This window comes from Gordionus sp. m RMFG-2023, chromosome 4 (genome assembly GCF_954871325.1).
Source record: "Gordionus sp. m RMFG-2023 chromosome 4, tfGorSpeb1-WG-v2, whole genome shotgun sequence".
NCBI classification, from domain to species: Eukaryota; Metazoa; Nematomorpha; class Gordioida; order Chordodea; family Parachordodidae; genus Gordionus; species Gordionus sp. m RMFG-2023.
Genome location: NC_088778.1, coordinates 11,215,970 through 11,338,692, shown reverse-complemented (window position 1 = coordinate 11,338,692; position 122,723 = coordinate 11,215,970). Strand labels below are relative to the sequence as shown.

At 26.1% G+C, this 122,723-nt stretch overlaps 2 protein-coding genes across 6 annotated transcripts; one reads left to right on the top strand and one right to left on the bottom strand.

The window, feature by feature from the left end:
- The first annotated feature begins 1,509 nt into the window (after window positions 1-1,509).
- LOC135927995 (uncharacterized) lies at window positions 1,510-72,831 on the top strand. Of its 5 annotated transcripts, none has more exons than XM_065464291.1 (33): window positions 1,510-1,616; window positions 25,011-25,059; window positions 25,710-25,791; window positions 25,853-25,981; window positions 26,038-26,106; window positions 26,496-26,686; window positions 26,901-27,005; window positions 31,688-32,257; window positions 33,198-33,367; window positions 34,339-34,434; window positions 34,661-34,783; window positions 35,038-35,340; window positions 35,391-35,602; window positions 35,655-35,799; window positions 35,890-36,006; window positions 42,048-42,323; window positions 42,375-42,600; window positions 42,727-42,843; window positions 46,747-46,977; window positions 56,064-56,376; window positions 61,526-61,756; window positions 65,988-66,378; window positions 66,643-66,784; window positions 66,940-67,066; window positions 68,510-69,071; window positions 69,589-69,694; window positions 69,821-70,115; window positions 70,192-70,313; window positions 70,990-71,159; window positions 71,304-71,523; window positions 71,632-71,775; window positions 72,004-72,409; window positions 72,485-72,831. In XM_065464291.1, the coding sequence occupies exons 1-33, from the start codon at window positions 1,535-1,537 to the stop codon at window positions 72,701-72,703; spliced, it is 6,741 nt and encodes a 2,246-aa protein (XP_065320363.1). In that variant the 5' UTR covers window positions 1,510-1,534; the 3' UTR covers window positions 72,704-72,831. The 5 variants fall into 5 exon arrangements, with proteins under 5 accessions (XP_065320363.1, XP_065320365.1, XP_065320364.1 ...); XM_065464293.1 differs by lacking the exon at window positions 1,510-1,616 and adding an exon at window positions 8,064-8,310; XM_065464292.1 differs by lacking the exon at window positions 1,510-1,616 and adding an exon at window positions 8,364-8,587 and having other exon boundaries at window positions 35,418-35,602.
- Window positions 72,832-87,679: 14,848 nt separating this feature from the next.
- On the bottom strand, window positions 87,680-117,313 carry LOC135928221 (ribosomal oxygenase 1-like). Its single transcript, XM_065464615.1, has 13 exons — window positions 117,228-117,313; window positions 117,105-117,183; window positions 116,971-117,053; window positions 116,822-116,928; window positions 116,679-116,778; window positions 116,517-116,630; window positions 106,979-107,213; window positions 106,608-106,844; window positions 104,124-104,390; window positions 103,526-103,750; window positions 91,685-91,902; window positions 87,909-87,995; window positions 87,680-87,831 (listed from the first exon to the last, which is right to left on the bottom strand). Exons 1-13 carry the CDS (start codon window positions 117,282-117,284, stop codon window positions 87,748-87,750), a joined length of 1,893 nt encoding a protein of 630 aa, XP_065320687.1. The 5' UTR covers window positions 117,285-117,313; the 3' UTR covers window positions 87,680-87,747.
- Window positions 117,314-122,723: the final 5,410 nt, after the last annotated feature.

Genomic DNA, 122,723 nt, shown 5'->3' with positions numbered 1-122,723 from the left:
CCGATATTAGACACGGAAGAGAATCAAGATTATAAACATGCTTTGGATATTCGAAGTATTAATTTGGATGATATGCAATTGTCAGAAAATATTCTACGAAAAGAGTCGAAGCAAGATTTAATATTAAAAAAAGTAGCAATACATATTCAGCAAAGTTGGCGAAACTTTGATTGTTATAAAGATAAAGAAATAGTTAATTTTTATAATCGACGGGAAGAGCTTTCTGTCGATCGTGATATTATTGAATGGAATGGGAGATTGGTTATTCCTAATAAATTAAGAAATGCAGTGTTAGGAATGATCTACCGGGGAAATCCTGGGGAAAATGTAATGAAATCTATTTTTAGATTGTATTGCTGGTGGCCCAGATGTGATGTCGATATCGAAAAATTTTATCAAAATATGTTCTGGATGCCAGAAAAATAGACCTAGTATTCAAGAAGTACCTCTATATTCTTGAACTGTTGGAAAGGAATCTTGGGAGCGAATCCATATTGATTTTGCTGGACCAGTAGATTCGATATTGGCTAATAGGTGTCGATTCCTACTCCAAATGGTTAGAAGTGTGATCTAATGCAAAATACCTCTGCTGATGCTATGATAAAACGACTAAAAAAATGGTTTGCTAGATTTGGAATACCCAAATACATTGTGTCAGACAATGGACCACAATTCTTATCTGGGGAATTCCGTAGGTATTGTGATTTAAATAACATACGTCATATACGTTCGGCACCCTATCATCCAAAAATTAATGGATTAGCTGAACGTACAGTACGAACTTTGAAAGGTCGGTATTATACGACGAGAGATTCAATTAGCGATCCCGAAGAATCTATGACACAAGTTTTAACAACCTATCGATTGGGAGAGCATAGCATCACAGGGAGATCTCCTGCAAAAATTATGTTTGGGAGGCAATTGAAAACAAGTCTGGATTGGATCCGACCAAATGCCGAACACGAAATAGTAAGGGCCAATGATAAACAAAGCCTTCACCATGATTTACATTCAAAGGAAAGAGAATTTGAAATCTTACAACCTATATGGTTAAATAATGAAAATACCAATGGTTGGAGAGAGGGAGTAATTAAAGAAAGAATAGGACTTTATTCTTATATTGTTGAATCTTCCGGGAAAACATTACGGAAGCATGCAGATCAGTTAAGAAATCGTTTAGTTATCCCAAATCATGAAAGTTCTTTGGAAGTTACAGAAATGGTTGTGCCAGTGAATGAAGCAAATACAAACACAAATACAAATACCACATTACGTTGTTCATCAAGAAACCGTAAACCTACAAAGGTTTATTGAAGAAATCTAACTTTAAAATGTTTGAAGGAAATGTAATAAATTAGTAAAATATTATTTATAGATATTATATATAAAAATAGAATAAAATATTCGAAAATTAATTAATAAAAATTTGATGTTAGAAATATATTGAAATAAAAATTAGTAGTCGTATTGTTTATAATTAGTAGTCGGTATTACTACATAACAACCATCAATCAATAATTTTTGATACAAATTTATGGATGAAATTGTGAAACAAATTATATTCACGCTTTCTGAAAACAATGACAATGATTCAAAGATTATTAATTTAATTAAAAGTATAATTTTTTATATAGCCTACATTAATTTATATAAATAATTTTTTTGAATAGTATATTTACATTTAAACTGATTTAAAATAAATTTGTGACTAAAAGATTATTAATATAACCTTTAAAGTTGACTTTCTGTGACAAATATACAAACTATAAATAATTATTAAATATTTTTATTTGAAACAATATTTAATTATAAAAGCCTTTTTTCAGCATTTAAGGCTAACTAATAGATAAAATCTATAAATATAATATTTTAAGTATATTTTTGGGACATTAGGTTATGAAATATCTATCCTATGCACCTAAGCATACTGTATGGCAGTTTAAACCATTTGGTCAGGTATTGGGTGAGGTCAAGAAAAGGTCTATGACAATGCCTAGGTTGGCTTAATTTGGATATTGCTTTTTACAGGCTAAAAAGTATTTAAATGAGGATACGTTGGCTTGTTTTAATTATGAACAAGTTTATCTTTTTAAAATAAGTGTACTTAAAAGCCACAAAAAGTTATTTTTTGTATGTGTCTTAATTGTTCAAAATTTTTGTTTTGGATCTTAATAGAGAGAAAATTGAAAGTAAATAACAATTTAGGTTAAAGATATTATTCTGATTAATTATCAAATATATACAGTGTATAATTATAATAAATATAATTTCTATGCACAAATTAACCTTGTCTAGCAAACCAAGGTTTAGGGTTCTATCTTGCAAGTTGAACTTTTTTTAAGAATGAATTTGATGCAAAATTTTATAATGAGGGAACTGTATAATTTTTCCATATATAATTAGTGTTGTAGTTTGATTTGATATAATTTTGTAAAAAATCACTATATACCAGATTGGTCTAGCTCATATGGTTAAAAGATACTAAAATCAAGCATTGCCAAATATTTTAAAATTGTTTATTACAATTTTACATTATAAATATTATCGTTTCTTTACTATTTATAATTTTATTGTCTACTTTATATGTAAATTTTTTTATTTTTGTTTATAATAGCATACTCTTATTTCTCTCTCTGTGACACATTTTTTTTATTAAAATAGATAATTTTCATTGGACTGTTTGCTAATCGATGCTCTAGCTGCCTATGCTGATTCACAAAAAAGATCTCAAATAAATGAAATATATTTGAACATCATGATAAAGGATGGTTTCAAAATTCATTTAATAAATTATTAAATGATATACAATTCTATAAATATGTGAGAATGAATATTTCAATCTTTAATTAATGCAACATATATCTATAAGATACAATATGTAATCAAGAAAAACTTGCTATTAATCTATGCTACGCAGGGGCGGACTGGCGACGCTACAGCTTCGTGGGCATTTTTTTGGCCTCATTTATATGGGGACTTTGTCCCCATACCCCTATTATGCGGAGCTTCAGCCCACATTTGCCCGGTTTTTAACTGGGTTTCCTTAAATGGCTTCTTCGGTTACGTGATTTTTATTACTACTTATTTTTGAAAATAAGTTGAAACGATTTACATTTTTAATAAAAAAAAGAATAGTATTACACGATAATCATATATTTTATTTTAAAAAAAATGCACATCTAAAATCATATTCAATACTTTATAAAATAATATTCATTGCACATATTTATTTTATATTAGATATGATATTTCACTATAAAATCAAATCATACATTATATGTTAAATATAAAAAAATAGATACTGAATATACCAAATCAATTAATTACACATATAAAATTATTGCAGTTATACAATATTACAGAGAATAAAATTATTGTAGTTAAACAATATTACAGAGAATAAAATTGCTGCACTTATAAAATCAGCAAAGTTGTTAAAGGATCTAGATACAAGTATCTAGATATAAAAATGTGGTATCTGTATCTAAATAGATTTTTGATTAAATTATCTGTATCAAGATATTATTTTAGACGATGTATCTGTATCTAGATCCATTTAAAATGTATCTTTTAACAACTCTGAAAATCAGGCACCGATCATATTGTAAACATATTAATAAGATTCAAATAAAAGAATAAAGAAAATATATAATTTTTACATTAATAAATCTCTCATTAACTTTGAACCTTTGCGCAAATATACAAGAATATCTTAGTTCAATCTGCTCTAATAGTTCTCGTTCAAATGATATCATTAAAAACGCTTCTCTTAATCAATATTAGCTCTCAGCTTATTTTTATAATTTTTAATTTGCTAAATGTTCTCTTGCAATCAGGCGTGTACACAGCGGGGGATGACAGGGACAAATCCCCCCCCCCTCCAAATCCAAAAAATGCAGATGCCGGATTATATTTTTCAAAATTATTATTATTAATTTATATTTGTTAATATTTATTCCTATCTCATATATATATTTAATTATATTTATTTATCACATTCAATTCATCTACTAAGTTATTTATCAATTAATTTCGAAAGTTTTACTTGGCGCAATATTTACCTATTATTTTCAAATTTTAGTGGCGTATTATTTATCAAAATTTCTAGGCATATAATAATTATCTCTTAAACTCCTTGTCGAAATTGCAAGCTTGTCCAATGAGATCGAGTCTTCGCCATCAAGCAGTAACAGCTTTTATGGAGTTAGAAGAGCCGATTATTAATGCTATTACTGAAATATCACAATGGCTTGAAAAAAATATTTCCTCAAAAGCAAGAAAATTATTGGATTCAATACTTTTTCCAAATTTTTTTCCTCATTAGAATGTATTATTTAATTATACAACTATTTTATGTAATACTTTTCAAAAACATGACATTGACTTGAATAAGAAGATGAGAATAGCGGAGAACATTTTATTAGAATTCAAGGAAATTAGAACTAATGTTGATGAAGAATTTCATATTTTATATTAATATTTGTCCCCCTCGACTTGCAGCAAGCAAGCTCATCGTCAAAACATTAATATATAATCAGTAGAAGAGTATTATAAAACAAATGTCCCCTCTCTTAGATACATTTATAACCCAAATGAATGAATGGTTTTTAATTCATCATGCAGCACTTACAAATCCACAGATATTACTTTTTTTATCATGAAGTTGTTAAAGTGTCTTATGATGCCTTATTAGCTGAATAACTATGATTAAAAGATTAACTATGGTTTATAAAGTCCCAAAAAATGCTATGGATGCTTTGCATTATTTCAAGCACATTTTAGATTATATTCCCAATGAATTAAAATGGTTATATATAATAGCAACTCTTCCCATTAGTAAACTAACGAGAGAACATTCTCTTTTTTAAGAAGAATAACAGAGCCCTGCAGAGGTACCATTTGCAGGACACGACCAAATTTTTTTTAAAAATTTTTTTCGAACGGGTTTTTTTTAAAAAAATTTTCAGGCCTGGCTCGAATTTTTTTAAAATTAATTATATTTATTTTTGATTTTTATAGCTAATAATGGCGATTTCAAATATACTGAATCTTAATTTTTTTTTCTTTTTTGGTATTTAGCTGATACTTAAAATCTGACTAAATAGCTGTGATTATGTATTAGGTTGACCTAGGACACAGCCTATATATTATATTTATACAAGAAAAATTAAATTAATAGTAAGGAAAGTATTTATGTGTTTATAATAGAAGATAATATTAAATTGTATAGTTGGGCAGTATTACGAATACCTGTATCTAAGATACAAAATCCTTTTGTAGCTTGTGCTCATTATCTTTTTGACATTTTTAATAAGATACTAGTATCTGTATTTAAGATCCTTTATTTTGAAAAGAATCTATCTTTTTCATTTTCATGACAAAAGATACAGATACAGATTCTTTTTAATATTCATGTTTAAAATTTTACATATCACAGTATATATCTGATTTTTAAAAAGAGTCTTATATTAATTTTCTTATTTTTTTCTGCCATATTTTAAATATATTGACAACCAAAATTAGCTTGCAAATCTACAACTCAGATAGATAAAAAATAACAACACCAAAACGAAATAAGTAAAGATTATATTTTATATATAAATGTAACTCGATATTTACCAATTTTATGTAATGTTTTTTATGATTAACATTCATGATAGTGAAAATGAAATTTAAATTATGAAAATAAGTTTTTGTGAATCAAATCCCAATCTTAAAATTTTATATGGAAATTTTTTTTAAAATTACAGGCTAGATATAAAACCTGTATAAACAAAAAAATGAAAATGGGTTAAACACAAATTTTGTTAAACATATTAAAGTATATTATTTATGTGTGGTTAAAAGGGGCATAGATTATCTTAAAAATTCAAGTTTACATTATTGTCTACCTTTATTAAACCCAGATGGTATAAGCAGAAGATTTTAAGAAAATATTTTCCTATGATTTGAATATAATGAGGCTTTTTTATATCAATATCACATCCATATTTTAAGAGGATTTAGTCGGATGATAAAAATACTTTCAAAATATATTAATAAAAAAAGCCCTAAATGTAGTACGAGAGTATAAAATCAAGCCCAAACCATAACACCAATAGACTTAACATCTAATAAAGAAAATGGTAATTATTATTTTTTTCGTGAAACATACGTTGCTGTGTTCAATAATACAAATGAACTGGTGGTTTTAAATTATATTAAAGAAAGTCAATATACATTATAAATGTTTAATTATTATCCTTCCAAAGGAATTTTTTTTATAAATATAATACTGCAATAAGGGTTATTTAGTTTTGGCACACTGTTAAGTACATTGATAAATTATTTGATTATCCTATAAAATAATGAATCTATTTTAAATACTCTTTTGCAAATTTATTTAAACTCACATTAAAAATACTAGTCTCCCTTACCTATCTATGTTAAAAATGGGCTATTACCAATATTAAATTCCTGATTATTATAACAAACTCATCATTAAATATTTTATTAATTATTGTAAATATTTATTCTTATATTATATGTGTGTGTTAAATTTTTAGACACAATTATGGTTCCTTCTTAGGGACTCAATTATAGAATTTTATTTAAATTATATAATTATAAATTTAGAAATTATATTATTTTTAACTAGGATTTATGTAAAAAAGAAATTTAATTAAATATTTTAATTGTGAAAAAAAAATGTTATGTTGTTCACAAATAAATAATAAAAACGGTATTCTATAAATTATTTTAGTTTAATTGGTAATAAGATACTCTAATTAAGCAAAACAAGTATCTTTTATCTTGTTTCTTTTTGATAAAAAAGATACTTGTATCTGTATCTAGGATTCACTTTTTTCACTAGGAATCTGTATCTAGATTCTTTTTCCAAAGTACATGCCCAATATATTAAAATGTAATAAAAGAATATGTATATAGAATATTAGAGAAAGGGGAATATTATTTTTGTTGAAGTTTGGGCAGTAGAAGTGATGATAGCAAAGAATTTTATTTTTATAACTAAAATGAGATTATTTGATTTTTGTTATATTTACAGTTAAACTGCCAAATTCATGAACTTGATAATTCAGGCAACTCCCTAATTTGATTAAAATTTTGAACCACAATAAATTCCTATTAACTACTATTAGAAAATGCTTCTATAAATTAGGCAACTATTTACTTTGCAGATTTTTAATTTTTGTCCATTTTGTTAAAACTTCTATAAGGTGGGAATTTGTTGTTTTTTTGTATTAAAAAATTTTATCGGATGGGTTCGGTCCGGTGGTAAATATTATTTTATTTTAATCATATTTATTTACAGATATAACTTACATTAAAGAAATTAAGCTTAAAATCAGCCATCACCCACCTTTAAAGTAATTAAATTATACTGTAGTTCTCGGGTATAGGCTTTTTCTTTGTCCCACTCCTTCTAAATTAAAGCCTATAGAGGTTTAAGCAACATTTTTCGAAATGTTGTGCCTACAAGTACGTGCGGCTTGCCCACAAACGTGTGGAGGGCTCCTCATATTTTTATTTTTATACCCAAATTAAATTGTTCCAATTAGATGGAAATGAGGAAAACCTAGCGTAGCTCTGTTGAATCTTCAACGTTAGAGGGCAAAAGCGCTATATATCACGTATTTTATCATCATGTCAAATAACAAAATTAATAAAGAAAATGTCAATTAAAAAATTTAGATTATTAAATTTCTAAATCATCATACTCAAAGAATGTACTAAAAGATTTAATATTTCTAAAGGAACTGTTCACAATATTCATAAATTCAAAGAAGAAATTATCAAAAGCCATGTAAATAAAACATATTGTACCAAATAAAAAATAACATCTTATTTTATTTAATAATTAATTTTATGTTTTTATTCTTATTTAGTATATAAACATATAATAATTTTATTGTTCTTATTATGTTAAGGCTGTGTCCAAAATCTAAATAATATAAATAAATAGATTTTGAAGAAAAAATATTACAAGCTATTTTTAATATAAAAATAAATTTCATTTTTTGGTATAAAAATTAGTAAGTACAATTTTTTATATAATGCTGTTATTTTTTATAAATTACTAACACAAACGATTATAACCTTTTAAATTAATGTATATTTCAGTGTAAGAAAATAATTTTATAGAAAGCATAAGAGTAGCACAGGAACCTCTTATGCAAAAATGACTTAAAATTTAAAAATTCTGTAGAAAATAGGAAAAACATATAACTTCAACTATGATCAAGCGAGGAAGAAATATTTAGCTGTAAAGTCTAAATTTAATATTTTATTCTCTCATCCAACAAAAATATGGTAAAAATTAAAATTATATATATAAATTATAATATATCTTAATAAAAGGTGCTGGTGCTATTAATATAAAAAGTAAGGATCAACTATATGTTGAACAATATTTATGGTTAAAAGAAAATGTTGATGATAATACTAAATATTCTGAGTTAATATATTTGTACTAGTAGATAGCCAAAAATGACGGGGAATGAAAATTTTCTTCTTACTTTTATGCATGTTACCTGTTATTCGAAAATGATATTCAATTTTTATTCTTCTTACCCCGTCATCCCTTCAGGTCAGGTATAATCCATTAAAACTAAGTGCTAAGGTTTGAGGAAAAATAAATTTAAAGCATTTACTTGATAATACCAATATTATTTGTTAAATATTACTGATTACTTATACCTAATATTTAATATTAAAATTTCCAGGCAAAGTCCAAAGCCATATTAATTATGAAAATTCTTCCAAGCCCAATGAAAGATCATAATAATTTTGGTAGTTGAGAACTGAAATAAAATATTTAAATAATCATAATGAATTTGAAAATACAATCAAAATTCAGATTTTCATGGGCCTTGGTTTTTTGATCAGGTCAAGCCCAGGCCTGCAAAAAAATTTGTTTTGGGCCAATGTCTGACCTATAATTAATAATAAAAAAATTCTCAAGTGTCCAAGCTCATAATAATTTTGAAAAATTTTCCCCAAGCCCAGCCCAATATAATTTATAAAAATATTTTCCAAGCCCAGCCCAACCCATAATAATTTTATAAAAAAATTTTCTCAAACCTGGCCAACCGATAGTAATTTTCCAAGCCTGGAGATTAGGTTAATCTCTAAAAACCATATCTATTTTTTAGTCTATTATAACCTAGCTCACTCCAACCAAGGCCAACTCAACACATGGTTTTTTGATCAGTTCTGGGTATGTCTGCAAAAAAAATTTCAGGCCAATCTATAAACCCATATTTATAATTCAAAAATCTTAAAGCACCTATATTTTAAATTTTATTAAATATGATTTCCATCACATTCTTAAATTTTGATATTTCTAATACATGCTCACAGTATACATTGAACAATTTTACCTCTTTTACTTTTAAATTTTAATATTTATATAAAATTTATTAATAAAGTATATTTAATACCATACACACAAACTAAATAATTACCCTTATAAATTATATTATATTCAAGTTGGTGCATGCGTGAAACTTTAATATTTTAAATTTAATTATATTCAAGTTGGTGCATGCGGTAAAGCATATGCCTTTGAAACGGGAGGCTCGAGTTCGATTCTCGTAGACAGCAAAAAATTAACATTACATTATATAGTCTCCTTAAATTTAAAATACATTATGGAGATATGAAAACGATCGTGTTATGTGTTATGATTATGGAGATTATATATATTAGATTACTTGATATTTATTTTTGAATAATAGCTAGATCAAGATATTAATGCTAACAAAGAAAATGATAACCACATTTATTAATAATTTAGATTCATTTATGTAAATTATCCCTATTTTTATATTATATTATTTCTATTACAATTTTATTATATTACTCAAATATAATAATTTATATATATTTTGTGGAAAATTATCTTTCTAAATAAAAGTTATTATTGGTTTTCCAACTGTTTATTAAATATTAATACAATTATTTACAACATATATGTATTTATTAAGTATATAAATACTATTTAATTATAACCATTATCAAATAATAGGTTCATACATAGTTTAATAACTGAAAGGTAATATAAAATAATAAATACAATTAAATATTTACATATCTTTTAATAAATAACTAATAATTGAATCATATCAAGCATTTTGAATATTTTAATTTTTATAAAACTTGAATGTGTCCAAAATATTTTGTTATTAATTTGCAAAAATTTTAAAATTTTAAGAATTTTTTCAAAACATTTTGGACACATAATACATTCTTTTGATCAGATTTTGATGAATTAATATTTAATACAAATTATTCGAAAATAGTTGAACCTAATCTTACTTTTTGCTTACTAAAAATATGACAGATGGTACTATGTTTTTTTAAAAAAGTAAAAGGCCTTGATAAAAAATTCTTGGTCCCAGCAGTGTCTAAATTAGACAGGCTTGCCATAAAATTAATTTTATAATTATCATTTTTTAATATTATTATTTTATTTTTTATATTAATCTAATTGTGCTTGGTTAAGCCATTCTTTTATATGATTTTTATTTAGAGAAATATTAATGAGGAAAATTTTGTCAACATTATTTCTATGAATATTTACTTGTGTAACATTATTCTATTTTATTTTTATTATTATTGGATTTATATTTTAACGCATCTGTATGATTGTATATTAAAGTGTCGCATTATATTTCTAATTTTATATAGGTGATTAATTTATGTAATGAAAGGATGTTAGGGTGATTCAATACCAAATCGATAACTTTTCGCCCCGACCTTTTTAATTTTTATAAATTTTGCATACTGAGAGAGAATCATTAGAAAGCATGAAATTCAAAATGTTAGCCTCCTAGTATTAATATTTCCTGAGTTACTAATGGTTAAAAGTGCCAAAAATAACCTTTTTCAAAAAATACGATTTTTAAAAATTGTGATAATTTAAAAAATAATGATGCTAAAAATTATATCTTATTATGTAACTCTAATAAAAACTTTTTAGTAAATATTAAGGAATTTTTTAAAATAATGTTGCTGTTATTATTTACATTATAAATTTCGAACCTGAAAGCTCTAGATGTTTCGCTTTCCGAATTCTTTGAATTTAGTATTTTATTATTCACTTATATCTATTTATAAAATTTTTTTTTAACTTGTACATCAATAAGTTTTTTAGCTATTGCGATTTTTAAAAAAATATTTTTTTCAAGCGCTCCTATATAAAAAGGTATTTTTGTTAAAAAATCATATATTTTTTTATCGAATTCGCTATTATTTTTATAATCGTATCACATATTTTTTATCAACGAATCATATATTTTTCAAATTTTATCATAAAGTTATCATCATAACGCTCTATTTTTATATATACCTATTGGCTTTATTTTATAATAACGCTGCGTTAAATAACGCGACGCTTGAACAAAACGTGTTCTATAAATGCGGCCTTACATTAAATAAATAAATTTTTTCGAATTTTAAATAAATAAATTTTTCCGAATAATTTATTTACATTTTAACTAATATTTATTCCATTTTTAAAATAAATTTTAATTTAAAAGATTATTTATTCTTATAACCTTTAAAGTAGTGTTTCATGGCAATTATATGGGTAAATTTATAAATAAATATAAATTATTAAAATGTTTTCTGAAAATCAACCTGTTTAAAAGAACTACAAAGATTAAAATAAAATTTAATATATATTATTAGACACTTTTTAAATATATAAAGCTTGAATGCATTCATTAAATAAATTTTAAAGATATTATTCACCAAATAGAAAATTTTATTTGAATTTAAGCTTGTGGCCAAAAGTTTTTATATATTTTTAGGCTCAAATTCTGCTTTTTAGCCTATAGCCAAAAAAAGTATAAATGTAAAGTAATAAAATCAAAATCTAATTGGTTTGCCATAATTTCAGATAGATTCAAATTATTATTTAAATAAAAAATATCAAAACACCTTTTTCTGTTTTATTTTTTAAGCCTTACTTTGCCCAATATAAAAAGAAATATAACCCCAGTGTGACCTAAATTTTAAAGAATAAAAATCAATACTCACTTTGAAATATCACTTGACTTATTTTACCTACATATTTATTAAATATTTTACATTAAAGCCACGCCAGTTAGCTCAGAGCCAAGGATTTTTAGAAAAATGTTTATTTTGACGTTTAGACAATTAATTATGCACTTTCTAAAATATTCTGAATACCGCCATTTTGTAAAAATTAGAAATTATTACTTTTTTAAAATATTAAAATTTGTTGGGAGAATTTAAAGTCACAATATTTTTTTAAAGTTTAAAATTAGGCAAATTTTCTTCTTTTTCCTTCATTAAAATTAATTATGGTTCAGGCGACTGGAAACTTTTACTAAATTATTTTATATCTTCATGATGTGGTGAACCACACAGACCTCTAATAGCTGAAAGGGAAAATTATCAATTTATAATACAATTGTATCAAAAGGACTTTTTACCTAGGAGGGGGGGGTGGTAAGGTTTAATCCATCTTTGACTAAGATTGTAAATTTTAATACATTTTAAAAGTATACTAAATTTATTATTCTGAAGATTGAGATTATATATTAATATATTAAATGAATAGTTAATAAAATAATATCATTTTATAAATGAATAATAGAATTGATAAAATACCTATTATATTACTTTCAAAAATGCAACGAGTATCATCAAAAGAATTATTTAATACAGGGATATTTGATGCTAATTATATTATTCAAAAATAATTATAATGTTATTTAAAAAAATTAAACAAATATAAAATTACCTTTCAGCATTTAATGTTACACTTTGAAAAAAAATATAGAATACATTTTAAGCTCGTTTAAGAAAACGTAAAAATTTCCGCGGAATTTTATTTCATATTTTTTGGGGAAAAAAATATTATAATTTTCACACCCATAAATTCTTTTTATATCTAAAATTAATATAAACCAACCTTAAAATAAAAATTTATTAGCAGTTAAATTTATTTTAAAAATAACTGATTTATATAATTTTTTCTCCCATTTAAATCTATAAAATATAATTTTTTTAAAAAAGAACCTTTAAAAATAGAGGAGTTTACAAAAACAAAAATGTATCACATTTTAATTCAATTTAAAATGGTTCAGATTAATTTTTGCATCTATTAATATCGAAATTAATTAACCTAATTATATAACTTAAAAATTTTTTTTTATAATATAACAGTACTTGAACTATATTTTTTTAATATATCAGGTAATAAGCTAGTAAATTAGTACAGTATATATATATATACATACATACATATAATGTGGTTTTAATGTAATTATTCATTTTCAAAATACAAAATATTCCTGGTTATTATAATGTGATTATTTAATTTATACGAGGAAATAAAAACAATTTGCTACAACCTGACACTTTTTTAAAATTCAAATAAAGTAGAACTTGACAAAAAACTTTCCATTTTTAACATTGAACAATTTTTGACATTTATGAATCCCGGGAGAGGAGATTAAAAATCATTCTCAGGAATATTAATTAGATTTTTAAATATAAATCTCGTTACTTAAATTGAGGGAATATTCAAAGAAAAATAAACATTTAATACGTTTAGTATAGGGGTATATCACTTTTTGGAGGCCGATCCGAACCGCAATTCCCGATATTAAATTGATATCGGCATGATACCGATCCGATATCATATTTAATTTTGTATTCTGTAAAGACACCAATAGTTTTAATTTTTAATATACTTTTTATTAGTATAACATCTATAATTTTACTATACATTAACATTTGTCATTTAAATATATTATAATGATCAATTATAGTTTATATTCATGCAATTCTAGAAGTATATAAAATATTTTTATTGATAAATCACTTATTTATATAATAAGTAATAACATTAATCTATTTACATAATTAGTAATAAACAAATATATAATGAAATTTGAAATAAATATTTAAATTAATATATCGAAGATTTTTTTTAAATAACAAAGGGGACTGCCAATATCACTAGCATCACTAAAAACAGATTCTGAAGAGATTATTGCACACATTTATAAACAGAATACGAAAATAAATAACAATATGGCAGAATGTTTATTAACTAATTATTTAAAAAAAATTAAACATAAAAATGGATTTCGATCTTATTTATAAAAATAAATGGTTTTTTAGATATAACTTTTTTAAAAATTTTTATAATATATTATTTTTGTTAAAAGCGCCATTTTTATCGGATCGGATCGAAAAATTTTATAATATTTGACGATAACCGATATTTTAAAATGAGCGAAATATCGGCCCGATCCGATATAAAATATCAGTACACCCCTAGTAGTATTAATAATAAATACAATTAGAAGAAAAATTAAGAATTGAAATGAAAAAAATACTATAGAGCGAAAAGAATGTAGGGGAGATACAGATGATATTAAGTAAATCAACATTTTAGAGATTATTCGATAGAAATAAAGCTAAGATGTTTAGAACGAATAATAATGGGTGCAATTTGCCGTAAGAAAAGAGATGCTTTGGTCTTCACGAATATTTAAATCTAGATAATCATAAACTATTTTTATATAAAACTTATTTACTAAAAATGTTTTTAGTGATAAAATAATGACTGACTGTGATAACTTTAAATTTTTTACATTGGTCCTTAGGTCAGTAGGTTATCTAAGGAATTATGTCCGGCCCGGGTTTTAAAATTTCAGCTATTACTTGAGGCCGATTTTATTCGATCACATTTTGGGATATCAAGTCGATACAGGCTTATTACAAATAACAACTGATCCGATTTTTTGAATTAATAACATTACAGGAACAATATCTATAAGGAATAGAGTAAATATATTAATAAAATAAATATATATATATAAAGCAATATTGGCTGCTAATTTAATATCGGATTATAAAAAAATTTTGCATCCTTAGCTATTTTAAAATATCTTGAATTTTAATATGTCTAATATAATATAATATTGATTTTATATTCAATATTTCAAAACTACCTTTAGTATATTCGATGAATATTTGTATTCAAAAAGGGCATATTAGTAGTGTTGTAAACGAACACGTTCAAAATGGACACCTTCGTGAACGAAGTTTGTTTTTTTGAAAATAATGGTGAACGGCGTTCCTTTTATTTTTGACGAACTTTGAACATGAACGCGTTCCTTTTTCATGGCGAACGCGTTCGAATTTAACGTTCGTTCAATTTTAAAAACACCTTTTATTTTTATTTATTTGAAAAATTTAATATTAATCCAAATTTTTAAGATATTTTATAATCAACTGTTTTTCCTTTTCACATTTCAATTTTTTTAACACACCATTATTTTAGTTAATTAATTTGGATATTATTGTTTATTTTAAATTTAATAGATTTTCGCATGGAATTATTATTCATCATCATTATCTGATTCTGAAAATTTAAAATCAGATGAATTGACATTACCATGGCCCAAATATGAGAAATATTTTCCAGTAACATCCTATATTGAAGGAACTAATTCAATACTAACCAAATGTAAAATGTGCCCAAAAAGTATTATATAGTTTCAAAATCTTCAAGTTCAAATTTAAAACGATATTTATTATAATATTAATTATTTTATAAAATATAAGTAAATCATTAAATTTGAAAAAAAAATCCATTTAGATTATTTGACCCCAACAATAACGATAGTTATTTTAAAAAAAAATTAGTGTCCTAAATTATGGTCAATATTGATAGAAGCATTATTAAATGGGATTAATTAAAATATTAAACCTATTACTATCAAATTAATTACATATATTTTAAAGATAAGAACATATATATGAAGATCAATATGTTCTTTCTGCAATTATACATCCAATATTCAAGCTTCAATGGCCATAGATAAAACTTCCTCAGAACGAACCTATAAAAAATAACTTATAGCGTTATTGATGAAAAAATGCACTGAAAACCCTAGAAATGATAATGCAAGAACTGTTAATTTCGTGATATCCTTTTTTTGACAAGTAAAAGATGGATTGGAGGAGGATAACTTATCTCAATTTTGTGAAGCAAGCCCACTAAAAGAGTTGTTTATTAAGTATAATACTGCAATCCCCATCTGCCCCTGTAGAGCGCGTTTTTAGTATACCTACTGTCGTATTAACTGCCAAGTGTTCTGTCTATCAGATGAAAATTTTGAAAAACAATAATTATAAAAATTTTAAAATTTTTTATAAATAAAAATATCTTTTTATCACTATATTATATTATATTTATAATTATATTATCCAGGCGCGTACGCAGGAATTTGGTCTGGGGGGGGATAATAAATTTTTTTAAGAAATATTTTTAATTAAAAATACTAAGCATAAATTTATTAGGATTAATAACTTTTCTAATACACAATTTTAAACTAATGTGAATTAAAAAAATTATATATATAAACCGGCATTTAAATGTGAATCATAAAATATAAAGTGAATATAACCCACGATATGAATCACTTAAATGACCCAAAATTGAAATTTGAATTTTTTGAGCTTTTAAAATATATAAAGTATAAAAAATTTAAATGTTGTAAATATAAATTAATACACAAAAAGTTTCTTAGGAATAATTGTATTTTGTATGTTTTGAGCTAATTTTTCAATTATCAATCCTTGCTTGGCGTTAAATATCTATGAATATTCAAAAGATCCAAATCATTCAATCTACTTTCAGATGTTGTATTTCATAGGTATGTTTTTCACAGACTTGCAGGCCCGGCCCCCGAATTTTAATTTTTTTAAATATACCCGGGCCGGGCTCGTAATTTTTTTTAAAAAAAACACCCGGGCTGGGCCTGAAAATTTTTTAAGAAAAAATATCCGAGCCGAGTTGTATATTTTAAAACCAAATATTTGAAATCGCCATTATTAGCTATAAATATCAAAAATAAATATAATTTATTTTAAAAATTCGGGCGCTAGCCGGGCCGGGCCTGAAAATTTTTTAAAAAAAACCCGGGCCGGAAAAAATTTTTAAAAAAAATCTGGGCCTGGTCCTGCAAATGGTACCTCTGCAAGGCTCTGTTATTCTTCTTAAAAAAGTGAATGTTCTCTCATTAGTTTACTAAAGAGCTGCTAATATATATATAACCATTTTAATAATTGGGAGTATAATCTAAAATGTGTTTGAAATAAAAAGCATCCATAGCATTTTTTGGGACTGTATCAACCATAGTTAATCTTTTAATCATAGTTATTCAGCTAATAAGGCATCATAAGATATTTTAACATCTTCATGATAAAAATATAACAAATATTTATATTTTTTTTCTATCACCATATGAAAAAGGTTGGGAGAGGGGACATTTGTTTTATAATACTCTTCTACTGATCCTATATTAATGTTTTGATGATGAGCTTGCTTGCTGCAAGTCGAGGGGGACAAATATTTAACACGTATAGCTCTGCTTTTGACTCAACAATAACATATAAAATATGAAATTCTTCAACAACACTAGCTCTATTTCCTTGAGTTCTAATAAAATGCTCTCCGCTATTCTCATCTTCTTAATCAAGTCAATGTTATGTTTTTGAAAAGTATTACATAAAATAGTTGTATAATTAAATAATACATTCTAATGAGAAAAAAAATTTGGAAAAAGTATTGAATCCAATAATTTTCTTGCTTCTGAGGAAATATTTCTTTCAAGCCATTGTGATATTTCAGTAATAGCATTAATAATCAGCTCTTCTAACTCCAAAATAGCTGTTACTGTAGCGGAGACTCGATCTCGTTGGACAAGCTTGCAATTTTTTTCTCCCTGTTGGACAAGGAGTTTCAGAGATAATTATTATTTTATTAGAAATTTAGATAAATATTACGCCACTAAAATTTGAAAATAATAGGTAAATTACGCCAAGGAAAACTTGAAATCGAAATTGATTGATAAAATAACTTAGTAGATGAATGTGATAAATAAATGTAATTAAATATATATATATATATATATGAGATAAGAATAAATATTAACAAATATAAATTAATATTAACAATAATATTTTTGAAAAATATAATCCGGCATCTGCATTTTTTGGTTTTGGGGGGGGGGATTTGTCCCCCTGTCCCCCCCCCCCCCGCTGCGTACGCGCCTGATATTATCAAATAAAACTATATTATTTTTTAACATGGCTAATATATTGTGTTAAAATATATAAGACATTTATTTAATTAAATTAAATATAAAAAAAATTTATCATAAAATTTTGAACGAACGTGAACGCGTTACATTTTTTGAAAATGAACGCTTTCGATTTTTTTTAGAAATGTTTACACCACTACATATTATATCTGGTTAACCGTAATTACTCATAATTTGTATTAAATTCATATTTTATTTTTTAAGCTTCTAAATAATATATATCTCTTTATAGAATATTTAGTGCTTATGAAATATAATCCATAGTCCAAACGGTGTACTCCATTTGATATTTTATTTTGTGAAAAAACGAGATTAGTGTCAAAATGACTGGATTAATTCCGCTGCTGGAATATTAGTCATATGGGAAGTTATCTTTCGGGTTTGGATTCAGTTTAAAACTTTTAATAAGTATCCGCAAGAAATGATAATTTAGTTTATTGTCGGCGTTGCAACTTTCTTTTCAGACATCTTTTTTCTAGAAATTATCTTTTCTTTATCAGTTCACTATCTCCATGATATACTAAAAACTCCTATATTAAATATATAAAAAAATGAACGTGGTGTTGCGTAATCGGCTAAAAACTACGCCTAAGCCTAATAAGGCTAAGCCTAAAAATCGGCTAAGCCTATTAGCCTAAGCCTAAAAATCGGCTAAGCCTAATTAGGTAAGCCTAAAAATCGGCTAAAACTAAAAATCGGCTAAGCCTAATTAGGTTAAGCCTAAAATCGGCTAAGCCTATATAAATCTGCTAAAAATTAGTCAAAATTCTGCATCGATGCTTAGTATTAATTATTATTTATTTTAGTAAAATAATTTATTTTATTTATATTTAATGTAAATATTTTATTATTATCAACAAATAAACATGATATGATTTAATATTTTTTATTTATATTATTATATTTTCAAATGAAAATAAATTTATTTATTTGATGTTATTTTAATAAAAAAAATAATATGCTGCTATATTGTAAAATTGTAATATTCTTTTTAATATAATTTATTAGTGATTTTCACAATCTTCTTTATAAATACATCTTTTATTGAGGAATTATATTGTAAATTTTATTAGATAAATAAACAATCTTTTAGGTGAAATCTTTTATAATTTTTTTAAATTATCTTTTTTATTAAATGAGGTGGATTTTATGAAACTTTTTTGATGATTTTATATGATCTTTTTAAGGATAATATTTTAATGTGACAATTGTCATAATCGTTATTTTATAAGTTTTTTGAATTTTTTTGAAGAAAATAGGTTACAATAAGTATTAATAACATGTGTAAATATAAAATTTAGTGAAGATGTACCATAGAAAATGTGACAATTGTCATAATCGTTATTTTTAAAGTTTTTTGAATTTTTTTGAAGAAAATATATTAAAATAAGTATTAAAAACATGTTTAAATAAAAATTTAGTGAAGATGTACCATAGAAAAGTGACAATTGTCATAATCGTTATTTTATACGTTTTTTGAATTTTTTTGAAGAAAACAGGTTAAAATAAGTATTAATAACATGTGTAAATATAAATTTAGTGAAGATGTACCAATGAAAAGCGACATTTGTCATAATCGTTATTTTATAAGTTTTTTGAATTTTTTTGAAGAAAATAGGTTAAAATAAATATTAATAACATGTGTAAATATAAATTTAGTGAAGATGTACCAATGAAAAGTGACATTTGTCATAATCGTTATTTTTAAAGTTTTTTGAATTTTTTTGAAGAAAATATGTTAAAATAAGTAGTAAAAACATGTTTAAATAAAAACTTAGTGAAGATGTACCATAGAAAAGTGACAATTATCATAATCGTTATTTTATAAGTTTTTGGAATTTTTTTGAAGAAAATATGTTAAAATAAGTATTAAAAAACATGTTTAAAAAAAAATTTAGTGAAGATGTACCATAGAAAAGTGACAATTGTCATAATCGTTATTCTTAAAGTTTTTTGAATTTTTTTGACGAAAATCTTTTAAAATATGTATATATAACATGTTTAAATAAAAATTTAATGAAGATGTACTCTAGATAAGCGACAATTGTCATAATCATTATTTTTCAAGTTTTTTGATTTTTGTTGACGAAAATATGTTAAAATGAGTAATAATAACATGTTTAAATAAAAATTTAGTGAAGATGTACTATAGAAAATTGACAATTGTCATAATCGTTATTTTTAAAATTTCTTTGATGTAAATGGGTAAAAATATAGATTGTAAAATTAAAATTGCCTGAGTATATGCCATAGAAAAACATATGGTAATAATAGATTCTTCCCCAAAAACAGGAGCAAATTGGCATTTTATTACATTTGTTCATCGGGTCAGAAATTAATATGCAAAATTTATATTATAATATCTAATCCTAAGTTAGAAATTATTATTTTTTTACCAATTTTCACCAGACAATCTTGTTTAAAATTTGGATAAACTTTTTTTTCTATTTTAAAATCAGTATCGATGCAAGTTAACTATTTTCGTCAAAAAAAATCAAAAAACTTTAAAAATAACGATTATGACAATTGTCGCTTATCTAGAGTACATCTTCACTAAATTTTTATTTAAACATGTTATCAATACTTATTTTAAAATATCTTTGTCAATAAAATTCAAAAAACTTTAAAAATAACGATTATGACAATTGTCACTTTTCATTGGTACATCTTCACTAAATTTATATTTACACATGTTATTAATACTTATTTTAACATATTTTCGTCAAAAAAATTCAAAAAATTAAAACTAACGATTATGACAATTGTCACTTTTCTATGGCACATCTTCACTAAATTTTAATTTAAACATGTTTTTAATATTTATTTTAACATATTTTCTTCAAAAAAATTCAAAAAACTTTAAAAATAACAATTATGACAAATGTCACTTTTCATTGGTACTTCTTCACTAAATTTATATTTACACATGTTATTAATACTTATTTTAACATACTTTCTTCAAAAAAATTCAAAAAACTTTAAAATTAACGATTATGACAAATGTCACTTTTCATTGGTACATCTTCACTAAATTTATATTTACACATGTTATTAATACTTATTTTATAAATACTTATTTTAACATATTTTCGTCAAAAAACTTTAAAAATAGCGATTATGACAATTGTCAGTTTTCTATGGTACATCTTCACTAAATTTATATTTACACATGTTATTAATACTTATTTTAACATATTTTCGTCAAAAAAATTCAAAAAACTTTAAAAATAACGATTATGACAATTGTCACTTTTCTATGGTACATCTTCACTAAATTTATATTTACACATGTTATTAATACTTATTTTAACACATTTTCGTCAAAAAAATTCAAAAAACTTTAAAAATAGCGATTATGACAATTGTCACTTTTCATTGGTACATCTTCACTAAATTTATATTTACACATGTTATTACTTATTTTAACATATTTTCGTCAAAAAAATTCAAAAAACTTTAAAAATAACGATTATGACAATTGTCACTTTTCTATGGTACATCTTCACTAAATTTATATTTACACATGTTATTAATACTTATTTTAACAAATTTTCGTCAAAAAAATTCAAAAAACTTTAAAATTAACCATTATGACAATTGTCACTTTTCATTGGTACATCTTCACTAAATTTATATTTACACATGTTATTAATTCTTATTTTAACATATTTTCGTCAAAAAAATTCGAAAAACTTTAAAAATAACGATTATGACAATTGTCACTTTTCATTGGTACATCTTCACTAAATTTGTATTTACACATGTTATTAATACTTATTTTAACATACTTCCTTCAAAAAAATTCAAAAAACTTATAAAAGAACGATTATGACAATTGTCACATTAAAATATTATCCTTAAAAAGATCATATAAAATAATATCAAAAAAGTTTCATAAAATCCACCTTATTTAATAATAAATAGATAATTTTAAAAAAATGATAAAAGATTTCACCTAAAAGATTGTTTATTTATCTAATAAAATTTACAATATAATTCCTCAATAAAAGATGTATTTACAAAGAAGATTGTGAAAATCACTAATAAATTATATTATAGAGAATATTACATTTTTACAATATAGCAGCATATTATTATTTTTATTAAAAAAACATCAAATAAATAAATTTATTTTCATTTCAAAATATAATAATATAAATAAAAAATATTAAATCATATCATGTTTATTTGTTGATAATAATAAAATATTTACATTAAATATAAATAAAATAAATTATTTTACTAAAATAAATAAATAATAATTAATGATAAGCATCGATGCAGAATTTTGACTAATTTATTTTAGCCAATTTTTAGGCTTAGCCCATTTTTAGGCTTAGCCAATTTTTAGGCTTAGCCGATTTTTAGGCTTAGCCTAATTAGGTTTAGCCGATTTTTAGGCTTAGCCTAATTAGGTTTAGGCGATTTTTAGGCTTAGCCGATTTTTAGGCTATACCTAATTAGGCTTAGCCAATTTTTCCACCTAAAATCTCGGCTAAGCCGTTTTTAGTCGGCTAAAATTAGCCGATTACGCAACACTAGATGTATGTTGGTTCAATATCAATTTTTTACTATATTGTGTCAATTTTTATTTCTCGATTAAACTGGGTTGATATTCGATGCCATCTAATTGGAGTGCGTATTTCCATGATTTCGAAACGTCTTACCACTGGGGTACGATTGGAATATATTCTTGAATTTATGGTGGCTTACTTTATTATTTTAATTTACTTATTCGGTATGGAAATTAGTTATGAGTGTTTTAAGAATGTTTAAGAGCAGATAAACGAATTGAAATTTGATTTTGGTTAAGACACGACATAAGTTATCCTGGAATCTCACATGTCAGTTTTGATCAAAATTGTAAAGGTATAATTTTTTCTTATATTCCTCGAGTCTCGACTATAAGTGCTCTCATGATCTGGCATAACTTTAATTTTAAAATGATACATAGTGCACTCTAATTTTAGACAGGTAATAAATTAAAAAAAAATATTTGCCTTTTTAACGAAAACTTATGTAAACATTATCAAGCTTTAAAAATTAAAATAAATTTTTTTTATAAGAAAAATTTAAAGTTTCATTAACAATATGTTATTTTAAAAAATATATATATTAGATAAAACTAGGGTAGGCTAATAAAAAAATCGTGGTATAAATCACCCCGATTTTAAAAAAAATATTAGTGATTTAATTAAAAATTTTACTAATATAAGGAAAGACAAAGACTTAGATTATTTTAGAATTAAATAATTTTTATATAAAAAATACTAAATTGTACTAGTAATAATTACTTATTAGATAAAAATAATACCTGATTTATTTTGTATCACTATTTCAATTTTTAACATAATTAATTGTTAATTGCATAATTCTAATATCAATGTAGAGAAATTATTTAATATTCTAGAAAATAATTAGTTTGTTAAATTTATGACTGTGAACTCACCCTCCTTCTAAAAAATGGGTTCTGGTTCAGTGAAATATTTATCAACCCGGCTGTTCGGGTTCAGGGCTTGCAGTCCAGAAAAATAAAAGAAGCATCAGTTTTAGCATTTACAATAAAAATAATTTTATCAATAATTAGAATAATGCAGTATAATTTAATTTGTTTTATAAAATTTTAAGAGAATTATCATGATATTTTCAAGATCTAGATGTTAAAAAGATCAATTTTTTTGCCTAACTTTGACAGTGCATTTCAACTTTTTATGTACTCGACATTCATATTTGAATTTAATTGTTTAAAAGGAAACTAGTTTTCCTAAATATTCTTAAGTTTGGAATACACTCTGCTCCATATGATAAAACTACTCTAAAATTAAATGGTCCTGCTAACCATCATTCATTTTTATTATTTCATCGGAAAACATAAGTTTATTAAACGAGTCAGATGTAGCTTGAATTTACCATGATTGATAGATAAGAGATTGGGTGAAGATTTAAAATTAGCCACGTTCCATGCCACTTCAGTTTCATCGTTTGTTAAATTTGAAACATATATGGGGTTTAGAAGATGGATAAGAAATGTGCCGGTTAAAGTATTTTAATAATATTGATTTTCAGATTAGTGGATTATAAAAATAAACAGATAATAATAATTAAATGATAAACTATTCTAATTCAGACATAATTAATTTTTTTTTAAATTTTGTCAATAAATAAACATTTTAAAAATGATTAGATTGCTTATTAGATGTTTGTAATATTTTGTTATAAACAATTGATTTATCCTCAGAATAAAAAGGTTGATTAAACCATATTTATCATAATATAATTGAAGAACTAACCTATATAGCAGAAAAAGAAAGGAGAGGGAGTAAAATTTTTGTGGCATACTAAACAATTGTCACAAAACTAATAATAAGATCATTTTAAATTAAGGATATTTTAAATTTGGATAATGTATCAGCCACCACATCTAATTGTGAAATAACAGTATCTAAAATTTAAAATATTAAAACCACCATTATTTATTAGTCAAAAATTTTTAATTTAGTTTAACAGTTTTATTTGAGGATATGCATAGTAGTATTCGTTTTAGAAATGAATGATTTTCTTTACGACTCACTGATATCGACCAGTTAAATTTTGTTTAAACAGTTTGCACATATCGAATTATTTACGAAGAAATATTATACTAAGGTTAAAAAAAATTATGACATCATATATTTTTCAATCTAAATCTGTAACTTCTCTAATTGAAATATTAGTATAAATCAAATAAATCGATTTTTAAAAAAATCACATGCTAACCCTAAATAAAACATTAAATATTATAAATACATAATATAATAATTTCTAAATTGATTATATATAATTATGTTATTATATATATCTATTTTTAAATTTTAGAATTAGATGAAAACCCGGTGAATTCCAACAAAAGATACTGCTTGCTAAGGTTAAAAAAAACTTATATTATAAGTAGTATAACAATCCGATTAATAATAATGTCTCTGGTGGGATCAGTGTAATTTTAACAGGGAAAGTTAAAACTGAGAATCACTGTAATTGTCCCTCGATTATGAAGGATTCTTAATTTTGAATACGTTTTTACGTAAAAAATAACAATTCTTTTTAATGGTAACGAGACGGCGTGTTCTCCCGTTTAATCTTGATAAAAGTGGGGAAACCCTATATTAATCAGGGTACGTAAGATTCTGAGACCCTATATCAAAACTCTAAAAGTGTTATAAGCGTCTAGTTATATACTATATCGTAATATGCTAGACCAACAAAATTAATCATAATTTAATATGCATATCGTACCAATAATAATTAAATTCGGCTTGGCAGTTATTTATTCATATAAAAAATTAATAACTATGATACGAATAATAATTAAATTATATATGATTTTTTATATTATTAGTCGTATTTGAATTTAAATAAAATCTGCAAAACCCGATAACCCGGGTTTGGGGGATCGGAAAAATGCTGTTATTCTTACGGGTTGAGTTGAGTCAAAATAATTTTGCAGGTCTCTAATTCGAATAGAATACGAATAATATTGAATACTGTTGTATATCTTAATTATTTTATTTTATAAAGAGATAAATATATTGAAATGTTTGGATTATTAATGGAACTTCAATCTGAAAAATTAATCGAATTAGCGTTACAAGGGTTTCAAGTTAATATTAAGTGTGAATTTTTTTTCCCCTAATTTTAAAATTATGTTTCCTCGTTAACAGAAAATAATAGCGGAAGGCGAAACAGAATTTGAGACTAGATATGAAAGTAAATTTCCGATGGCTATTTTAGCTATCATATCGCAAAATTTATACGATAAAACTAAAACGAATCAAATATTGATCATCCAAGTTACTTTTATATTTTATATGATAGTTATACAATTTTTATCTTCAAAATATGATAGATCATTAGTGACATGATAAAATTATATCCACACCATTTTGAACCTGGGAAAATTATACAAACTTTTCGGGTAAGTTAGTAATTTAGATATATAATAATATATAATAAATTGAATGGCATTGTATTATAAATCTCATATTAATTTCAATGCAGTAGCTAGCTTTAAGATGACGGTGCTAGGACAGAATTTCCGCTAACAAAATATCCTCAGGACAATATTAAATATGATAATTTTATAAGTTTTGAGTAAAATTGGTTTTTTAAAATATATACCCTAGTTATATCATATAAATTAACCTTACCTATATCTGACTTTAGAAAAGATATAAAGGACATTCTATCCTATTGCCTCATTTAGACGTGCTATAAGAGACACCTAATTTTATATTAGATGTGTATGAACCTGATTAATTTGTTGATATAAAATAAATATTATGTTTTAAAATCTCGTGTTGAAAGTTGTTGACACAAACGTATGAAATAGTCGGCGATCTTAAAATTAGAAAAGTTATAAGGATCAATATTCAATACATGTTTGTCAATTACACAAATTACACTTTGAATCACAGTGAAAAAATGATAGGCTTTGATAAAAGAATCGATATGTTGATGCTGTACTTAGCCGAAGATTGCAACTATTATACAATTAAGTAAATATAATATTATCTTGGATTTCAAATTATTTTATATGAAAAGTTTAAAAAAGTTTGAACCAATCCCCTTTTTAGTTCAAATTTCATACATGGTACATGATGATTAACATGTGAAAATAAAGAGTAGAGGCTTATAAAATTATTTTTTTTAAAAAAGAAATATTTAAAAAATGGGTATAATATTAATTATTTAAAATTTTTTTTTAATTAGATCGTCAAATTCACCTCTACCTTGTGTATTTGAAGCGTTCACGGGTCTTTTAAAAGTTTTGCCAAGCCATATACATTTATCATCGTCCTTTATCGACACATTATGGTTAGTTTTAAAATATCAGCATCAGGGTCATTCCATGACAAATCACCACGATTCGGCCAACTCCCTTCGATTTTTTTAAAATTTGGTAAGCAAAAAAAAGTTAATGTAACTAAGAAATACCCAAAATTTTGGCCTTTTAACATTTATATTTTTGGAGATATTAGGGTTCAAAGTAGCAAAAATGACCTATTTTTACCATGATAGGCCTTCATTCAATTAAGCATATCTTAAAGATTACGTGATTGTAACTAAATACAAATTTAATATCAAAATTACGTACAATGATTATACTTTTAGATAAAAAAATTTTTTTTTTTGATTTTTCCAATTTCCGGACATTTTATTTAATATATAAGAAGCAGTGGCTTAGGCATGGGGGGTTCAAACCCTCCTTCCTCTCTCCATGAAAAATGAAAAACAAATTTTATTTTAATTTACTAGTTTTTTTTTTTATATTAAAATTTTTATTAGTCAAATTGAGCGTTAAAAGTAAAACATATATACGTAATTTAAAAATATATATTAAAAATATCATTTAAACTATTTGTAAAATAAAATCTATATAAAAACTGTATAATAAAAAATATTAGTATAATAAATTGTATGTTGGGTGAGAGGAGGTCAAAAAAGGGAGCCGTGGATGGCAATGCAGTTAGATCTGCATATATCAATAGAAATGCGCTGTCTGAGATAGAAGCCTTCCTGTGGGTCACCAGTGATGGTGCGAATTTTTTTACCAAGGGATTTGAAGAAGGTTAGGACATGATTGATACGATTGGTATGAGATTGCGATTAGTTAGGGGAGTGTATTTATTAATTTTAGAGTTTTCCGCTCGCACGAATAAGTTGTTACTAAACGAGGGAGCAAATCGGTCGATGCAAGTATAATCCCATGCTAATGGAGTTCCATTACTCCAAGGTTTAAGGTCATCCCATCTGGCCGTATATTATTCTCGGTTGAGAGGCCACAGGGTTCAAGGGTTGCTGGAATTTGAGCTGAGCGTAGAGCACGGAGAATGGTGCCGTTAACTTCACTCGAGAATGTCTACCTTTAGAAAATCGACAATGAAGAGGATGATGTCCGAAACAATCAATGGGTTGGGAACATAATGTACATGCGGAGTTAGCTAGTATTTTACAACCAAGACGGAGACGTATTGCTATGCGTAATTCTTCGTTTGTTAAGAGGAGTCCTAAGTTTGAGCTGGGCAAAGGGGAAGGCAAAAGTTGTGGAAATTGTAGTTGTGGGAGGGAGAGATGATCAACTATAATGGGAGATAATAAATGTGGAATTGATGGGGATCCCTTAGAAGCAGCACTCGATATTAGATATTCAACGGAGTGGCGTATTAAGGGAAGATCCCAGTCCTGTTGCTTTCGTGATGTGGGGATTGGAGCGGAGAGCTCTCTTTCCAGATTGTTAGGGCGTGGGGGTCTGTGGGGTTATTGTTAAGTGATATAATTAAGCCGCAGCTTGATTTTGAGGCTAAAAAGGCAGCAAGGCTGAGTGACGCGGGTGATCTTAGGCCAAGACCCCCAAATTTCGAGGGTAAGGAGGCCTGCATCCAAGAATTAGTGCTGAATTTTATATTGAGAATGCCTTCTAAAGAGTCTTTGATTGTTGATTCTATTTGTTGAGAAGTTCCGGGAATAAAAAAAGTGGGGCAGAGTGGAAGGCGTGTTAGATTTTTGGGATAAAGAAAAAGTTTTTGAGAAGGAAGAAAGCTTGATGGGAAGGAAGGACTTGAAGGATTTTATGTAAAAGGTGGAAATTACGGAGAAATTTTGTTTTGAAATATTCGATTGCTTTATTGCCGCCTATTGGAGATCCAAGATGTGTGAACCCGGATAGGTTAATGGGTGTGAAGTTATGAGGAGCGGTAAAGATTTCATCTGGTGAATAAAATTCGCATATGTTGTTATTAAGAGACAACCCTGCAATATTGGTTAGATTATTTATTATAGGGGCTATTTTTAGGAGTTCATCATATGGACCAGCAAGGGTTCCATCATCCAAATACCAAATATTGAGGGTCAAATTTGTCTCACGATTTATCAATTCAATGATCGACTGGATACCTAAGCAAAAAAGGGTGGGAATAAATTTTAAATTATTTCGCATTGCATATAACTTGTCTAGTTTGTCATATTCCATTTTATAAAACTTTATATTTGTCAATATGAAAAAACGATCATTTTTAAAAGCTATTATTTTCTTTTGCCGGTTGAGTTTAAACTGTTGATTACACTTGAAACATGAGGGGATATTAAGAAAAGAGTTTTACGCTGATGATTTAGTAGGCTCATATGATAAGTTACTTTGCGATTTCGGAATTTGGTATGAAAATCTTGACAGAATAGAATACCAAAAAATGCTCTACTGGCCCTTTCCATATGAAATTACACTTTAGATTCCTTGCCTAATATCAAAACATTATTAATTATTTTTGCTACCTTACCAATTAGTACCTGCACTAATGAAAGGTCTTTTTCAACTTTAAAAAGGTAAAACCTATTTAAGAAATACCATGGTGAAAAACGTTTAAATGAATTAGCCCTATTAAATATTTATAAGGAGATTATTTTAGATAAAAATTTGATTCTAGATGAATTATCAAAATATCAGAGAAAAAGTAGACCTCTTTATAATTTCAAATCAAAAAATTGCAATATTATTATATTAGTTTTAATATATAATATTTATAATCAATATTTTTCTTAAAATGAATTCTTAGTTATAACATTTATATAATTTTTGTATTAACTCTGCTATTAATACTATTTAATCAAAGTAATGTGTATTATTTATATTTTGATAATATTGTCGTATTTTTTTAAACACCATTATTGCATAAGAATTACTTATATTTTAGGTAATTGTTAAATTACATTTTTTTTAAAATTGATTTATACAATAAATTTTTAAATATTATAATCTGTATAAAATATCTACATTTTGAAATTTATTTTAAATAATGGAAATAAATACATGATTAAATAAAGGAATGTTATTTATGCTCAAGTATATTTATATAATAAATAAAATCTATAATGAAACTCTAAAATTTTGTTATATGCAAATATTTAAAATTATTTTAACATAGCCTAAGATTAGAGATGAAAAAGTAGGGAAATTTTCCTGGGAAATTTCCCGAATTTTCCCTTAATATAAATATTGCAAAAATTATGATTTATATTTTATAAAATATAATAATTTATTTGAAAAGTTATGATTTATAATTTAATTTATTATATCTTTAAAATAATTTTTATTTTCCTCGTAAGTCTTTAAACTTATTTTTTTATTAGTGCAACTCTTCAAATTTATAATTTTAAAAGTACAAAACAAAGGTAAAATCCCCAAAAACATTAATTAAGTTATTCTAAATACTTTTAAAGAAAATACCAATAATTTTAATAATGTATCAGGCAAGGCACATCTAAAATTAAAAAATTTTTGACACTGTAACTGAACAAAATCAAACAATATTTTTATGTCAAATTGCCCTTATAATTTATTAGAAAATAAATAATTTATCAATTTTTTAAAATTAATGTGCCCAGCCTATAAAATTCCATCTAGATGTACAATTTGTAAAACATTATTAAATTTTAGTGACAAATATTATTGTAAAATAAGTGATCATTATTTTATATTAACGTTTTATTTTATCGTATTAACATTATTTTAAAATCAATTTATTTTGACTTGATATATTTTTTGATATCAAATTCAATTTTAAACGAACATTTTCATTTTATATAATTGGTTATTTCATGATTTATTTATTGTTTTAAAAAAGATAAAAAAGGAACAGTTTTTTTGGTTAAATAAAATAAATAAAATGTTATTCATAATAATAATAAAAAGGCTAAATGTAATTTATTTTAATATGAATAATCAAATTGTAATTGAAATACAAAGAATAAAGATGTTATCTTATGACAATTCTTCCTATAAGCCAATTTTAATATTTGGGGCGCCATATAACACAAGATTCTGATTATTCAAGAACTAAACTTGGTTGAATATATTTTATTAATATTCATTATATATGTTATATGGGCAAATAATTTTAAAAATTATAAATAATATAATAAATTGAATTTATTTTAGATATCGATAGACAATTTCTATAATTGATTGAAACCTCATTTATTGCTATTTTCACACAAGATAAATAATCCTTTAAATTATACCAAATACAAGAAAAACCATTTAAATATATAATTTTTTACAAAGACGCCTTCTTTCGGGATTTATCCATCTTTCTTATAAATATAAAGGAAGAGTTTAAATTTTTTATAAAATTGTTTTTAGTTTATATATTAAATAAGATATCGGGAAATTGGAAACAAAATTTTTTTTTATATAAAAGTATAATCGTACGTAATTTTGATATTAAATTTGTTATTTACAATTATGTTGTTTTTAGATATGGTTAATAAAGAAGGCAGATAATGGTAAAAATACGTCATTTTTGCCCATTATTTTTGCCACTTTGAACCCTAATATCTCCAAAAATATAAATGTTTGGAGGCTAACATTTTGGCTATTTCTTAATTACATTAACTTTTTTTTGCTCATTTGAAACATAAGTAACCCATCATAAATTGTTAAATAAGTAACTAAGAGTTAAAATATGAAATAAATTATATTTAAAAAAATAATTACATTAAAGGAAGGACATATGCCCATCTATTACCAACATCTTTGCCACTTACCGTTCAATTTCATTTCCATCCTTAGTGCCTTCCTCCAACTCAGTGTCCGTTAAATATACCACGAATGTAAATAAAAAGGATCATCATGACCCCATCGATTCAATCGATTTTAACACTTCCTATCAATCTGCCTGTCCACCTTTCTCAAAGCCCGAATATTATCATTGCCTCTACGATTTGGTGTTTGAAATAATCAGGTTAGGCGTTGATTTTAACTCTCTAAAGCTCATGATCCGTTCCATGTTTCACGAAATGCTATCCAGCTCCTTAGCATTCTACTCGCATTCTTCACCCAACCTTTCTTCCCCAACTACCTATAAAAATTCCTCTAAGAATATTCGGGATATAAAAAAAAATCGTAATCGAAATGGCTTTAAATGCCTATTGCGTTTGTTCGACAGAACTTTGTTTAATATAGTCGAGTCGCCTGGCATACTTATCAAAATTTCAACTTACGATTGGGATAAGGGGACATGTGATATATCCTATCAGGGAACATTCAATTTCGATATGAGCTTGGTAGAAATGTAAGTCCATCGAAATAAGAATTATTTGCGAATTTTTCTTTCTTTCCAAATTTATAAAGGTAATATTGTCCATTATTTTAAAATGAAATAAAATAAAAAATATAAAAAGTGTAAGATGACTTTTATGAAAAGAGTTTAAATAAATTATTTAAAATTATGCAAACACACCATTTAAATTGTTAAATATAATATTTTTGCTTTGCCTTTTTCTTCTTATGACTTCATTCCTCTTGGTGTGGTCATCTCTTTTTTTAGCAGCATATATCTCTGCTCGCTTCTAACCAGACACTTCATTTTATTAAAAATCGATTTAGCTTAATGTCCTTATCTACTAGAAATGTTCGCATTTTGGTAAAATAAATATAAATGATTTTTCCCCATAAAAATCTACTCTTCAGTGCATCGCTAGTCTACCATTTAAACCTGTAAATGAGAATTTTGATTTAGGCATTCTGAGAGCGCTTTTGCTTTTTCTTAGTGAGTACATTCTCTAATTTATTAATATTTCGTTCGACCATTTTGTATGATTTGCTTTCTCTCTATATTATTACGTTTACATATATTTTATCTTCATTTTAAATGATTATATATTTATGTTCTAAGCAATATTTTTATGATAAATCTTTGAAAAAAAAATATGCCAAATATATTGTATATATTGCTAAGATAATCATCCGTGTGTTTGCTTAATTTTTCTGATTGGAGAGGGTTGATTCACAGTTCCTCCATTCATATATGATATGAATTTGCAATTGAAATGAAATTTTATTTTTATACTTACAGGACCTAGGGCGATTGAGTACTTTAGTAAAAATAATAATTGGCATTAATAAGAAAAATGGGTCATTAAGTTTTAATAATAATAACCATTTTATTTTTTTAAAGAAAGTTAGAATGAAAGAACAAATGTTTCTCATAATATCTTAAAAAACGATTATAGGATTATATGCTTTGCTAGTTCTTGCGTTACAGTGTCTACGAATAAATCAAGAATCAAGGATTTAACGTTTGAATTATGTTCAAAACTAGTCAACACTTTAGCCATATTAAGACACAAAAATTTATCCGAATATTTTGACCAATCTGAGCTGACTTTTCACGATTTAGAATGTAATAATTATGAATGCTAATTATATACTTAATATATCATCATATTTAAAATGTGATTTAAATAAAATATCGTTCAAAATTTTGGGAAAAGTGAAAGTATTATATGTTAAATTTAGTTAAAACAGTTCACTATTCATCGAGAGAAAGATTATATTAATACTTCTTATAAAATTTAGATATGAATAGTTAAAAATTATCACAAGTCATAAAATAAATGAGATACTTAATTTTAGCATCTCATAAAATGATCTTAAACTTTTTTAAAATAGCTCTTCATTCATTTAACGATTTTTAAAAAAAACTCTTAGTTCATGGATAGTCCAAGATATTTAAGACTACGTTAGCCATCTTGAGTCAGATAGTAAGCCATGATATTTCGGTATAAATGGCGCAAGCATTATTTACGGAACCCATACTTTTTGGAAAAGGAATCTCACTCATCTAACTCTTGACCCATCTTTTACCTCTTTAGGATCTAAACTAACTCTATTTAATAATAGATATTCCCACTCTCTAAGGCTTCCAAAATATATAATTTATTTTAATGGATCACTTTATGAAGAAAATGTTACACTTTTTTGAGAATATTGCTATTAGAGATTTCATTAGACAGGCCCGGCCAATGTCTCGGATACACGGGCCATGTTGTATTTTAATTTTTTAAATATACTCGGGCCAGGCCTAAAAAATTTTTTAGAACCAAATATTTTAAATCGCCAATATTAGATATAATTGAAAATAAATATAATATATTTTAAAAATATCCGGGCTGGGCTGGGCCCGAAAATATATAACCTGGGCCGGGCCGAGAAAATTTTTTTGAAAAAAACATCCAGGCTGGGCCAAAAATTTTTTTTATATCCGGGCCGGGTCATGCAAGTAGTACCTCTGCAGGTTTCTGATAATCTATTATCATTTACCTTAAATTACAAATTTTTTCTTTGCAATCAAAAATATGATTAAAAAATTAGCAAAGGATCCAGCCAAATCGCAATCTGAATCGATTCACTCAATCAAAAGCGATTCCAGCAATTCTTATCACACCCTCTCTGACAGCGACTTAGAAAGTTATTATTCTTTTTTGATTATTGAAATTATAAAACTTTCTCCTTTTTGACCTGCTCTCATCTTTTAGGCTCTCCAGATTAGTCATCGGTTTTAAATTTAATTTACTATTCGTTTAATTTGAATTGAAAATATTATTTATGCACGCATACTCATATTAAATTCAAAAATCGCCATTAACTTTGATGATTATTTTCAAAGTATTGCTGACTTTTATATTACCAATAGACAGTAATAGACATAAAGATTGTCCTGACATGTCTTCATCTCAAAATTTAATCGATGATTCATATTACCATAGCGATTCCGACAACGATTTGGAGATCAGAGATATATTTGATTTCGAAATAAGTATCCAGATTATATTTTTTCACGTGAATATTCTTCTATGCCATTGCTTGTTCTTCTTTGATTTGCTAGAAAAGTTAATTTTATTTTGATAATTTTATCTTTTAAAATAAACTTTATAAATGAGAAATGACTTAATTTTATTTATATCAATCTTTTTTTTTAAAAACAAAGAAATTCTTATAATTAATAACTCTTTTTTTCTGTTAAATTATTTCTTTATTTAAGCAAATATAAATAATAACTAAACAAAAAAGTTAACAGTGCCGAAAAGTGCGATATTAAAAAACAAAAATTGGATGCAATTGCGTTTAATTCTAAAAAAGAGGAACTAATTAACGAAGCAAATTGTTCGAATCACGAATCAGATGCTATGTTTTTGGGCAAAAATAATGGGGAGAATAGCGATTCGAGAAGGGATATTATTAAAGTTCAAGATGTACTTGTTAAAATTTTGGAAGAAGTGAAAGATAAATGTCTAAATGAGTGGACTCATGGTCTGAGGAATTCTATTGAAATCGATATTTCTATAATTAACTATTGCTCACTTACCTACAGAGGTAAAATTGGAGAATAAAGTTCCTTTTTCAAAATAATATTATAAAATTAGAATTCTATTTTTTATATAATATTATAGCATTTACCGAGTTTACTTATACGCCTGATATTTTGGAAAGAAGGTATGCCAATCGAAAACCACTCTTCAATTCAGATTTTCTATATTTCGCAATATACCGAATTCTGATTCTTAATTTAAACTTGAAGCGGGCCAAATTTTACCAAGATAATGATATTGACCACAAGTCCATCATCCCTACTTTAGTTTAATTTAAAAAAATTTTTTTTAATTATATATATCGTTTTAAATTTTTAGGATGAATTTATTGGTTATTTTGAGCGCTACATCACTGTTATGGTTTATCCACGAGACTGGCTTGCCAAATTATACAATTTTACCTTGCAACATGATCTGTTAATCAATAACGATAGTAATTCAGCTTTAGTCAATGTTATAATGGGTAAAATAAACTATGTTTTGAATAATTGTTATATGTTTTGATTTTCATGAGTTGAAATTTATTTAAAATGATATGTTATTCATACGCTAGACATGAACGACTTCCAGAATCAAGATTTACATAACCATACTCAGACATTAAGTGAGTATCGTAACCTGCAGCCTTATAATCATAAATCGGATTACGCTAATCGTTTTCAATTTGAAGGTATTATAAATTATAACATTAACTTTCTTTAGAATACTTATCTTGGCACTAGCCAAATTAGCTTGCAAAGGGCTAAGTTTATCTTATTTTTATTGAAATCATGAGCCAGATCGGTTTGGTATCTTCAAATTCTAAGTCTGCACAATTTATTTTTTTGTAGAGGTGTACCGATACCACTTGTTGGAGGTAGATTCGATATTACCGATATTAATTTGATACCGGCCGTACCGATGCGATATCATAGCTGATTTTCTATTCCGTAAACAAGCTAATCATTTTAATTTTTAATGCATACATCTACTCATCTCATTTACTTTTTAATAGTATAACATTATAATTTAACTATACCAGTTTTAGTTTATATTCTGATGCTAAAAGTATATAAATTATTGAAAAATCACTTATTTACATGATAACATTAAACCATTTACATAAGTAATAAACAAATATATTATAAAATTTGAAATATTTTTTTTAAAATTAGACGCTGAAAAATTTTATAATATTGGTCGATAACCGATGTTTTAATAAAAATAAAATATCGACCCGACCTGATAAAAAATATGGGTATATCCCTAAGGTTAAATATGATCTCTTGGCAAATTTTTAATATTCATTTAGGCCATTAATGGAGGCCCTATGGCCATAGGCATATCTGGCGTATTTATATCCTAAACGTCATAATATTAATTCTTTTTAATAAATTTGTAGTGCACACAAATTCAACACGCTACGTTTCAAAACTTAAATAATGTTTTCGTTTAAATTGAGCACATTTACGTTTTGCATTTTAAATAATTTATTAAAAGTCAAAATGGCTTGCGTTTTTTGAAACGTTTTTAAATTTTCAAGTGATAGAATATCTTCTAAAATGTAAGAATAATAATTATTAAATGATACAATAATATTTTTAGCACATGGAATGATGAAATTACTAAAATGTTTTGGTATTGATACCAGTACTTTATATCTAAAGAAGAGATTGTGAAATTTTAAAGACCAATTGTACAAATCAGGTTTTAAAGGAGGAAAACATGAATATAAATACAATATATACAAAAGACTGTTGCAGATAAAGCAACATCATACAATTTAGATGTGTCACCCTCAAACACAATAAAATCTATAGTGCCTAATAATATTAATAGATTATTAAATGTATTGGAAGAAAAGTCGTCTGGGATGCAGTAAAAGCTTATTTTTATCTATAATTTATAAATATTTTATGTAGACTTTTTTTATGAAAAGCCTTGTAGAGGATGTAGAAACTTAAGTTTACACAATCGACTATTGTTTAAAACGGAGATTTTAAAATTTATACATTATCTAAAGACAAATGATACCTTACCATCACCTGCTAATGAATCTGCATTAGATATATTTAATAGCATATTTATTTATTATATATATCATTGATTTTGTATTTTAAATGTGATATTTTTCTTATTATATTTACATGTGATATTTATGTATTTTATATTTACAAGTGATATTATTATATTTTTATATTGACAATAATATTAATTATTGGTTCGGTTTTACAGCTGTATGAATTGAGAATACAAGTTTAATCATGCAAACCTGAAGATGAGATGCAATAAAAATTTCATTGATCCATATTATTGAAAGAAATAACCTAACATTTATGCAACTGCATGACAATATTAATATATAGAATTTTATAGTCTTACAGCTGTATGAATTGAGAACACAATAGAACAACTAGTAGTTTAACCATGCAAACGTGAAGATGAGATGCAATAAAAATGCCATTCTTATTTGATAAATATTATTGAAAGAAATAACCTAACCTTTTACAATATTAATATATAGAATTTTTTATATCATCCTTATATAATCAATATGAAAGAAATAACTTAACATTTATTCAACTACATTACAATATTAATAATTTTTAATGAAACTAACTTAATACATAAATGTCATTTGTGTTGTATGCAGTATTAATGAAAGTATTATAGATTCTTATGCAACAACATATGCTTGCATTCAAAGAAGTTGATGATCAGTTTTTATTTTCTGATGATTTAATAAAAATATTAATAGATGATCATCAGATTGTAATTCCCAATGGTAGATCCGCATATTATGTTGGATAGAATTTTGTTCTTAATGTAGAAACTCTATTTTAATACTTGGGAATGGCCGTTTATGGGCCCATAGTGTGAATGGACAAAGATGCCCCCTTTCTGCCTCAGTCCCCTCTATTCCTCTCCTAACAATCCCCCATAGTTACCTCTTGAATCTTGTAACACAGTCATCTGTTCCATCTAAATCAAATCATGATAATATTGCAACATCAAGCATTCACGAATCTAATATCCCTGATAATAATTTCACCAATTCCTTGGACTGCCCAAACCTCGTTTGTCCAGAATTCCAAGAGGTGCCAGAGAAGTTGTTTCTACCAATTATGCTCAATGCATTGATAGGCTGTTAGAAAATTTCTCCTCTAAGGATGCATGGTCAGCTTTTCTTTTATTTGGCCACAAATCTTTCCAAATTCCCGCTGTGAATGCTAATTCTTTCACTACAAATATTAAACTAGCATCTTCTAATATCAATTATGAAATCTTTGATATCATAACTCACACCTGCAACAAAAATCAGGACGATTTAAATATCAAGGTGAAGCTAATCGATAACAAAATAAACAATTTGGACATAAATGGTGCTCTCAGACTATGTATCTCCTTTGACACACTTGCTCGAGTGGACGCAGTGTCATACCAAAGACTACTAGCAAGCATCACCAGACACTGGGAGCTATAATGATTTATGAAACCAAGAACCACCCTTCTCCGATTTTCACTTCGGAAGAAGTATTTAAATCAGTGAGATCTTTTCAGAAGGACACGGCTCCTGGATTTGAAATCAAACCTTTATTTTTTTCAAGATTTAACTACTCCCATCCTCAAAGCTCTATTGGATAAAATAACTCAATTATGCAACAAGGTCATTAATGGTGAGGTCCCAGATTTCGCAAGGGCCCTCTTTTTGGAGCCAAACTTGTCGCCCTGAGAAAAAAGAATGGTGATATTAGGCCTATTGCCGTTGGTGCTGTATATAGGAGATTATGTTCCAAGCTTATAGCTAGCAGGATTTCTAAACAAGTTTCTAACATACTTCTTCCTCTTCAATTAGGTGTTGGAACGAGCTCAGGGTGTGAAGCGGCTACACATATAACTCGTATTTATGCTCAGAATGCCACAATAGCTCAACACCAAAATCCACTTTAGAAATGCTTACAAGAGCATTCATAGAAAAGTAATAATTTCACAATTCATAAAACATTTCTCAGCTTTTACAAACTATATCCTTTCATCCTATAAAAAAACCTTCCCATTTGGTATTTCACCATTATATCTTAACCTCTTCTGAAGGTAATAAATAGGGTGATCCCCTAGGCTCCATATAATTTTTTCTAGGTATCCATGATTTGATCACTAAAATAAAAAATGACTGCTCGCTACCTTTACATTTATGGTACATTGATGATGGGGTCGGCGATTCTGCTGAGGTGGAAAAGGCTATTAATATTATTAAGGCTTCCACTGATAGTCTCGGACTTGTGATCAACCAAACCAAAACCGAATATTGTGAAATCAATACAATTCCATTAAAAATTATCTCATTTGGGCTCTCCCATTGGTGAGGAGTCAGTAAATTCTTTTTTTTAGCGATATGGTCAATATATTTGAAAATTTAAAACTCATTCTTCCCTGTCTCTCGGCTCACAAGGCCTTTTTTTAATTAGGAATTTCTTCAACATCCCTAAAATTCTTTACGCCATACGATCGAGCCCATTTATTTTAGAGAGGTTGCATCTGGAAAGATTCGAAACCAAAATAAGATTAATTATTAGTGACTGCTTAAATATCAAGTTTACGGACATTGCTTGGCATTAAGCCTCGCTTCCTTCCAAACATGGCGGACTTGGTATAAGGTCCCCACTGTCGATCTCAATATGTGCGTTCATTGCTAGCCACCATTAGGCACATAGACTAATCGACCAACATTTGTCAGTCCACGATCCCTTTTTGAATAATGCTAGGACGGAGTGGGCAAAATTTGTGACAACCACATCAATATTTCCGATCTCTTTAAAACAGAAAGATTGGGTTCTACCACTTGTGAAAAACTCCGTTGATTACCTTATTTCGAGTCTTTCACCTTTGGCTAGATCCACATTCATTGAACTTATCTAGGATCGGGGATATGAATTTTTAGATGTTATTCCATCTAGCAATCTTAAATTTGAATTGGACAATAACGAGCTCAGCTATGCTTTATGTAACAGGCTCGACATTCCTTTTTCATTGCCATATAAATGCAGCAAATGTCATACTGATGATGATAATATGGCGCTTCATCCTTTACATTGCCCACGTAATCCGGTCGGCAAACTCGGCACTCGAGGTGCAATCAAATTATATCTCTTGCACTTAGGTCAGCTGGTTTTCCTACCCCATTGGAGCCTTTTGGTCTCTTTCCCGATGGTAGGCGTCATGATGGAGTTACATGAATTCCATGGTCACAAAGAAAGTTTCTAATATGGGATTTTTCTTGTTTGGACACGAACTCCCCTTCCAATTTTAACAAGGATGCTCTGAACAGATCTCAAAATTTTAAGATCACCAAATACAGCGCTGATTCTTCTAATTACATATTTGTACTAATCATCTGCTCCACTTTAACAACATATGGTGATTTGGCTAAAAAGTTTCTTTTAAGACTAATTATGTTTGTTCGATCTCTCCCGATGATTAGAGGAAGAGGATTTTAAATAATTGTGCTGGGTTTCACTTTTATTTATTTTGTATTTTACATTATTATTTTATTTATGCTCAGTATTGTCTTTTTGTTATTATGAATAATTTTTTTACTAATTCATAGTATAATAACTTTTTATGTTATTGTATTTTTTAATTTACATATATATAGAATTTCTTACAATCAATGAAATTTTTATATATTTGTATAGTATCTATTTTCACATTTACTAAGTTTATTAGTGTCCAAATTAACATTTAATAGAAATCAAGGGATATATCAATTAAATTTTTCTTAACATTCAAATATTTTATTTATATCCTTTAATAACATAAGTGTGTATAAAAATTAAATATGTAAAACAATTTAATATAAAATAATTTCATAAATAAATTTCTTACAATATAAATAAAAAAATTTTAAATTTGTCTCTAAGAATTTTTGATTCCATTGAAGAAGAAATATTTTCTCTGCTAGGCAATAATGGTTATCTGTATAATTTTGATGATTACATAATTTTAAAAATATAAAAAAAATAGGATATTTAAAAATTTTATATTTGAATATTTGTAGTACCTGCATCATCAATGGAAGCTGATTCTTCTTTGTTGATGATTATATTGTGTAAGATACATATTGTTTTTATCACTATTTCTATATAGCTAAGCCAATTTCTATTGTCCTACTCAGAAGCTCAAATTTTTTAACAATTCCCCCAAAACTCCTTTTAATTGTGCAAAGGATAAACCAGTAATTAAATACCTTTTATATAAATTATTACTAATGAATTACATTTATTTTCCCTTAAGGTAACAAACAATCTGTCTTTAGCATCAATTTGCTTGTTACTATTAGTAATTTTTGGATTAATATCATCATATATTAGTCAGAGAATATATGAAAGGTTGATCTTCTCATTCTTATATAATTATAAAATTGGGAATTTATTAAATCCTCTTTTATATTAATATATTCAGAAAAAAATTTCTTTTAACATATATTTGAGATGTCTTGCACCTCTTCCTTCTTTTATTTCTTGTAAATATAAGGCAAGCATTTTTTTTGTTTTAAATTTAGACGCTTCATATTGAAAAAATAAAACTTAACGCTTCAATTTAAACACAACTGTGTTTACGTTTTTTTAATATGCGTTTTGAAACGCTGCGTTGAAACGTTCAATTTGTGCGCACTATTATTCATATCCAAATACAAATTAAAGTTTTATAAACTATTATAATATTGATTAGGTCAAACTTTTGTTAAACATTTACTGAAAACCAAATGTCAAAATATATTATCGTTCGATATCCAAAACGAATCTCTTAAAGTTCTATGGCCACCCGACTCATCCGAATCACATACGTTATTAAACCTCATAATGGGAATTTTAGATATTAAACCATTGTTTACATGCTTAGTGGCCCGTAATCCCTTCAAAAATGGTTACGTATGCGTTAATATACCATTTGTCATTCGAATCGTGGAGACTTTGCAAATTTTATCCGAAATTTCATTAGAAATCGGTACATATATATATTTTATTTATTTTCGAACTTTTAAAACTTATATTTTAGATAATTATGAATGTAGCCTTAAGATAACGATTATGTTAGCTGAATACATGCAACCCTTTCCCGATTACTTATTGTCTTTGGGTTTACCCCATTCTAACGAGGGTATTTCTGATTCTTTTAACCTATCAAATGTTCCCTTATATCTTTACATCCTATATATTATCACAAACGGTTATTACATCGAAAGAGCCACCCGATTTCCCTCGTTATGGATACCAATTTTGAAGTATGTATATAATTATCAAAACAGTTAATTTCAAATTTATTTAAATCTACTGCTTATTTGTGTATGATTTGTTATTAAAAAGATATATAATATAATATTTTTAAATCAAAAATAACAATGATTAAGATGTTGTGGAATAATTGTCAAACTTCACGCTTTCTTCACATTGCCTAACAATTGTTTACCGCCATTTTTGAGAGACATTCGTAACACATTGCTCACTTCTAGAAGTTTTCATCGCAAGTTATTAGACCCCTATTTATATGTTGTATAAATACATCTTGTTACCTTTGTAGGCTCTGAATCCCAATATGGAATTAATTAACTATAGTATAATATTGTTAAAATAGGTTACATTTTTGCAAAAAAATAACTATAAATAGTTACATTTGAAAATTATAACTGGTAACTGCAATTATTTATATTTTTTGGAATGTAACTGCTAAAAATAACTGGTTACTTTTAAAATATTTTTATGTATCTTAATAAATATATTTTTATATAAAATAAAAATATAATAAATTACTTGTATTGTATATACCTTAATATAAAAGCATGGTAATAATTTATTCCAAACAATTATAAGTAATTTATTTATAAAAAGTAAGTAGACATTTAGTTGATTTTACTCTATTATATAGAATTAGTTATAAAATACTAGGTAAAATTCCACTTTTACAGACATATTTGACAGTTAGAGAATATATTACAGTTAATAATTTAACATATTTTACTAATCAATGCTCTTGATATTAAATATAGCAACAATTTGCATTCAATTATTTGACGCCATCTATTTATTTTAAGTAAAAATGATATTTTAATTTAATCTTCATATTATTCATCCCACAATGTTTCAAAAGATATTTTCTGATGTCCTTATCAATATTTTATAGTTTTCTGTAAAATATATTATTCGCTATATTGGTAAAAATTACTTGATTGTCATTTGATAATTAGATATACTGTAAATCTACGACATATAATATTCCACTGTTTCTATTGTGCTTTAATATTTTTTTAATTTATGATATGATTTTATCAATAGTTTTAAAATTATATTTTACTTTTATTAAGATTAATAAATTAAAATTACTCACTTTATAAAAAATTATATTTGATATATTATATTATTTAGTAATTTTATGGATCTATTATTACATTTCACTTCTGTCTTAAGACTTTGGCTTATATTCCATTTATTAAAAAACATTTTTGGTTCATTTTATATATTTATAAATTTATTTTCTCAAAAATCTATAAATTATGATGAATAGTTTTATTAAAAAATATCAACTTTTACATTCTTTCTTTTAAATTATTATTTAAGATATATGCATACATATTTGAGGGTCAGGGAGTGGGGGGAGGACTAAGGGTAATATTTTTTATTAGCTAAAAATGATATTTACAAAAAGTGATAAATTTCTGAAGGGGGGGAATTTCCCCTTGCCCCCCCCTAGCTACGCCTATGAAGGAATCCGACAGATACAGAATTCTAACTGATTGGTCATTTGATGAAGATGGCATTCAAATAATTCAGAATGATGAAATAGAAATAGTACAGTCCCTTCCTTCAAGTAACGTCAAAACAACGAACTTAAATGTAAAAATATATCTTGGCAAAAAAAATATTTGATTTTATTATATAAATAATAACTCCTATATTCGTGTAACTGGGCATTTGATTGATGACTAAATTGGCAAGACATTCAGCCATTCTAGTCTAAAGACTTCAGGGTAGGTATATATATGATGTACTCAACATATCTTAACTACTATTTGTAAGGACCAAAATAAAAATGTCTGCAAAATAACAGATCTCGCAACAAATTCTTCTGTATGTCTATCCTAAATACCTATATATTTTTTTTCTTATAGTGATTAGCTCATTACATTCGGTAATGGGGGAAGACATTGAGATATTGAATATATATCAATAGAAGATGTAATGTATTCTTCTGGTTAACGTTATGATTTAAACAACTTTGACTAACATCCCAGGCATCAAAGATAATTTTATCATAGATTAAGCTTAGTGGCAACACAAAATGTCAACAAGATCCTTGTAGAGAATGATGATTATAAGAAAGTATATAACATTACTATTCAAAATGCCAACGTTAAATTTAACAAATAAATCCGAACTATCTGAAATAATTAAGAGATTAAATTGTTAATTACTATATCCCATTACAACAAGATGGAGTTCTTTTTATAATTCTGTATAAATTATTTTTAAATAAAATGCTTATAGAATTTGATTTATTGCATGATGAATTTAAGTTGGGTAGATTCACAACACATGATCGTGATTTTATAAAAGATGATTGTGTGTTAATTTAAATGAATTTTCTAAAAAATTATAATTTAATTCTTAAATTATACAACAAGCTATTGATATACTTGAAGTTAAAAATTACACACATATATTTGGGTTATTATACCACATCAATAACACCGATTAGATCCCTGGAAGATAAGGATTAATATACGGTTGACCTTTAAAAGATTCTGTATATGCTAAAATTATAAAAGGGCAGTTTTAAGAGTTAACATTAATTTTAATGCTTTATTTAATTGAAACATACATTTATATAGGGAACAAAATTTTGAAACTATCACATCCATCTCACTTATATTATTTGAGTGTCATTTCGTTTACCCTGGTTCCGGTTGCTGGGTGTCTTGTCGTCCTATAATTTTCCAGAAACTGGTATCCTATTTTGGTGTCATTATATCTTATCGTTTCCTTGACTGTACGTACATACCTTTCTACCTGACCGCTAGAAACTGGGTAATAATGCGACATAAACATTTGCATTATTCTCCTTCACCCACTGAATGTGTCTGATTCGTTGGACCGAAATTGAGCCATGTTGTCTGAAACCAAGATTTCCGAATTTTAAACCTATTGAATACTTTTGTTAGTTTTTCTACTATATTCTATTCATCCTTTCTTTGACCCACTTTGATTGACTTGACTCTCGACTACTGTCAAATAATACCTGTTCTGTAGGACCCATTATACCCTTGTGTAGTTTGTTCCACGGTTCATCTTTTGGTTCCCAACTGTTAAATGCTGCTGCATTTTTATTACATTCGGCGCATTGCTCAGGCTTTTTATTTCCGACCACTACACATAGTCGTTAGCCAGTTCAATCATTCATTTTATCCTGGGTCCCTTATGTAGTTAATGGATTATCGTGTACCGTAATTGTTAAATACTCAAATTCCTGCAGTATGGTTTTAATTCGTCATGCACACTATCATCTTTCCTCCCTCTTTACAAACACTTTTAATACAATTATTTCCTATTTGATATTAATTATATTGAATGGCGGCGACTTTATAGCTATAATTTCCTCTTCGACAAAATTAACTATTTATAGTGGCTTTCTTGATAGGATGTCAGCTATATTTTCTTTCCCTCTTTGTTAAACTATTTGATACTCGTATACGAATCCTTACATTACCCACCTACATAACCTTGGTGAACCTTGTTTTCGCCTTTTGTTGTGTTGCTTCTGGACCAATGATTGGTATTTGTCGTTATTATAAACTTTCTTCCATTCAAATATTTATCAAACTTTTTAATACTAAATATAAACGTCAATGCTTCCCTTTTAATGGTCGAATAATTTTTTCCTATGTGATATTTTATTTCAGTGTATATATATTTTATTTTCCCTTATGGTTTTCGGTGTAATTATTTTTTACATAAATAAATTCTATATTTTCTTTTAAATGCTTTCGATTAAAATTTGTAATTAGTAAAATTTCTTGTAAATGATTTACAAAGTAACTTATAATGTAAATGGTTACATTTTTAAATTTAGCGGTAATTATACCTAGGATTGTAATAGTAACTGTTATACCTTTTTAAGAATGTAACTGGTTATGTTTTGAAAGTAACGTTATATAACATTAATAATATACTAATAAATATAAAAAAATAAAATGTTGCAAATAATAAGATTTCTGGTACTTTTAAAATAATTTGGTATAAACGATACGCATGAAATTTATTTATTTTAGCATAGTCAAGATGAGATAAAAAGAAAATTTCATTACTAGTTTAAAATGGATGATTTATTTGAGTATAGATAATTGAAATTTTATTTTCAACTTTGTTTATAAATTTAGTGATATATCAGGCATTACTACAGAATCAACAAGTTTAACTGTTTTCGATCATCTTCCTATCAATGACTCACTACGCTATTCAAGCTTTTTAAACAGAGCCCAGCTTATACAAATGGAACATGAAAACTACGATAATGACGCGAAAGTTAATGCGGATCTTCATGAAATAATTGGATTTGATCTCGCTGCAACATCCTTAGTAATCAATGACTTAAAGGACAAATGTGATAAGTAAATGTGGCATAGTATATTTTGGACTTAATATTTTATTGTAATATCATGTGAATCTTTATAAGCAGTTTGAATTAAAGATAATTTTAAATTTTAGTTTTTTGAATTATTCGCACAGTTTTATATGATTTTACAACTTTTTAACCAATTTTGAATAGATAAATATTTGCGCTGTTTTATAATATTGAATAAATCACAGGACAGGAATAGGATTCAAACTTTTATTTAAAAAAATACCTATAGAAGATAATCATACAGAAGTTAGCATCATATCTTCCTGAGTAAGAAAAAAAGTTGAGACTATCAAAACTATCAAGCCCAAGTCTTCTCCCTGATTTCCAGGTTTACCCAGGTAAGCCAGTTTCCCCTCTGATTTTCCTTCTCCATTTTTGACGGTCCTGAGTATTGTTAAAAAGCCCGTTTGGTTCGATTTTTAAAAATGATCAGATTAAGATTTTAGCCAAAAGTAAGCCTCGAGATTTGGCAAATAGATGTCAAAACTTTTATTCCATCTATAAGAAATCGACCCAAATTGAGCTTTTTAACAACACTAGTTCTAAACATCACTATTTGTAAGATTCATTTTTCTTATACCCGCCGCTATCATCTTTATCTAAGTCATCTTAGGGAGGTCTTGATTCTCTTTCCATCGAGGTGTTCACATTCCCAAAATATCAGTCTATTTTTTCTCATTAACACCCCCATCACTTCTATTCCCATCCTTCCTCCTAATTCCTTGCTAGCTTTTTTTAGGTACCACACACAACCATCTAATCATCTTCATCTCCGTTCTTTCCAATTTAGCTTCGTGAGCCCTATCATTGCTCATGTTTCACCGCCTTAAATTTTATAACCCTCACACAGCTTACGTTAGCTTTTCTTTTAATTTTAGGGAAACCTTTTTATTGTTAATATGGTGGAAAAGATTAGAAAACGTTATACAAAAATTTCTTTATTTTAGATTTATATTATAAAATTGGAAAACTAAAAATAATTAAAAATAACTGAAAAACTAAATATTGTTAAAAGATATGATAATTATTTTAATAGAAATATAAATTGCAATAGATATAATGATAATTGTAATTGTAGAGACTATAGCAATTATAACACTAACAACTTTAGAGGTCATAACTATAAATCCCATGATAAGGAAAACACTCGTAATAAAAATTTCTACTCTAAAAATAAAACTATAATTTTAAGTCTATATCAAAATGTAATTGAAACATATAAATTAAAAGATATAAATCATATGATTGAATTTAAAGAAATATTTATAATTAAAGAAGTTAACGATACAAATATTAAAGAAAATTATAAAATTAAAAAAACTCTTATAAATAATACTAAATGTGACAAAAAAATTGAAACTTAAAACTTTGAAGACAAATAAAAGTATCATAAAGAGAAGTCATGTAAAAACTAAACGTCTTCATTTTAAAAAAATACTTAAAGATGTGACGAGGAGATCATTTTCTAAATATTTGAGGCTTAAGAAATTATTTTTTACTAAAAGCAATCTTATGAAGAATTATTATTTTTAAACACTTTTTAAATTAAAAAACAAGGGTGTTAAATTCAAAATTTAACCCTTATGGATTGAAAATATTAATATATAAATAAAAATAAATTAAATACCAAAACACGAAATAAAATAATCGTAACATATTAAATAGGTTATGTTCAAATAATAGCAATTTAAGTTAAACGAATTTAAATACATATAAAAAAATAAATCTCAATTAACATTCCCCTTCTTCTGAAAAGCCTTCTCATAATCCATCTGAGCTGTCATAGAAAATTTGTCGTTCAAATGGTTGTTCATTTTGATTGTTCAAGTCATTGTAATCGTTGACTTGATTCTAACACGTTGGTTAGTTAATATCGTTTCGAGTACGTAGGCTTGTCGTTAATCTCCGTCGTTATCATTATCAATTTTACAAAATTGTTATTATCACCAGTTGAAAAATTATCATTATTAAATAGGATGTTGGAATGTGTGAATAATTAGAGAATTGATCAAATTTGGACGTTAGAATAATAAAAAGATGATAAATCAACAAGATTGTTATATAATATTTTTAGCGTTTTTTTTATTTTGCGTTTTCCAATTTTTTTTTCTTTCGCGTTTTAGTATTTAATTTATATTTTGGTGTTTTGGTATTTAATTTATTTTTATTTATATATTAATATTTTCAATCCATAAGGTTAAAATATGCAAATAAATATTATGCACATTTCCCTCTAAAAAAATTTTGAATTTAACACCCTTGTTTTTTAATTTAAAAAGTGTTTAAAAATAATAATTCTTCATAAGATTGCTTTTAGTAAAAAATAATTTCTTAAGCCTCAAATATTTAGAAAATGATCTCCTCATCACATCTTTAAATATTTTCTAAAATGAAGACGTTTAGTTTTTACATGACTTTTCTTTATGATACTTTTATTTGTCTTCAAAGTTTTAAGTTTCAATTTTTTTGTCACATTTAGTATTATTTATAAGAGTTTTTTTAATTTTATAATTTTCTTTAATATTTGTATCGTTAACTTCTTTAATTATAAATATTTCTTTAAATTCAATCATATGATTTATATCTTTTAATTTATATGTTTCAATTACATTTTGATATAGACTTAAAATTATAGTTTTATTTTTAGAGTAGAAATTTTTATTACGAGTGTTTTCCTTATCATGGGATTTATAGTTATGACCTCTAAAGTTGTTAGTGTTATAATTGCTATAGTCTCTACAATTACAATTATTATCATATCTTTTAACAAAGTTTTGTCCAAAGTTATTTTTAAAATACTCATTAGGTTTATAATCATTATAATTACTTTTGTTATAATTATGATTTCCATTATTATTATAACCTATATCACTAGTATTATAATTTTTTTAGATCGAATTTTGTCAATATTATTTTTATAAGGATCCTGGAATTAAATTAAAAATGGCCTATCTTATTTTTTGATTATACCTAAGAATTCATCTTTAGGTAATTCAGTTAATTCCCACATTTGGTCATAATTCCAGAAATCAAAAATACGAAAAATATCAATAGGTAGTTCATTAAGAAATTTAACTGTTAATTCATTATTAAGTAAATATTTTTTAAGGTTATCTATGTATTCATATATGTTCATTATGTTGATTTATATTTAAGTTATTTTATACTACAGGTTATGACTCTTGGATTGGAAATTTATAATAACTTTTCACTTTATACGTGGATTTAGAATATTTTGTAAATCATCATTGGTTTCACTATATAGAATTCATAACCTATTGTCCAACTTCCATATTGGTTCTTGTAAGCTGTCATTGTTAAAATTACCACTTTTATAATGATTGTTTTGGTTGTCATAATAATTGTTTCGATCATCGTGAGTTGTTTGTCTTGTTGTATATTTTCCATAGCTATGTTGATTGAAATTACCATAATTTATTTTGTGCCTTTGATGATCATGATAATAAGGTCTGTAATAAGTGTCGAGTTTGCTTTGATTGTTGCATCTATTGAATTTTGTTAACGTGGCGTGAATTTGTAGTTTTGGCTATGAAATCTTTGTGTGTCAAAATATGTTCGTGGAGCCCACTGCTGAACATAGTTGTTATCATATGGTATCAATTGTTTGTCGTCTGACGTTTTCCTGGTATCTGAGATGCGTTTTATCTCGAGTTTATCTTTTAGTTTGTCCTCCGAATCTAAAGTATCTGGTTTAGTGTTAACTTTCTTTTTTTTTTATTGAGAAGCCAGCATTTTATATATATTTCAGAGTTGTTAAAAGATACTTTTTAAATGGATCTAGATACAGATACATAGTCTAAAAAGTTATCAAGATACAGATACAATTTTTAAATGTATCTATATACAGATACATTTTTTATTATGCTCTTATAGGTTTGCATAAACCTAAATTAATATTATATTGTGAAAATTCATGAAATGAGCTAAAAAATTTATTGACGCGATATAACATTTATCAGAATATAACTAAAATAATGATCTTAATATAATATATGAAAATATATGATTAAATAATTATTAGATTTCAGTAATAAAATATTTTCAAAATTTTGATCATTTAGGCATCCTCGTTTATCTGTAAAGACATTTTTAGCAACATTAAATAGTCTTTCCACAGGGGCGCTTGAAGGAATTGTAGTGTTATATTTAATAAATAACAATTTTATATCAGAGTATTCTTTAAAAATGCTAAAATCTCTACATTCATTTTTGAAAAAATTATTTAAAATTTGTTGATTATCAAAATTTAAATCATTATTAGAAATTATAACTGCTGTAGGGTACTGAAAAAAATCTGAAATTAAATTATTTGTTTTTTTTGGCAGGTTATTTGCTTGCAGTCAGTTGATGACTTTGATAATTCACCAGCTAATCTTTGTATCAATTGTTTTCTTTTATTAAGATTTTCTTCCATTTGCAACCATGTCCAATCAAGTTTAAAAAAAGGGTGGAGCATGGTTGCTATAATATTATCATCTTCAAATAAGGTCACAATAAACCTAGAATTATTAAATATTTTTAATTTATTATATTAATTTACCTATCCTTAATCCCTTTAAGTAAGGCATCTAAGAGTGGTAAACAGAATCTCAGGTTCATTTCTTTAAAATTCTTTAATTTGATAATAAGTTGTGAAATAGTTTCACAGTAATAAGCTGTGTGCATATACTTATCTCCCTGCAAAATATCAAGGGAATTAGCTATTGGCTTCATTAGCTAATTTAAAATAATGCTATATATATAAATATTATTTATAACTTACTAAATAATATTCATGAATAAAATCAGATTCACTAGGTAGATTTATTCCATCACATATCTTGTCCACTTTGTCAGATTTAGCTTTTATAATTTCTGACATTAATTGTAAAGCATTATAGGTGGAGTTCCATCTAGTTATATTAGGACATATAAAATAACGACCAATATATTCCTTAATAATCTCAGATGAAATAGGAGACTTATTTTGCCTATTCCATATATTTTGGCATTTATGTAGTGTTGTGCTATATATCTAATGAAGAAAATATTACTTATTTAATTAAAATTAGTTTTACCCTCTGATATTGTTTACACTGCATGGCTCTATTGGCATCCACAGTGGCTATAAGATTCAATGTGTGACTGGCACAACATTGGTGATGAGGTAAACTAAATGATTCTGATAATTCAGAATCCTGTGCAGTATTATAAAGATTTGATATAGAAACTGGCACAACTGCTTCATCTTCCAGATCATCAATTGATTCGCTTGTATTTTTTTCAATTGGCTTGAAAACTCTTTAATAAATTAAGTAATCAATCATATATTATGTTTATATTTATTTATAATAAAATAAACCTAAAACATTTTTTGAAATTTTTGGCATTATCTGTAATGGTCTTTGAAATTTTATTTTGAATGCAATAATCCTTAGCTATATCTTGTAAATTTTTCGCTATTTTATCATTTTACAAGCCAACGCTATATTTTTTCTTTCCAAACTTATTGGATTTATATAGTGAGCGGTTACTCCTTTGTATGAACTAAAAATTAAAATTTCTTAAAATTGCTGAAATAATTTATTCTTAATTAATTATTATACAAATTTAAATGTTAGCTATACCAGCGATAGGCACTCCAACAATCTGCTGTTGTGCATATTAATGATGGTTCTATAAGACTTTTAATTATTTCTTTCTTTTCATTTTCCCATCTTTGGGAAATTCTACCAACAACTGTCTGTCGGCAAATTATATTTTTGTGTGGAGCCAAAGTGTTGATCATTTTTTTAAAAGAAGGATTTTAAACTGAAAATGGCTGCATGCCATCTATAATAAAAGCAATAATTAAATCATCTAAAGTGCCTTGAGTTAAAGTCAAAGGTCTTTTAGCAAAAATATTATTGGAGGATGAGCCTTGTCCAATATTTTCTTTGGTAGTTTTATTTTCCTTCCCCTTTTTTATTTTTGTTAACAAGGTTGGATGTTTTCTCTTAAAATTTAAATTAGAATTTTAAATATATAATATCTATACCCTTATGTGCTTCACGATATTGCACGTTGAAGTCATACTGACGGATATTTTTGTATTTTTAGGTAGACACGGCAAACATTTTACCATCAGAGAATTGTTTTCTTTGTTTTGAGATATTATCTAAAATATGCTCTATAAATTGGCCATGGTAAAGCAATAGAACTTGTTGTTGCTTCCTCTTCTTCATCGATATAGATCTAAATAAATATATAAACTTAAAAATTTAGTTATAAAATAAAATTTACCATTTCCATATTGTAATATTAAAATTTGTATGGTTTATTGATAAACTCGGACATAATATTTAAATTAATGAATATTTATATATATTTTTTATATATAAGTTTTAATATTTTATGTATATATAATTCTTTATTATAGTATTAATAAATATTAATATATATATATATATATTTATTTCATAAGCCAATATGAAATAAAATAAATTTTACAGTCAAATATTTTTATTTATAATAAAAAAAGGGGTATATAAAATGTATCTTAAAAAGTATCTAAAAACAGATGCAGATACCTCTAAAAAAATATTTAGATACAGATACTACATTTTTGTATCTAGATACTTTAACAACTCTGATATATTTAGATAGGATCTGCAGACTATTGAATTTAATTTTTTTATTTCGAAGTTAATTTAAATTTAATATTTTACATCTTTCTTTAAATTTATTATTTGGTTCCTAACTATAAGTAGTGTCGGATCCCACCATTGCCACCATGCTAATATGGTGGAAAAGATTAGTAAACGTTATACAAAAATTTCTTTATTTTAGATTTATATTATAAAATTTGAAAAACTAAATATAATTAAAAATAACTGAAAAACTAAATATAAAATAAGATATATATGTATTATAAAAAAACAATTTAAACGAAAACAAGGTTACAGGCTAAAATAATCATACATATTAAATAGGTTATGTTCAAATAATATCAATTTAAGTTAAACGAATTTAATTACATATAAAAAAATCAATCTCAATTAACAATTATAATAGTCGACATCTTGCATAGCTTCTTCCACGCTTGTCTGACCCTTGAAACAACAGCTGAATTTACACCTCCATTTGCGTTTAGTATGTCATCCAAACAACAAAACATTTCCACTTTTCCCAGGGTTACCCATTACCTATATTTAAATCACCCTACGTTAACATTATTTATACCCTTTTTACGCATATTCTACAACACACTTGCTTAGCACAAGTATGTGTAAATATCATTTTAGAGATGGAAAATATGCTGAACAGGAATGAGAAGAGATGAACGTTATGGGGCTTGCGTCTTATGTTTATAGATTAGAAGAAAGACTTATTACACTAGGTAATAAGAGCCCGAAGATAACAATGTCAAAACAAAGCTATTATCAACATAACCAGCAATAGGATACAATTTAAAATTAAAGCTATAAAATGGGATCTTAAACTTAAACAAACAGATATAAGTAGTCATGAACAATTTTTTAATGGAATTATAAAAAGTAATATATAGCCCATTTAGAATAAGTTTAAATGAGGGTATTCGAAATTTCAGTTATGCCAATATCTGTGAAATCTTGCATTATAGTATTTGATATAAATTTTGATGCTTCACGTATATTTTGTATATTTACCACAAAGTTACTTAAACATGCAAGCCCCAAACAAACCATCAATGCAGAAGTTACTTTATAATTAATATGGCAAGGTTTCTCATTGGAGATTATAAGTAATCAGAGCAGCACGCATTTTCACCATTTTGAAATTATCTGTTTCCAAGCAAAATGGGAAGTATTAGTCTTATATTTAATAGCCTGATTTAGTGTTATATATTCAAAATTATTTGGCTACCATTGAGCTTTAAAAGTTTATTATCAGATAGTATGGCTATTGTTAACAGCTTTACATAAATTATTCGGCAAAAACAAATTGCTATGTTATGTACACGTAAGACAAATATTTTTAAAAAAGGCAATAGCTTTAGTCTCAATACTCACCATGATTATATCAAGAAGCTAAAATTAAAATTATTAAGCTAACTTTTTAATCAAAGCTTAGACAGATGAAACATATTTCTTTTTCCTTAATTATACCAAAACATTTGACTCTTGATCAATGTGCTCAGTCAGATTCCCAGTTGAAGTATATGCCATACCATGCTAAATGTGGTATGATGAATAGATATTCTTGAATTTTACAGCTTGCATATTTAAAAACTAATAAGTTTTTTTTCTATCATCTTTTCAATTTACATAACATAGATTCAAACATTTATCGCTAATTTCTTGTTTGGTATCTTTTCTTTGTTATTAAGGTCAAACGATTTTTAGGACGGGACGTGTTTCAAAGACATTATCAGTACAGAACTCGTCCTAATTTTTTTTTATCCCAAAAATTTTAGAAAATGCAATTTTTTAATTCAAATATACTCTCTTTTTTAAAAATAATATTCATTAAATAAAACATTAAATTATCTTAAGTTCAGGGATCCAAGGCCATGATACTTCAATCATCTAACCTTGGAAGCAATTTTAAAATTGGGCCTTGCAAAAGACCCATTTATGGATACCATCACCTGTTTCTTTTATTTTTATGAGTTTTCATTCTTTCTTCTATTTAAAAATTTTAAGAAAATTTTTATAATTAAACTTTTTATAAACTATTATTTTAAAATATAAAAATATTAATTATCTTTTCCGGCTTTTTTAAAAGCTAGGCGTGTCCCAAAGATGTTATAACAAGAGGGCATCTATTCTCCCGGCTTGAAGGACGTTTTGACATTTTATATTTATTTATACTTATATATATTAAGATAATTAATGTTTTATTATTTTAAAACTGAAAGTAATTTTTTTTAAACTGCGCCAATAATTTATTTTAGAAAATTTTGTAATAAAACAATGCTTAGTTACTTTTTTCCCACAATATTTTATAAATAACTACTAATTATAAATATAAGCTATTAGGAAAACGAATCATATAATAAAATATTTTTTGTATAACGAATAATTTTTATCTCATTTTAAAATATTACCCTAGATTGTTTACCCAATGTTACAGATGCTTAAATCTAGTTTCCTTATGCCACTTTACTCGTTCCTTGACCACTAATAGTTTGAATACACTAAAGATGATCACGCTTGAAGATAGCAAAAACAGTATTGTGAAATCTTTGACTCCCTCCAAAACCAATAAGCAATTTTCCAGCATTAAACGCCAAATCGGATTAAACGAATTAAAATTTACTGTTGACCAAATCAAAGTATGTCTTTACATTTGCATCAACTCCGGACGACCGTTATATCACGTTTTAGATGTTTGGATGGGGATAATCTTTCCTTATTACAGACAGGTTTTACCACTGTTTATCATAAAAAAAATTTATTTGATGAAATAATGTCATGATAATATAAGTTTGCCTAGTTAGGAAAAAGCGCCTAAGAATTATGAAGCCCGAGAAAGTACATCCGTGATATGCAATTCGTATATTTATTAATAATGTGCAACATGTCAAACACCAAATATCATATATATAACATATTCCCATAATTAATTACAAATATGTTTTAACTATTTTAAAATTAATCAAGTGTTTGATCAGATGACGTATGGGTCATTCCATGACAAATCAACCACGATTCGGCCGACCCCCTTCGATTTTTTTAAAATTTGGTAAGCAAAGAAAGGTCGATGTAACTAAGAAATAGCCAAAATTTTAGCCTCCTAACATTTATATTTTTGAAGATATTAGGGTTCAAAGTGTCAAAAATGACGTATTTTTACCATTATCTGCCTTCATTCAATTAAGCATATCTTAAAAACTACATAATTGTAAATAACAAATTTAATATCAAAATTACGTACAAAGATTCTACTTTTAGATAAAAAAAATTTTTTATTTTTTTTCCCAATTTCCGGTCATTTTATTTAATATATAAGGACTAAAAACTATTTTTTGGAAATAATACGACCTTCAATTTTTTTAAAAAATTTAGTAGACATTATTAAACTCTTCCTTTATATTTATAAAAAAAAATTGGTCTGGGACGCGGCCATCTTCATTCTCAAAATCGATAAAAATGTTTAGAAAAGTGTATAAATATTTTCCCGAAAGGGGGCGTCTTTGTATAAAATTATATATTAATCAGTTTTTAATGGTTTTTCTTGGACTATTTGATATAATTTAAAGGATTATTCATCTTGTAAGTGAAAATAACAATAAATGGGGCTTTCATTCAATTATAGAAATTGTCTATCGATAAAAGAAATTCAATTTATTACTTTATTATAAAATTTTTTGCCCATATAACATATACTTAATGAATATTAATAAAATATATTCAACCAAGTTTATAGTTCTTGAATATATGAATCAGAATCTTGTTCATTTCATAGACGCCAAAAATAATATCAAAATTTTCTCTACTCAATTTTTTAAAATAATTTGAAATTTTTAAAATATTACAAATATTAATTTATTATTATTATGAAATTATATACAAAATAAAAGTATTATCATAAAATTACCCAAAACAATATAAATATTGGATCGGATTTTCTAAAATCGGCATAGTCTTTCTAAATTAGAATAACAATAAATAAGTGTTTCAATCAATAAAATAAATAAAAATTTTAAAATTGATTAACCCTTTCGCGCCCAGCGAGATCATTTGTCATTAAAATTTTTATCAATTAATTTTTATATTTAAAGAAACTAATGGTTGGTACTTAGAGATATTAATTTATAAAACAATATTTATTATTTCATATTTTATCATTAACCTGTCAAAATCATTATTTTATTATGTCAAAATGATTATTTTATTATATCAAAGTACAAGTATTTTTTGTTTATGGGAAATATTTCAAGCGCGAAAGGGTTTTATTCATTCAATAACACATACTCACTATATTAATTCATTTTTTAATAAATTTCTTGGTATTTTGATTTCTATCAACACCTAACCCCAAGCCTGGAAAAACTATAGACGAATATACAGTTAAAATTGTACAAGAATTTTATTGTATGGACGAAATAAGCAGAATCATACCAGACAAGAAAGATTGCGTTTCGATTTTGACCAAAGACGGAAAAAAGAATACCATAAGAGATTAATTTTAGATAATTTGAAAAAAATTTATATATTTTTTAAAGAAATGAGGCCTGATGTTAAAATTGGTTTTTCGAAATTCGCAAGCATTCGCCCAAAAATTGTATACTCGTTGAAGGTAGTGGTACACATGTATGTGATTGCAGCTACCACCAAAATTTAAATTAATGATCATTGGATCAAATTTAACCAATGATATGTTGCCCTTTAAAACATACAAACATATTTTACACTTAATAATTTGTAATTCGCCTCAACCATCCATTTATATGGGCAAATGTGATAATTGTCCAGGGTCAACACATTTACGCGATCAAATAGAAATATTGTTTCGTTCTAAGGACATCGAATTTATAACATACAAACAATGGCTATCCGTAGATAGAACCACCCTTGAAACAATAACCAAACCAGTAGGTGAATTTATTAATGCCTTTTTAAAATAAATGGAATCTTTATCATTTTTTTATTTCAACGCAACAATCGTTGTATCAAAACAATCTAAAATTGAACTTAGACGAAGACCAATATTTAATTTTGTGATTTTTAAGAAAACTATAGCTTTATACTTTAGGATGAAGTACAAAATTATCATTGGAATAGGGCTCAATCCACTGTTCACCCTTTTGTTATATATTATAAAGATAATTTTGCCAATATTTGTTGCCTAAATTATGTAATGATATCCGAATCTTTGCAACACAATACAATAGCAGTACATAATTTTAAAAAAACATTGCTCAATTTTTTAATTAATAAAATTTTTTATTTTTCGGTGGATCCGCTGAACAGTACAAAAACGTAAAAATTTTATTAATATTTGCCATCATGAGATGGATTTCGGGGTACAGGCGAAATGGCATTTTTCTGCTACAGCACACGGGAAAAGTGTTTGTGATGGGATTGGTGGCACTGTTAAAAGATTAGCCAGAGCTAGTTTACAAGGCCTTACTCAAAGTACACATCATATGAATTGTACGAGTTAGCTAAAGAAAATATTAATGTCATATATTTTGAATAGATGACCAAAATAAATTATGATTACGAAGATCTATTACTCAGGGAAAGATTTTCAAAAACTAGATCTATACCTGGAACACACAAAATACACCTTGATTCCAACAGATCTACATAATTTAAAAGTAAAATATATTCCAATTTAATAGAAAGTACTTTGGAATAGTTATCATATAATGATGAAAGTATAATTATTGAAGAAATATCATGATACCTAACTTATTTTTATGATTCTAATTGGTGGTTAGCTTTGTTTTAGTGAAAAATCAAAAGCAGGAAGAAATATATATAAAGTTTCTACACCCATCCGGACCTTCAAATTCCTTTACATTTCCAAGATAGACGACACTCTTTGCTTGCCCAAATGTCATATCTTAACATTAGTTTCACTGTTAAATGCTACTGGCCGTAGTTATACTATACATTGTCGTCACAAGAAAGTAAATGCGCTACCGAAAAATTAGAATCTTTTAAAAGTAAGTTTAAATTTAAATTATAGTAATTTTTTTAATATTTAGGGCGCCATATATGAAATGCACAAGATTCTGATTCATATATTCAAGAACTCGAAACTTAATTAAACATATTTTATTAATATTTATTAAATATATGTTATATGGGCAAAATTTTTTATAATAAATTATAAATAAAGTAATAAATTGAATTTCTGTTATCGTTAGACAATTTCTATAATTGAATGAAAGCCCCATTTATTGTTATTTTCACTTACAAGATGAATAATCCTTTAAATTATATCAAATAGTCCAAGAAAAACCATTAAAAAATTATTAACATATAATTTTATACAAAGACGCCCCCTTTCGGGGAAATATTTATACACTTTTCTAAACATTTTTATCGATTTTGAGAATGAAGATGGCCGCGTCCCAGACCAATTTTTTTTTATAAATATAAAGGAAGAGTTTAATATTGTCTACTAAATTTTTTAAAAAAATTGAAGGTCGTATTATTTCCAAAAAATCGTTTTTAGTCCTTATATATTAAATAAAATGACCGGAAATTGGGAAAAAAAATAAAAAAATTTTTTTATCTAAAAGTAGAATCTTTGTATGTAATTTTGATATTAAATTTGTTATTTACAATTATGTAGTTTTTAAGATATGCTTAATTGAATGAAGGCAGATAATGGTAAAAATACGTCATTTTTGACACTTTGAACCCTAATATCTTCAAAAATATAAATGTTAGGAGGCTAAAATTTTGGCTATTTCTTAGTTACATCGACCTTTCTTTGCTTACCAAATTTTAAAAAAATCGAAGGGGGTCGGCCGAAAATCTCATTTTTTTTGCTCATTTGACGTGGAATGACCCGTATGCGCTGTGATCGCTTGGTCGATTCCAGACTGGCCATATAATCCATTCTTGATGATTCAACCATTGTCGATTAAGCTCTGGCATATATTTCTTTCATTTTAATAGTTTCTTTAATCTTATTCAGGTCATGTACCCTCACTCCTTCTGTTTCCTTTCTGGGCCGCTAATTTCTGCCCCACTTTTCGGTCGTAATTGGTTAGCATGCTTCTAACGACTTTGGATCCATACTCTGCCATATGAATAAAATCCATTCCTCTTTACAATAGACTTCTCTCCATCCTGACTTTAACTAATTCCTTAGCAAAACTGTTTGGACGCTGCTTTGTATTCCTACGTGATATTCGTCGATTTTTCTTTTAATCTATTCGATCTCCTTTATCGGATTTGATCTCAACCAATCTAAATTAGTTTTTAAATTTTGTCCTAACATTAACTTGGCCCGAGATTTTCTAATAGCACTGTGAACACTCATCCTCTAAGACAAGATTTCATAAATTATTTCTCTTGGCCCTTCTTTTTTGAAGCGTATTATTTTCCTTTTAGTGTGCATATGGTACGTTTTACCTGTCTATTAGATTTAGTATGGCATGGAATTACAAGGATGAGTTGAAAATTTTCGTGTTTGCAAAATTTTCTAAACTCCTTTGATAGGAGTTGCTGTCCATTAGCAGACACCAGATGTTTAATACCAAACTCGCAAACCAACTTCTTAACACATTTATTAAATTGTCGGTGTTGTCGTTATTTCAGCAACTCAAACCCATTTGGAATATCAATCCATTTAACCAATGAAAAGAATTAATAGGCCCTATAAAATTGATATGGTTTTCATGGAAATCCTGGAATATTTCAAGAGCATAAAGGTGTTCCTGTAATTTCCGATGGTGTTATCTGACATCCCCGACATGAACATAGTTCTTCACATAGGTTTCAGTGTAAAAAGAAAAGCAATCGTTTTTTATATTTTGTAATTTTAAACCTCAGCAAACTTTAGTCGGCTTTCGGATAAATGATATATATATATAACTTTATTTAAAGTGTATCAAAATAGGTTGGCAAATCGGCTGGGAGTTTATCAAAACAATATTCGAGCACAACCATTTTCTTGTGCAATCTTTCTTATCTAACCACGCGGAAAATATTGGATTTCATATTAATCAGCTGATATTTGATTTTTATCGTCAATTTTTAATTCTAAACTTAGAAGAACCTGCTGGACAATCCGCCTTATCTAAGTGGCTTATGCGTTCGGACGATCTTAATTTACAGGTTATTTAAATAGGATTTAGATTTTAATATATATCGATTCAGTGGCGTAGACATATGGGGGGGGGGGTGAAAAATGAAAGAAATTATTTTTTTTAATTTACTAAATTGATAATAAATGTTTGAAATTTAAAAAACAACTATTTTTATGTTTTTAATTTATTATAAATAATAATTGATCTACAGTATTTGATTATTTTTTTAAATAAATTTTAAATTATTTTGCATTGCATATAACTTGTCTAGTTTGTCATATTCCTTTTTATAAAAATATATATTTTTCAATATGAAAAAACAATCATTTAAAAAAGCATTTCTTTTCTTTTGTCGGTTGAGTCTAAACTGTTTATTACACTTGAAACACGAGGGGATTTTAAGAAAATCTCAGAGTTTTACACTGATGATTTAGTAGACTCATATGATGAGTTACTTTGTGATGTCTGATTTTGGTGCTCTGCAGTAGTGTTATTAAATGGCTCGTTTTGAGCCGATTTTTAAAAACGGCTAACTCAATATTTTATTCAGAAAAATATTATGCAAGCCTGAAGATTTTGTTCATAGAAGGAACAAAGAGTTAGCCGTTTTTAAAAATCGGCTTAAAACGAGCCTTTTAAACACTACTCTGCAGGTCCTTTTCATGTGTAATTGCACTTTAGATTCCCTGCTTAACAACAAATTATTAATAATTTTAGCTACCTTATCAATTAGTATTTGCACTAATGAAAGATCTTTTTCAACTTTAAAAACGTTAAAAATCTGTTTAAGATATACCACCGGTGAAAAACTTTTAAATGGATCAGCCCTATTAAATATTTTTAAGGAGATTATTCTAGATAAAAATTTGATTCTAGATGAATTCGCAAAATCTCAGAGAAAAGTAGACCTTTCTTTATATTCAAATCAAAAAATTTCATTATGATTATATTAGTTTTAGTTTATAATATTTATAATCATTTTTCTTAAAATGAATTCTTGGTTATAACATTTATATAATTTTTGTATTAACTCTTAAATTTATGAAATTAATACTATTTTTAATACTGTGTGTTATTTATATTTTAATAATTGTCATAATTTTTTAAATACCATTATTTGCATAAGAATTACTTATATTTTATGTAATTGTTATAAAAAAAAAATTCCGGTTATAGGTCACTTTATTTGAATATTTACTGATATAATATATTGTCAAAATGTAATAACAAATAATTAATTTTTTTAAAATGTAAAATTGATAAAGGTGAAAAATGTAGAAATAGAGTTTACGGGAAAGGATAGGGATAAAAAAAGGAAGCTAGGAATATATAAGGTTATTCAATGGAAGAGATAAAACTTAGATAGTTAGAGCGAATAATGGTGGTAGCAAGTCTTTGACGTAAAAAAAGGGATTTCTTAGGCTGATCGGTTTTTTCCCTGATCCGTTTCCCTAATTCTTTAAAAAAACGTTGAGCTTTGCTACCGAAGGTGGTGAGAATGGAGCAGGCGATGAGTATGAATAAGAAAAGGGGTCTAAGGAACTATACTTGATGATTTTTCGAGATTCTGCGAGGGCATCGGCGTTGCGGTTAGATGGTGCATTTGGGTCAATGCAGGTGAAATCACAAACCAGGAGCTGACCCCTTGACCAAGGAATCAAGGACATTCTATCAGGACGTTTTCCATCGATTCTAAAAATTCCGGTGGGTTCAAGTCTAGATGGAATGCCTGCTGATTTGAGGGCACGTAGTATGATGTCGTTGCATTTGGTGTGCCGTTAAAAACGGCTTCGACAAAAGCCACAATGAAGACAATGTCTACCCTTGATATTGACACTGGTTTCGCAATGTTTACATTGGTACGGTAGAACAATTTCGCAATTGAGCCGTAGTCCAATAGCAAATCTTAGCTCGTCAGCGGAGAGCAACAAATCTAGGTTATTGGAGGGTATACTTTCCAGAAACTCGTAACCGGTTCCTTGGTTCAATTGGTGAAAAACTATGAGATCGTCGTCGTGAAGGCTCGATTTTAGGTAAGCGACTGAGTCTTCGTTGAGTGGAATATCCCAGTCTCTCTGTGAACATGAGGAGGGTCGTGGAGTATTTGGGACAACGGAATTGTCCCAAATGGTTCGGGCTTCAGCTAATAAATGGTCAGAGAAGTTAGAGATGGCTAATGTGTGATTCGGATGAAAGACGGGAGGCGATGAAACCACTAATGGAAAGAGTTAGAGGTGAGCGTAAGCCGATACCACTGAGCTTGCATGAAAGTGCTTGTTTGTAACCATGAATTATGGTTAAAGCGGATATTAAGGATCTCTTCAGCAAGAGATTTGACGGAGATTTCGAATGATTTTAATGAGTCAGGGAATTTTAAAATTGAGATGGATCGAGGGGCCTAAAGAATTTTAGGAATGTAGTAAAAGTTTTTGAGGAGAAAATAAGCTTGACGAGGGGGTAGAAACTTAGAAATGTTTTTGAAAAGAAGTAAGCTGGATGATGCGTTAGTGAAGAAGTGATTGATGGATTCCAGACCACCGACTGGAGAACCGAGATGAGTGAGGGATGAGAGTTCGGTTGTGTGGAAGTTGTGGGTGAATGGGATGGAGCAATGAAATGGACAGATCTTGGTTTTTTGTTCGTTGAGTGAGAGTTCGATAGCATTGGAATGTGTTTTGATGATGGCGTGCCTTAACAACCTCGTCAGGGGGACCGTAGAGTATTCCGTCTTCAATGTTCCTAGTGTACAGTGGAAGATTGCAGTTGGAGGAAATGTTTTTGACCATTTCGTTTATTCCAATGCAGAAAAGTATCGAACCCAGAGGATCGCCTTGTTGGATCCCTTCAGATGATGAAAGTAAATAGTTGTTGAATTGGAGATGAGATGGCATGGAATAGCAGGAATGGAAGAATGAGAAAAGGTGGGAAATGAGTGGTGCATTTGTGGGAGAAAGTGAGAGCGGCGAATGGAGTTGAAGGCATTAGAGAAATCAATTTTAACTAGGATTTTGTTACTTGGGTTGGTTTGGAGATGGCGAGTAGCAGTGCCGATACCTAGTTGGTGAGGTGCTAAAATTAAAGCTGCGTTGTCCTTAATTTTAGAAGATATTAGTTTAGCGACAAGACGGCGGAATACGGTCCTGATTGCTATTGGGCGGATGTCCTTATTGGGCTTTTCGAATGCGATTAGTTTAGCACCGAATAAAAGTGGTCTGATGGATTCGGAAACGAGTCCATGTGCTATTTTATTACAGAGTGTTGTTAAATTTTGTAAAATTGGGACCTGGCTAACTATAAGGGGGGATGTAAGATCCTGGAGGAAGATGGGAAGAAGCCCATCATAACCGGGAGAAGAGTCGTGATGTAAAGAATAGATTTGAACACCTCGGCGGGGGTGAAATCAGTAGGAAAAATATTGGGCGGAGGGGATTACATTTTTTTTAAAATAAAGTTTTTATAGAATAAAATTTTTAATATTATAATCAGTATAAAATATCTACATTTTGAAATTTATTTTAAATAATAAAAATATACATGATTAAATAAAGGAATGTTTAAGTATTTTTATATAATAAATAAAATCTATAATGAAATACTCTAAAATTTTGTTATATACAAATATTTAAAATAATTTTAACATAGCCTAAGATATAGAGATCTGTAAAGTTGGGCCCGGCCCAAACGGGCTTCGGGCTCGGGCCTATTTCTATTTAAAATAATCGGGCCGGGTCGGACCTTGGAAATTTTATTAAATATATCTAAATTTATCAATTTTATATTGAATTTTTTATGTAAAATAAAAATTTTTGATTTAATTTATTGAAACTAAACGCTATATAACATATGTCTTTTATTTTAAGTAATTATAAAAATTAATTTCTATATTTAAATAAATTCGGGCCGGTAAATTTTTTTATAATAAATTTCTAGCCGAACCGGCAAACTTTTTAAAAATTTCGGGTTCGGGCCGGGCCGGAAAAACTTTTTAAAAAAATTTCGGGCGGGCCGGGTTTGAAAAATTAGGCCCGATGCAGATAACTACTAAGATACAAGCAATTGAGTATTCATAAAAAATGGGGGGTTTGGGGAATCAAGCCCACCCCCCTATGAGAAAATCCTGTCTACGCCACTGTATCTATTGAAAAAATTTTGAGAATTCACAGTAAATGATTAATCTCTAATTTTTTGGTTAATATAATGTAAAAGGATTTAATAATTCTGTTATCATGTTCATACATTTTTATGTTAATAAATAATAGCTTTTTGAGCAATTGGACGCTATGATAACTTGTGACAACAATGACCATATAAATATTGATGATATAGGATCTGGCTGGAAATCTATTTTCACCATGATAAGGCTCATTAATCCTTTAAACTTTGATTTCACTTTTCTTTTTAACGATACGGCTAATAAAATTAATTTCGTTGACCCTACGCCTTCTTCCATTAAACAATCAGTTCGAAAAATTTGTTACTTAATAATTAACATAATTCATTCCTTCTACAGTTATTGTCTAGAAGAAAGATTAAATAATGTATCCAAACTTGCGAAATCATCTAACATATTTCTTAATCATTATTTGGACGTTTTTGGGTATTTGAATAAATTGTTGGGATACTGCTTTAATCGTCTTGGGTCTCTCATTGGTATGATATTTTTTTAAATTTTTGTACCGTGATTTTGACATACATTTATTTTACTATATCTCACGAAATATTGAAATTTCTTGTCATTCTTTCTCCTAAAAATATTTGCATGAATGTTGTTTTAAACGTCTCGTGAAATGTTACGCCCTCGCTGTCAAATGTGTATTCTAAACATTTAATTTTATCATTATCTACTTTATCAAAACATCGAATATTTTTTTTTGAAGAAATCCTATTAACTTTGGTTTAAATAATAAAACTTAGATGGTAGCGACAATCAAAACATTTTCGATCTGCTAAGACATTGGACACATCTATTGAAATTGTACACTAATCGATATTTGGATTACACTATAAACAACGCAGAATTTGTCGAGACTTGTTTTAATCGCAATAGGCGTTTGAGGTAATATAAAATAAAAAAATTCCATTTTTTTCTAGTGGCGTCATTGGGACCTGTCCTGCACAAATTTAATTTGAGCGTGTTTTGAATATTTCTGAGCTATCGACGCCACTGGATTTTTCAAGATATTTATAATATGTCATTTTTTCAATATATAGTTTTTTGGATACAAAAACAAACTTTTATGAACCCTCCTTAAATTTTGAACATATTCTTAATGTTATTAATACAATCGATGTTTCGCCAAACAAATTAATGACTGAAGATTATGATGACGTTTTTATAGTAAATATATATTATATATATATATATACATATTTAAAATTAAATTGCAATAATCTGAATGATGTATAATTTAAAACAGCCTAAGATGTTCTGGATTGGGGAGGGGAGAAGAACTTTCATACTGGTTCAATCAAAATAAAACTCATTTTTTACCGTTCAACTATTCAGTTTACCGTGGATAAATATTCACGTTTAACCTGATTAACTCACGGCAAATGCGAATACGCAGCTTAGAATCTAAAGATATGACATTGGCCTAATAACAAATTGTTGCTTTGGCATCAGAATTTGTCGCAATTCTTTTTCTACTCTAGATAAAAGATATTATTTTACAAAATTAGGCCTTAGAATAATATTTTTCTTTTATTCTCTATTAAGCGCGCTGGGCCTCTCTTCTTTTTGCACCCCTGGCCTAAATCAAAATTTTAAGATGGGCCAGGTAGCTTGCCGGGCATTGCAGGTCTCTAATATGTAGTAAGGAGGGCTCCACTAAACCCAGTGTTGGAGGGTTTACATTCCAATATTATTCGTCGTCTGTCGGGAGTCAGTCTGGTCCACCGATAGTAGCGTTTTTATTTTATCAAACATCTTCAGGTCATCACTCAACGGTATTATATGGTAGTCATACAATAAATTATAGTGGTTTATAAATAACCTTAAAATAATGCATAAAACCTGATTTCTCTATCAATCCGGCTTAAGAAAGACTATTCGTAATATACCACCCTCTATAAAGATATATATAACAATTACTCATTTCTAGGATTAGTTAAACCATTATGAAATATATTTACCTCATTTACACGGCATTTGCGAACCTTTACACACATTATTAATTATGAAGCAGAGTTTGAAAAAAGTTTCCAAAAAAATTTTGAGCCAAATCTTTAAAGATTTTTTTTTAAATTTGTGTTTTCATCTTGATTCATTTTTTTACATGAAAATTACAAAGTATTTACTTATAATAGATTTTTGACATTTTTAGGTAAAATTTGATCAAAAATCTTCAAAGATTAAACAATGTTAGAAAATTTTTTTCGAACTCTGGTATAAAGAAACATTGATTCTGGTCTTACAATAAGCAGCAAGTGTTTGATAGAATAAAGAAATTACTAGTACTATATATTGAAGACATCATATCCCAAATGATCTGGAATATGATGTCTTCAATACTGATTAAGGGCATTTTCTGTCTAAAGTTTTAAACGAAAAACACTAGATTATGATGTCATAGCAACAATTAGTTTTTCTTAATTTGAACCATTTATCTTCATGTAAATTAAATTTACTGTTTCTTTCTTATTGTACCTGCGATTTGATTGAGGAATGAATTCTTTTACATCGAGAACAGTCATTGTTCTTAAAGTTTTACTATATATTACAGCTAACTTTTTATAACTCTTATTTTATATTCCCCCCTTTTTACGAAAATAACTTATACAGTACAAAATGAATTTCATTGACCACAATCCTTTTTCAACTTACCTTCCTCACAAAAATACCAACAATGCCTATAAAAGTGTTTCTTCTCATTCCTATAATTACCTTCCTTCTTATTTGTCGGATTGGTTAGCCGAAATAATCCACGTTTATGATTCCCTTTTACTTTTAGGCATTTCTCAGCCGCTCTATTTAGAAAACCATGACATTTATCACTCAAGAAATCCGCATATTACTTATAATTATTCGAATGGACCCCATTGTTCAAAAGATGAAAAAGAAATTTCTAGTTGCACTCGTATAATCAGTTATTTTGAACGCAAAATCATGTCTAAAATCACGGGTAGTAGTAACTGCATTTTAAAAAAATGGACCATCGAATATTTATACTACGGATTATTTCCTACCTTAGGATACTATATTATACAAAATCATTGTGTCACAGCAAATTTAAAGTTGCTAAAAAACTCGATTTTGAACGACGGACGAAGAAAAAATTACAAACTCCTTTTATCTATTTTAACTAATCTCGTATCGGATATACTTTTAGATCCTAATTTTATCGGTATGTTTGTTTTATACCTACAACTATTTCTATAAAAATATTTTTAAAAATAAAGAAATGGTTTGTATAAATCTTAAATAGTCATTTATAGATGTGGAAAAAAAATAAAAAGTTTCTAAGAATAAATTTAAAATATTTTTGAATAATTAAAAATTATTCGGCAGATAATATAATTTCCTTATTGGTATTCGATTAATCGTATCGAGTAACGAATAATTTGTTTCAGTTATATTATTATACTTATGTTTTAATGGGAGTTTGAAACCAGAACCCACTTTATAAAATTTTACAGAAATTGGATTCAGCTCTAGCAGAAATGTAAATAACTTAGTTAATTATTATTACTTAGTTTATAAATAAGCATTACACTAAACCCTCGGAACTGTGAGTTACAGAAGTGGAAACAGAATTATAAAAATAAATATTCAAACTCTGATTTTAAAATACTTATAAGTCATTATATCATTAATATCTTATTCCACTCAAAATATTTTTATTTTTTTTCTTCTCCTTTTAGATTTTACAATGAAACAAGGAATTTTTGAGTCAATGTTGGTCATTTATTTGGATATATTACTCCTAATGGATTATTATTTATCAACCATAAGTATATCCCTACTAAGGTTATTGAAATATGACAAATAAAAATAAATAAAAAGTGAATAAAAATTATTGTCTTAAATTTATTAATTTTTTTTTATTATTTTAAAATTTTATAAAACATATTATAATATATTCATAAATTATAGGCATTTCATATTCAGTCTCTTGAACGGCTCATCTACTTTGAAAAAAATACTTACGTCCGATAATTATGATGCGTTGTTAAAACAAATAATGGACGTTTTAAGATTGTCCCTCTATTTAATTGCCCATAAATTGAGCGCATTTATAGGGATATTTAAGCCTCACAGTTGGAATATGAAAGGCAACGAGTCATTTTTTCATGTAACCTTAGGTGTTAAAACAAAGTCATCAACAGAAAGTGCAAATAGTTATTTAGATAATAATTTGACAAGCGTTCAAATGGGTTTGATTAAAGAGGTTGACAATAAAAAAATTATATTAAAATAATCTATTTTGATCAATTGAATCAATATTATGCATGTTATTTTTATAGCTCCTCTATAATGAAGATTTTGATAATGATGTCATTGAATTCGATTTAAAAGTACCAACCAAAAGTTTGAACGTTGATCGTATTATATATTTGCACATTGACGGGAAAGAGTCGAATATAAAGTTTGTAGTTCTGATTTTACATTATAAATATAATAAACAAATTTTAGATTTTAAGAAAAATTAGATTAAAGTCAAGATATTTTATATAAATTTATATGTATAATTTTAACGAGATTATTAATTGAAAACGATATCATTTCTAATACTTAAATTGCTATAATATTATATAATAATAACGGTCAAGTTCAACTTTGTTATCAATGGATTTTTTTTAAAAACATATATGAAATGTAAGTTTAAATAATTAGTATTATATTAGAGGCTCTTGTACCTACATAAATTTGTCCCAATCTTATCAAATTAAAATTAATGTCCAGTTCTACCGAATCCGGATCGAATATAGGTCTGAGTCTGTCCTGCATGACCCTAATATACCAGAGATTCATCGTTACCTATACTTTTAATTGATATTCAAAAATGAATCACTATTTACCCTCATAAATTAAAAATAAAATTAATTTTTAACCTTAAAAAATTTTCTATAAATTTTTAACCGTGTTATATTTTTTATATTAATTAAATAAACAATGATAATTATAAATATCGTTGCCCCCCCCCCTATAGACAAGACATATAATTTTTGAGAGCAGATCGAATAAAAAAAAGTGTTTTCGGTGCATCTCTTTATATATAAATCATTTTTTAAAAATAAATTTGTTCCTCTTTGAATTTTTAGGTTTGATATGTACGTTGAAGAGTTTTCTAATTCCATATTATCGCTCTTCCTTATTACGCAATTGATCGGGGATATTGGTTTAGACATTTTAGATTGCCCTTATATATTAGTACCATCTTTTCAAAGCGATTCAATATTCACCAGAAGGGTTGAAAAAAACGAAAATAAAGGTTTTTTTTCTATATAAAATGCTTTTTTTAAATTATATTTTATAAGAAAAAGAAAGAAATTGGCTTTACTTACCAATTTAATAGTCCAATAAGTTAGTATTATTTGTGATTTTTATTGTTAATTGTTTACATTCCTTCCTGAAGATTTTCAAAATTATCAATACATTCCTGAATTGATAAGCCTGTTAGCGGATATATATCATATGTCCAGCGCCTTCGATAGAAGGCCTGGAATGAAATTACTGCTAAAACGATGCTTGCAATACGATTTCCCCACGAATTCTATGCCAAATCTCTACAAAATTAATTCGTTGGTCTTAGCGTATTATGGACTGCTGACACTATATTCTGCTTTACATTACGAGTAAATACCAATAACCTAAATTTAACCATATTATAAAATAATTAATCAATTACTCATTTTAATATATCAAGATGTAATTATTAGAATTAATTTACATAAAATAAATAGGAACTTAAAGACTGAGAATTTTTTCAATTCTAAAACTCACGCTATGAAAAATATGGGTCAAATGTTGGCAAAATTTTTGGATTCCTTATATTCGTTTTCTTGTTTACTAAATAAAGAATTCATGAACTCTTCGACACTTTTTAAGTAATATATTTATTATTATTTCAAAGAAATTTTCCAAATATTATCAACTATTTTTTAAATAATTTAATAAGCCCATAACCATGAGTTTTAACTGGAGGGAACCGGATATTTAATCAATATTATGCTTATATTATATACAAACATGTATCCAAAATATTATTGCATTAATTCGGCGTTTAGGACATTTTATTTAAATTTAAATAGATATTTGTTCAAAAAAAAACATAGAGAAGATACAAGTTCAACAACGAAAGAGATTATCAGAAAGCATGAATCCGTTACTTTTGCCACTATATTTTCTGACCTCAAACTCGAAACTAATAATATCATGCCTATTCCTTCCACTAAACCCATAAAATCCTCTCGGTCCACGCCTAACATTAGTAAAAATTCATATGGAAAATCATTTCATGCTTCAATCGATGACCAAAATACATCAAAAACTAACTTCAACAAGTTTTGTCAAATGAATGAACCTTCAGCATCTATCCATGACGATGATGATTCTATCACTTCTTTATCGCGTGAAAAATTTAATAATCCAAAAAATTGCCTGGAAAATTTAGGAGATCAACCCAAATTTTCTTCCAAGAATTACCAATTAATTCATTCTTATCTCGTCACTCTCTTAAAGGTTTGTTAATAATGTATAAATGTTTATATGTTATCCCTAATAATGATATTTATTATGTTTTAAAAAAATGCTTAGGATACCCAAATTCATAAGAAAATATGGAATCTTGCTATGATCCAATTTTTGACACTGTTTGCACGTGATTTTGGATACCAAAATCTAATGAAAATAAAACCATTTATTATGCCCGTTGTGCAAATGTATTACAATAGTTTTCAGCAAACAGCCGACGTTGATGGGATTAAGATTAAAGAGTATACGTGCCGGTTGTATCAAATGCTGACTGAAGATTGAAATGAAAATTAAAATCTTAGTGGAGATCAATTATTTATTTTAATAAATTTATAATGTTTTTTAACAATATATTTAAACCTAACCTTGATTGATTATACCTCATGTTGTCAATATGATAATAAATTTGATTAAATAGAAAGAAATGAGATGAATAGCAACTTGGGGTAATGATTTAGCGTTAAACATGATTGATTTTTATGTGTTTTATTAAAATGTTAGCTAACGTCGTCAATTATTCTTATATATAGTAGTTTGCAAGTAGCGTCTGTTTCTTTCACTTTAGATGCTGATTATAAACACTTTATAAACTTTGACCTAGGTTCGAATCCAGGAAGTAACCGGTTAATTTTAAAAAATATAAACATTGCGTAAATATTATTTCCTAATAAAAATTTTAAATAAATTGGACCAATAAGTCATAAATTCTGAGAAAATAGATAAAAACTTTAAATATGATATTTGAAAGCAATTAGATTTATATCAACACCCAATGAAAAAAAGGATTGGTATCTGCTAAATGCCACTGTGTATGTGATATTATATTTAATCTATCTTATATGATTTATTAAAGTTGAAACATAATGTTATGAAATCTTTCTTCATAAATCTTCCCAGGCTAATAAAATAAATCAAGCAATTTATGCATAAAATCTATTAGGACAAGCCTGGAATTTGTAAAAAAAATTTAAACCTTGAGTAATGTCAATTTATAATTTTTCTACAATCAAAAAAATCGATACGGGCTAGTCTAAATAAATTTCAAGGTGGGCCCACCTCTGTAAAATATTTTTTCGGGCCGGGCTTAAAATATATCTGTTTGGGGCAGGAAAATCTTCACGTGCTGGTTTAGCCATGCTTATCACTGGTTAATTTATGTTATAATCTCATAAATATTATATTAATTGAGAATAATAAAAACTAAATCAATGATACCACTAACCGTTTAAACGGGGGGTTGGGAAGAGATGATTCTTCTGTCATTCTTGCATCTCACGAGTATGAGTATACTGACCCGACATATAAGTATAGTCTCAAATTCGGGAATTTATCATTTTTATAGGTAGGGAAGGACAAAAGGATCAAACTGGACCTATTTTTAGAAGAGAAATTTAACTATTCGAGCTTTGCATGTCGATCTTCTGTTCATTCTTATTTTAAGAGCAATAAGAGATTTTTAACAAGAATTTATGATGATAATTTAAATACATAGACATAGTTGACTATCTAATTTTATAGTTTATAATTCGTTTAAATTTTAAATGAAATTAGGATTTTCCTAAAAAAGGTCTTTACATCAATCAATAAGTTGTTCATATATATCCTGTATTTCAAATTCAAACCTGCGAATTGGAAATATTTGTAATTCTGGAACTTCCTCTCCTACTTGCTATAGAACAAGCTAAGGAATTAATGACAATTCCTGTCATAGCAAATGGAGGCCTATTAATAAATAAACCATCCTATAGTTCAAAAAGGTTTGAAGAGTTTGCCATTAGGGGCATTCTGTCTCAAGGCCCACGCAAAGAGGGGCATATATAGATTTTAGAGGCCGTCAAATTTTCGTTCCTGTGCAATAATTCATTCCATTTTCTATCTTTATATTTCCTTTATTACTATTTTTGATTGGAATTTCCTTTTTATTTTTTCTAATTTTGTGCTAATATTTTTTGGATTTCCCTTATTTTATTTGGATTTACTTTGCTCGCTTCTGTAAATTGAGCCTTAATGGGCTGTTAAGTTAGTTTTCACCCATATCAATCAAAAGTCTTAGCACGACCCCGTTCTACCTCAATGCCCATTAGACTTGCTCTACCAAAATAAATTTGTCAAAAAATTTAAAGATAAGTTTGCAGAGTAAACAATTAATCTTGAATAGTTTTTAGCCAAATGTCCTGCGAATTAAGAAATATAAAAAATCCAACTAAATTTAAAAATCTCTGGTTTAAATAAATTAATATAAAAAACGGCTATATATTTCATTCATATTTTATAAGATATTCACTGGTTACTACAGTAGAAATTTTAAACTTTGAAATATTTATCTCTTTAAAAGATCCACCAATAATTTTGAAATCATTCTTAGAAGACCAAATAGAATAAGCCTACCTAGACTTATAACTGTATATGGTCATTTAGATAAAAATATATGAATACAAAGAAGTTATTAAGTTTAATTATTTTTCATCAAATAAAGGATAAATTTATTGGGGGATTGATGAAATAGGACAAAATATATTGCTATAAAAATTAATACTTTTATTATAGACCTATTATAATACAATGATATTGCTGATTATCGATCAAATCTATACATTGCAAACAATCATAGACATTATTTTCCAGATAAAACTTTCTACTATCCTTTTAAATGTAATTTAAAAGGGTTAGATATTCTCAGCAAACTCATATTCATGCTAAACAATAAGCTATGATAATGCATTCATTGTAAATGAGGGGGTTTTTATTGAATACATGATCTAAAAAATACTCTTATATTCTTAATATTTTGATAGTTGGTAGTAAAGCTAAAATTAGTTATTCTTTTTAAAATTATAAAGGGAGTAATATTTTAATTAAAAATTTGCAATTCATAATGTTAAAACATCGGCGCCGAAGGTGGTGGAATTTTTTTTTAGGGGGGTAGGCATAGGGTTTTTGAGGAGGGTTTGCATCCAGTGAAAATCCTCTAATGTAGACGCCGTTTATATAGTCAATGGTAATCTTTATTACAAAATGTTGTATAAATATACTTTGTAAACTATAATATTAATTTCAATTGACCATTTAAGTCTGTATAATATTAAAACTTGTAATATTCAAATAATATCGTAATATAATTATGATAATCTTTATGATTTATAGCATATCTTCTTTTCCCCCAAGCTCAAGTTCATCTATTAATATTTTCGTTCCTTTGTTGGATATCGTATTTAGTACTTTGAAGCTTTGAATTATTTTTTGTTAGATGCATTCCAAACTTTAATTGTTCATTTTCATTTATTATGATGGATTTAAACTTTTCTTTTTCTTCCCCGGTGTGAGAAAATTTTGATTGTTGTTTTATTACTATTTTCAATTATTCTATCATCCCTTTTCTCTATTGGATTTATATCCACCTTAATATTGGCCTACCTTATAATTTATAAATATTGTATTAGAATTATGATAACCTTTATGAGACATAACATCTATAATAAAAGATTTATTAATTATAGAAGATATGAATGGCATAATAAAGGTTAAATATCAGCATGGATTTTATGGCATGTGTATCTTATGTAGATAAACCTGGACTTTATGCATTTCTTTATTGCAATCAAATAAACCATTTATGCAAATTATATCAATATTAATCAGATAACAACAACATAATAATACAATCATAAGTATCCTCATCCCATTCCATAATCCCCAGCAATCATTTTCGAATTTTCCTCCATCTCCACAACCATTTGTTGTGGATTCATTATTCTGGTCTTTCTATCCTCGTCTTAGGTAGCTAATCACTACAACTTATATTATATAATTTTTGTTGAGCAAGTATTCTGACATTGACATGCAAAATTCTGACATGAATTGCAAAGAGTTCGTGAAAGTTATTTATAAAGATAACAAAATTTTAAATAAAACTAAATCTTTTGATAAATATGTAGAAATTTTGTATTTAATTTTTTTATATTTTGATTTTGTAAATTTGCATAATATTTTGTAAATATACATAGCATTGGCGGTACGCAGCGGGGGGGGCAGGGGGACAAATCCCCCCCCCCAAGCCAAAAAATGCAGATGCCGGATATATTTTTCAAAAATATTATTGTTTATATTAATTTATATTTGTTAATATTTATTCGTATCTCATATTAAATATATATTATATTACATTTATTATCACATTCATAAGTTATTTTATCAATTAATTTCGATTTCAAGTTTTCCGGCGTAATATTTATTTATTATTTTCAAATTTTTAGTGGCGTAATATTTATCTACCATTTTCAATTTCTAGTCAAATAATAATTATTTCTGAAACTTCTGGTCCAACAGGGAAAAAGAAATTGCAACCTTGTCCAACGAGATAGAGCCTCTTCCATCAAGCACTAACAGCTATTAAGGAGTTAGAAGAGCCAATTATTTGCTATTACTGAAATATTACAATGGCCTGAAAGAAATATTTCCTCAGAAGCAAGAAAATTATTGGATCCAATGCTTATTCCAAATTTTATTTATCATTAGAATGTATTATTTAATTATACAACTATTTTAAGTATTACTTTTCAAAAACATGACAATGATTTGATTAAGAAGATGAGAATAGCGGAGAGCATTTTATCAGAACTCAAGGAAATTAGGGCTAATGTTGATGAAGAATAATAAATTGTACAGAAGGCAATTATTATTTAAGTGAATTTTTATATATTTTAAGACATTTGTTTCGATAAATTTACAACTTGAAAACGAGTAACGTATTTTATTCAATATTTATTTTATTACATAATATTACAACTAACTCTAATAATTAACAAAAAACACGACTATATATATCTATAAAAACAAATTAAACTTTAACAACCTAAAGTCATAATCACAATATACTTTAAAGTTAATGTTCAAATTTTATAACCTTTTATCTTTAATATCCCACAGTGATAATTTATACAATTTTAAAAGTGACAATTTCAAAGTTAATTTAAATTTAAATAATTTTCCTAATACAACAAAGAATTTCATATTTTATATTTTATTGTTGAGTCAAAAGCAGAGCTATACGTGTTTAATATTTGTCTCCCTCGACAGCAAGGCAAGCTCATCGTTAAAACATTAATATAGAATCAGTAGAAGAGTTTATCTTAGATGTTGATACATTTATAACTCAAATAAATGAATTTTTAATATATCATGCAGCACTTACATCTGCAAATATTACTTCCACAAAAGCCTTCCCAACCTTTTTCAGATGGTGATAGAAAAAAAAATATTTGTTAGATTTTTATTATGAAGATGTTAAAGTATCTTATGATGCCTTACTAGCTGTATAACTATGTTTATAAGATTAACTATAGTTGATATAGTCCCAAAAAAATCCATGGATGCTCTGCATTATTTCAAACACATTTTAGATTAAATTCCCAATGTATTAAAAGGGTTTATAAACTCTTCCCATTAGTAAACTAATGAGAGAAGACTCTTTTTTTTAAGAAGAATAACAGAGGCCTGCAGAAGTACCATTTGCAGGGCACGGCCCGGATTTTTTTTTAAGATTTTTAACGCTATTTTTAAAAAATTTTTTAGGCCGCTGGGCTTTTTTTTAAAATTTACAGGCTCGGCCCGGCTTTTTTTAAAATAAAATTTTCAGGCCCGGCCTGGATTTTTAAAAAATAAATTATATTTATTTTTGATTTTTATAGCTAATAATAACGATTTCAAATATAGGCTGTTTTAAAAAATACAGCCCGCTTGGGTGTTTTTTTAAAAAAATTTAGGTCCGGCCCGGGTGTTTTTTAAAATAAAATTTGGGCCCGGCCTTGGTATAATTAAAAAAATTAAAATATTGTCCGGCCCAGGAGCCGGGCCTGCAGGTCTCTGAAAAACATACCAAGAAGTACAACATGTGAAAGTAGATTGAAAGGTTTGGATTTTTTGAATATTCATAGGCATTTGACGACAAGCAAGGATGAGATAATTGAAAAATTAGCTCAATTCCAACGAAGATTGGATTTTACATTGTAAATATATAACATACAAAATACAATTATTCCTAAGAAACTTTTTGTGTAAAGGCTCAAAAAATTCAAATTTCTATTTTGGGTCATTTAAATGATTCTTTACATATAATTTTTTTATAATTCACATTAATTTATAATTGTGTATTAGGAATAGTTATTAGTCCTAATAAATTTATGCTTGATATTTTTAAAAAACAATAATATTTCTCAAAAAAATTTATTACCCCCCCCCCCCCCCCAGACCAAATTCCTGCGTACGCGCCTGATACATAGTAAATATACATAATACTTTGTAAATATGCTATACTCGTATAATATTTATAAAGATTGATAAATTCGTAGTTCTTTTAAATCGTATGAGGTGGTTAATGTGTCCCTAAATAAAGTATTTAATTTGTTAACTTTTCCCTTTAATCTTTTTTGCGAAATTAGAATCACTTTGTTCAGGGTTTATGAGTTATTATTTAAAAAAAAATAAGTGATTAATTACAAATTTTTCACCTTTTTATACTTGAAAATAAAAGTCACAAACTATAATTCAGGAAAATTTGGCCGCTAACAGAGTTAAACCTTTCTCGGTAGATAGAGTTACAGTGTCAATTTCTATATGTATTCTCATCTGTTTTGTCATTGGATTTATAACATCTAATTTTTTATCAACAACTTAATTGTCTTTAAAATTAAATCCACAATATCTTGGGTAAAGTATATAAGCTCGGTAATGTATGTCCCGGCAACAAAAAAGATTCTCTATTTTTTTATAAATTGTTCGATCTCTATAAATTCGTTCCGTGATAGATTCTGATATGAATAAATACTTAAGGAACTCAGATAAGTTTGATTTATCCGCTTCGACCTCCTCTATTTATATAGAAATTACTTAATTGAGTTGTATATATGTGCAAGATAATTTAAAAATACTTCATTATCAAGAAGATTAATCCTCATATCTCTATAAAAATATGGAGTATAACCGTATATTTGTATTTTAAGACTATTAATTATCATAACTATACCGTCAAAAGAGTGGAGCGGACTAGGCAACTTTAAGGAAGAAATCCTATTTTTATCTTTAAGTAGTTGTTTTTCCTTAAATTTTAAATATTTTATAATAATTTGGCCTTTCCTACTAAAATTCCGGCAAAATTTTTGCCAGGGTTCGACTTTGGTTTAAGGTTAAAAAAAATATGTGGGTGGGTTTCGGTTCAGGGAAATATTTTTGAACCTGGGTTTGGTTCCGAGTTTAGCTCGGGTTTAAGAATTTTTGAATTGATAAAAAAAATATTCTATATTTAAATCATAATTTAAAAACTGGTATAAAAATATTTTATTTTATTTATAGGCAAAATATAGTTAAAAATACAAATGATAGTCATGTATTAATTTTATTTAGACGTATTTCTTTAAATTAACAATATCCAATATAATAATTTTTACTTTGACTTGTTCACTTTCATTTTCCTCTAATTAATAATCTTTGATAATAAGTTAAGAATTAAAAATAAAGTGGCGTAAATGAATTTAATTGTTTAAAATTTATTAACACTCCAATAGGAATCTTTGAGAATAAATTTAAAAATGGCGTAAATAGATTAAGTTGTTCAAAATTTATTAACATTTCACTTAATTGGAAATTTGAAAATATTATAAAATCTCAATTAAATTATTAATATTTGTATTTACAATTATATAATCTTATATGAATTTAAACAATACACTGAACCCGGTTGAACCCGGGATCAAATAAAATTCCCGGGTTTGGTTAGGGGTTTTGAAAATTTTATAAACGGAGTTCGGTTCGGGTTCAGATATTTTTACCAAAAACCCAGGTTTTCTTCTCCGGGTTGGGGTTCGGTTCGAATCCCTGTAAAATTTACATTGGCAATATTTTATTTGATAGATCCTTTAAAAGCAAATTAAGTCCATGAGATGCAGACCAAATGCGTTCTATAATTGTGTATTTAATTCTCACAAGTGTTCATGCATTATTTAATTTTCTTTATTAAAATTTATTGGAATATTTAATTTTCTTTATTGAAATCTATTGGAAAACATTTCAATAATGTGCTCAAATAAACTTTTTTGAAAATATGGTATATTTAAAACTTGAAACTAAAATTCATCACAAATTTTCAAGGGAATGGAAACAAAACTAATTTTATATATCGTTCAAAAAGTTATGATCTGATTAAAAAAAATTAATCTCTTAGTAAAGATTTTGAAGTCCAAAACCCTCGGAACCGTGCCAAATCGAGAACTAGGAAGTAAAGGTCTGAAATGGGTGAAACTTTTTTTGTTCCGATCGTCTATTGTTTAAAAAAATTTAACCTGCCTGCCACCCAATATTTTGAAATTATTTGGTGGTAGGTTTGGCTCTGTTTATTATATTTTTACTTAAACTTATTAAATGCATTATGAAATAAATTTTTTAAAAAAAAATAAATATAAGTTCCTTATGCTCATTTTGCCCAAAGATTTTTCTCCCATCTATTATTTTTAAAATATTTATAATCTGCCTGCCATATTAAAATTTGTAACCGGCCCATAGAATGTGTGGGTTAAAAACCATCCAGCTGCAAACTTCTCGGAACTCCTTTTTAAAGTTTTTAGGAACCGAAAATACTTTCTAAGAATATTTAGAACAGAAACCATTTTTAGTCTTTCAAACTCTTTCTATATCACATTTTTGATATTCAAAGAAATTTTTAGTTTTTAATAAAAAATAACAAATCCACCTGAAGGCAAACCTAATCTATTTCTATTGAAGATTTTTTAAAAATCTGAAACTGAACCTGGAGATATATGCAAAAAATTCATGAATTTAAGGATAGCAAACTATTATATATTTCTAAAAGATTTAATTCTAATTACAAATTATTCATCATACCAAAATAACCCTTAATATAATAAATAATATAAATTATTCATAACAAAAACAAAACAATTCAGACACTCCAAAACATTATTGTAAAAATTTTGTGAAAAAACATTTTACATTTGAAACACCCAAACTAATACTTTATCCTAGTCTGGTGTCATATACGTAGCCAAGGGGTGGGGGGGGGGGGGATATAAAGGGAAATTTTCCCCCACCCCCTTCAAAAATTTATCACTTTTTGTCAATATCATTTTTAGCTAATAAAAATACCCTCATTAGTCCTCTCCCAACCCCCTGTCCCCCAAAAATGTATGAATATACTTTAAACTTATAATTTATACTTTTTTGGAAAAAAAGCAAATTATATATTTTAAAAGTGAAGCCAAAAATGTTTTTTAGAAAATGAAATATAAGCTAAAGATAAGAAAGTGAAATGTGTTATAATTACTATTAATAGATCCATAAAATTATTAAATAATATAATATCTCAAATATAATTTTTCATAAAGTGAGTAACTTTAACTTATTTTTCTTAATAAAATAAAATATAATTATAAAATTATTGATAAAATTATAAATTAAGTAAAAATTAACGCACAATACAAACAATGGAATATTATGTGGCATAGATTTACAGTATATCTAATTTTATCTAATGTCGTATGACAATCAAATAATCTTTACCAATAGGTAATTATATTTTTTACATAAGATTATAGAATATTGATAAGGACATCAGAAAATATATTTTAAAGAAGTTAAATGAAAAAAATAATTCTATATTTCAGTAGCCTTAATATCTAATAAGGTACATCCATTGTGGGATGAATAATAAGATGTTTAATTTTTATTAACATTTTTTAATAAATAGATGGCGTTAAAGAATTGAATGCAAATTGTTACTTATATTTATGTTGATTGATCATATATTTAAATAAATTTAAAGAAATCTTAAATTTGAATAGTTAATCTTATATTATAAATTGATGTGTTTGATATAATTTAACTATTCACAAACGTGATATTATATATTTTTCAATTAACTTTTTATATATATATATACTATGTTTTTAGAAATAAAATATATAGTAATAAATTTGATTTAAAAAAGAATTAATTTAAATAGTTTCATAAATATAAAATACTTTCTTTTATGGTGCCCCGGTTACGGTGGTACGTTTTTTCGTTTTTCTTTCTTTTTTTTTAAAAAAAAATATAAAACAAAGTAAAATAATAAAAGTTTAAAATATCCTTACCTTGAATTCTTTTATAAAAATAAAAGGTAATGGAATTACTTATCAAATTCGTCGTTCGATATTGGAGATGATAAAAGGACATATAAAATTTTTTTGACTTTTCTTTTCGATAGTCAAAATTTTATCCAAATTTACAAAATTATAAAAGGTAAAAAAAAAAAAATTTATTTAGAATAAATATAACTTGTTAACTTCTTGTTTCTTTGATGGCGCCCTGTTACGTTTTTGTAAAAAAAAAAAAAGAATAAAATATAGAAAATTTGCCTAAAATTAAAATAAAAAAGTATAAATTGAATTAAATTTGATATTGATGACTACCTTATTTATTGATTTGACTACCTATTGTGACGATTGTTTAATCCATTGAGATGACTCTATTTATATGACTACCTATTGTGACGATTGTTTAATCCATTGAGATGACTCTATTTATATGACTACCTATTGTGACGATTGCTTTATCCACTGAGATGACTATATTGATTTGACTACCTATTATGATGATTGCTAAACCTATGGAGATGACTACCTATTATGACTACCTTATCTATTGTTACTACCAGGTTAAAACTAGAAACTGGGACCAGAATCTGGAAACCACTTCAAAATTTACAGGAAACAAAATTGGAACCTATCCTAAAATTTTCAGGAACTAATTCTAACAATCGTGCAATTAATTTATTTGTACATTGTTTAAATTTTGTAACAGAGTTTAAAACCAACCAGAATCTAGAAAAATTCAGAATATTCTTTTATGAATATTGGCGAATAAAATTAAGCTCGAGTTATATTTCTCTAAATGAAATAGGCATATTTTTATTTTGTTTATATATTATATATCATTATCCTACTTTTATATTATTTTTTATGCTAATAGAAGAAAAAAATATCCTAAATTATAGACTATTTATTTATAATACAAGAAGGTGATACCATCAATAATCTTCCATTTGAAAGCGAAGACTAATGTTTATTTTTATAACTCTTTTTGCAGCCCATAGACATTTTCCCAGGATGAGGCATAAATATTTTGGCTAAGATTTATTTTTATAAAAAACTATCATTATATAATTCAGAGATATGCAGAGATAACATTTGCATGGACCGGGTTTTTTTCAAAAAAAAATTTTCCAGGCCCAGATTTTTCCTAAAAAAAATTTTTGGACCTGGTCCGGATAAATTTTTAGACCCGGCAAGAATTTTATTAAATTATATTCAACCTGATGTATATAAAAATTCACCTATTCGGTATTTTACCGTATTTTTCAGCAAGTATTATCATTTAATAGGCATATTACATCATTTATCTTTTTTTATTCTAAACAGATATTTATTATATTACAAAATAAAACCATAAAAAAATTTATGTAAATAATATTTTTGTATTTACTTATAAAATAAAAATAAATTGATATTTAAAAAAATGCATGTATGTAAATAGTATTTTGAGAATATAATCTATTTGCACAATATAATATAATTTATTTTATGATATAAATTTAACAAAAGAAAATAAATTTGAAACAAACATCTATAAATTATCTATATTAATTCTCTAAATATTATAAAAAAAATGAAAAATGTTAGATTAAAAAAACTTTCAGGACTGTAAAATAAAACAAAAGCAATAAATATATGACAGTTTGCAAAGTAAAAATCCAGCATGAATGACGAAACCCTATACTCAAGAAAGATATTAAAATATTACAAATTATCATGAAGAAAGAGAAGCATATCCATCTTTTCAGGTTGAGGATTACTTCTTTCTTCAAGAACTCTCGCAGTAGTGGAAAATTTCCGCTAACAGCTTGAGCTTAAAGCAAGAATTGCCAATACCCCTTTTGTCAATTTTGCCAAAATTAAAAATTGGCTTTGATGAGCCACCCACCACCCTAACAAATTATCCACCTTAAACATCTATTTTTATATTTAGGTAATTATTAAATTCATCATCTGGTATTGACATTTTATCAGAATTACCATCGCTCCATTTGTCATAAAACGATGAGTTTATTTAACAACAGTAGTAATTTGACTGATCTATGGTAATTCATTTAAGTCTTTTATATAGTTTACCGACATCTTGCTATCTGTCCCTGACAACATATGTAATTGCCTGAATTAGGACAGAGAAAATGAAAGTTAAAATGATACTTATGTAAACAAATTTTATAATTATAAAATGTCAATTTTATCTCTTATCGCTTTGATAGGTATTACAAACTTCAAAAAGTTCATAATACCAAATTACCACATTAAAAAGAGTGCAAGAGTTCGACTGTAACTAAATAATAGTGTGGAAATTTCCAAGAATATTGACAAGATCCTCAAGAATCGGATTTCCGATTCCCCATGTTCTTGATAAACTATAATTTCTTCATTTTGTGAATAAACACATCGAGCATATTATATTTAGAATAAAAGGCTTTTAAATGCTGGCATTTATTACTTTGTTTTAAATGCCCCACTAATTTAGTATTATCTATTGTTGATTTTAGTAATGGAAAATTACTATCCAAATATTTATTGTTAAATAATTTCTCAAAACTGTGTTTAATAAATGACAACAATTTAATCTTTCATTTAATTCCAATGCTTTTATCATATTTTTACCTTGGTCTGTAACAAATATTATATTTATAAAATCGTTTGTGTTAAAATTAAAATTGTGGAAATTCTTTAGTAGTTCATCCTTAATTACTTTACTACTTTGACACCTCATTAAATTTAGCAGTAAATAGATTTTTCTTCACTAGCTTCCAATCATCAGATATATAGTGCATGGTAACTGTTATAAAAGAATTCTTTCATCGCACCATATATCAGTGGAAGCAGGTATAAATCGATTCTTGATTACTAGGGCATTAGTATCAACCAAAATTTTTCTTTTTCTTTAAGATGGTATGATACAGTGGTGAGCTGTGTAATCAATGATTTGGCATCTATTTTACCATACTTTGCCCCAACATCGATTAGAGCCTGGCTGAATTCAAGAAATCCATTCCTAGCTATCATTTAAAAGGGCCTAATATCTTTTGCGCAAAGAGTTAAGGAATGATCTATAAATAAATGTCTGTTTTTCAGGTGTAAAACAAAATATCAATTTTCATAGATTTATCATCACATTTATGTCTTCTTAAATAAGATGAACCATGATTATAAATATAGGATAATATAAACAATTTATGCATTACACATAGCCAATATTTATCTTATTTTCGTCAATAATGATATTAAAAGACCAAATATCTGATTTTAAACTATTTGGGTTAAATGTATATATTACCTTTAATTTTATTTATTATATCATTGGTATTCATTCTTGGTGTGATATTTTAAGAATTACACCTAAAATAAATGTAAAATAATAATTTAAATATTATATTATGGTATGTTAGATTTGCATTTAATATAAATTTTTACAATTATTAGTTGCGTATATAATGATTAGAATATTTGCAAACACATATGCAATTTATTTATTCCACCATAACAATAAAACCATAATTATATTATGTAATCGATGCCATGGGTGTTATGTAGTGTTAACCTTCACCCAATACTATATTAATCATAAATATATATATATATTATCATAAATATATATAGTCATTATAATCATATCTAATTGACGAATATAATAATTCATAATGTATAAAAAAATAGTATATTAAAATATATTCCTACATTTCCCCTTTATTAATTGAAAGGTTTCCAAAATATTTCTTTATTTATAATATTTGCTAATTTCTCTCGGACAAATAAATTCTTACTTATAAATTAGCAATTAATATTTTCTCAAACGATTTAGCAAAATTATTATATTTAATTATATATTGAGATCCAAACAAATTAATAATGAGAAAAATTCATTTATTTTTATATTTCAAAATGAAATTTTAATATGAAAATGAAATCTATTTTAAAATGAAAATCTTATATTTTAACATGAAAATCTTATATTTTAATATAAAATATTTTAATTAAATCGATGCCTTGTTGACAAATATATTTTTATATAAATTGTAACCTAATTAGATTGTTAAACATGCTTTAAATACATATTAGTTAATAAAATCAATATATTTATTCACCAATAACATTTTAGAGTATTTGACCAGGTCATATACTCCTCCGGTCAATTGACCAACTTGCCAAACCTACCTAGAGGCATCCATAATTTAAAGTTGCTTGCTATGGTTCTAAATTTTTTTTTAGCTCGGTCCGGGTATATTAAAAAATATTTTTAGGACCGGCTCAGGCATTTTAAAAAAAATTAAATTACGTAAATTATATAAATATTTATTAAACCAAAAAATAAATATCCTGGTCTGGACCTTGAAAATGGGAAAAATCAAATTCGGGTTATTCCAGCGTTGGAAATAAATAAATTTTAAATCCTAGCAGGGATTAAAATTTCGACCTTTGCAGGTTTTTCATATATATTATATCAAATATATTTGTAATAAGTTTTCTCTTTGTCCTCTTAAAAGTTTACACTCTTTGATTCTCCTTTTATATTAATTTCTGGTAACAAGTTTTATTTTCCTTTATCTTATATTTTTCTTTCTTTTAAAACCACGTCTTTTTTTTCCTTTTATTATATATATTCTTTTTTCTTTCAAATCAACTTTTTTCCTTTCAATAAAAAAAACGCAAGACAAAAAAAATAAATCGTAAGAATAATTTTATTTCTTTTTTCTCTATATATTATACATATTTTCTAAAATTAATGCATAATAATAAACAAAAAAAACAATAATTCTGAGCACTAAAAAAACAATATTTTCCACAACTAAATTTAATAATTTTAAAAATTCGATATTTTACTACAACTAATTTACATAATTTTTTTAAAAAAACGATATTTTACTACAACTAAATTAAATAATTTAACACCAACCCAACATCACAATTTCCCTTTTACGTTCATTAATCTTTTCTATTAAAAGTCAAGTAAAAAATAATAATAAATAAAAATGCTCCCTTTTAAGTCAAAAAATTTAAGTAAATACTTTTAATAACCTCCAAAATGTTTGATTTATATATTTTCATTTTCGATCTTTATTATAATAATTAAATTGATAAAAATAAAGACTCTATATATCAAACCATTCTAATTGATATTTTATTAATTATATATTTTACAAATTATTTTTTATCAAATTTATTTTAAAAAAAAGAATATTAATCCATTTTTTGTATTCTTTTTAACGATTTTGGAGACACCATTAATATCCCCTTTTCGTACAATGACAATGCTACATCGATCTAAAAATATAATTTGTTTTTTTTTAAAAAATTAATAAATTAAATTCGGTATGAAAAATATAGTTATAATAAAAAACTTTTTCGTGCGTGTCTATTAAAGGAAAAGATGAAATTTTAACGAAGTTGGGATAATTTTGAATTAAATGTTCTATGACAGGTAAGAGCTAAATTTTTTTTATAAAAAAAACAAATATTATAATCACAATATAATATAAACGCATAATAAAATATAAATCGACCAAAAATAGATATTTGACCACCATACTTGAAAATGAATGTAACTTCTTATGATAGTTATATAAAGTTCAGATTATATTAATATTAGTTTTCCAGGAGTTGTGGACTCAAAGACAATATAAGTGCGATGATCTAGGTTTTTAATCAAATTACTCTATAAATATTTAGTTCAAGTGTATAAGTTTGTAGCCCGTAAATTATCTTTATAAAAATATAGCTAAAATTAAATTTTTTAATTATTAATATATATCTTATTAAAAAGAATTTTAAAAGCTGCATATAAAACTAATAACCAAAATTTAGATTGATATTTATTTACCAAAAGTAGATATAAGGAAAAGAGGAAAAAAAGGAATCACCACACAAATTCCAGAGAAGGAAATTAGGCAAAATCAAATCGCTCATTGGCCTACCTTCAATAAAAAGAAGGGGAATGTATGCCTTGGTGCAAAAATTTTACTAAATGGGCTGCAACAACTGGTTTTTTATTTACATCTAATAATTGTTTCAAAAATTTTCATATATATTGATTCTATATACAAAATATTAGTTTATAAAACAGATAAATCCTTTTTAATCTTAATTGCTCAGTGTGAATTAAAATTAACGCACCGGAAGGAAAAACCAGTGTTAAAATAAGGAAAAAATATTTTTATAATTGCCTTTGGTCTGTAAGAGCTTAAAAAAGTGTGGTTGACAAATAATTTATTTCTTTAATATAACTGACCATATAAGGCTAAAAGCTAATCATCTCATTTAAAATATTGACACATATATTTTTATTGTAAAATATAACAAAAAAAATCACATTTATTTTTTTCTTTAAAATATTTCGATTTTTCTTAAACATTTCAAATAATTTAAATTTTGGTTCCTTTAATTAATTTATTATTATTTGAAAATTGTGTATAAAATAAAAAATATTTAATTATTATAATATATACAATTATAAAATACCAACATTGGATTTTGAAAATATCGGGTCGATCCGAAATTTAATGTAGGTACAGCCCTAATATAAATTTGGACCTAATATTTATAGGATTCTTAAAACCATGGTAACTGTATTGGCCATTTGAGCTAGAGCTTTAAAATTTTGATTTATATAAATTTTACAAATAAACCACATACCATGTTTCATTAATTTAAAAAAGGGTCATCCAAATTGCTGATCAATTTCCCAATGCAAAATTTATCCATTAGCATTCGAAAATATAATATCAATTAGAGGTGGGCACGGGCAGTGAAATTACGCGTGATACGATGGGTCACGGCATGAGGGTGAATAAATTGTAAATTATTAGGCGTGAGGGCCTTCTTACATTTTTGTCGGGGGGTGATTGGGGGTGAACATAAATTTTAATTTTTAAAATTTTTTTTGATGAATAAAAATTTACAATTTTAATTATAAATTATAATATATATTTCAGAGACCTGCAGGCCAGACCCTAAGCCCGGGTTTAGGGCTAGTCCGGACCGTATTTTAATTTTTTTTAATATATCCGGTAATCTTTTTTAAAAAAATACCTGGGCCGGGCCTGAAATTTTCATTAAAAAAATCTGGGCCTTATGAAATCCCCATTATTAGCTATAAAAATCAAAAAAAATTTTTTAAAAAAAAGCAGGGTCGGGGTCGTAAAAAATTTTTGAAAAAAAATCCGGGCCGGGCCGTGCAAATCTTTGATATATTTGCTAATTTAATTCTTTTTGAAAAAGGAATAATTTTTGAAAACAAAAAAAATTACACATACAACATTTTTGTCCCGTCTTATAAAATTTCAATGAATGAAAAATAATTTAGAGTATAACAACTCTCGTTCAGGAACTGAATTTGATAATTGTAATATTATAACATATAATTTTGTTGATCATTTTTTTCTTTGGGTTGAGGGGGTTGGGGGGGGGGGGTTAATCGATTTTTATGTACAATGTTTTCAAGTATATATTTTATTTCATATATGAAAAATCATCAATATTTTTGCGTAAAAAATCTTTAAAAAATTATGCATTATTTTTGTTTCATCAAGAATATCATTAGCGTCTTTTAATAAAAAAGAATAAAAATAGTTTGAAATTATAAAATATTTGTGCAAAAATTCTATATTACTAATGCCTAGAAAGTAGAAAATCTCATAATAATCAGCAATACGCAAAAGTAATAAATTTAATTTAAATGTTTTATTTTCATTTAACTTTAATTTATACTAATCATTTGCACTCAAATTATAATCAGTCAAAATTAAAGGAAAATTGAACATCTTAATAACTTATTGTTTAAATTTTCTTACATTTAGCTATAAATCTAAAAGATAATAGATGCAGTTTAAATTGTAAGGAATATAACTGCATTCAAAGATAATGAAAGGATACCATGTTCAGGCCATATATTATATAACATAATGCATTATATTTTTGGTAATTGCTTACCTGAAATAGCTTTAACATTAAGTATAAATGGTATAAAAATGATAGTGCAATATTTTGAGGAATCTGCAGCAAGCTAAGACTTTCAATAAAATATAATAAAGATGGAATTATGTATATATCATGATACAAAGTTACTTAAAATAAATTTATCTGCTTAACAAACATAAAATAGATTAGCGACCATTGATAAAAATATCATATGCCAATTAGATGATTTTTTATCTCAAAGAATGCTCAGATAATCTGAGCGCAGATTCTCATCCCACATAAATGAAGTTTATTTATGGAAACAAAAATTAATGAAATTTAATCAACCTTCAGAAGGTGGTACAGTAATAATCAAAACTCTAAAAAACAGGACATATCTCTTTTAAAGGAAAGATTTATTATGCAGCCACTACATAAGATAGGCTTAATTTTAAGTCCAAATTTTAAAAGTCTTAAGTTTTTAAGAGATGATGAAAAGGCGGATACATATACAACTTAAAAATGCTAAATGATTTAAAATTCTACGATATGCAAAAGACAATGCCAACTATCATTTTTAAATTTTCCAATTCATCCTGCATAAAAAACTGTATATTCTCTAAATGTTTAATTAGAGAATTTATAATTTGGATGAAGCCTTAACATCTACCGATGAAGTTGTATACTTAAAAGATTTATCGCTCATAAAACAAGCAGGAAAATTCATTTCTTTTTTTGGAGAAAATTAACTAGTATAATTTTGTTTGCCCTGGCAAGTTCTGCTTCTAGTGTAAGGTTATTTTTCTATAGCCAATCGCTTATTAAAGGAAAGGCGAACATAATTGAAATAAAAAAACATGGACATTCTTCTTTTTCTAAGTAAAAATTTTGATTTATAAATTTGTGTTATTAAAATGTAATTAGAGAAATAAAAACTATGATCGAATAAATTCAAAAAAGCGTAAAAGTATAATAAAATTTTGAAATATCGTGAATTCTAGGGTGTGATCAAAATATTGTCCTTCGTGAGTGGGCGGGTCGTGAATAAAAAATTAGGCCCATACCCACCTCTAATATCAATTAGACGAAGTTCGCAATTTTATATAATTCATTCATAACATTCAAGTGTAAACGGAATGCTAGCTAACGAAGGTCTGGCATTTAGATTATGCAGTGAATTCCAAGGCACTGAAGCAAAGTAAATAATAAATCAAATACTTACATCGAGAGTGATCATAAAGTATTGCATATTTTTCTCCCTATAATTTCGCCCGTTTTCCAAATTGTGATAAACGGTGACCGCATCGGAAACTTGGTTTTTTTCTCCGCCTTCTTCGTCAATCTTACAATCTGGGCTCATGACTCTAAAACAACCATATCGTAGTAATTTGACTCTTGTATGCGAATCGAGGGTTGGAAGGAGTGATTTCTTACTTAAAACTTTTAGAAAAAGGATATGTATAGATAGATATTGATTGATAAAGTTTAAAAAAAGTAAGGTTCAATCTTGTTCAATTGTTATTATAAGTTGGAGGTTTGAATTGTTATTGACCTATTGAGGAATTCAAAATGATATTTACCGTCATTAACCGTTTTTCAATATATTGTATAATAGTTCAGAGATATTGGGCTATTTTTTTAAAATTCTTCGACTTTGCCATAAGAAGAACACTTACTAATTGAAAATTTGAGCTCTTATGATGTACATCATATCTCCCATCATTATTTCATTTGATCAAGTATTTTTTATCACTTTTCAAATAACCACATCTTTAATAAAAAATGTCTGAGCTTTTATGAAAATCTTCAAAAAATAATTTCAAAATTATTGGCTAGTGTTATTAAACGGCTCGATTTAGCCGATTTTAAATTAAAATTTTAACAAAAATAATATTACACAAGCCTTGAGATTTAGTTAATAGATGTCCAAGTCTTTCTGCTATCTATGAGCAAAATCTTCAGGCTTGCGTAATATTTTTAACTAAAAATTGGGTTATCCGTTCTCAAAATCGAACTGTTTAACAACACTATTATTAACGCATGTTTTAATTTAAAAAAAATACGCTTTCAAGGAGGTATTTAAAAAAAAATGTTCAATTACAGGAACAAGTAATAACCATCTTCGTCGTAGGTATGCGCTTTTCAAGATTTATTCATTTGATATCATCATATCTGTAATTTTATTGGACTCTTTATTCGCTAATGTGTTAAATTATTTTCAAGCATTTCATAGTTTTCGGCTAAATTTTTAAACCTTTTTAGATGTATTATGCAGCATGTATCAAATAGACCATACTGAGAGAATTGACTCGTTAATTTAAATAAATTCCGTCATTTTTTTAAAAAACCCTGGCATTATTTGGAGTGCAGAAAAGGCAATAATTTCATTAAGAGTACAGCGATGATAATATTTTTTATAGAATATCTACAATATATTTTGAAGATTCATAATTAGAAATATTTCACAAATTCATCACCAATTATAAATCTTCAAATGGCAAAATTTTCAGCCGTTTCCAATTTTTTACCAAGGTTGCCGGCCAGATCTGGTATATATTGTCTTTAAAATATTATATATAAACAAAGCATTACTTAAATATAATTATATTTTAAGATCAAGCCATCCATATTAAGAATTTATCTTATTGTTGCGGTGTTTACAGAGGGTGGGTACTGATTTTTAGAGAGTAGGTAGAAAAAAGGGGTTTGCCTCTATTAAATTTCTGTCATGTAGAAGAAGCTTTGTTAATATATTAATTTCGAACGAAAAGATGTACCTTGTATAGGAAATCTGAGGAGGAAAAGTTAAGGCGCCTCTGGATAGCTATGGGATCGGAGTCTTCGGTTTTAAATCTACTTAATTAACTTAAACATGTTTTACAATACTATTTTATAAAAAAATGTTAGTAAGGATCTGTTCCCTTCCTCAATATTCCTAAAATATAATTCCAATTATAACAAATGATAAATATGTAATATTCATATAGCCAAGGTAACACTCATGATTATTGATTGAAGCTTATCAATGATCAGAACAATATCCCAGACACTTTTTGGTATGAAATACATACAAAAAATATAAAATACATAATATAGATAGGCGGCAACAGGCTTTTAGATATTAAATGAAGTTTTGTTAAGATAAATAAAAAAGCAAAACAATCAGATTTACAATAAAAAAAACAGTTGATGTACATGGATTCGAACCGAAATTTTCAGGGTAGGTAATGTTAATTTTTACAAACAAGACTATCCACTACACGTTTAAAGTGAAATTTTATTTGTATATAATTTAATCGACTATTTAATTGTATGCAATTAAATTTATATATATTAAAAAGAGAAGTATTATATCCTTAACTTTAATGTTTCTTGATTTTACATCTCCATTATTAGACTTAACCCTCTATTGTGTACATCATATTTGAATACACATACCATAAAAAAGGAATAAATTTTAATATAAAATTTTTTACGGTTTAATACACAACACATATTTTATTATTTCTATAGTTAATTTTGTCAAAAATGAAAGACAGCTCTCAATATAAAAATTCTAAAATATGTAGTTTACAACTTTCGAACAGTTGCATTTTTTCCATTTTATATTATGCCATTTCTCTTGTACAAATTTTTAAGGAAAAAGTAGTTTAAAATCCTATTAATTAAAGGTAAAAGAAATGTTTTATATATAAATAGATTGTTATATTCATTAATAGTGTTTAAAATTTAAATTATAAGATAAGTGTACCCAGATACATAATGCGCACAAATGCAATATGAAATGGGCTTTTTTTTATTTATTTTATATTAATAAATGTTCTTTATTTGCTATCTATAGTAAAAATATACTGTATTCGAGAAGATAGTTCTAATTCTAATCTTAGCAGCTCATCAGATGAGAAACTTGATTCAAGATCAGCAGATGTTGATTATACGGTATTTATTGTAACCACTAAATTCCAATTTTAAATTGTGTTTTGATAATTGGTTCTGTTGTATAGAACTTCAAGTATTACTCGAAAGAGAGTATTGCTACAGCGAGTGCTAATAGAATTTATAATTACCAGTTTCCAACTGAAAAGGAATTCTAAAAGATGGAGCGTGGATTCACATAAGATCACGTAAATGTAATGTTGTAACGAAGTTCGTTTTTTTTTGACGAACTTTGAACGTGAACGCGTTCCTTTTCTTTGATGAACGCGTTCAATTTTAAAAACACTTTTTATTTTTATTTATTTGAAAAATTAAAATTAATCCGCATTTTTTAACAAAAAAGTCTTATATTTTTATTTATTTGAAAAATTAATATTTAATCCAATTTTTTAACAAAAGAGTCTTATATTTTTTAATCAGCTGTTTTTACTTTTTCCTCTTTCATGCAATTAACGTACCATAACGTGCTACTGCTAGAGAAGATAATATTAAAGTTTATTAATTGCATGGATATAAATATTTCATCATCAGATTCTAAAAATCAAAATTCAATATTAGATGAATTAGAATTACCATGGCCCAAATATCATAAATATTTCACTGTTTTAAAATCAAAAGGTAATTCAATAGTTTTTAGTATAGCTAACGCTGTATTAACTGCCAAGCGTTCATGCCTATCAGATGAAAATTTTGAAAAGCAATTATTATTAAAAATTAATAAGAAAATTTTTTTATAAATTTATTTTTTTATCGCTCTATTATATTGTATTTATAATTATATTATCAAAATAAAACTATTATTTTTTATCATGGCTAATATATTGTGTTGAAAAATATGCATTTATTTATATTAAATTAAATTTTAAAAAAAATTTATCATAAAATTTTGAACGCATGAACGCGTTCATGAACTTGAACGCGTTCCTTTTTTTGAATTTGAACGTGAACGCGTTCGATTTTTGTCAATGAACGATGAACGCGTTCGATTTTTTTAAAAATGTTTACAGCACTACGTAAATGGTATCACCGAATAGTATTCCATATACTTGATATGATGCGCATAAATCTTGGTTAATATATCGGCGAGATTTTATAGCTTTAAAGGTACCGGTAAAAGAACAGATGCCATTATTAAAATTTAAATAGCAGATACTCTGTAAATTTAACAATAATATGAACGCTAGCGTAAAAAACGAATATCAATTGACACCGAATATTTAAAATTATCTAACAAGGGGCCGACAAGTCTTATTACGCAGAAAGAAATAAGACAGGATTTAATAGCACATTAACCAAAATATAGTAAAATGGCGCGGTGAAAAACCTGGATGTAGCTACGAAAGTGATTTGTACTAAATATGGTGTATAATTATGTTTTACTATAAAAAACGATTTATTTAAATTATTTCACGAAAATTAATATAAATTTGTTTTATTACATTATTTATAAAATAATAAAATTATATGTCTTTATTATGTAATAGGTTTGAAATAAAAAATATGATACTTTTTACAATTTTTTTTACGGTTTAAAAATTTAAAAAAAAATAAATTATTTTTAGTTTATTAAAAGCCTTTTAAAGACAAATAAGTTTTTTTAAAAAATTATATCATTTATTGATATGTCGCGCAATAGAGGGTTAATAATCTTAAAAAAATAAAGATGAGCTCTTGAAATAAAACAATATATCTCTTGCAAAGCATTATTAAAATATTATCCTAAAACATAGAATATAATTAAATAGTTAGGTTTTTACCATTATCCATATTATAATATTAATAATTTTAAATTCATGTCATGGAAATTTTTACTTTAGATTTATGGCTACTTCAAAACAGGGGCATATAAAAGTCTCACAACCCACCATTGGGATTTTGATTGTGAGATTCGAAATCTCATAAAATCTTATTTGTTGTTAAACACCAAAATAAAAAACTATTTTTAATATGGGAGAGTGGCTGATAACTGGGATGGGCTTTGCAGACCTCCACCACCAATATCTATACAAATTAATAAATAAAAGAATTTCCAGAAATCCTGCATTTCTTTGATTGGCTGTTATTTTTGGGAAGATTTTTTAAGGGTTAGTTTTTTAGGGGATTTTAGTTTAAGCGTTTATTTTTAAAAAGATTTTATTTCAAGGATTAGTTTTTGAGGGGATTATATTTTAAGGGTTCATTTTTAAGGGGATTTGTTAAGTAGTTGTAATTGTTTTTTTTTAATCTCCTTTAAACTATTTGTTTTTTTTGTTTTGGTAATGACATTCAAATTTTAAATTGTTTTTCTTTTCTTGTTAATGACATTGAACTATACAAATTCTAATCGTTAATGACATTATACAAGTTACAATTTATTTCGAAAAATCATTTTGTTACCTTCGGTGATAATTTAAATTAAATATTATATTATATATAAACAACGAATTTTATTTGTATTTTCAGTTAAAAATAAATTTGATTCTTTAATAAAATAAACCTGATTCTTATATTTCCTCCGATTATGATATCGAATTCTCAGAAAACAACATGGTGGCAGTCCGCTACATACTCGATGAAATCGTAAATAAATAATAAAATATGAAACAGGTTCCCAATAATAATGTTAATATAAATATTGAATTTCCGATATACTCAGGCAATATAGCGATCTTTTTTTAAGTAGATTAGAAGACATATTCAAGGATGCTCAGATATCAGACATCGAAAAAGCTGGATCCTTCACAATAAGATTACCAGACGAAGAATATATCAAGCTCAAATCGATTTGTTCACCTACCGACTTCATCAATCCATCAAAAATTCAGGTTATTACACCCGAGGAAATCTACAAATTCGAACTTATTATTATTTAACGCAGCTGTACAAGGTAAAAATGAAAGTTACATCAATTGAATAAGTAGATTATGCATTTTAAAAATGAGTGTTTGCTAGATGATAGTAGAGTTATTGAAAAAGTAAAAATTTCGTCAATCAGCAAAAATATTAGGCAGAAAATTACGTTAAAGGAAAACATTACATTAGCAGAAGTTCTTACTTTAAGAGATGATTTTGAGGAGTTAGAATTAAAAGAAAATATAATTGTTAAATTTGAAAATATTTCTTTAAACGAAAAAATAGAAGATGAAACAACCGTTAAACATTTAGAAAGGCAAAGAGGTAGGAAAACAGATGAAAATAAACAGATGGTGAGATATGGAGACCATGACGAAAGACAAAATTTACAATCTAATTATGATAACAGACAATCATGGACAACAAGAGGCCACATGACTTTCAAAGAAATAATTACAATCCTAGATATCAGAACTATAATGCGAGTTATAGATTTAATAATGATTATAATTACAGATATAACAATGATTCAAGATTTATTCAAAGACATAACAATAATTATAATATTGGAAACCAAGGAAGAAATCAAGTATGCAATGGTAGATATAACAACGATTATAATCAATCACGATACACAAACAAAGTAAACACTGTAAATATAGAAGAAGATGATAATGATAAGTTAGAGAAAAAAAGAATATAATTTATATAATTTGAACATAAACAATATGGATGCCGATAATGAAAACACAGCATATAAAGTTACAGTATATTTGAAGGACGTACCAATGCAAATAGATACAGGTTCTAAATTCAGCATCACTGATTCATATTACAAGAAAGATTGGAATAAAATTCTTAAATAAATCGGAAACAAAATTAACTGGATACGATGGAAAATTGATAAAAGTGTTAGGTACTGTCCAAGTCAAGGCAAAATTCGAGAACAAAACCCAAATTTTAAATGCTTATGTAGTCCAAAGTGACAAGATTGCACTTTTGGGAAGGACCTGGATAAATCGAGGAAGATTATGATAATATTATACCATAATTAATTCCAGAAACGAACACAGAAGAGATGGTACAAAAAATAGATGGTGAAATAATTGATGATAAATTATGGAGCATACCAAAAAAATTTAAAAGAATAGTTAAAGAAACTATTATTGATAAAGAATTAATGGAAGTAATTAACAATATAAAGAACAAAACATATAAAAATATGGAGTTGGAACTGAGCTTAATTAAAGATTTTCTCTTTAAATAGAATAATAATACCACGAAATATGAGAAAAGAGATGTTGCAAGAGTTGCTGAAAGGTCATCTAGGTGTTGGAAAAACGAAATTATAAGCGAGAGATTATTTGTGGTGGCCTGGTATAAACGCTGAAATAGATCAGGAGGTAAAAAATTGTGATTCATGTAATAAATATGCAGATAATCTATACCTGAAAAAATAGTGAGTGATAATAGAACTAACTTTACTAGTGACTTATTCGAGAAATTTTGTGAAGATCATGGAATTGAACGCATACTCACAGCACCTCACCTCACCACCAATAGTCCAATGGTCAGTGTGAGCGAATGATAAGATCAATGAAAATGAGCATGAGTATGAAAAGGAAAGTAATAATAAAATAGACTTAGATATTAGAAAAGTTAATATTTAATTATCATAACACACCAAACGCAACAACCAACAAGATACCAAGCGAAATGATGTTTTTCAGAATTATAAAAACCAGATGGGATTTATTAAACCACAAGAAGATAAAGTGAATTTTAATCGAAATATCGTCAAATCGAAATATCGTCAAATCGAAATATCGTGATAGGTGACAAAGTTTGGAATAAAACTTTCAAGGAAAACATTAGGAACAAAGGTACAGTAACACGTAAAGATGGGAATTTATCATACGAAATAGATACTGGAAACAAAATTGTAAAAAGACATTTAGACCAGATTAAAAAAAGGTCAACGAATATTATACCTCTAAATAATGGTGTCATAACTTTTTATATAATGTCAATCATTTGTTACTGACATTTTTTGTATTTTGTAAAATGAAATTTTTTCATTAATTATTAATTTTTCTCTTGATTTTTCAAATATGATTAATATTGATTAAAATTTTTGTGAAGATTCCTTTAAAAAAATGATTATTAATTTTTTCAGGATTTTTTTTAAAATAATTATTAAAATTTGGATTTGAAAATTAATAAAATTTGCTTAAATTTTCGCAAAATTATTATTGAAATTTTATCATTATTAAATTTTATAAAAATTTGGATTGTTATATTTTATATAGATCGTGAAATTTTCTCAGTTTTTATATATTTGATTTTTAAATTTTATATAGATCGTAAAATTTTCTCAGTTTTTATATATAAAAATATTATTAAATAATTATTGGATTTTCTGAATAAAAATGATGATTTTGCAAAAGGGTATATTTCAAGAGTAAAGTAATTGATTAAGTTCCAAGTTCTCATTATTAAGTATTATCTAAGTTCAATTTTTTATATTGAAGTTAAGGTCTCTCCTTTGTTTTTGTATTTGAAATATAATTGTAATTTCGTCAGTTTTATCTTCTTAATTTTTGTAATTTTGTTAGTTTTATAATATTTTAAATTCGAAAGAGGGTACAACAGATTTGAAAACAAATGTTAATAATACAATACCTTATATTCTAAATTTTAGAAGGGGAAGAAATGATGTTGAACCAGTAAATCATATACAAGTACAAGATCTGAGTCTTAAGAGTCAAAGACCAATCATAAATGTAATATTGCCTAAAAAATTCGAAAATTTTATAATGAATATGTTATAAACTTCAATTAAAATTAGTTTTCTTTTTTACCCTTTTGTTTTGTCTTCAATACATAAAAATTAAATAAAGTTTTTCTTTTGTTTTGATTAAAGTACATTTAAGGTTAACATATGGTTTTTGTGTTTTCTTTTTCTTAAGGGTTTTTCTTACATTTGGAGTTGTTAGTAAGGTGTTCAGCAAATATAAGTTAGATATTAAGGTCCGGGAGATCGCCCTGCATCCAGAGATATAATTAAGTTCCAGAAAGTATAGGGGGTAGGTTTTATCCCTAATTATAAGATAAAACTAACATAACTCCTTTTTGCAAAAACGTTCTTTTTTCACTTTGGGACAATTTTATTTTAATTTATAATTGCAAGTTTTATTTTCCCTATAAAAGGGACATATTTTTATTCTTAAAGATATACTTTATTTTTTTGTGTTAAAATAATTATTTTCACGATTAATTTGTAATTTGGATATACACTTTTTTATTTTAGTTTTAACAAAATACTTTCTTTTGAAAAATTATTTTTATAACTTTTATTTAAATAAGATTAAACGTTAAATTAAAGTTACGAGTAAATTATTTAAATAATTTAAATGCCTCTTACAAGATCCCAGCTAGACGAACTCCCTACCGTTCAACCCTTTACTGAAGCACAGTCTCTTCAGAATATAAAAATAGATTTTAAAAAAAAATATGTAATAAATAATAAAATATATTTCATTATAAAGAATTTTTAAATTTAAAATAAATTTTCAATAGCTTATAAACAAGATTTTTTTTGTGGGTGAAAACTAATGAAATATACTAGTGATGACTAATGATAACTATCAAGATCAACAAAGGACAAACGAACAACAAATGATGAAGAAACCGGTAAACAAGACAAACGATAAGATGATAGATAGAGGGCAAAAACTTTTTAAAAAAAGAGTGAAATGTTAAGTAGTTATAATTGTTTATTTTTATTCTCCTTTAAACTATTTGTTTTTTTTTTGTTTTGGTAATGACATTCTTCAAATTTTAAATTGTTTTTCTTTTTTTGTTAATGACATTAAACTATACAAATTCTAATTGTTAATGACATTATACAAGTTACAATTTATTTCGAAAGGTCATTTTGTTACCTTCGGTGATAATTTAGATTAAATATTTTATTTATATTTTCAGTGAAAAATAAATTTGATTCTTTAATAAAATAAACTTGGTTCATGAATTTATTTAAATATATCATGGGATTCTTTGATAAAATAAACCTGATTTTTATAATTCCTCCGAATATTATAACTGTTGTATTATGCAAATGATTATTTTTAATATTTAAGCAAAAAAGAAAATATATTGGATAAGAGATAAGTTCAAGCATATATGATTATTCAAAATTAAGAAATGTATTATATTTTAGGAATTGTTATATGAACAAGTATAGAAATTATATTTTGTAATATTATTATTCAAATTGAAAAGATTATATTTTATGCATAGATATATATAAAGAAGAAAAAAATCAGAAAAGAAAAATGATATTTTTTCTTATATACGAAATTGTTAATTTAAATTAATTTCATTAATCGATTGTATTTTACATTAATTAAATTCATTATATATTATCTTTAAATAAATCAATTATTCCCAACCTCGTAGTCCTTCTCTAACACACACACGACTCATAAAAATAACGAAATCCAGAAAACAACAGGATTATATTTTAAGGGTTAGTTTTTGAGCGATTTTAGTCTAAAGGTCAGTTTTATGAATAATTTTATTTTAGGGGTTTATTGTAAAGGTTTTGGTGGGGGGGGGGGGGTTATTTTAAGATATTTTTGAGGAGATATTGGTTCTAGGGTTTTATTTTGAGCGGATTCAAAATTTTAGAATTTGAGGGGATTTTATTTTAAGGTTTAGTATTTGAAGGGATTTTGGTCTAAGGGTTTATTTTGGATAAAAGTTTATTTTAAGGTCATTTTAATTTAAGGGTTTATTTTTGTGGTGATTATATTTTAAGGGTTAGTTTTTGAGGGATTTTAGTTTTTGATTTTATTTTGAAGGTTTATTTTTAAGGGGATTTTATTTTAAAGGTTTATTTTTGAGGGGATTTTAATTTAAGGTTAGTATTTAAGGGAATTTATTTTTAAAATTTAGTATTTAAGGGAATTTTGATTTAAGAGTTTATTTTTGAGGGGATTTTAGTTTAAGGTTTTATTTTTGAGGGGATTTCAGTTTAAGATTTTATATTTGAGAAGATTTTATTTTAAGGGTTAGTTTTTGAGGGGATTTTATTTTAAGCTTTAGTTTTTGAGGGGATTTTAATTTAAGAGTTAGTTTTTGAGGGGATTTTTTTTAAGGGGGATCGAAATCCATTCCAATGTCGAAGGTTCAATAATATTTATTAACATTAAATTTGACAAAATATTTTTTCTTAACACTCGATGATATACCTTGATCAAAATCATAAGATAAAAATCCCTTTTAAACACCACAGTATTGCAGGATAAAGTATCCACAGGGTTCAGGAATAAATTAATATCATGAGGTTGTTATAACATAATGAGTAAAAAAAAATTAATGGGTTAGAGGTAGATTTTGAAAGGAGCTTGCTTTGAACATATTTCCGGGCATGTAGATGCTGTATACATTAACATTGTCAACATGTTCCTAGTAATTTATTTTTTATCAATCAATAAAAAAAATGGTTCATTGGCAAAAGTAAACCGAAGAGCCTGACAAAAAATATCCCAATTTATTATATCTTTCAAAGTATATTGATTAATCCTAACAACCTATACATTTGCAAATTTCCATTTAAACATTTAAAAGAATTTAAATTTGGACTATTTCTTGCCCTTTTTACTAAATAGGCTAGAGCAGTCGTAAAAAATTGCTATTTTTAAGTTGAGCTATCGTTTAAGTTTAAACCTCGATTGAGGCTAAGATAATAGTTTTCGTTTAAAAAATGGGTTATGCCTTATTAGAGTTGGCTCAAAATCTGATAAAAATAGAGCTATTTATCACCAGTACTTGATGATAGTTAACTTCACTCTAAACTTTAAATAAAGCAAATTCAAAAATATTAATAATACTTTTGCTCCTTTAGGCTATAAAAAAAATATGAAAAAGATTTTTGAGTGTGTAAAAATATTAATTATTATAACAATAATAAAGGGAAAGGGGGTTCAAATTTAACACTTTTGAAAAAAATAGTAAAAAAAAATTTGAAAAGGGGGCTAATTAATTTTAAAAAAAATAGGCTTAATTCCACTAGAAATACATCGTAGATACTGAATAACATCGTCCATTCTGCTATACCAATTGTTCATTTCTAAAAAATCTCATTCTTCAATTAATTATTACTGTATAAATTGTTTTATAATATAACTATTAGGATTGTGATATTTGGTGATTTAAAAATGTTAACACTTAATTGTAATATTAAGAAATCTCCAGAAAAATTATCCACATCAAAATAATTTTAAATTACTTCTTTCGCAACTCTCGCTGTTATCCAAATCGTCAAAAATAGAGCCCATTTTTTCATAAATATTTAAACATGGTGGCAATGAATCCCTCAGATAACAACCAGCGTTACTGGAAATAGAGAATATATCTACGGCTAAGTCAGGTGATATATTTTGCAAAACATCCTGACAAAGAGAGTGAAAATTGGATACAAATTTGGTTCGGAGGCCAACGTTACATTTTGGATCTTAAAAAGTGTTTTAAATAAAAATTTAAAAATGATGATATAAAATAAACAAAATAATTTATTTTATTTCGAAAGATCAACCATCAATCAAATAAAACTTATTTGGTTGAAGATAGGAATTTAAATGAGTGTTTAATTATTTATTTTAATAAAATAAATTTAATTCTAAAAATCAATTTGATTTATATATTTAATAAATGAGCCCCCTATAAAAAAGGCACATGAAACTTGCAAATACATTTAATATTATTATTGCATAAAGATTAAGTATAAAGGAAAATATACAATGCAAAGAGGTGACAGTGAGTGACAGATAAATTGATCAAGTCATTGGAAAAAAATATTAAACGAAATGAAAGAAAATTTATTATACCATTTGACTTATTGGAATCAAAATTTAAATCAACATTGCGATAGGGCAATCCCGTGTACTGTAAGTATCTGGGAGGCAAAGATCTCCTGAATTTTACGTTATTTTGCATTAGACTTTTCAGGGAGAGGTCAAACGCATTTTTGATTAATTGACCCCATGTATTGTTTTGACAAGTGGATAAGGTTAAATGTAAGGAATGTTGTGAATCATTTTTAGCTTCTTTTTTGAATTTTTTATTGGGGTTACCATTTATTTCCCGTGATTTCTCTTGATGAACATAAAAGGTATAAATTTTAAAAACTTGAATTTGTTTTATTCCATGACAAATCAACCAGATTCGGACAATCATCTCAAAAATGAATGAAACTTGGAATGTTTTAATTATTTATGTTGTAAAAGTTAATAAAAGTCAAATTTTAGAGCGCTAGCTCAACCAGATCCAAAGATATAAGCCTTCAAAGTCGAAAATGCGTAATGCGTGATTTCATTAAATCTTGTTTTTTTTTAAAATATAAAGATAGACTTATAAATAATATATCATTTTATAGCCCTTAAATTTTTACGATATCGAAAAAAAATTCCAACGTTTTTCCGGTAAAAATAAAAAATAAACATTAAGAGGATTTTTTTGGGTGTTGATATTCTCTAAAAATGTTTATTACCTTTATATTAAACTATTTAATAAAAAAACTCGATACCCATTTTTGTTTTTTTAATTTTATTTGAATTATTATTTATATAAATAAAAAAGAAAATATAGATGGCGTTATATTAAATATTTGCTATAATATAATATATTTATTAAAAATATGTATTATATTGGTATTAAAATTTCCAATATGATGTCCTGGGGTAATAAGTAGGACGCTATATTTTAAAATTATATATACAAACATTATAAAAAAGATACCTCTTGTTTTAATCTTATCCCATTTTGAGCTTATTAATAGAATTTCCGGAGGCGATAATTTGTAGGTACGTCGATCTACTAATGTTATTATTGGATTAATGGGCACCATATCTTTTCCTCAATTGTGGGGTAAAAGAAGAATGGTGATGGTCTATGGGGATGTAAAAAGAAAATATATATCTCCTCAGTAATTTTATTCTTTTTTAGTACTGTGGCTAACCACCAAAAATCGTCATAAACACATGATACGAATCCTTTAATAACAGGAAAGAGAAATTATCAGCATTTGAGATATTGTTAATTTGAAAGTCTTCTGCATATGAATATATTTTTGTTTTAAATTTACTTAAACTCAAAGGAAATACAGCATGTATTTCCCGATGTTCCTGGAATAGAGCGGGCTAAATTGAATCTTTCTCGTAGTTTAATCTCTTCTAAAGTGTATTATTCGTTGGTTATATTGTAAAATTTATTGATAACATGTTTTGTTTTGCAAACTAATATAAATCAAATGGTGTTAAAATGTGTCCAAAACTGCTGCGCTGAATTAAACTTACTGCTAATCTTTTTAATGTTCCGCCAAGGCCGTCACATGGACCTTATCCATGGGATGTAGCTGAAAAATGCAATTCAGTTGCTACACCAAAATCTGATTGATGATAACATAGATTTATAAAAAAAAATTTTTATATTTCGCAGCTGATCCATCAGAGCAGTAATATATTTTACTTGGCTTTTTGCTGAATTGATTGGTCAAAAAATAATGATAGTATATCCACAACAGTGAAAGGATATATTTACAAATTATGGACTCATTAATTTCTATTAAAGCGCAAAATGGAATAATAAGAGGTGTTTTTATGATAGTTTGAATATAAAATTTTAAAATTTGTTTATTTTACACTATCGTGTCCTTATTATAATCATATCTGTATGGGATGCCTGCTTACATTGCCCTAGGACATCATATTAGTTGTACTCAATTTATTTTTTAATTTTAATTCCAATAGAATTCATATTTTTATTAAAAATATTATATTATAATAATTTTCGTATATAACGCCATCTATATTATCTTATTTTATTTATATAAATAATAAAAATTCAAATAAAATTAAAAAAACCAAAATAGCTATAGAAATTTTCTAAATAGTTTAATATAAATGTAATAAACATTTTTAGAGAATATCAACATTCAAAAAAAATCCCATCCTAGCAATGTTAATTTTTTATTTTAACCGGAAATAAGAAAACACTTGTATTTTTTAATTTTTTAAAATATTTTCCAACGTAAAATTTTAAGGGCTATAAAATGATATATAATTTGAAACTCTATCTTAATTATTTTTTAAAATAACAAGATTTAATGAAATCACGCATTGCGCGATTTTCTACTTTGAAGTCATATATTTTTAGATCTGGTTGAACTAGCACTCTAAAATTTTGAATTTACTAAAATATACAAAATAGAAAACTATCATGCCAAGTTTCGTTCATTTTAAAGACGGTAGTCCGAAAATCTCGTTTTAATCGTCTATATATTTATTAATCAATTTCTTGAAATTTAAATTGACTTGATTTTCCACAAGAAAATATTTCGCGACTTTCTATATCGTTTATGTGGCCAATATCTTGTTCTATTAAAGTTGAGGCTTGATGAATAAATCCCCTGGGCATGTACAGTAAATCCCCAGGTTCCAAGACCGTTTTTATTAAAGGATTAGCCCAAAAATGGACATCAAAATCAGATTTTTCAGAAAAATTATTGCTTGGATATAAAGGCAGCAAATGTTTTACTCTTTCAATCTTGTCTTAAATTTAAATGAGTTTAAAAAATGAAAATAATATTTAATATCTGATAAAAAAAGTAATTATCTATAAAATAAATTAAAGATAATAATTTAACTGATGCAAATGTCACCCATAGAATTATTAATTTCTTTACCTTGCGGTTTGTGGTGAGGGTATGGATGATAAACTTTCCATAGCTTTTTGCCTTCAATCTGCATAACAAATGCATCTATATCGTCATAATGAGGTGCAAATCCTTGGCTATTAGGTGGAGTTAAATACACATTGCAGCCTACCATGGAAGAAAAGAATTCTTGGAGAACACTGTTGAGTCTCCAAATATTATCGCTAAACTTTTGAGGATTTAGGAGTCGTACAGAACATCCTTCCTACATATTTATTAATGGCAAAAAATTATGTTAATAAAGATAAATAATTTATTAAGGATATTGGTAAATAAAGTAGTTTCAAAAATTAGCACCTAACATTTTGAAGATGTGTGATTGTCACAACAACTAAGAAAACATAATATTGAATATAGATTTATCATCAATAATCATTTCATCGAAAAAAATAATAGTTAGTAAATATAAATTTTTCAGTGAGATATTGGAAAACAGCGATATTATCTAACTAATCATCTAATATCTGATAAAAGTATTAGGAGTATATTCTTAAAGAAAAGGACTCGAAAAATAAAATTTTTTGATGAAAAGGTTAGAATGAAAAGGAATATGTAAAAGTCATTCATATTGAATTATCTCACACCAAAAAATCCAATTGTAAAGCTCATAACCTATTATTTTCATATCGTGAAATCTTTTATAAAATTACATAAAGATAATCTTAATAAGGCATACCTATAGGTTAGTCATAATAATTCCCAATTCTCAATACGAAATTAAACAAATTAGAAATATGACATTATGCAATTCTAATGTTTAAATGAAATTCAAGATGGCGAGAATTGAAATAAGTTGCAACTCTAAGTCAAATGGTGGGGGTTAGTAAGAGAAATGTATAAATTGTTTGAGTTGAGATTTTAATATAAAACGTGAAAATTTATTTTGTTTTAGTGCTTCTACTTACGTAGCTTTTAAATACAGTTAATTGAGAAATCATAAACAAGATCAAGTAATTTACTAAAATCAATGGGGAAAGAGCAAACTTTAAAAATGGCCATAAAACTGAAAATTTTCTTTACCCAAACTAAAATATAACAAATAAAATAACTATAAAGAATCCAAATTTTATTTATTACAAACGTTTATAATCATGGTGAAAAATTTTCTAAAAATAGAGGAAGGGGTAAAAGGAATTTTCAAATATTACAACAAAATTGCCATAGCCCTATCACATTAAAGAATGTAATAAAGGAAGATAAGAATATGCTAGAAGCTAGAGGCCTGCATAGGATTTATTATCATAGGTTGGTCAGGTTAGATTTTCCCCAAATCCGAGTCTAGCAAATACGCCTGATTTTTTTTTAAATAACTTTATTTCAATAAAAAATTGAACAAATGCATAAGACATATAAAATAAAGTTTAAAATGCATATTATTTACACAATCATATTATTAAAACATTGGAGCCTCCAAATTACTAATCTACCCAAAATGAGGCTATTTCCATAAAGCAAAATAACAAATACGCAAAAGTGTCAGGAATTATACAAAATATTTAATCCATATGAAATTGTAAATGTGAAAACTGATTTTCATCTCTTTATGTCTTCAAAGTAGTAAAGGGGGTGGGGGTAAAAATTTTATAATATAATATCTCAACATGGGTATCAAATAAAAGTTAATAAAAATAATTCATTATCTCATCACTTGGTCAAAGTGGATATTGTAGCATTAATGGGTTGAAAATATCCTAGCATAATATATCGACACAAGGAGATCGATTGATTACATTGATGCTAATTACTTCACATCTTTAGGGTGAGTGCGTTGAGATTAAAAAATTTTTAACATAATATTTCGAAAAGGAGTATATGGATAAATATAACTATTATTCAGGGTGCAATGGAGAAGCCAAAAAATTGTAACATAATATTTTAATATTGTTAATTTACAAAAGCTAATATAAAGATCTAATGATAACTTTATATTAATAATTACTATGCATTTTAAGACAAGCCCTCATAATCAGTAATTTTTATTTGAGGAACCGACAAGGACTACGACAATGGGGGGGGGGGGGGGGCAGGGAATGAATATCGTCATTGAAATTAGAGAGTGCAGAAGTCCATGGGAGCCAGAAGAGGCCAATAAAAGTTTATAATAATATAGAATAAGAAAAAATATTTCTGAGCTATTAAGTAACTAGTTTTGAGCGTTTCATATATATTTCTGAGCGATTCATTTTTTAATCTGAGCGTTTCAGTTTTAACTGTGCGATTAAATAGGAGCCATTTTTAATTTTCGTCCATTGGAGACATTCCAATTCTTCTAAAGGTTCAGACCAATAAGCAAAATATAAAATGCTATGTTTATATACATTTAATAAATTATCTTTTATCGCATCTGTTTAAATTTTTTGTCTATTTTAATGTTTGTTTCAAATATTTTAGTGATTTAAAATGGTTTAACATTTTAATCAGAGACCTTCATGAGCTGGCCTGCGGTCCATAGAGTGCTTAGTAAAATATTCCTATCAAGCTTTAACTTTGTCTTTGAAGAATCTTTTTAATGGGCTTAGGCCTAAAAAAAATTTATTTAAATTTAGCTTAAAACATTAGCTATAAAAAAATATTGCATTTAATAACAAATGATTACCTAACTACATTGAAATATTGTTATTTTCATTAAAAACAATAGATTAAATTTTTGGATATGGGATTGGGAAAAATTTATGAAACTTATGATGGATGTGTTTTTTTTATTAAATGTGGGCTGGGCTTATAAATTTTTCTCTCACTTATGACCTCTGCGCCTGATGAATAAATCAAAGTTCATGAAGGTCTATGATTTCAATAATTGGATTATTTTCTTTTTCAGCTAATAATTCTTCCTCAAACTCATACCTAAAGGAATAGGTAAACCACAGATATTTTAAATCATTTTTAAAAAAAATTATGATATTTGTTGGATTATAATTGAAAGAAAGAACGATTTTAATGCTTCAAACGTTCCAGGAAATTGTTGGGCACAAGGAAAAAGAAAATCATCTAAAGAAAGTTATTTAAAATCTCAACGAATTCACTAAAGTATATGATGAGATCAGAGTTGTTAAAGGATCGAATCAAAAGATCGCCGATCCTGGATTCGATCCTAAATTTATCAATTTTCTCGGATTTAAGATCCTGACCTTAAATTGTGGATCGTGATCAAGATCATTTTTTTAAATATTTGATCCCGATCCTTTTAAAAATTATTTTTTTTTACTTAAAAGCAATAAATAAAATAAAAATTTTGAAAATTAAATTTAAATATTTAATAAAAAATATCTATCTACATCATATTTTATCTACCACCATTCCACCAGATATTATATTTCAACAATTTCCCAAATTTTTTGTAAGAACATATTATATTTATTTATTAATTATATCTATCACCGTAATCAAGAAATGAACGTTTTCGTATAATTTCTATCAACTTTCCTATCTTCTTAATGCTAAATAAATCGATGGAGACTATATATCTCTAATGTTAAATTTTAAGAAAATTTCATCACGGGATTCGAACCTATGACTTAACGTTTTAAAGACAAACGTTCTTCCCACTCAACCACCTTCTATATTAAATTTTGTAATATAATCTTTCTTATATATGTTATTAATTTGCTATTAACATATTTTTCGATTAATTTATATAATTTAGATCTTATTGTGTTATATTAAAAAGAATACTATCCTCACCTCATATTATAAGAATGAATATTATTAAATTTAAAATAGTAAATTAAATTATATTTAGCCATTGAAAAATAAACATTGATCTCATATTAATTTTAGCGTAAGTATTTATTTTCAATCAAAGTAAAATTTATTAATTTTTATAAATTATTTTTATATTACAATTTAGATTTAACAAACAAATTTAAATTATTTACCACCCCAAAATATGGCAGAAAATTTTTTTTTATCTCAACCACAATATGGGAGCTCTGCAAATAGTATAAAATACCTATTTATCAATATCTTCCCATGCCAGAAAATTAACCTCCCTCACTAATCTGAAATATTTATTATAATTTAGATTTAACAAATAAATTTAAATTATATTTAACCAATACAATTATATCATATTACCACCCCTATGCCAGTATAAAAATTTTATCTCAACAACAATATTTGAACTTTGGAAATGACATACAATACCAATTTATCAATATCTACACTACATTTACAATTTCATATATTTTACGCTAAATTTAATAAAATGAATAAATAATCACTAAAATTTGTCATTTATTTTATACTAAAAAATGTATTTAAAAAAAATTCATATATAGTTCAAGATTTTATTATTCCCGTCATTCTTGACGGGTTATCAACTAGTTATAATATAAATTCTGGTTTTATAATGTCCTCCATATAGATTTAGAAGATGATACATCTACTTCTATTGATGGGACAGCAGATATAAGTGAGAATGAGAATCTTTTACCAATTCCTAATTTACGTAAGTATTTTACTTTATGTGAAATGCATGGAAGTAACTATTACTTGATCTATGCAAAATGCTCTTTATGCAAAAACAAAATATCTTCTTCAAAGATTAGCAGTTCAAACCTAAAGAGGCATTTAGAAGTAATTAATTCTTTTAAAAATACAATTTTTATTATTTGTGAAGATCATAACAACATGCATATAATAAAAATTATAGATTTTCTTCACCATATGATGACAGTAATATATTGACATCAATAATACCCAAAATTTAATCTCAATTGGTATTTTATTAATCTGCCACAAAATTTTTTGCTAAAAGAAAGGTGAATTGCCCATTATAATATACAGGGTCGACTATATGCAGATCCTTCAAATGAATGCATGGATCGATACCTTTTTTGGGAAAAACTCGTCACAAAATGCTCTTTCAATTAATAACTCTTTTTATTCTAATGATGATTCATAAATATTTTTAATAATTATGTTAATTAAAAAAAAAACATTTATTGAATATAACACACCTTTACCATCAAGCGCTCCTATGGTTGTTTAGTAAAGCTAAACATGTACTTAATGAAAAACGTGGTTGTTTAAATGATTAAAATTTAGAAAAATTTTTATTATTAAAGGCTAATTTAATTATAAATAAATATATCCTAACTAGTAGATAGCCCGTCAAAAATGACGGGTAATGAATTTTCTTCTTACTTTTATGCATGTTACCTGTTATTTGAAAATAATATCCAATTTTTATTCTTCTTACCCCCTCATCCCTTCAGGCCAGGTTTAATCCATTAAAACTAAGTGCTATGGGTTTGAGTAAAAATAAATTTAAAGCATTTACTTGATAATACCAATATTATTTGTTAAATATTACTGATTACTTATACCTAATATTTAATATTCAAAAAAATTCCCAGGCAAAGTCCAAAGCCATATTAATTATGAAAAATTCTTCCAAGCCCAATGAAAGATCATAATAATTTTGGTAGTTAAGAACTGAAATAAAATATTTTAATAATCATAAAGAATTTTTAAAAAATCAAATTCAGATTTTCATGGGCCTTGGTTTTTTGATCAGGTCAAAGCCCAGGCCTGCAAAAAAATTTGTTTTGGGCCAATGTCTGACCTATAATTAATAATAAATAAATTCTCAAGCGTCCAAGCTCATAATAATTTTGAAAAATTATCCCCAAGCCCATCCCAATATAATTTATAAAAATATTTCCCAAGCCCAGCCCAACCCATAATAATTTTATAAAAAAATTTCTCAAACCTGGCCACTGAGAGTAATTTAAATTTTTTTCCAAGCCTGGAGATATTTCAGTCTATTTTAACCCAGCTCACCCCAACCAAGGTCAAGCCATTAAGACTAAGAGTGAATACTATTTTTTTGAATAAAAATATATTTAAATTAGATTTTACCTGAGGGCCATTTAAATATTCGGTGTTAAATATTACACCTATGCCTAATATTAAAAATTCCCAAGCCAGGTCCTCGCACTTCGTTTTCTCAAACCCGCAAAAGACCATAATAATTTTGATAGTTGAGGACTTACATAATATATAAAAAGTCACAATGCATTTAAAAATACAATCAGAATATGAAAGTTGCATGGGCCTTGGTTGATCAGGCCTTGCCATGTCTGCAAAAAAAATTTCAGACCAATCTATAACCCATATTTAAAATTCAAAAATCTTAGAGCACCTCTATTTTAAATTTTATCCAATATGATTTCCATCAGATTTTTAAATTTTGATATTTCTAATATATGCTCACAGTATACATTGCAACAATTTTACCTTTTTTACTCTTATATTTTAATATTTATATAAAATTTATTAATAAAGTATATTTAATACCATACACACAAACTAAATAATTACCCTTCAACCCATGGTTTTTTAATCAGGCCTGGTTATGTCTGCAAAAAAAAATTCAGACCAATCTGTAACCCATATAAAATTCAAAAATCTTAAAGCACCTCTATTTTAAATTTTATTCAATATAATTTAAATCACATTTTTAAATTTTGATATTTCTAATACATGCTCACAGTATACATAACAATTTTAGCTCTTTTACACTTAAATTATAATATTTATATAAAATTTATTAATAAAGTATATTTAATACCATATACACAAACTAAATAATTACCCTTCGACATCTATATAATTAATATTTTAAATATCTTCAAATTGGTGCCTGCGTGAAACTTTAATATATATATAATTAATATTTTAAATTTATTCAAATTCAAGTTGGTGCATGCGGTAAAGCATATGCCTTTGAAACGGGAGGCTCTAGTTCGATTCTCGTAGAGAGCAAAAAATTAACATTACACTATATAGTCTCCTTAAATTTAAAATACATTAGGGAGATACGAAAACGATCGTCTTATGTTTATGGAGATTATATATATTAGATTGTTATACTTATATTATATTATTCAATTATAATAAATTTATACCATATTTATTTATTTTTTATATTAGTTAATTGCATCGGTGAGAAATTTAAATAAGAAAGGATCGTGATCGCGATCCTTTTTTAAAAAAAAGGTCGATCCTGGATTTCGATCCTCTTTTTTTCAAAAGATCGTGATTCGATCAACAAGCTTGGATGAGATACATAAAAAAAACATAGACAATCAAAACTTATTATGATGTAATTGTAAAAATAGTTTTCAAATAAAAATATATAAAAAATAATTTATTTTAAAAAAGAGGATAAATTAAAATAAAATCAAAATAGATACTGGACATATTTTTAGGCATCTCAAAAGAGGTCATGTCATCTTAAAGGAGGACGTGTGTTAAGTATAGCTATAATGATTATAGTAAGATATTTTGTTCTATCAAATTAGAAAAACATATCTTATATAATATGAAATATATGGAGAAACTATTAATCCATATTATTTTAGCATAAATAAAAAAATTTACACCTAATGTGACATACCTTAAATTTACGTATATTTTAGTAATCTTTTAAGAACCTGTTATCAAAGATACAAGTTATTTATAAATTGCGTTATAATTTATTATAAACAAATTTCCCAAAAAAATTTATTATGAAAACTAAATTATAAACGTTATTAACAATCATTTTTTCCAACTTCATTATTTGGTGTCTCAGGAAAAATATAAATTAAAAAATGGATTATATATAAGTTATTTTTGGCCTTAAAATTCTTAATGAACGCAAAAATATTTTAATTTTTTTAAGGTAAATCATAATTTAGGAAAAGAAAAATCATAATTTAGGAAAAGAAAAATCATAATTTAGGAAAAGAAAAATCATAATTTAGGAAAAGGAACTGACAAACCCATCAAAAATGACAGGAAGTCATAAATTTTTCATTTATTTGATAATGGATAAACCGAAAATGAGCCTATCTTACAAGGTGTTAATCAGATATTTACCTTTATTCATAAGGCTCATCAAAATAGATTGGTAGTGTTGTTAAAAAGAAAACGACCGGATTAAAATTTTAGCCAGAATAATATTAAAACCTCAAGATTTGACAAATATAGGTTCTTGCATACTATGAGTAAAATTTCCATCTTACATGATATCATCTTGGATAAAATCCTAATCGGTCTGTTTTTTTAAATGGATGCAAATAGGAATTATTAACAACATTAATGACTAGTGAATCAGAATTTCTTTAATTGATAATGGATGAATCAGAAATTTTTCTATTTTATGAGGCCTGAATCAGAAATTTGCCCTTATTTTCCTGAAGTTATTCTGAATTTATTTTTATTAATGAGTGTTTTTGTACATTTAATTTATGTGCACAATAAAAAAAAAATTTAACTAAGTTTTTATACATTTTTATTTGTAATTTATAAAAATATTATTTTTCCAGATAAGGGTTTTATGAGGAAGTATTAAATCATATAAAAGTTATGCAAAACTCATCTATATTAAATATTTTAGGTCTTAAATCACAAATACAAATGAATAAAAATGTAGTTAAAAATATTTTTATTATGTACATAAATACAATTTATTCACATATATTAAAAAACAGATATAATGAAGAAAGTATATTCACATGTTCCAATTATTTATTTATATTGAAGACACTTATAACTTCATTTAAATATTTTATAAAAATGATAATAATTTTAGAATAAAGACTCATCAAAATAAATATAAATTTCTAATTCACACCTCATAAGATAGGTTTAATTTTTAATTTATCCATCATCAGATAAGGAAAAATCTAATTCCAATTATTTTCTCATTTCGTCAATAACTTTTCTTTTTATACTTCCACCAAATGGATTAAATAATATTCAATTAGCAATATTGAAAAAATTTTCAGAATAAATACCTCAGATACTATTTTTAATCTTAAGTTTAGAAAAAATTTTGTGACTATTTTTCCTCCCATTATACTAATTAACCTCATAGGCTTTCCAAATAAAGTGTAAAACATTGGTATAGATTTTAAAATGAATGCCTCCAATTATTAGTATAACTTAGCAGAAGTGATAAATATTTGAATAATAGAGATTATAGAATAATTTACATATTAAATGGCATAATAATCACAGAAAAATCAAAAATATTCAATTGGACTTTTTAAGAGATATGAGCCAGTTGAAGGCTGGAACATAGCAGTTTGAGGCAAAGTTCCCAGAAAATTTTTGTAACCCCCCCCTTCCTTGGATAATTCCTGTCTATATAAACACTGTTGGCCAGGCTAGACAACTTGTAAAAATTATATTATTCAGGCCAAGCAAAGAATTAAGTACAAAATTTTTAAAAATTTTATGCTAATGCCTAAAGTTAAGTAATAGATAAGTAACCATATTCATAAAATAAGTAAGATAAAAAGTTATAAATCAGTGTAAGTATCAAATCAATTTTTTTTTGGCAAATATTTGATTATGGTGAAAAAATAATGAGCAATGCAAATATAAACATCAAATATCTTAATTTTAAATTTATATTTATCTAGCAACTCTCAATAACAACCATTAATTTTATAGGTTTTAATATTGTTAAAAATTATTGAATGTTCACATAATTTATTAATTAGTGATTTCTTACATTATAATAATCCCAGACTATTGGAGAATAGGCTCTACCAATTGGATTATGTATTTCCTTAATCCCATCATTATAAGTAGTTAAGTCAATATTTTCTGTAAAAGATAGAAACTCCTAATAAGCAAAACATTTATATTTGATGATAATATATTATAAGGTAACCTTTCTTAGAATTATATCAAATTCACACAATGAAAAAAGTTCATTATAATAATCAAATTTGTTTCTTTTTACTAAAAGAGGTTTCTTCTCCCAAAACTCACTATAAATTATTTATATGAATATCAAATGAAAATAATGTTTACTTAATAAATACATCAAATTTAATGGGAAAAATTAACCATTCAAAAGCCTTTAAAGCTAAATTTCTACTATCTTTATATAGGAGAAGGGATTTGTATGATAGGTATGGCTGTTAAAAATAAAATAAGTATGATAGCTTAGAATATAATACTTTATATTCTTCATCTAAAGTGTAATTCAAATTTAATGCTTTAGATTTAATATTATCATTTTCATAGTTAAAATCTTCAAATACTTTAAAATTTATATCAGATAATTATATTATAATATTATACATATATAAACCTGTGTCAACAATTTGCTTATCAGTGTTAAATTTTTCTATTAAATTATATTTTTTAGTTTTCTTGTTTAATTTAGCCTGCTATTTTATTCATAACATAGATTACGAACATAACTAATAATTACTTTTGATATACGTTTATATATGCTGCGTGCTGAACAATAGTTTGTATCACTTTCCATTACAATTTTTTGAAATTCAACAAAAAAATACTGTGTAACTAAACTGAGAATTGACAGGTAAACTGAAAATGGACAGGTAAACTGAGAATTGACGGGTAAAATTTATTTTTATTTTATATCCTATCAAAAAATTATAAATAAAATGTTTTTATTATGTAAATCAAATTTATATATAATTATTTTTTTCTAAATAAATAAAATAGAATATAGAAGAAATTGTAGTCCATAAATTTAAAATATGTATAGAACAAATATGTTACATAGAAATTATAACATCAATAATATATTTTAAAAATCATAAATATTTTTCCGTTAGATTGCGTAATATATTAAAACTTAAGTTTTTAATTAATAAAAAATATGAATTATATGAGCATAATTCTTTACCTAGGATTGATTTATTTGGTACAAGCTATATAATCATAAAATGAAAAAAATTTTAAGTTTCCTCATTATTTTTGGAGTTATGATATCAATTCTCAGTTTAGTCAAAAAATTTCTGATTTTTTGGATTTTATTTTTGACTCATTTTGTGTAAACTTACTCATATAAACATAAAAAGAAAAAAATTTTAAGTTTCCGTCATTATTTTTTGAGTTATGATGTCAATTCTCAGTTTAGTCAAAAAATTTTAGATTTTTGGGATTTTAAAAATATTTTATTTTTTGACTCATTTTATGTAAACTTACTCATATAAACATAAAATGAAAAAAATTTTAAGTTTCCTTCATTATTTTTTGAGTTATGATGTCAATTCTCAATTTAGTCAAAATTTTTAGATTTTTTTGATTTTAAAAATATTTTATTTTTTTGATTCATTTTGTGTAAACTTACTTATATAAACATAAAATGAAAAAAAAATTAAGTTTCCGTCATTAATTTGTGAGTTATGATGTCAATTCTCAATTTAGTCAAAAAATTTTAGAATTTTGGGATTTTATAAATATTATATATTTTTGACTCATTTTGTGTAAACTTACTCATTTAAACATAAAATGAAAAAAATTTTAAGTATCCTTCATTATATTTTGAGTTGTGATGTCAATTCTCAGTTTAGTCAAAAAAATTTAGAATTTTGGGATTTTAAAAATATTTTATTTTTTGACTCATTTTGTGTAAACTTACTCATATAAACATAAAATGAAAAAAATTTTAAGTTTCCTTCATTATTTTTAGAGTTATGATGTCAATTCTCAGTTTAGTCAAAAAATTTAAGATTTTTGGGATTTTAAAAATATTTTATTTTTTTGACTCATAAATAAATGCAATAATATATAGTTGTTATTGAATCGGAAAACTACTTTACTTAAGTTAAAATTTAGGGGCCCTTAAAAGGGCCGTTTGGTATTCATTGGTTTTAAAAAAGACTATTGGGTATTTTTCTAATAAATAAGTCTAACAATCGTTTTAATAGAAGACTAAGGCTAACGAAATCTTTATTTTTTAAAAATGTTTACAGCTTAAATGTTACTTATATCATATTCCAAACTTCTTATTCACTCATTTTTTTAATATTTTGTATCTTGGAAAAATTAGGATATGAAGGATCGAACAATTTATTTTTTTTCTTCATACCTACAAATGTTTTTGTATGAATCTGGTTCCGGTCAAATTTAATTATTAATTTAGTTTAGATTAAACGACTTACATAATTATGTTGCACACCTGTGGCAGATTTTTAAATAAATTTAGTTGATAAATTAAACGGAAGTAGGACTTCAAGTAAGAATTTCAAAGTTTTAAAAAGATGATTATTTTTATAAAATTAGTAAATATGTAATGTATATTACATTACATAAAATGGTACTCGAAATATCTTATATAATATTTTATTCACCATTGTAAAAATGTTGTTTACAGATATGGGAAAAGTTATTATATTATTTTAATGATTTATCTCAATAGAATATATATAAAGGTAAAAAAAACTATTATTTATTCATATATTATATTCTCAATTTATAAACTAAAATTTTTTTTTATTTTACTAATTTAATGCTAGGTTGGGTGGGCCTTGGAAATATTTTTAAATTTATCAATTTTATATTGAATTAAATATTTTATTTATAGCATATAAGATATATCTTTTATTTTGAATAATAAAAATTAATTTCTATATTTAAAGATTTGGGCCTGGCCAGCAAAACATTTTTAAAAAATTAAGGCTAGGTTGAATCGGCCTTTGGAAATATTTTTAAATTTATCAATTTTATATTGAATTTTTTACGTAAATATTTTATTTTATTGATAGAATATAAGATCTATCTTTTTTTTTGAATATTTATAAAAATTAATTTCTATATTTAAAGATTTGGAATCTAAAATTTTTTGATTAAACTGAGAATTGACATCATAACTCAAAAAATAATGAAGGAAACTTAAATTTTTTTCATTTTATGTTTATATGAGTAAGTTTATAGAAAATGAGTCAAAAAAATAAAATATTTTTAAAATCCCAAAAATCTAAAATTTTTTGACTAATCTGAGAATTGACATCACTCAAAATGAAGGAAACTTAAAAATTTTTTCATTTTATGTTTATATGAGTAAGTTTACACAAAATTAGTCAAAAAAATAAAATATTTTTAAAATCCCAAAAATCTAAAATTTTTTGACTAAACTGAGAATTGACATCATAACTCAAAAAATAATGAAGGAAACTTAAATTTTTTTCATTTTAATGAGTAAGTTTACAGAAAATCAGTCAAAAAAATAAAATATTTTTAAAATCCCAAAAATCTAAAATTTTTTGACTAAACTGAGAATTGACATCACTCAAAAAAAGAAGGAAACTTAAAAAATTTTTCATTTTATGTTTATATGAGTAAGTTTACACAAAATCAGTCAAAAAAATAAAATATTTTTAAAATCCCAAAAATCTAAAATTTTTTGACTAAACTGAGAATTGACATCATAACTCAAAAAATAATGACGGAAACTTAAAATTTTTTTCATTTTATGTTTATATGAGTAAGTTTACACAAAATGAGTCAAACAAATAAAATATTTTTAAAATCCAAAAAATCTAAAATTTTTTGACTAAACTGAGAATTGACAACATAACTTAAAAAATAATGAAGGAAACTTAAAATTTTTTTCATTTTATTTTTATATGAGTAAGTTTATTCAAAATGAGTCAAAAGAATAAAATATTATTAAAATCCAAAAAATCTAAAAATTTTGACTAAACTGAGAATTGACATCATAATTAAAAAAATAATGACGGAAACTTAAAATTTTTTTCCATTTTATGTTTATATGAGTAAGTTTACACAGAATGAGTCAAAAAAATAAAATATTTTTAAAATCCCAAAAATCTAAAAAATTGACTAAACTGAGAATTGACATCATAACTCAAAAAATAATCATGGAAACTTAAAATATTTTTCATTTTATTATTATATAACTTGTACCAAATAAATTAATCCAAAGTAAAATTATGCTCATATAATTCATATTTTTTTTAATTAAAAACTAAATTTTTAGTCTAATTACACCATCTAACGGAATTATATTTATGATTTTTAAAATTTATTATGGGTGTATATTTTCTATGTAACATATCTGTTCTATACATTTTTTAAATTTATGGACTACTCTTTCTTCCATGTTCTATTTTATTTATTTAGATAATTTTAATTTTGGATAAATTTGATTTACATAATACAAATACATTATTTATATTTTTAAAATATTTGATTGGCCATAAATAAATTATACCTGTCTATTCTTAGTTTACCTGTCCATTCGCAGTTTACCTGTCAATTCTAAGTTTAGTTACACCCAAAAAAATAATATTGTGCCTAGCTAAGTTGTTAAAGTATCTAGATATAAAAATGTGGTATCATTATCTGTATAGATTTTTTTCGAGGTATCTGTTTTTAGATACTTTATAAGATACATTTTGATATACTTTTATTTAAAGCTTTTTTATGGTTAATGATGCTTACTACCAAATGAATGTATGCTAATATTCTAATACCAACCTAATTTGCTAAATACCGACCAAAATTTATTAAAATGTAATAAGACCCTTATTATTTGATATATTATAACGGAAACACGTGGTCGAGTCCGGCCTCCTCTATATCATCCCCCTAAGGATGGAACCACCAAGTTAGATTAAGAAAAAAAACATGACCATTCCCGGGATTCTAACCCGTGACCATGGGATCAGTAAGCGAAGCTCTTGCCTACTAGGCCATAGAGGCTTTCTAAAAATCATGATTTTTCAAATATATATTATAAATATATTTTATAGTGCCTATTCAAATGAAAAATAAACAAAATTCAAATTTGATAGGTAGTACCTTAAGGTAGTAAGCATCATTAACCCTTTTTTATATTATAAATAAAAATATTTGAAAGCAAAATTTATTTTATTTCATATGAGCATACAATTTAAATATATATATTAAAAAATAGACCTATAATACAGTGGCGTCACTAGGGAGGGGCGCGCAGGGGTTCGAGCCCCCTGAAATATTATAATAGTTCTCTGAAACAAAAAAAAAATTAATGGCTCCTTAATATCCCCTTGAACTAAAAATAAATTTTTTTTGATTGCACCCTGAACGATTTCTTTTATAATTCTATTAAGTAATATATAGATTTAATTTTATTATTTAAAAATTAATAAGACTATCTAAATTTTTATTAAATGAATACTATTTTAATCATAATATTATCATAAGATTAGATTAATACATATAAATTATATTTTCACTATATCAGCTTGCAATTAGGCCTACAATAAAACGAATCGAATCGAATAATTGCCCTATTCATATTCGTACGAATAATAAAATCATTATTCATTTCGATTCGTCGAATATTCGATTCGATTCGAAAATTTTTCTAAAGCTTATAAAATATTTTGCAAAAAATTTTTTACAGATGTTTAAAGATGACACTTTTAAGGATTCTCTAAACTAATTGTCATTACAATATAAAAAATTATAGAAAATAAACGAAATAAAACCCAATGATTTCATATAACGTTAACCAAACAAATTGACCAAAATATCCGATTTTTAGAATTAGAATTGCTTATAGAAAAATATTTAAACTATTTCTTCAATCTAATATTCAAATTTTATTAAAATTTTCTAAAAATGTACAATAATCTCATTTTATAAAAATAGAAAATAATACACAAAAATATAAAATTATAGTAAATCCGAATTTGATAATATCCAATTTTTTAAGCATAAAGTCTTTCTAATAGTTTCCTCCTTCAAATACATTCTATTTTTCATTATCATATTTGTTCCTATTGAGAACAACCGCTCACATGAAGCCGAAGATCCCTGAATTGACAATATATCAGTTGCCATTTTCGACAACACAGGAAAACGATCCCCATGCAATCTCCACCATTTTAAGGGACTCTTATTTGAACTGATTCTTATTTCGTTAAGATATGTCTCCACCTCACAT

Bases quoted from the DNA above. Each gene is read 5' to 3' on its own strand.
- LOC135927995 (XM_065464290.1), top strand. From the start codon at position 8,488: ATGACGGGGAATGAAAATTTTCTTCTTACTTTTATGCATGTTACCTGT. The intron at 32,258-33,197 runs GTAAGTCCATCG...AAACGATTATAG, and splicing joins GATATGAGCTTGGTAGAAAT to GATTATATGCTTTGCTAGTT. The intron at 69,072-69,588 runs GTATGTTTGTTT...TTCTCCTTTTAG, and splicing joins TTTAGATCCTAATTTTATCG to ATTTTACAATGAAACAAGGA.
- LOC135928221 (XM_065464615.1), bottom strand. From the start codon at position 117,284: ATGGAAAGTGATACAAACTATTGTTCAGCACGCAGCATATATAAACGT. The intron at 91,903-103,525 runs GTAATTTAAAAT...TTTTTCTAAAAG, and splicing joins CAGCGAGAGTTGCGAAAGAA to TTTTAAGTAAGAAATCACTC. The intron at 87,832-87,908 runs GTTTTTTATTAT...TTATATTTTTAG, and splicing joins TAATAGACACGCACGAAAAA to ATCGATGTAGCATTGTCATT.